The sequence below is a fragment of the Anabrus simplex genome, chromosome 5 (genome assembly GCF_040414725.1).
Source record: "Anabrus simplex isolate iqAnaSimp1 chromosome 5, ASM4041472v1, whole genome shotgun sequence".
Classification (NCBI taxonomy): Eukaryota; Metazoa; Arthropoda; class Insecta; order Orthoptera; family Tettigoniidae; genus Anabrus; species Anabrus simplex.
Window position 1 is genome coordinate 122,868,682 of NC_090269.1, and position 144,179 is coordinate 123,012,860.

Below are 144,179 nucleotides of genomic sequence, written 5' to 3' on the forward strand. Positions count from 1 at the left end.
CTGAGGTGCTGTACGATTATCTTCTTCTACGCTCGTTGGCAATCACCTACAGCGAAGCTTCAGACGCGTAATTTTCTTTAAAAACTACCAAATTCCTGGTTGTGAAAGTTTCGTTGTATTTTCCTTGTAAAGAAGGAGCAACAACATATATCTGTTGCGAATTCAGGTGTTGAAACAGTCTAGTTTCTTAATAATCGCTGTGAATGTTAGACGGAATGAGGACTTTATATACATAAATATTTTCTCATGGGAATGTACGTGTTTCTTACTCAGATATTAATGCTGATTTGAAGTATTACAAATCGAATAACTCCAAAAATGATAAGCATACTTGTCATATAGCATCATCATCATCATCATCTGTTTACCCTCCAGGTTCGGTTTTTCCCTCGGACGTAGCGAGGGATCCCACCTCTACCGCCTCAAGGGCAGTGTCCTGGAGCTGCAGACTCTTGGTCGGGGGATACAACTGGGGAGTATGACCAGTACCTCGCCCAGGCGGCCTCACCTGCTATGCTGAACAGGGGCCTTGTGGAGGGATGGGAAGATTGGAAGGGATAGGCAAGGAAGAGGGAAGGAAGCGGCCGTGGCCTTAAGTTAGGTACCATCCCGGCATTCGCCTGGAGGAGAAGTGGGAAACCACGGAAAACCACTTCCAGGATGGCTGAGGTGGGAATCGAACCCACCTCTACTCAGTTGAACTCCCGAGGCTGAGTGGACCCCGTTCCAGCCCTCGTACCACTTTTCAAATTTCGTGGCAGAGCCGGGAATCGAACCCGGGCCTCCGGGGGTGGCAGCTAATCACGCTAACCACTACACCATAGAGGCGGACGTCATATAGCAATTCTCTAATATTTATTAAATAGTAACAAGTGACTGATCATTAAGCATTCACAAGGTACATGTTATCATCATTTGAATGGCATGAGGTTCTAACTGTCTTTAGAGTTTGTTTCCCCTCCTTCCTATTCTTCACACTATTTCCTTCTTTGTAGCAAGCTTTGTACTTTAGTTTGATTCATAGTTCTGCTGGAGATGGACCCGAAACGGGAGTTGCAATTTTAAACAAATCGATTTAATGCACTGTACCATCAAACACTTCTAACAATGTGATGTTATTGCAATGAAGAGATTTAGAGATTGTACAAACATCAAGTATTTTCTTTGATGGAAGTTAAATTAATTTCTTAGAGACAAAATTATGATTTAAAAACGTGGCACAGAGCATTGATGGCTTTGGGTGTAAAAACGACTGCTTCCCAGCCAGATCACTTACAGATATTGGAGTGTCAGGTGTTCATTTCAATTTCATTCACCACTGACCTTCATTTGGGGCTGTCGTCTAGGTAGGTGATTCCCTACCATTTGTTTACCTAGTCTTTACTTAATTGATTGCAAGTGAGCTGGAACTCCATCGAACCTTCCCCTGAGTAAATTGTATCAGTCCCCAAATCCTGTTATTATAAATGACTATTTGCCCCAATTTTTGCTACTGAATTCCCATTTTTACCTTCATATTATGATCTTCCCTACCTTTAAACACATTACTCAGGCTTATTAGTCTTCTTTAATTTTTGCGACACACATAGGTCTTACGACGACGATGGAATAGGAAAGGGTTAGAAGTGGGAAGGAAGCGGACTTGGCGTTAATTAAGGCACAGCCCCCACATTTTCCTAATGTGAAAATGGGAAACCACGGAAACCATTTTCAACACCATCAACAGTGAAGCTCGAACCCACTATCTCCCGAATGCAAACTGACAGCTACACGACCCATAGCGCGCGGCCACTTACTCGGTATTCGTCTACTAATGTCATTCCATGCCATCTCTGCACTGACGGCTCGGAACATACTCCTTAATTGAGCTGCTCATCCCCTCACTCCCAAGTCTTCCCAGCCCAAACATTACTTCGCAACACTACTTGTTTTTCGGAAAGCGCACCGAACAAGTAATAGAGTATCTGAAGTAATCTTTGTTTCTTAATCTGATTACCCTCCAGGGTTGGCTTTTACCTTGGACTCAGCGCCTCAAGGGCAGTGTCCTGGAGCGTGAGACTTTTGGCCCGGGGAATACAACTGGAGAGGAGGGCCAGTACCTCGCCCAGACGGCTTCACCTGCTATACTGAACAGGGGCCATGTGGGGGATGAGATGATTGGAAGGGATAGACAAGGAAGAGGGAAGGAAGCGGCCGTGGCCTTAAGTTAGGTAGGCTACCATCCCGGCATTTGCCTGGAGAAGAAGTGGGAAACCACTTCCAGCATGGATGAAGTGGGAATCGAACCCACCTCTACTCAGTTGACCTCCCGAGGCTGAGTGGATACTGTTCCAGCTTTCGTACTACTTTTCAAATTTCGTGGCAGAGCCGGGAATCGAACGCGGGACTCCGGGTGTGGCAGCTAATCACACTAACCACTACACCACAGAGGTGGACATAATAATACAAATTATTATTAGTCAATGAAATAGTGTAATATTATCTTAAAACAATTGTGTATCAAATAAAGGAACGATTAAATGTCACAGTTTCACGGCAGGGTGATAGCAGCATTATGAGTTGGTGAGGAGATGAATTCGTTTAAGGCGATGGGAGTGACTCGTTCATTCCTCGGTCACTCTTATGTAATTTTTCGCGTGGTCAGTGAATTTTTTGATAAACCGGAAGCGGACACTGTGTTGTAGTTTCTAAAATCAGAAGATAATTTTAATGAGTTTACAAGCCTAATGCATTAACGCAGTTAGTGAATTTTTGACATTTTCACACCATTGTGTATCACCATTTTGGCTCTGTTCACTGGTGATATCCATTAAGTCGTACGTAGATATTTTAATTACTAAATCTTGTAATATCTTTTTTTGCTGTGTCAACACAGGTATTACAGCGGAACCTCGATATCTCGAATCAATTTGGGAGCTAAATTTCATTTCAACTTATCGAAATTTCGGGATGTAGACAATATTTTTCTTGAGCATGTATAACATGCAATATAATCATATATATCTACAGGCTTATGCGAAATACATTACTTTTAACAGTACTTAAAATTATAGAGGAGCTACCTGGCTGAGGCGGTAAAGGCGTGCTTGGTTCGCCCGGAAGGACGTGGGTTCGAATCCACGTCAGGAAGTCGTAAAATTTAAGAAATGAGATTTCCACTTCCGGAGGTGCATACGGCCCTGAGGTTCACTCAGCCTACACCAAAAATGAGTACCAGGTTAATGCCTGGGGGCAAAGGTCGCCGGGCGTAGGCTCTACTCCCATTACGTGCCGAGGTTAACAATGGTGGAGGCCTTTACCTTCCACTTCTCCAAGGGCCTTCATGGCCTGTACGGAGGTGACTTTGCTTTTTTACTCAAGTCTTTTTTTTTTTTTTTTGCTAGTTGCTTTACGTCGCACCGACACAGATAGGTCTTATGGCGACGATGGAACAGGGAAGGGCTAGGATTGGGAAGGAAGCGGCCGTGGCCTTAATCAAGGTACAGCCCCAGCATTTGCCTGGTGTGAAAATGGGAAACCACGGAAAACCTTTTTCAGGGCTGCCGACAGTGGGGTTCGAACCTACTATCGCCCGAATATTGGATACTGGCCGCACTTAAGCGACTGCAGTTATCGAGCTCGGTACTCAAAATTATACAAACTCCATTTTACGGCATCACTTTAATTATAACCCTTATTATAGTACGTATTTAGAAGACAGCATACAGTAGTGAAACAAGAAACAAACCTGAGTAAACACCTTTGGAAAGAAATCCGTCAGTCTCTTCTGTTTTTTACTGTTAACCTTTCCTCCTTTCACGTTGAAAGTTCTCGTCAATACCACGCAGCTTGTCATCCGCGACTTCGGGGGTTGCTTTCGTACGTGAGCGATAAGTAATTCACACCCGAGAAACAGCGAGGCTTCACCGATTTTCCAATCACTAGAAGTTTTAGTTTTCCGGTTTCCGAAACATTAGCTCCCAGCTTCACTGTAAACCTTTCTTTACTTGTCAGCTGTTCCTCACAAACCACAATTGCCGTATTGCACAGTTAATGTTGCACAAAATTCGAGTTACAGAGAATTTTTTTGCTTCAAGGGAGGAAATGTTTGCTTCGAGAAATCGAGAAATTCGTGTAACCGAATTTCGAGTAGTAGAGAAATAAATACACCCGAAGAATAGGACGAACGGTTGGGAAATTTAAGTTAGTTCGAGATACGGAAAATTCGAGTAATGAGGTTCGAGATATCAAAGTTCGACTGTATATTCAGATTAAATACAATTTCAGCTACACAGCGTTATTCTGCATAGACTGCTCTAACAAATCCATTGAATAATTTTAAAGATAAATAATCTTGTATGCTTATTCTGAGAGCAGTTATTAACAATCCCCGTCTGTAAACTTAAAAACCTTTCTTTCTCAGAAGTTAATATTTTTGACCTAAAGTGTTTCGCTTGTAACTCCATGATATTAATACGAATAGTACTAAGAATCTCCGATGATGTTCAATGATAAAATAATTGAAAAATTAAGAACATATTGAGCGTTCATTCCTCTTTTTTATTCTGGTGTTTCTCAATACCCGGCTGAGTAGCTCAAACGGTAGAGCACTAGCCTTATGACTAAAAGTTGTCAAGTTCAAACCTAGCTCAGTCCGGTGGTATTTCAAGGTGTGCGAATACATCAGCCTGGTGTCGATAGATTTAACGACTCGTAAAAGAGCTCATGCGGGATAATATTCCGGCACCTTTGCGTCTTTGGGACGCAAAATTATTATTATTATTATTATTAATAATTTCTTAACGATTTTAGTGTAGCTAAGCACTGGAAAGTCTCACGGAAAGACGGAATAAATCCTGCGGCATCAATTCTGGCTGGTAATATATCAAATTCAGTTCAGTTCTCCTGCAGTATGCTGATGAGAAAGGGAGTAATGGTAGGGGGTTCGCATGCACAATAAGAAGAGCAGTCAGCTCTGGCTTAAGAGAGGGAAAGTTTTTATCGTCACCAAATATTGTGTTACTGTCGCTAAAATTAATTACGTCAGCCGTAGCGACAATGACAGACTCTCTAGTTATGGATCGCCACGACAAAAGCACTCCCCACCAACCTCGACAGGATGGAGATACATTAGAGTGGAGAAGGCCTCCTCCTGCTAATTGGGGAATGAACGGTGTGAAGGCGATACGCGAAGGCCATCAGAGAAAGAAAGAGAGACGAGTCTTATAACTTTTTCCAAAAGAGACGATTCCCAAAGAAAGACGGCATGAGTTTTAAAACGACATCATTTCTTTTACTTTCTCATTATTACAAAGAGACGCTTTGTTAAGTGCATCCACGTTCGTAAGAACATGCCACTTTGTCAAACATTGCGTCATGATCATCGTATTATATCCGCGTTTCCTTTTTCAACTTGCTTTACGTAACACCGACACAGGTGGGAAGGAAGTGACCATGGTCTTAATTAAAGTACAGCCACAGCATTTTTCTGGTGTGAACATGGCAAGGCTCCCAACAGTTGGGTTCGAACCCACTTTTTCCTGAATGCAAGCTGATAGCTACATGACGCAAACCACACAGCAACTTATTCGGTCCTTCGGTCCGCGTTTCAATCTTTTTTGTACTCATCGAATGAAATTTATAATATAAAAATAAAAAAGGCCATGAATACTGAAACAGAATTGTTATAAATAATAACTGAATTTCTTCCACATTCCCAGTAACAAGCTTAACTTCTAACCTATCAGTTCTTTGTAATAATCTGACTCTAGGGTTGGGAGGGAAGTAGGAGCGGCGTAGAGGTGTAAGGTTCCATGTAAACAATCAACGGGGTTTGAAGTGGAGGGACCAGGGAAGACAGCTTTGAGTCCAGCCCAGCTGCTTAATTGGTCGGAAATCGAACGCGGGACCCTCAGTCTCCAAGCCAGCTACGCTGACTATTCAATCGCGAACTTGTTTTCTTTGATATCAAGTTATTATCCCTGACGTTATCTCTTCCTACGGTTGATAATTGAAGAATGTACTGTACCATTACGTTACAATTGACGTCAATTGACATGAAGATAGATCGGATGAAAAATGGCGCAGGTCAGCTTCAAGCGTCAAGAATGCACGGAGTAACCTTTTATGACAAGTTGATCGCAATTAAGAGGCATTGCCCGGCGAGAAGGAAAGGAAACTCTATGAAAAATGAACAATTGTACGTAAAAAAAATAATTGAAAACGTCCTATTCTTACCTACTTTGGCAAAAAGATTACACCAGAAACAAGCTATAAAATTGTGATTACCTAACCAGAAGAACAGCTATTATAATCGAGAGAACCGTACTAGAATCCGTACGCGGGAATAATCCAATAACAAACTATTTAAAACTACTTAAAAAACGGTAGGGAAGCACTCCAAGTACTGTGCTGAAGAAGAGGTGTCGGATTACGGCATTCATAAATAAGGCCAATAGTAACTTAATAAGCGGCCAGATTTTCTCAAATAATACGAATAATCCATCTACAAGATTCAAATAACATTGTTTAGGCAATATATTTCACCAAGAAAGAGCCAATTTATAAAGATATAATTAACTCTGAGCATTATCCTTAAAGAATAAGAAGCATGAATACAATTAGTCAATGTACTTGGAAGAGTTTTGTATACGAAAAACTAAGATGTATTCTGTGAAATTAACAATGTCTTTTCGTTACATGGAATTTGGACTCGAAATGGAGCTAGCGTAAATCGATGGAGGAAGGCTGACCAGATCATCGTAAGCTCAGGCCCGGCGACTTAGAGAGATCCAGTATGGCGTAATCCAGCACGAGGCTAGATGTTCTGAGATGCCATGAGGAGGAAGAAGAAACCAACATCGAACATAAAAATGGCTTGAGATAAGTAACATTTTCAAGAAATTTAACTATCAAATTACTTCATTTAGTGTAGTATAATTGTAGAAGTGCTGAAGTGCCAAAATATAACTTGTTTGTGTCAATATGTGAATTCTAAGCCATATGCCGGAGAAAATAACCACAGATATGTGTTATGTATGTATAGTAATATACTGCCGTGCTCATAAGTTGATCTTAGGTTAATGTGAGCAGTATCCAGAAGTGAATGATGATGTTTTTGAACCTATATGCTTAAGAGAACGTCGTATATCAAACTAGGCGAGGCTAAGATAAGAAAGTGAAGTGTATAGTAAGAAGCATAGGTTACCCAACGACCAGATCGACTAACAAGGCCAATATCGTTCATATTTACGAAGAATTGGAATAAAGTAGCAGCTTGCAGTGTTATGAATAGATACTGAGGTAAAAGAAGTGTTTTACTGCGACGTAATATTAATTATGGGGAAGTTGAGTAAAGATATTGATTGTATGCGGAGGAATCGCAGTAATTAGATGCGTGAATAATAATATGTTGTTGGTGTTTTGAAATGTTGATTAGTTATTGTGTAAAGAATGATTGAATGACATAGGCGCGAATTTATGGCCTAGCTACGGTTGTGTTATGGTTGAAAATGAGCCATGCAATGGGATTAAGGCCTAGATACGTGAATATTAAGTATAGCATAGAGGTTAGATGGTCGATTGGTTGAACTTAAATCAAATATTGAGATAGGTTGATCGTAATTTACATGTGTTTTGAAGCACATATGGGAAAGAGATATAGTCGCCTAGCAATATATTTGTCTCACATAGTGAATATATAAGATTGTAGCACGTTTTAACCTAAACATGGCACATCGGTAGGCAGTAAAAGGATTCATTTTACTGTAATTGAAAATGCACATAGTATTTCATTGATCTGTACGACTCTAGCAGGTTATGACGATTGATGAACGTGGATATGGCACTCGTAAATGAAGATATTTGATTTTATTTTGGCACATATATTTTTTTAATGTAAGGATGTTGGAATTGATATTAATATGGTTAGGATTAATTTCTTTTAATTACTTAAGATGGCATTTTGAAGCCATAGTTGGAAAGGAGTTACTTATCTCATGCCACAGACAAGGCAATACGTATTTCCAAACCAATCCTAAAGAAGACTGTAAATAGACCTAAAGGAAAGAAAGATCACTCCCTCTTTTAATAAAGAATAAACCTTATTTATCCCCATGATGAAATAAAATCATGAAATGTGGTCACACAACAAAATAATAATTAATGCCAAAATGAATTAATGAGACCTACCCAATTTTAATTGGATTAATTCAAGAATTTGATTTGTCAAGAATGATAATGTGTTACATTTGAGTTTATTTTCCTCTATTACCAGAGATTGATATTATTTTATTATTTGCAGTATTAGCATGCTAATAAATTAGTTTTAAGATTATTTAAGCGTTTATGTTCCAAGGTAGAGATAGGAAGATTAGTTATAAGATAATATATAGACTGGTATTTCGGAGTTATGATATATTTAGAGGCTTATATTGATTTTACGATAGGATTTCGGGGAAAATGAGTAACTTATTGAACAAATTCACCCTCTTCAATGGAACTTACGAAGGTAGATAGTGTTATCGGATATATATGGACATTTTACCCTGAGATGCTGACTAAACATTGACATGCAACCACCGCGCTTGATTTGTATATTCGTCCCCGATTTCGTATAGTTAATTAGTAGCATTTAAGAGGAAAGAGCATGCCACCGGCGTGTCAGGGACCTGAAAAATGTCTAAGGCGGCCACGCACCGCGCTAAGGCAGAGTGAAGAAGAAACAGCCTTCAATAACAGCACACACACACACACACACACACACACACGCGCGCGCGCGTGCACACAATCTGTTACCTTTTAACTATTACTGTTAATTTGCATTAGATACTGGAAGAAAACATGTGAGTTTGTAAAAGTATACATTTCCATGTTATGTGCCTCTTTCTTCTTCTTTTTGTTTTGGCCTTCTCAGGACCACGTTAATTGGTATGAGCTCGCCTCTATTGGTCTTTCTCCTTGTTCATTATTCTTTCACTCTCATACTTTTCAACCTTCTTCGCTCTTCTGTCCATGGCGATTTTATTTTAGGCCTAGTTCTGTCCTGAAAACCTGTGCAGGCCTAAGTTTTTGATTTAAAAATCGCTTTCTTGTATATTTCTGGTTCGTGTATTTTCATTATTTGCCTCTATGTTACAATAAACAATATTTTATATTTTTATTATTGCATTGCATCCTGGATATTCCAAACATTTGTGTGGTGTATGTTTTCTAACTTTGTTCTGAGTACATCATAGAGTCGGTCATACTTTCTCATGTTATTACTTTCTGTTCCTCTTCAGAATGTGTTGCGTTTAATAAATTGTTTATGTTAGACTCTATAGTACTTTGCTGTATAATCTCAACACTTATTACTTGAGAGTTCATTAAGTACCCTAAACTGAGCTTCATAGTCCAAGGTATGTGTGCATATGTATATATGTACGAATCAATCAATCAATCAATCAATCAATCAATCAATCAATCAATCAATCAATCAATCAATCAATCAATCAATCAATCAATCAATCAATCAATCAATCAATCAATCAATCAATCAATCAATCAATCAATCAATCAATCAATCAATCAATCAATCAATCAATCAATCAATCAATCAATCAATCAATCAATCAATCAATCAATCAATCAATCAATCAATCAATCAATCAATCAATCAATCAATCAATCAATCAATCAATCAATCAATCAATCAATCAATCAATCAATCAATCAATCAATCAATCAATTAATCTATCTATCTATCTATCTATCTATCTATCTATCTATCTATCTATCTATCTATCTATCTATCTATCTATCTATCTATCTATATATCTATCTATCTATCTATATATATATATATATCTACCTATCTATCTAACAAACAAACAAACAAATAAATACTTCAAGTTAGCCTTTCTTGGACTGATTGGTACCGTCCCTTTATTCTTCTTGTTTCTTGCAAGACTACAATACGATGTGTAGTTCATCTCGTGCATGATCTGAACGAGATCTTCCTCTGTGATTCTTCAAATTTATTTCCAGTTGTGTCGGAGTATACGCCCTATTTATTTACCCTTTCTACATTATAATATTCCTTTAGGGAGCTTTTGTTCTGCCGAGCTCTGTTAAGGACTTCCTCGTTTGCTGACTTTTCCCTCCAGCGTATCGTAAACATTCTTTTGTAGAATCAGATCTCGAATGGTAGGAGCCTTTCCTTCTCTCCTTCAGTTACCCGCGACTCCCTTCCGTACCAAATAATACTCCGCATTTGTTATTATCAAATTCATTCTTTCCTTTACGTTCGTGTTCTTAGAGGTGGAGAAGTTTTCCTTTCTATTCAATTCATTTTTTTTCTTAAATTCCGGACACATGTTAATGAAATCGTTTTTCCTTGTATATATATATATATATATACTAGCGAATGTACCCGTGCTTCGCTACGGTATTCTACATTGTATTCGAATATCGAAGTAAATAGTGTACATGCAGTAAATAAGATAGTTTTAAAATTGCATGTCTCTTAGCGTTATCCGAGAAAGAGCATGGGGAGGTCCCCGTACGTTTCCAATGTAAAGTGTTTGTTACGGATTTGTGATATAACGGCAGGCTCACTTGCCTACTGGCATTCACAATCAGGTTGGGAAGTTTACATTATAATTGCAGGCCCCATTGCCTACTATGCGGACAGAATCGATTTGGGGAGTTTTCGTTAAAATGGCAGCCCCCCTTTCCTACCTCCAGACAGATTACAGTTTTTATTATAATGGCAGGCAATTACCCCACTATCACTCGAAATTGAGTTGTGCAGTTATCATTATAATGACAGGCCCCTTTTCCTACTGCCAGCCAGCGTACTGCCAGTCACACCAAGTTGGTGAGTTTCCATCAAAATAGCAGGCCACTATGCCTAATGCCAGTCACATTTTAGATGAGTACATTTCTTTATAATGGCGGGCACCCTTGCCTACTGCCAAACACAATCGGGTAGGGGAGTTTTAAACAAAACTGCATGCTCACTTACCTTCTGCAAGTCAAATCGAGAAGGGAACTATTCATTACAATTGTAGGCCTTCCTTACTAATGACAGTTACACAGGAGTTGGAGAAGGAACCCTTTCCTACTGCCAGTCAAAGTCGGTGTGGGGAGTACTGATTACAATAGCAGACCGACCCTTTCTCGATCGCTAAATCGACATCAGTGAATATATATAGATCGACATACGAAAGTATATGCGTGTTTACAATATTGAAGACCTTCATTTACAGATTAACTGCTACTAAACGTACGTCATATCGACAAAGGATTATACCATAAGACACGCCGGATTTAGTGGCCTAAATGGCTGGTCCAATGATATGTCATCTATTCTTGGGTCAGATTTAGAAACGTGGAACAGGGTAAAGGTTTTGTAAGATCATCTCACATTACATTACTTTTCGGATAATAATGTGACAGCTACATACGTAGCATTTGGCTCACATATGGCTACTGAGTGGGCCAATTTTCGTGAAGAGTTTGATGATTCTGTATTTCATATAAGTAATTGAAAGTATGAATAATGCATGTGAAAATTCCAAATTGACTTAACATCGATTAATAGAGAAAAATCAAACGTAAAAGGGATACAGATACGGCATAAAGTCATAAGACCAAGGTTGTAGATCATTCCAAATTGAACGGAGATTGTGCAATCCGTTACGTGATAGGAATTTCCGAAGGTCTGCACCATCATTAAAATTGCCTGCATATTTCGATATTCTTCGGGATAAAAAATGAAAAATTTAATGATATAGGATTTTTCATTCGTTACAGGCTAAAACGTATAATTTTGTCAAATTTCAATTATCTTCTTATTCTTCTGGCAGATTATGCCACAATGTGGATTTTGGACGAGGCGGGTAAAAATTAGGACTTTCAGGAAATCAAAAATTATGGAGATTGTTATTATTACCCCTTAAACGGAAAGCTGTACGAAAATTTCGCCAAAATAGTCAGTGTAGAGGTACACAGTCGTTACGATTTGATTTATATAGATAAGGAATCTGCTCCATGTAAAACACCTTTTGGGCTATGTCCGCTGGACTTAACCTGCAAAAGTGACCATTCATGATATCTCCCTTATTAATCCTCCTGACGAAAAAATGCACATGAAAAAAAAAAGGTTTAGAGGTGGAATTCCATCAGGTTTGGTCGATTTCCAGTCAGGTTGGTCTTGTTCTGTATATATTGTGGAAGAGTAAAATCACCATTTCGGTTCCTTATAAACCGCCAGTCCATTCCGGAACATGAAATGTTATTTACGTTTAAAACCTACCTTTGGACAGGTGGATGCTAAATATAAATTTTGTTTCGAATGTCTTCAGTAGTTTTCAAGTTGTAAGGAATACGCTTTACACGCACCCGCTCGTGAGTTAAGTCCGATGGGACTTGTACAGAAAAACGGTCCTTTAATGATATCTCCCTTATTGATCCTCGTATCGAAATGATGCACATGAGAAAAAAAGGTTTAGACATTAATTTCTACCAAGGTAGGTAGACTTCCATAAACTTTTGTTGTGTATATTTTTTGGAAGTGCAAAATCACTGTTTCGGTTTCGTATAAACCCCCAGTTAGTTCAGGGATTTAGAAACAATATTTGCCCTGAAACCTATCAAGGACAGGTGTATTCTAAATACGAATCTTGGTGGAAATGCATCCAGTAGTTTCTAGCATTCACGTACATACGGCGTAATTAAGGAAGAAAATAATACAGTTAAGAATGTTGAAACTAATAGAAAATGGATTATAACTGAGGACAGCCGGATAACGACAAATAAATAAATGCCGTGAGTTATGGATATAATAAAGCGCTAACAGAGGAGAAATTTAGGTTCAGTGATTCTTAGGTAAACAAATATGAAGATGACTAATGGTGTTATTACTTAATCTATTCGAGGGCGGTTATAACCTCCAACGATATTCCGCCAATATCCCGCAGATGAGCCGATTGATGCCTCTCTTGCCATCTACCCAAGGAACAACCACGAATTTAAAAGCATGATGAGGAAAATGGCAATACGTTACTTCCCTACTGGCATGCAGTCAGAGACGTTGCCATGGTAACCTGTAGGTTCGTTGTCGGTCTGTCGGTCACTAAATGCAGAGCATGATACCAGCAGAAAATTGTAAATTTCTCCGTCATGTGAAGAGTAAGGTAAATTATGAACATAACGAAAGTTGTTTATAATGAAGAGACGTTTCACGTACGGTAAACGAAGTTTACAGAAAATCAATAGTATAAGAGAAAATAGAGGAAAACCACTGTGGTTTTCCTATAAACACCCCGTCTATTCAAAGATTTTAAAATTATATGCATATCGGAACCTTTCCTGGGATGAGTATACTCTAAATATGAAGTTTGGCTGAGATCTATCCAGCCGTTTCGACGTGATGGTGGGAAAACCACTCTGGTTTTCCTATAAACCCCCCGTCTATTCAAGGATTTTAAAATGATATGCATATCTAAACCTTCCCCGGGATTAGTATACTCTAAATACAATGTTTGGTTGAGATCCATCCAGCCGTTTCGACGTGATGGTGGAAAAACCATTCTGATTTTCCTATAAACCCCCCATATATTCAAATATTTTAAAATGATATGCATATGGAAAACTTCCCCGCGATGAGTATCCTCTAAATATGAAGTTTGGTTGAGATCTATCCAGCCGTTTCGACGTGATGGTGGGAAAACCACTCTGGTTTTCCTATAAACCCCCCGTCTATTCAAGGATTTTAAAATGATATGCATATCTAAACCTTCCCCGGGATTAGTATACTCTAAATACAATGTTTGGTTGAGATCCATCCAGCCGTTTCGACGTGATGGTGGAAAAACCATTCTGATTTTCCTATAAACCCCCCATATATTCAAATATTTTAAAATGATATGCATATGGAAAACTTCCCCGCGATGAGTATCCTCTAAATATGAAGTTTGGTTGAGATCTATCCAGCCGTTTCGACGTGATGGTGGAAAAACCATTCTGGTTTTCCTATAAACCCCCTGTCTATTCAAGGATTTTAAAATGATATGCATATCAAAACCTTCTCCGGGATGAGTATACCCTAAATATGAAGTTTGGTTGAGATCTATCCAGCCGTTTCGACGTGATGGTGGAACAGACAAACAGACAGACAAACAGACAAACAGAAACAATTTTATTTATATAGATATACTAGCGAATGTACCCGTGCTTCGCTACGGTATTCTACATTGTATTCGAATATCGAAGTAAATAGTGTACATGCAGTAAATAAGATAGTTTTAAAATTGCATGTCTCTTAGCGTTATCCGAGAAAGAGCATGGGGAGGTCCCCGTACGTTTCCAATGTAAAGTGTTTGTTACGGATTTGTGATATAACGGCAGGCTCACTTGCCTACTGGCATTCACAATCAGGTTGGGAAGTTTACATTATAATTGCAGGCCCCATTGCCTACTATGCGGACAGAATCGATTTGGGGAGTTTTCGTTAAAATGGCAGCCCCCCTTTCCTACCTCCAAAACAGATTACAGTTTTTATTATAATGGCAGGCAATTACCCTACTATCACTCGAAATTGAGTTGTGCAGTTATCATTATAATGACAGGCCCCTTTTCCTACTGCCAGCCAGCGTACTGCCAGTCACACCAAGTTGGTGAGTTTCCATCAAAATAGCAGGCCACTATGCCTAATGCCAGTCACATTTTAGATGAGTACATTTCTTTATAATGGCGGGCACCCTTGCCTACTGCCAAACACAATCGGGTAGGGGAGTTTTAAACAAAACTGCATGCTCACTTACCTTCTGCAAGTCAAATCGAGAAGGGAACTATTCATTACAATTGTAGGCCTTCCTTACTAATGACAGTTACACAGGAGTTGGAGAAGGAACCCTTTCCTACTGCCAGTCAAAGTCGGTGTGGGGAGTACTGATTACAATAGCAGACCGACCCTTTCTCGATCGCTAAATCGACATCAGTGAATATATATAGATCGACATACGAAAGTATATGCGTGTTTACAATATTGAAGACCTTCATTTACAGATTAACTGCTACTAAACGTACGTCATATCGACAAAGGATTATACCATAAGACACGCCGGATTTAGTGGCCTAAATGGCTGGTCCAATGATATGTCATCTATTCTTGGGTCAGATTTAGAAACGTGGAACAGGGTAAAGGTTTTGTAAGATCATCTCACATTACATTACTTTTCGGATAATAATGTGACAGCTACATACGTAGCATTTGGCTCACATATGGCTACTGAGTGGGCCAATTTTCGTGAAGAGTTTGATGATTCTGTATTTCATATAAGTAATTGAAAGTATGAATAATGCATGTGAAAATTCCAAATTGACTTAACATCGATTAATAGAGAAAAATCAAACGTAAAAGGGATACAGATACGGCATAAAGTCATAAGACCAAGGTTGTAGATCATTCCAAATTGAACGGAGATTGTGCAATCCGTTACGTGATAGGAATTTCCGAAGGTCTGCACCATCATTAAAATTGCCTGCATATTTCGATATTCTTCGGGGATAAAAAATGAAAAATTTAATGATATAGGATTTTTCATTCGTTACGGGCTAAAACGTATAATTTTGTCAAATTTCAATTATCTTCTTATTCTTCTGGCAGATTATGCCACAATGTGGATTTTGGGCGAGGCGGGTAAAAATTAGGACTTTCAGGAAATCAAAAATTATGGAGATTGTTATTATTACCCCTTAAACGGAAAGCTGTACGAAAATTTCGCCAAAATAGTCAGTGTAGAGGTACACAGTCGTTACGATTTGATTTATATAGATAAGGAATCTGCTCCATGTAAAACACCTTTTGGGCTATGTCCGCTGGACTTAACCTGCAAAAGTGACCATTCATGATATCTCCCTTATTAATCCTCCTGACGAAAAAATGCACATGAAAAAAAAGGTTTAGAGGTGGAATTCCATCAGGTTTGGTCGATTTCCAGTCAGGTTGGTCTTGTTCTGTATATATTGTGGAAGAGTAAAATCACCACTTCGGTTCCTTATAAACCGCCAGTCCATTCCGGAACATGAAATGTTATTTACGTTTAAAACCTACCTTTGGACAGGTGGATGCTAAATATAAATTTTGTTTCGAATGTCTTCAGTAGTTTTCAAGTTGTAAGGAATACGGTTTACACGCACCCGCTCGTGAGTTAAGTCCGATGGGACTTGTACAGAAAAACGGTCCTTTAATGATATCTCCCTTATTGATCCTCGTATCGAAATGATGCACATGAGAAAAAAAGGTTTAGACATTAATTTCTACCAAGGTAGGTAGACTTCCATAAACTTTTGTTGTGTATATTTTTTGGAAGTGCAAAATCACTGTTTCGGTTTCGTATAAACCCCCAGTTAGTTCAGGGATTTAGAAACAATATTTGCCCTGAAACCTATCAAGGAGAGGTGTATTCTAAATACGAATCTTGGTGGAAATGCATCCAGTAGTTTCTAGCATTCACGTACATACGGCGTAATTAAGGAAGAAAATAATACAGTTAAGAATGTTGAAACTAATAGAAAATGGATTATAACTGAGGACAGCCGGATAACGACAAATAAATAAATGCCGTGAGTTATGGATATAATAAAGCGCTAACAGAGGAGAAATTTAGGTTCAGTGATTCTTAGGTAAACAAATATGAAGATGACTAATGGTGTTATTACTTAATCTATTCGAGGGCGGTTATAACCTCCAACGATATTCCGCCAATATCCCGCAGATGAGCCGATTGATGCCTCTCTTGCCATCTACCCAAGGAACAACCACGAATTTAAAAGCATGATGAGGAAAATGGCAATACGTTACTTCCCTACTGGCATGCAGTCAGAGACGTTGCCATGGTAACCTGTAGGTTCGTTGTCGGTCTGTCGGTCACTAAATGCAGAGCATGATACCAGCAGAAAATTGTAAATTTCTCCGTCATGTGAAGAGTAAGGTAAATTATGAACATAACGAAAGTTGTTTATAATGAAGAGACGTTTCACGTACGGTAAACGAAGTTTACAGAAAATCAATAGTATAAGAGAAAATAGAGGAAAACCACTGTGGTTTTCCTATAAACACCCCGTCTATTCAAAGATTTTAAAATTATATGCATATCGGAACCTTTCCTGGGATGAGTATACTCTAAATACAATGTTTGGTTGAGATCCATCCAGCCGTTTCGACGTGATGGTGGAAAAACCATTCTGATTTTCCTATAAACCCCCCATATATTCAAATATTTTAAAATGATATGCATATGGAAAACTTCCCCGCGATGAGTATCCTCTAAATATGAAGTTTGGTTGAGATCTATCCAGCCGTTTCGACGTGATGGTGGAAAAACCATTCTGGTTTTCCTATAAACCCCCTGTCTATTCAAGGATTTTAAAATGATATGCATATCAAAACCTTCTCCGGGATGAGTATACCCTAAATATGAAGTTTGGTTGAGATCTATCCAACCGTTTCGACGTGATGGTGGAACAGACAAACAGACAGACAAACAGAAACAATTTTATTTATATAGATTTTTACACTCGTTCTTCACCCCCTTTCCATCCCCGCCCAAAGGAGTCCTATGAGTGCCTTACACAACAGTATATTTTTTTCCCAGATATTAAGTCTTATTTGTACCTATTTTGGTTGACAGCTATGCCCAAACGTACATGCATAATCTCACTGCTCTAGAATCCTGGAGCTGACGTTGCCATGGTTACGGCAGTTCATTTCTTTATCCGATTCCTAGAGCAGGGGTAGTGTGGTGCCAATATCTCCGTAACGGTTGGTTTTAGGGCCTTAAAACATGGTTTTCGGGCCCGTAGGGCTTACCGAGTTTTGTTCTTTGCGTCAAGAGGATTAAATTGAGCTTTGTCTCGTCCTTATACGACAAATTCGATATTTTGCCTATAATAGTATAAGAGAAAATGGAGGAAAACCGTTTTTCCTATAAAACCCCCGTCTTTTCAAAGATTTTAAAATGATATGCATATCGAAACCTTCCCCGGGGTCAGTATACTCTAAATATGAAGTTTGGTTGAGATCTATCCAGCCGTTTCGACGTGATGGTGGAACAGACAAACAGACAGACAAACAGACAAACAGAAACAATTTTATTTATATAGATATAAGGATTTAATTGTTGAAAATTTGCCTCGTCTCGTTGTTCTAGGCTATCCTTTAAATCCTAAATCGTGAATCGTCTTATAGCCATTAAACATTCAAACATCACCAAATAAAGCAAAACTATCGGACAGGTTATGGGCCAAGAACGATCGTCTAATATTGATGAACGACGAAGTGATATGAAAGAGGAGTTTACACAGTTTTACTTTTTCTATAAACAAGTTCGGTCGTTAATATTTCGTGAAAAATAATCAGTGATGATAAAATTTGATATGATTTTTACAAAATGCGTCATCTGGCATCTGAATCATCGTTTCAGATCAAGAAGCTGACTGGTAGTGAAAATTACAGAACATTGTCTTTTGCTGTTTTAACGGTTCTGCCGCATAGGAAACTGTGGATCGCTATTTATAGATACAGTTCGGTACTCACGAATATCATATTCATAAATACAAATTAACTAATAACAACGAAGTCTGGTAATCAATTCGGAACTCTGACTGCTTATAACACAGTCATCAAATACAGGACTAAATTATGATAATTTAGAGAAAGATGTATATGAGTATTTAGTTCATGGCCATAATGAACAATTTGTTTTAAGAATATCAGGAAATCCATGTAATCCACAATTGTCCATCATCATAGTATTATAGCTAACGTATTATTACACCTAGGTACACTTGGTTGTATATGTAGGCTATATTCATCAGAACGAGAATTCAATCTTTTTATTTTTACAACTTCCTTGTTCTAATATAATGTTTCAATTGTCTTCAATAATACATTTAAGTGATGGAAACCTATAACCTGTTGTTTTTTCAGTCATTGATCGCGTCAGGGATGGAATGAATGAAGCCCCACTCTTGCAGCGAGGATAGCAATTGTGCAGGCTGCCGAGGCCTGTCGCACTCCTCCGGGACAATGATTAATGACTAACAGATGCAATGAAATGATAATGGAGAGTGTCTCAGGAATGAAAGATGACAGGGAAAACCGGAGTACCTGGAGAAAATCCTGTCTCGCCTCCGCTTAGTCCAGTACAAATCTCACATGGAGTGACCGGGATTTGAACCCCGGAACCTAGCGGTGAGAGGCGATGGAGGCTTCCATTAACACACTTGGGTAACCAATGTTATTCTGAAACAATCCTAATTCCGAATTGATTACCAGAATTCGTTTTTATTAGCTAATTTGTATTTATCCATATGATATTCGTGTGTACCGGACTGTATCTATAAATAATGTCTAGTGTTTTCTGATATTTGTTGTTTGCGTCCCCGATAGTTTAAATTACAAAATAAAACACTGTATTACCGTGCAGAACGGAATGTTTTTTTAAATATAGATTATAAATACCTTTGCACCATCCGCGCAACATTTAGTGGTGCTTCGGCTCCCTAGTGCTGTATAGGTGGGACTCTGTTATCTTTGTTATAGCAGTTGGGAACCATTAATACCAAGACTAGATTGACTATACACCGTTATAACATTTGGCGGTATAATAGCAAACCTTCGAATGCTGCTGTAGTTTATACAGCATGGCAAAGAAGTACAGGTGTACAATGAACTTTTCAAACACATTTCAAATGCTGAGAAAATTCTGGGTACATCACAGGAACACCTTAGAGCAGAACAATCGGATGAGTTTCACATTTCAGTGTTGTTTCATTTTACTTGAGTAAATTATATTCATCGGCGAATCAGGTGCCATTACCGGACATACATACAGATGAGCAGCTGACCTGTAAGCATGATAGAGAGTACATACAGCCGCGTGGTTTAAGGCGTTGCCACCTGAATCTTACTTCCGAGGTTCGTATCCCATGAGTGAATGGTATTTATCTGCCAACTGGGTTGCATCTCTGAATGCAGATCGTCAGTGAATGGATTTCATCATCATAAAGATGACGGCGGAAACGTTGAAATGGGAGGAAAGCATATCGGTCAAACTATCGCTCAAGTTCAGTTTTCAGTCTCATTCTCTTGGCAGTACTGCGTATGGAGCTCCCCACTGGACTCTCACCCCAGTAAAAAGAAGTCACTGAACGTAAGATGCAGTTTAATTAATTTTAACATTCAAGATTCAAGTGAAGTTATTAGAGCTTACGGAAACTACATCATCATCCAGGTATTCTGCCTCATCGCTGGTCTTGTCAGGGGATGAACCTCTTCCACTTTTGCCTGTCCTGAACCAAGTTTTTCATGTCCCAATATTTCTTTCCTTTGATATTGCCCAACATTTGATATATTTTCCTTCCTCTCCCTCATTTGCCTTTCACCATTCCTTGACGGTCCCTCCTCAAATAATGTCCGATCCAGTTCTCCTTTTAATTATTTGCAACATACTTCGTTCTTCTCCAACTTTTCGCAATACTCCCTCATTCCTTACCCGGTCTTCCCATTTCACTTGATCTATCTCCTCCATACCCACATCTCTCGTGGCTCTAATCTTCTTTCATCTTATTTTCGAAATGTCGAAGTCTCTGCGTAATACAGCGCTATGCTCCAAATATAGCACTTAGCAAGTCTTTTCCTCAAATGTTTGTTTAGTGGCCCACAAATTCATTTTCATTTTCTCTTAAAGTCTTATTTTGCTATGGCAATTCTTTTCTTAATTTCTGTCGTGACAGAAACTACAAGGAAGGCAAAAATAAAGAATGAAAAACCAGATGATACTTTCTCCCTTCTGTAAGCAGTTCACAAAATTACAGTATACACATCGGAATGTGAAGGAAACTTCAACTCAATGAATGAAACTGTGCCTCCTACTTGAATTATCGGTACTCTTTTAGAAAACACGCAGCGAATATACATTAATCTTACGGGACCTACTGTACACTCCCCTACCATATTTGGATACCTCATCTGGAAAACGTTTAGCAGATGATCCCAACTCCCTGAAAAGAAAAACGGCAACACAACCTCACCCCTGTGAATTCATGTAGAAAATGCTGAAACGTTACTCGAGTACCAGTAGGTGATATTTTCCAACTAAATCCCTGATAGCCACTAAAGGGGTAGCGCTGAAGTAATCCAGAATTAAAATCAGAACCATAATAGAAGAGTGAAGTAAGGACAGTTTACAGTTTCAGGAGTAAATCCAATTTGTCTATTTTTCATGGTTTTCGGTCTTAACGACATTTAGCCAGCTATCATTTTTGTATTTTCTGATTATTGATTACGAATTAACTTTGATGAATTCAACTTTTACATTTTAAGACGAACACAAACACGGAGCCCCCGAGCCGGAGCAATTAACCAGTCGAAGTTAAAATCCCGACCCGGCCGGGAATCGAACCCGGAACCCCAGTGACCAAAGGCCAGTACTCCAACCATTTAGCCATGGAGCCGGACTTGTTCTGTACTTAGCATCTCTTCAGCACGTACTATATGTACGTAACACGACGTAATATTTTTAAAGTTGATTTCGACTTGTCGATTATCTCTATTATTAAAATGGCATAGTGGCTTCCAACAATGATCGATTCACTTATCATACAGATCACTAGCCAGTAGAAACAATGTAAATTAGATCTCTGAGACTGAATTAATGCAGTTGGTTTCTTGATATGGAGCAGAACGTACCTCTGCTTCCAGTATGTTGCGTACTTTTTTCATTTATGATCTGCAGATTTTTCTCATTTTTGCAGATTTTATTTGTGTATTCCATTTTTTTCCCGACTATTATTCATTATTTTCTGCATTCGTATGAACGGCCCTGCGTGTACTTCCGGTAGAGGACCTTGGTGTTTTCCATCATATAGGTTCTCTTTGGGAACTAACTGAACAATCGAGTACTTTTCGAGCTATCAAAATAGAAATTCTTAATGGTGATGAACACTATGAGTTGATTGATTTACAGGAGGGCAGGTGCCAAGGAGATGAATACAATATAAAGTTGTTCTGGCGGTCATAAATAACTTAAGCCTGGTTCAGAACTCTTGCTCTTTCTCAACAAAGCAAATTATCCGGGTCAATTGCACACGTGACTTTCCATTGTGGGATAGACAATGCCATGGCCGACGGCTACTAGTCGACACAATGAAGCACGAACTGCCATTGTTTTCACACAACTCTCTGTCTTACACAGTTCTTCAGTTAACACAACCAGCGCTTTGCATATGGCACTTGTCAGCTGTGATGTTTTCCAGGAAAAGGCGTTTATCATCGAAAACAAGCCTAGAATTCACATAAATCTTGTTATTTTTCTAAATAAATTGTTTGTTCTATGAACGGCAATGAAACTTTGAAGGCAAACGAAATACGTAACAAATTGTCACAGCATTGTAGTTGAAATCAAAATCGTGAAAACGAGCAGACAATCAACAATCTTCCTAAAAATGAAAATTAGCGATCAGTCTCTTTAAATGTGTCTTGAATTTTATCCAACTTTCTAAAGTGTGTGAGATAGGTTGAGGAAATTCTCTGTCTCTCTCTCACGATAGTTGCTGCCTGTTTCTGCCAATAATATTATTTCGCGTTTCTCATAATAGGAACGTTTCCTAGATCGACAAAGCTTACAATAAAATGAATATATGAAGTTATGTTTTAAAATTAAAATGTAACAGAGCCTTTAATACTAAAATGGGTTGCTTAAAATATCATCAGTTTAGATTAATTTAGATGATACTGACATGACGTTAAGTTTACATAAATTCCTTTAAACTTTGTTTGCCTACTATGATTACAGCCAACAGCCGTAGCCGTGTTGAAACACCGGATCCCGTGAGATCTCCGAAGTTAAGCAACATTGGGCGTGGTCAGGAGTTGGATCGGTTGCCACGCGCTGTTGGTGGGGGTAAGGGAATGGAGGAGCGGAAAGGAACTGGCCACCCTACCGCACGAAAACTCCGGCTCAGGAACACCTCTGGGGAGGTTCGGACCTGCCTTTGGGCAGAATAACCCTTATCTTACTATGATTACAGTCGTTCAATCGAAATTCAAAAGGCAATGCGCAACATGAAACCTAAAAACAGCCGCAGGCTCAGATCGAATCCCTCCGTATATAATGAAAGTCTGTGGAGATATTTTGTTATATCCTATGTCAATTCTTAACATTTCGTTAAAAACTGGTACTTTTTATGCGAAGTGTAAGATAACGCGAGTTAGTCCACTTCAGAAATCCGGGGACTGATCAGTAATTAAAAACTACGGACCCGTTGCAGTTTTTTCTGCGTTAACGAAAATTTACGAACAAACCCTCTATCGGTATGTGTTCGAATACGTAGAAATGATCATCTGTGACTCCCAACAAGGCATCAGACCGGAGAAGTCGACAATGCCAAATCTGTTGGAGTTCACTCATGAAATATCGGCAGCTATGGATGCAAGGGGGCAAGTTGGTGTAGTTTTAGCAGATTTTAGAAAGCATTTGATAATGTTGATCACGATGTACTGTTACTGTAGATAAATTATCTTATTATGGACTCTCTCACAGCTTAATCAAATTATTTGCATCATACCTCTCTGATTGACAACAATTTGTTTATTATAAAAGGTTTGACTCTGCGTGTTACAATACTCGATGTGGTGTCCCACAGGGTTCAAAACTTGTACCATTACTCTTTTTACTACTTATTAATGATTTTCCTAAATGAATAGAGTACTGACACGTATTATTATTCGCAGACGATGTAAAAATTTTCAAATCCATTCTGTCACAGGAGGACTGTAGACCTTTTCAGTCAGATCTAAACTAATCTAAACTGATGATATTTTAAGCAACCCATTTTAGTTTTAAATGCTCTGTTGCATTTTTATTTTAGATTTTAACATAAAAAGTGCCATGTAACGGTATTTTCCAGGAATGAAAGTAAAATTAGTTGCTCGTATAATTTTTGAATATTAATTTGTCATTAATGAATCCAATCAGGGACCTTAGTGGGCATTTTGACGTTCTCTTTACACGTAAACAATGTTGTCGCAAATACTTACAGAGTGTTAGGATTTGTTAAGAGATGCACACATGGCAATAAATAAATTATATAACTCCTTTGTAAGAAGTTGGCTAGAATACGCATCGCTCATTTGGAATATCAGCTTTAAACTAACTATGTGAAAACAAAGATGAAATGTTGCAAAATAAATTTCTTAGGTACCTTACGTACAAAATTACCTAAAAATTGTTCTAAATTTGATTGTTATGATGACTTAACGAAACAACATGTCTGTATGTCCTTAGCAAAAAGACGAGTAATTGCAATCCTTCTATTGGTCTATAAATTATGTTTCAATCTGTTTGGTAGCCCTAACTTGCTCTCTCTGTTCACCTTTTCTGTCCCTAATCCATCTACACGCCCAAAACATGTTATCTTCCACTGCTAAAGATCAAGAACCCAACAACGTAATAATTCGCCGGTCATAAACTTAATGAAAATACATAATACGTAAATATAGCAATGAGTACGGACTAGACATATTTGAAACTACATACTCTTCCATAGTAAAACAATGTAAATTAATGACTTCACTGCTTTCTGTTCTAAATTAAAATCTCACTTTGCTGCCGGCTCTTATTGATAGTTGATAGTTTTAGAAGTTCACGTTCTAGATTCTAGTAATACCATCTACCTCACCATCGTTACCATCTTCGACAACATCACTACCGTCGTGTGTTATTACAGTACTAATATAGGTATAAATCCGTTAGTAATTTTTTTAATATCGGAAATACCTTGTTATATTATGAGCATATATGACTGAATATTTGCAAATATATGCTACTGAAGAAAAGTGTATTGCAATTTCATATATGAATTTATTTTACAAGGACTCGAATAGGAGATAATATAATTTTAAGTTGATATTGGATTTTATTTAATGTAATGGTATGTGTGTTTAACATGATTAGTTTTCTACCTGTCTGAAGAAAAAATAAAAATAAAAATAAATAAATAAATAAATAAATAAATAAATAAATAAATAAATAAATAAATAAATAAATAAATAAATAAATAAATAAATGTATTAGAATATTCACACGTAAATTGTTAACTTCAAAATTCAATGTACGCAGGACGCCTACGTTAGATTAATTCTTGATATCCGTAGAAAATATCTTATACCATTATACAGAGCGCCAGGAAATGTTCTCCGCAGCGCCTACGTGCTGCTTCGCGAGGTGGCATCAGCAGTTAAGTTGGCAGCACGGCTGCTGCCGCCTTTCTTAAAACAAAACAAACAAAAAACAAACAGTAAAATTTGTACTCACCACAGCAATTCATAACAGATGCTGGAAGTGTTGTCCTTGTGTTCGAAGAGAGACTTCAACACGTCTAAACATATTGTCCAAGACTTTCACCGAAGTGTCTTGCATAACGGACTGCACATAATTAATGATATTCACTTTAAGTTCATCAATCCTTTTTCCTCTGTTAAAACCGTAGGCCTTCCTGTTCCCGGTACATCGTGAAATGAGCCGATCACACGAAATTTACTTATCAAATACCGAGCGGACACTTTGAATTAAGAAACCGGGCCTGAAATTTTAGTTTTACATTTTCTGTAAACCAATCACCTTCGCGAAAATCGTATTCCTCCAAAAAAGCTCTCTCTTCAGTAGTAAACATTACCGCTTGTATCCTGTTGCACTATTCCAATAATCAGTCTGAATGCTCGTTTAATGCAATACACACTGATGATTTCGACAGTCCCAGTTCACACATGTGGCGCTTCCTGTACTGCTATTCTGTTGACCTTGGCTTCTCGGCGAGCGAGGGTGACAGATATGACACCGTGCTGCCAATTAAACTGCTGATGCACTCTCACGCAGCAGCAGGTAGGTACTGGGGAGAATATTTCCTGGCACCCGTTACTTTATTCAACTTCGGTGGCATAAGTTAAAAGGGAAACGATTACTGACAATAACATTATCGACAAGAATTTGTCTAAAACTTGTATTTCCCTCATCACTATATTCTTCATTAAAATGTGTATGTATATATTTTTACTAATGAATTGAAGTTGACCTAACAAACAGATTTTCTTCGATACATGGATTGAAATTTTAGATTTGGGAAACGGGCGTTCATTTATTCTTTACTTGCTGCTTAAGGATCAAGTTAAAATTCGGTTTGATAATGTTATAAATTCTGACTGTGACTAATTTTTGAAATAAAATTAGATCATCCTCATCAGAGAAAAATATTTTGGCAGCACCCAAAGGTAAAATTTCCTTCATACCCTCGTTGTTATTTGTCTGTATTAGCAGCTAGTGGTGTTCATGAACAACAGATGCTTTGAGCCACTTTTGACAATATCAGCAACATTTTGGTATCGCGACCTGGGAGTGGAATAGGTTACTCGTTGGGCTTTATGGCTGGAAAGAAACATGTGGCAAAGTGAGGTTTATTAAAAATATAGAAAATTTGTCCTAAGAAGGGGCATGAATGTTGTGGTCCCATCAGGAACATTTTAGCTTGCAAACCTACTTTTATTAAAATGAAGTTGCAATGTTAATCCACTGTAGATGTAAGAAATTACATTCCCATGTCTTGTGAACTCGTACTGAAGAGTTACCTATTCAGTATTTGCCAGCGAGGGTTCACGATAATTGATGAGATTTCTCTTGAATACTAATGAGTAAGAGAGCGTCGTCACCCACATGTAGCGTGGAACTGCCGGCGACGAGCGTGTTCACACCCTGCTGGAGCATCGCGCATTGCCTATCGCTCCACGAATACAAACAAGGAGATGTACCAAGATGCGCTGATGAATATTGAGTGGTCTAGATTTTGTATGAATTCTTCAGTAAGCATGAGATTTATATGGTATTCGTGTCAGAATTTCTCACATCGCACCATGTTCCTTTTTATTTGAATTCTAAGATACTGTCCTTTCATGCGCTTGAATAAGAGGGGTGTATAAAATGAAGTCTCAGACACTGCAGGCACCGTTTTTATGATATTAAAATTACCACACGAGGTAAAGAACTGAATTGAAACTATATGACTGGATCCATAGTTGTTCGAGAGCCATGCTGAGCGGCTCAAACTGGGTTTCTGACCCCAACTTGGCATGTTCGATCCTGGCTCAGTCCGGGGATGTTTGAAGGTTCTTAAATACGTCAACCTCGTGTCGGTGCATTTAATGACACGTGAAATATCTCCTACGGGACAAAATTCCGGCATCTCGGAGTCTCTGAAAACCGTCACAAAGTAGTTAGTGGGAAATAAAAACCATAACATTATTATTATTATTATTGTAGTTACGGGGATACCGTGGTGGACAGAGGTGTAAGAAGGTGCGTACATGAATGGGTGGATAGAGGAAAGATCAAATTGTAATTTAAAACTCTAAAATTTGCAATTATATTTCTTTCTCATATTTTTCTTTCCTTTTCAGATTTTAAACTTTAAACAAATAACAGTGGACTAGAGCAGGTTAGCTCATGAGCTTAGAAGACAATTTTAGACAAACAATCAGACAACAACGATTTAACAATTGAGCTTGAAGCTCCCAATACAGTTTTACAACAGCACCATTGGTCCTTTCAATAAATCCACAAGGAGACCGAGCTCCCAAAATGTACTACATTCACACGGAGCGTCTTTGCTTCACATACTTAAGTAGGAGACTAGTCTCCGAAATTTTCAAGTTTCAGGCCTCTCCAAGGCACACGCTAACTTTTACAGAACAAACAGTATTCACTATCTTATCTGTTCAGCAGTCGAATTTACATAGGAAATGGAATAATAGTAGTTAAATTTAACAGGGGTAATAAGTACGCATTATACATGGCCTTAGTGAAAAAAGAAAAGGTTAACGTTATTGGCCGAAAATTAAGATGTTAGAAGGCGAACATTTGCACTCTTTAAAACCCCCTGTGGGCTTATGGATCGAAGTTACAGAGGCTAAGCCTATGCTACGGAGGCGACTTAATGGAGAGGAAGTGTTAAGTTACAAAATTAACAGATTTTAAATATTACAAATTCATAATCACCTCAATACCAAGTTGAAGGGGAATAAATGAGGGTACCCACTCGTTATTCCCTAAGTTTGACTAAGGTCTTAGACATGGTTTAAAGATTTACAGAGTTACATCAAGAAAAGATTTTGAAATCTTCCCCTCAAACTAGATTTCTGAGACTATTACATGATGTCTGCCATTACCTTGAGCTGAAGGGCCTTCCTGAGATGGGCGATGCGCGTCCCCTGCCTCCTCTATGAACACACTCTACTGCTGGACTGGAGCGATCGAAGGACAAAATGGCCCAAACGGTTCCAGATGTTATAGCGGAGAGGAAGGTTCCGGAGCTCTCTGGGCCGAAGCCCTGATCACATCCACAATACCGATTGGTAAATTAAATAAGTATCAAAATTCCCTAATTGAATACGGTTTAAACGGTTGGAAGGATATAGAAGTGTCAGAAACCTTAGAACACGAAAAAATCTACAGACAATTCAGTTTAGGAAACCTTAACACACAAAATTACTTTGAAAATTGATTGCTCATCTTCGGACCAGAGGGCGTACATAAGTCGACAGTATAGACATCTGACGATAAATGTTCAAACTTTTTCCGAAATGAGTTTCACAGTTCGTGTTAAAGATGGCCTTCTAAAAGGCGTTCGTTTTAAATGCACGGGGTTAGTGTACCTCTGGTATAATCATTATAATATTATTATTCCGGGGTTTCCGTGGCTCACAAGGGAATAGGAAACGCCTGGTTTGATTAGCTGGACAGGGGATTACTTAGAACAATGTTCAGTATAACAAATTTGGAAATTTCCTTTCTTAAAACTGTGATATAGAAAATTTACTAGGATAACAAAGAACAGTTGAAAATGTTAACAACATGCTCCTTAGCTCTAGCAAGTCTTGGACTTTGAAGTCCTAAATCAGGTACAAAGTAACTTGGGAGGAAGTCACAGTCGCTAAATTACAACCGAAAGAGCATATTTGCTTCTGACAGATACAATATTGTGGAACAGCATTGTTTGCTCCGAACAGGTACACTTTATAGTAGTCTAATCCAAATTACAAAAGTCTAGCCTCAAACAGGCAATCAGCTGCCTTTAACACACTTAATTACACTAGGTAACCCCTAAGGTGATCCCACTTCAAAGTGTTCATAGACGGTTGGCCCAAGGTAGGCTTGTCAATGGCAATGCTCCGCAATAAGTTCAATTAGGATTTCTGTTCCCAAAGGGAACCCAAAATTAAGACACAGTTACCTTAAGAATAATACAGAATCAACAGGTGTATAATTACCCATACTACAAGGCCTTAATAAGAAAGAGTTACATATAACAGGCCATGAACAAAAGGCGGCAGGCGAGACACCAGCACTCCTAATATAAATTTCTGAAAGGACGAGAACCTAAGTGGGCTTACGGCCCAATGACACAGAGGCAAATCTCATAGTAAAAAGGGTGACTAAATGTAAAAGATCAAAGCCGAGGCAAGATTTTCAAAATGTAGAGGTTGAAAACTTAAGTCACCCAACTCAAAAGTTGAAGGGGAGAAACTGAGTGTCCCACTCGTGTTCCCTTACAGTACATGTTTCCCAGTAGGGAACAGAACTAGAGTCCGAAGCCTGCGCAGACTGTCCTACATTTAAACCAGAAAATTACACTAAGAAACGGCTGAAACCTTCTCTTCGATCTACCCGCAGGCACGATCATATGTCTAGGTAAATTCTGCTGTTACCTTTTACCGCTGGATATTCTTCAAGCGGACTGCGCCCCTGCCTCCCTAGCCTTCACTGACCTGGTCAATTCGCACCTACAAGCACTGGAGCATTTCAGACAAGACGGCCTAAAGTGCCCTCCATACATTGTTTCGTAGGTGAAGGTTCCTGATTAAATTAAACTAAAGTATGCTAATAGGCTGAATTTCCGTATATCTCCTCGGGTTTGATTGGCTAGAGAACGTGTTTACAAGCACATGATAGGTAGATTACAATAGAGTAGGAACCAGCTGGCGTGTTGACAACTTCGGTATATTAACAAAACAATCCTAAAAAAAGGTTCATCCACTCCCAAAACAAAAATGTATCGGTCATGTTTTTGTCTAGCCATAAGATTGTGCTAAAAATCGATGGTAGAGCCATCTAAAGTAGTATAATTGGACAGTTCAGGCGCCACCGCCACCTCCGGCTCCCAGTGGCCGCCTCCACCTCAGCCAGTGGCCTCTTCCAGTACTGCCAACTTAACCTAACTAGCGCGACAGTACTGCCAACTTAACCTAACTAGCGCGAAATTTGAATTTGTAAACAAAGCCACGTGCTTTTTGACAGCTGTCATTGACAACAACGCATCGCTAACCTCAGTACTGCCATCTTGACGGGCCTAAACCTCAGTAGTGCCAACTTAACCTAACTAGCTCGAGATAAACAAAGCCACGTGCTTTTCGACAGCCACGTGCTTTTTGACAGATTTGTAAACAAAGCCACGTGCTTTTTGACAGACAACAACGCATCGCTAACCTCAGTACTGCCATCTTGACGGGAATAAACCTCGGTGGTACCAACTTAACCTAACTAGCGAGAGGTAAACAAAGCCACGTGCTTTTTGACAGCCACGTGCATTTTTGACAGCTGTCATCCGCCATCTTTAATCCAGAGAGCACCGTGCTGCCCTCTTTATCGTAGTAGATGTAAATTCATCACCTGTCATCTGCAGTGCTGCCATCTTGACGGGTCTAAACCTTAGTGCTACCAACTTAACCTCACTAGCGCGAGGTAAACAAAGCTACGTGTTTTTTGACAGCCGTCATCCGCCATCTTTAATCTATAGAGCACAGTGCTGCCCTCTTTAGCTACTTACCTTTGAAATGTGGTACGTCACAGCTGTCATCCGCCATCTTGCATCCGAAACCTCAGTGCTGCACTCTATGTAGTGACGGTAAATTCCACGTGGTCTTGTTTGGAAACAAAGCCACGTGCAGCTGTCATCCGCCATCTTTGAGCACCGTGCTGCCCTCTTTAGCTACTTACCTTTGAAATGTGGTACGTCATCCGCCATCTTGCATCGCAAACCTCAGTGCTGCACTCTATGTAGTGACGACAAATTCCACGTGCTCTTGTTTGGAAACAAACCTATGCGCTTTTTTGTCAGCTATCATCCGCCATCTTTAATCTAGAGAGCACCGTGCTGCCCTCTATGTGGTGGTGGTAAATTCTACACGCTTTACAAACCCATGTGCTTTTCTGACAGCTGTCATCCGCCATCTTTAATCCAGAGAGAACAGTGCTACCCGGTGGCGGCAAATTCCACGTGCTCTTGTTTGGAAACAAAGCCACGTGCTTTTCTGTCATCCGCCATCTTTAATCACCGTGCTGCCCTCTTTGTGGCGGCGGTAAATTCCACGTGCTTTACAAACCCATGTGATTTTCTGACAGCTATCATCCGCCATCTTTAATCCAGAGAGAACAGTGCTGCCCTCTTTATGGCTACTACCTTAAGCACGTAGTAGCGGGCAATTTGAAAAGTTCTGTTAGCTATCATCCGTCATCTTTGAGCGCCGTGCTGCCATCTTTAGTTGAAATGTGGTGGCGGATAATTTGAAAAATGCTTTTTTGACAGCAGCTATCTTTGAGCCCCGTGCTACGCTCTATGTGGTGGCGGCAAATTCTACATGCTTTACAAACCCACGCGCTTTTTTGACAGCTATCTTTAAGCAACAGAGTACAGTGCTGCCCTCTTTGTTGTGACGGCAAATTCCACGTGCTCTACAAAGCTACATGCTCTTTTGACAGCTGTCACCCGCCATCTTTGAGCACTATGCTGCGGGCAATTTCGTTAGCTGTCATCCGCCATCTTTGATCAACAGAGCATCGTGCTGCGGGCAATTTCGTTAGCTGTCATCCGCCATCTTTAATCCACAGAACACCGTGCTGCCCCCTCTGTAGTAGCGGGCAATTTGAAAAGTTCTGTTAGCTATCATCCGCCATCTTTGAGCACCGTGCTGCCCTCTTTAGCTAGATACCTTCGAACTGTGGTGGCGGCAAATTCCACGTGCTCTTGTTAAGTAAACAAAGCCACATGCTTTTTTTTGACAGCTGTCAACCACCATCTTTAATCAATAGAGCACTGCGCTGCGGACAATTTCGTCAGCTGTCATCCGCCATCTTTAATCTACAGTGCACCGTGCTGCCCTCTTTATGACATGTAGTAGCGGGCAATTTGAAAAGTTCTGTTAGCTGTCATCCGCCGTCTTTGAGCACCGTGCTGCCCTCTTTAGCTAGATACCTTTGAAAATGTGGTGGTGGCAAATTGAAAAATTCCACGCGCTCTTGTTTAGTAAACAAACTCACGCGCTTTTTTGTCAGCTGTCATCCGCCATCTTACATCGCAAACCTCAGTGCTACACTCTATGCGGTAGCGGATAATTTTAAAAAGAAAAATTCTACAGCAGCCATCTCTCGACGCTAATTGCACAAGATGGTGGCTATACATGACTCCTTAAAGGTGCTCATGCAAGATGATCGCTATACATAGACGCCCTTGGGATGCTTGCGCAAGATGGCGGTTATACAAGGCTCCTTATGAGGGATGCTTGCGCGAGATGGTGGTTGCTCTTATGAGGCGGCTTAAGGATCCATGGCTAGAGACGCCCTAAGGATGCTTGCGCAAGATGGGAGATGCAAGATGGCGGCTATACATAGCTCCTTATGAGACAGCCAGTACAACATGTAATCAGAACATTGATTGATGTGTTCAGAACACAAAATAAGTAGAATCGAACACTGTACTCGATACAACATGTGATTAAAACATTGTCTGGTGTGCTCAGAACACTACATAAGTAGAATCGAACGCTGTATTAGGGGGTACCTTTGTTTAGATTGAAACATAACAAGACTAGAATTGAACACTGCACATTGATTGATGTGTTCAGAACACAAAATAAGTAGAATCGAACACTGTACTCGATGTCGTTAACTTCAACATGTGATTAAAACATTGGCTGGTGTGTTCAGAACACTACATAAGTAGAATCGAACGCTGTATTAGGGGATACCTTTGTTTAGATTGAAACATAACAAGACTAGAATTGAACACTGCACTCGATGTCGGAAGATCAGATTGAAACATAACAAGACTAGAATTGAACACTGCACATTGATTGATGTGTTCAGAACACAAAATAAGTAGAATCGAACACTGTACTCGATGTCGTTAACTTCAACATGTGATTAAAACATTGTCTGGTGTGTTCAGAACACTACATAAGTAGAATCGAACGCTGTACAACATGTTAGGGGGATACCTTTGTTTAGATTGAAACATAACAAGACTAGAATTGAACACTGCACTCGATGTCGTTACATGTGATCCGATACAACATGTTAGGGGATACCTTTATCCTAAGAACCGAACACTGTACAACATGTTAGGGGATACCTTTGTTTAGATTGAAACTAACAAGACTAGAATCGAACACTGCACTCGATGTCGTTACATGTGATCCGATACAACATGTTAGGGGATACCTTTGTTTAGATTGAAACATAGCAAGCCTAGAATCGAACATTGTTTGATGTGTTCAGTACAACTTCAATGATTAACACACACACTGTGCACATATCGCATAGCTAACACTTCAAATGATTTACTTAGTACGAAAAAAAAATCTATACCGCGTAGCTAACTCGTTCATCACACTGCTAAGACGCTTAGTAATTGTGAATACACTCATACGAAAATCAAGAAAGCACACTGCGTAGCCAACTCGCTCGACTCACTCGCTTAGTAATTGCAACACACACGGATAAGAATGTTGTGAGATACTTACATGTTTTTTAAGGGGAGGGTGAAAGATCATAAATTATATGTACACATGTTGTCTCCTCCAAGTTGTAAGATGAAATAGACGCAGTACTGCGAGTTTCCGCTCTAGCTGGCGAACGGAAGTAGCATGATATCTCAGCAAAAAATAAAAATACGCGTGAGCTTGCAAGTCAGACACAATGATGGATACCGCGATTCAAATCCTGGCAACTTATGCCGTCGGGAAGGGCATCTAGCTATATCATGTAATGACGATCGCGCAGGCCCCTCGCCTAGCATTTACGGCTTCTAGTTCGAACCCGCTATCTTGCGAAGTGGCGAGAATGATTGAAGAGTGTTGAGGGTAATTCATTTGTCGGATGGAGGCGTTAAGTTATGTGCAGGCTTCTTCTAGTCGGGGTACGCGATTCAAATCCTGGTAACTTATGCCGTCGGGAAGGGCATCTAGCTAGATCATGTTATGACGATCGCACAGGTCCCTCGCCTAACATTTACGGCTTCCAGTTCGAACCCGCTATCTTCCGAAGTAGCGAGAATGATTGAAGAGTGTTTGAGGGTGATTCATTTGTTGGATGGAGGCGTTAAGCTGCCTTCTTCGGTAGGAGTAGGCTATGTCGGGATATCGATTTAAAATCCTAGTCAGGAAGGGCAGCCGGTCGTATAAAACTATGGTGTGAGGCGGGGTGTGTGTAAAAGCTAGCAATAAGTAAGGGCTGTTGATGGGGACGTTAAACCTTGTGCAGACTCCTTCGAAAATGATTTTTTGAGTACATGACTTGACGGTGATTCATTTGTCGGATGGAGGTAATAAGCCTTGTGCAGGCTTCTTCTAGTCAGGAGTAGGCTATGTGTCGGTACTGGGATATCTAGTTATAAAACCCGCTACAACAAATTTATCGCGTATACTGCGATTTAAAATCCTAGTCAGGAAGGGCAGCCGGTCGTATAAAACTATAGTGTGAGGCGGGGTGTGCAAAAAAAAGCTAGCAATAAGTAAGGGCTGTTGATGGGGACGTTAAACCTTGTGCAGACTCCTTCGAAAATGATTTTTTGAGTACAAGAGTGTTGATGCTGATTCATTTGTCGGATGGAGGCAATAAGCCTTGTGCAGGCTTCTTCTAGTCGGGAGTAGGCTATGTATCGGTACCGGGATATCTAGTTATAAAACCCGCTACAACAAATTTATCACGTATACTGCGATTTAAAATCCTAGTCAGGAAGGGCAGCCGGTCGTATAAAACTATGGTGTGAGGCGGGGTGTGCAAAAAAGCTAGCAATAAGTAAGGGCTGTTGATGGGGACGTTAAACCTTGTGCAGACTCCTTCGAAAATGATTTTTTTGAGTACAAGAGTGTTGATGCTGATTCATTTGTCGGATGGAGGCAATAAGCCTTGTGCAGGCTTCTTCAGTGGAGTAGGCTATGTATCGGTACCGGGATATCTAGTTATAAAACCCGCTACAACAAATTTATCACGTATACTGCGATTTAAAATCCTAGTCAGGAAGGGCAGCCGGTCGTATAAAACTATGGTGTGAGGCGGGGTGTGCAAAAAAGCTAGCAATAAGTAAGGGCTGTTGATGGGGACGTTAAACCTTGTGCAGACTCCTTCACCAGGAGAAGCCTACATGCCGGTACCGTGCAGGTTCTTTCGATAGGAGTAGGCACTGTGTGTGTTTTAACCTCTCCGTACAATCATGATATTTTACGTTAGGAACTTACATAGGCTAAATGCTACACATTCCGTGGCAGAGCCAGGAATCGAACTCGGACCTCCGAGGGTAGCAGCTAACTACTGCACTACAGAGGAGGACTATTTCAGAATATTTTACAACCTTAATTAGTACTGTTTTAAGAGCTTACATGGGACTCAGCTAAGAAGACGTTCGCGAGTTACAAGCCGCTTATCAGTGTCCTCGCTCAAGGTCGAGCCGGAAGATACGTGTACAATTTCAGCTAACATACGCATTCCACACAACTCGCTCAGAATGACTGTGCCGATACTTCAAGGACTGTAGAACAAACCCATAGCCTACAGTATGCATGCCTCTCACCCGGTAGTCTCGGGTTCGATTCTCTTGGGAATAAAATGTGTTTAAATCGCATGAATTTGTTGAGTTGTCCTTCCTAACGTAAAACTAGCAGTATCTAACCTCATACACTATAGTTTTTTAACCGGTTGCCCTTCCTGACAACTCGGATTAAGAATCTGTTTTGTTTTAAGACTAGTTGTCCTTCCTGACGCAAAACTGGTAGTATCTAAGCTCTTACATCATACGCTATTGTTGTTAACCAGCTGCCCTTCCTGACGTCAAAGAACTCGGATTATGAATCTGTCGAGAATCGGGGGGTTTTTCAGCTAGATGCTCTTCTTAGATTTTAAATCACGAACTATTGTTTTACTGCCGGATGCCCTTCCCGACTAAGATTTTAAATCGCAAGAATTTTGTTTTAAGACTCAAGTCTTGTTATGTTTCTTTCGTAATCTGCAAGTCTAAACATGCATATCGCTGCACACTCCTGCCTTCGCGATGCGTGTTCGATAATTGTTGTTAACCGGCTGCCCTTCCTGACGTCAAAGAACTCGGATTAAGAATCTGTCGAGAATCGGGGGGTTTTTCAGCTAGATGCTCTTCTTAGATTTTAAATCACGAACTATTGTTTTACTGCCGGATGCCCTTCCCGACTAAGATTTTAAATCGCAAGAATTTGTTTTAAGACTCGAGTCTTGTTATGTTTCTTTCATAATCTGCAAGTCTAAACATGCATATCGCTGCACACTCCTGCCTTCGCGATGCGTGTTCGATAATTGTTGTTAACCGGCTGCCCTTCCTGACGTCAAAGAACTCGGATTAAGAATCTGTCGAGAATCGGGGGGTTTTTCAGCTAGATGCTCTTCTTAGATTTTAAATCACGAACTATTGTTTTACTGCCGGATGCCCTTCCCGACTAAGATTTTAAATCGCAAGAATTTTGTTTTAAGACTCGAGTCTTGTTATGTTTCTTTCATAATCTGCAAGTCTAAACATGCATATCGCTGCACACTCCTGCCTTCGCGATGCGTGTTCGATAATTGTTGTTAACCGGCTGCCCTTCCTGACGTCAAAGAACTCGGATTAAGAATCTGTCGAGAATCGGGGGGTTTTTCAGCTAGATGCTCTTCTTAGATTTTAAATCACGAACTATTGTTTTACTGCCGGATGCCCTTCCCGACTAAGATTTTAAATCGCAAGAATTTTGTTTTAAGACTCAAGTCTTGTTATGTTTCTTTCGTAATCTGCAAGTCTAAACATGCATATCGCTGCACACTCCTGCCTTCGCGATGCGTGTTCGATAATTGTTGTTAACCGGCTGCCCTTCCTGACGTCAAAGAACTCGGATTAAGAATCTGTCGAGAATCGGGGATTTACAGCTAGATGCTCACCGGATGCCCTTCCCGACGGCATAAGTTACCAGGATTTGAATCGCGGTATCCATCATTGTGTCTGACTTGCAAGCTCACGCGTATTTTTATTTTTTGCTGAGATATCATGCTACTTCCGTTCGCCAGCTAGAGTGGAAACTCGCAGTACTGCGTCTATTTCATCTTACAACTTGGAGGAGACAACATGTGTGTACATATAATTTATGATCTTTCACCCCCCCTTAAAAAACATGTAAGTATCTCGGAACATTCTTATCCGTGTGTGTTGCAATTACTAAGCGAGTGAGCCGAGCGAGTTGGCTACGCAGTGTGCTTTCTTGATTTTCGTATGAGTGTATTCACAATTACTAAGCGTCTTAGCAGTGTGATGAACGAGTTAGCTACGCGGTGTAGATTTTTTTCGTGCCGAGCGAGTTGGCTACGCAGTGTGCTTTCTTGATTTTCGTATGAGTGTATTCACAATTACTAAGCGTCTTAGCAGTGTGATGAACGAGTTAGCTACGCGGTATAGATTTTTTATTTTTATTTTCGTACTAAGCAAATCATTTGAAGTGTTAGGTATGCGATATGTGCACAGTGTGTTTTTAGCTATGCGATATGTGCACAGTGTGTATGTTAATCATTGAAGTTGTACTGAACACATCAAACAATGTTCGATTCTAGGCTCGCTATGTTTCAATCTAAACAAAGGTATCCCCTAACATGTTGTATCGGATCACATGTAACGACATCGAGTGCAGTGTTCGATTCTAGTCTTGTTAGTTTCAATCTAAACAAAGGTATCCCCTAACATGTTGTACAGTGTTCAAAGGTATCCCCTAACATGTTGTATCGGGTCACATGTAACGACATCGAGTACAGCGTTCGATTCTACTTATGTAGTGTTCTGAACACACCAGACAATGTTTTAATCACATGTTGAAGTTAACGACATCGAGTACAGTGTTCGATTCTACTTATTTTGTGTTCTGAACACATCAATCAATGTACAGTGTTCAATTCTAGTCTTGTTATGTTTTCAATCTGATCTTCCGACATCGAGTGCAGTGTTCAATTCTAGTCTTGTTATGTTTCAATCTAAACAAAGGTATCCCCTAATACAGCGTTCGATTCTACTTATGTAGTGTTCTGAACACACCAGCCAATGTTTTAATCACATGTTGAAGTTAACGACATCGAGTACAGTGTTCGATTCTACTTATTTTGTGTTCTGAACACATCAATCAATGTGCAGTGTTCAATTCTAGTCTTGTTATGTTTCAATCTAAACAAAGGTATCCCCTAATACAGCGTTCGATTAGTGTTCTGAACACACCACACAATGTTTTAATCACATGTTGTATCGAGTACAGTGTTCGATTCTACTTATTTTGTGTTCTGAACACATCAATCAATGTTCTGATCACATGTTGTACTGGCTGTCTCATAAGGAGCTATGTATAGCCGCCATCTTGCATCCGCCATCTTGCGCAAGCATCCTTAGGGCGTCTCTAGCCATGGATCCTTGAGCCGCCTCATAAGAGCAACCACCATCTCGCGCAAGCATCCCTCATAAGGAGCCTTGTATAACCGCCATCTTGCGCAAGCATCCCAAGGGCGTCTATGTATAGCGATCATCTTGCATGAGCACCTTTAAGGAGTCATGTATAGCTACCATCTTGTGCAATTAGCGTCGAGAGATGGCTGCTGTAGAATTTTTCTTTTTAAAATTATCCGCTACCACATAGAGTGTAGCACTGAGGTTTGCGATGTAAGATGGCGGATGACAGCTGACAAAAAAGCGCGTGAGTTTGTTTACTAAACAAGAGCGCGTGGAATTTTTCAATTTGCCACCACCACATTTTCAAAGGTATCTACCTAAAGAGGGCAGCACGGTGCTCAAAGACGGCGGATGACAGCTAACAGAACTTTTCAAATTGCCCGCTACTACATGTCATAAAGAGGGCAGCACGGTGCACTGTAGATTAAAGATGGCGGATGACAGCTGACGAAATTGTCCGCAGCGCAGTGCTCTATTGATTAAAGATGGTGGTTGACAGCTGTCAAAAAAAAGCATGTGGCTTTGTTTACTTAACAAGAGCACGTGGAATTTGCCGCCACCACAGTTCGAAGGTATCTAGTTAAAGAGGGCAGCACGGTGCTCAAAGATGGCGGATGATAGCTAACAGAACTTTTCAAATTGCCCGCTACTACAGAGGGGGCAGCACGGTGTTCTGTGGATTAAAGATGGCGGATGACAGCTAACGAAATTGCCCGCAGCACGATGCTCTGTTGATTAAAGATGGCGGATGACAGCTAACGAAATTGCCCGCAGCATAGTGCTCAAAGATGGCGGGTGACAGCTGTCAAAAGAGCATGTAGCTTTGTAGAGCACGTGGAATTTGCCGTCACAACAAAGAGGGCAGCACTGTACTCTGTTGCTTAAAGATAGCTGTCAAAAAAGCGCGTGGGTTTGTAAAGCATGTAGAATTTGCCGCCACCACATAGAGGGTAGCACGGGGCTCAAAGATAGCTGCTGTCAAAAAAGCATTTTTCAAATTATCCGCCACCACATTTCAACTAAAGATGGCAGCACGGCGCTCAAAGATGACGGATGATAGCTAACAGAACTTTTCAAATTGCCCGCTACTACGTGCTTAAGGTAGTAGCCATAAAGAGGGCAGCACTGTTCTCTCTGGATTAAAGATGGCGGATGATAGCTGTCAGAAAATCACATGGGTTTGTAAAGCACGTGGAATTTACCGCCGCCACAAAGAGGGCAGCACGGTGATTAAAGATGGCGGATGACAGAAAAGCACGTGGCTTTGTTTCCAAACAAGAGCACGTGGAATTTGCCGCCACCGGGTAGCACTGTTCTCTCTGGATTAAAGATGGCGGATGACAGCTGTCAGAAAAGCACATGGGTTTGTAAAGCGTGTAGAATTTACCACCACCACATAGAGGGCAGCACGGTGCTCTCTAGATTAAAGATGGCGGATGATAGCTGACAAAAAAGCGCATAGGTTTGTTTCCAAACAAGAGCACGTGGAATTTGTCGTCACTACATAGAGTGCAGCACTGAGGTTTGCGATGCAAGATGGCGGATGACGTACCACATTTCAAAGGTAAGTAGCTAAAGAGGGCAGCACGGTGCTCAAAGATGGCGGATGACAGCTGCACGTGGCTTTGTTTCCAAACAAGACCACGTGGAATTTACCGTCACTACATAGAGTGCAGCACTGAGGTTTCGGATGCAAGATGGCGGATGACAGCTGTGACGTACCACATTTCAAAGGTAAGTAGCTAAAGAGGGCAGCACTGTGCTCTATAGATTAAAGATGGCGGATGACGGCTGTCAAAAAACACGTAGCTTTGTTTACCTCGCGCTAGTGAGGTTAAGTTGGTAGCACTAAGGTTTAGACCCGTCAAGATGGCAGCACTGCAGATGACAGGTGATGAATTTACATCTACTACGATAAAGAGGGCAGCACGGTGCTCTCTGGATTAAAGATGGCGGATGACAGCTGTCAAAAATGCACGTGGCTGTCAAAAAGCACGTGGCTGTCAAAAAGCACGTGGCTTTGTTTACCTCTCGCTAGTTAGGTTAAGTTGGTACCACCGAGGTTTATTCCCGTCAAGATGGCAGTACTGAGGTTAGCGATGCGTTGTTGTCTGTCAAAAAGCACGTGGCTTTGTTTACAAATCTGTCAAAAAGCACGTGGCTGTCAAAAAGCACGTGGCTTTGTTTATCTCGAGCTAGTTAGGTTAAGTTGGCACTACTGAGGTTTAGGCCCGTCAAGATGGCAGTACTGAGGTTAGCGATGCGTTGTTGTCAATGACAGCTGTCAAAAAGCACGTGGCTTTGTTTACAAATTCAAATTTCGCGCTAGTTAGGTTAAGTTGGCAGTACTGTCGCGCTAGTTAGGTTAAGTTGGCAGTACTGGAAGAGGCCACTGGCTGAGGTGGAGGCGGCCACTGGGAGCCGGAGGTGGCGGTGGCGCCAGAACTGTCCAATTATATCGAAGAAGAAAGTTCACCAAAGTTTAAAGGTTCATGTTCGATGGCATAGATGGCCGTAGGGATGGCGCGCAACTTTTTTTTTTTTTTGCAAGTTCCTTTTACGTCGCACCGACACAGATAGGTCTTATGGCAACGATGGGATAGGAAGGGGCTAGGAGTGGGAAGGAAGCGGCCGTGGCCTTAATTAAGGTACAGCCCCAGCATTTTCCTGGTGTGAAAATGGGAAACCACGGAAAACCATCTTCAGGGCTGCCGATAGTGGGGTTCGAACCTACCATCTCCCCAATACGGGATACTGACCGCACTTAAGCGACTGCAGCTATCGAGCTCGGTATGCGCGCAACTTAAGCAGCCGTGGAATGTGTAGCACTGGTAAAATTATTATTATTATTATTATTATTATTATTATTATTATTATTATTATTATTATATTCTTTTACAACTTGTTTTACGCAGCACCGACACAGATAGGTCTTATGGTGACGTTAGGATAAGAAAGGTGTAGGAGTGTGAAGGAAGCGTCCATGGCCTTAATTATGTTACAGCACCAGCATTTACCTGGTGTGAAAATGGGAAACCACGGAAAACCTTCTTCAGGGCTGCCGACAGTGGGATTCGAACCCACTATCTCCCGGATGCAAGCTCACAGCCGAGCCCCCCTAACCGACGGCAGTGTTTCATCCACAGCCTTTTCCCAGTCATTCGACCGGATGAGGGATGGAATTAATGCAACCCCCGTCTAGCGGCGAGGATGGGAATTGTACCGGCTGCCAAAGCCTGTCGCACTCCTCTGGAGCAATAATTAATGACTGACAGATGAAATTATATTATATTGGAAAGTATTGCTGGAATGAATGATGACAGGGAAAACCGGAGTATCCGGAGATAACCCCGTCCCACCTCCGCTTTTTCTAGCACAAATCTCATATGGAGTGATCCGGGACTTGAACCACGGAACCCGTGGTGAGACGCTGGTGCGCTGCCACCTGAGCCACGGAGGTTTTACAATGTTTAATATACCACTGTAAAGAGAAAGGACTTGTGTATCTAGCAAAGAGAGACTGACCTCTTTGTGATATCACTGGGTGATTTAGTAGCGCCACCATCTTGAGGTACTAAAATTGCTATGCCACGTGGGTATCAGTGTATCTCTGAACTCTGACATGGTAACCCGTCGGCTGAGATGTCATTTGATGTCTCTCGGTTGATTTCTTCTAGTAGACGACAACAAGAGACAAATAATACCAATATAATTGCTGCGTTATTGACATTATAAATTTTCCAGCTAACTCATTTCTGGTTGCCAGCGTTTCGCCCTCGTGTGCTAGGCTGGGCTCATCAGTTGCTACCTAGCACACCTACCAAGACGCTGGCTAGTGCATACAGTGGAGGCCACTGTGTAGGCTACTTGGAGCCACCGGCAGTGCCAATGCATTATGAGAGACTTTGTCTCCTTACCAAAAATTGATGCCTGCTTGGCCATCAGATGATATATATATTAATTCCCATATCAGATTTCATATTCCCTATGGGAATCAATATCTACAGTGTGAAGCGAAATTCGCGCACTCGGGCTTCGCAGCGCAACTGCTCACATGCCAGCAATAAAAAAATGTCTCTCACAAAAGTTCGTCCTTCCAGTATATCCGGCAGAAAAAGGGCGTTGAAGAGTGGTAATCTGGCAACACTGTCATCACATAGGGTAAATACCTCTGTCAGCACATATCTTTTGTGCTGTACAGTTGGTGCAGTGGGTACAGTTTTGGGTTAGCATTCAGGAGGTCGAGGGGTCGATCCTGGGTTGAAGCGTATGTGTCTTATTTCATAAATGCAGTCCAGGTGGTATGGTATCTGGCAACTTAATCGTCAACAGCGATTGCAACGGGTCCTCCAGAAACCATTTGCACTTACATACTGTCCGCCTCTGTAAAGGAGTCCGCCTCTGTGGTGTAGTGGTTAGCGTGATTAGCTGCCACCCCCGGAGGTCCGGGTTCGATTCCCGGCTCTGCCACGAAATTTGAAAAGTGGTACGAGGGCTGGAACGGGGTCCACTCAGCCTCGGGAGGTCAACTGAGTAGAGGTGGGTTCGATTCCCACTTCAGCCATCCTGGAAGTGGTTTTCCGTGATTTCCCACTTCTCCTCCAGGCGAATGCCGGGATGGTACCTAACTTAAGGCCAGGGCCGCTTCCTTCCCTCTTCCTTGCCTGTCCCATCCAATCTTCCCATCCCTCCACAAGGCCCCTGTTCATCATAGCAGGTGCGGCCGCCTGGGCTAGGTACTGGTCATTCTCCCCAGTTGTATCCCCGACCCAATGTCTGAATCTCCAGGACACTGCCCTTGAGGCGGTAGAGGTGCGATCCCTCGCTGAGTCCGAGGGAAAAACCGACCCTGGAGGGTAAACAGATTACGAACGAACTTACATGCTACGATCCTACAAATGGACGAACAATTGTTTTTGTTGGTCAGCTTTGAAAGATGCCCTGTCCACGTCGTGGGCGTGAATTTATTCGCACCACTTCATATACTATATGCGAAACATGTTTCCTTTGTACCCTCCTCCAATGGTCTCATAGATTAGCAGCAACTTTAATTCTTGCTCGTTCAGGTCCATTACATTTTATTAGGGCTTACGTTACCAGTAGGCCTAGCAAAGTATTTGTTGTGTTCAGCGTTACAAAATTTTGTAAATGTAGGATACATGTGACCTAAGGTCACTGTATTACAGTACGTAATGTCCGATGGAAATTAGTAAATAAAAAATTGCGCCTCAACCTAGGATCGAACCCTCGACCTCCTGCATGCCAACCCAAAACTCTAACCACTGCACCAACTGTACAGTACAGAAAATTATTGCTGACAGAGGTACTTGCCGTACATGTGGTTACAGTGTTGCCAGATTGCCACTAATCAATGTCCTTCTTTTGCCTGATATACTCGCAGGACGAACTTTTGTGAGAGACATTTTTTATTGCTGGAGTGTGAGGAGTCGCACTGCGACGCCCGAGTGCGCGAATTTCGCTTCATCCTGTATATCAAAAGCCAAATAATATAAAGAACATTTGAGAAAAGTTTGTAGCGCAAAGCATAGCGAGGTAAAATGCAGTTGTCCGTGCCCCTGAGTTAAAACGACAAGAACAGTAACAATAAGTAGCAAATTCGTTATCTGTATAATCACGAGATCTTACTTATTGTATCACAGTACAGCGTGACAAGCCTGTATTTGTTTTAGCCTACACATGTAATGAGATGTGATTGACGGGCTGATCTAATGATCGACCCGCCATTAAGATGGATCAAGAGATGATTAATATTGCTATAAATTATCTGGAAACCTATCACTCAACCGTGTACATATATCAGCTAAACAATCTGTACACAGCTATAAACGCCTGCCGAATGCGTACAATCTGAGTTAAATGCTTACCATCATCGTAAATGAACGATGCAATATATGGTGGCTGTTGATATTTGAGAGTGGATTTATACTTGGATCTCACTTCACCAAAAATCATTCCTTTAAATTGAAAATTCTGTCCATCATCGTTATAGGGGTTGCCCATTGCAGATGGCCTGAAGCATACACAGTGACATGTTACGTTCTTCATGTCTATTATGTTTGATATTCTTCTCTGTAATACTGTTCGAATTAGGAGGAAAACTTTTTATCTAGGAAATCGAATTTTAAGTACACTCGCTGACTCTGTTATTTAATAGGACTAACCGTTTAGGCAGGCCATTCACGTTTAAGAATCCGAGGCGTATACTTTACCATAACTTGCATCGCATTTTATATATCTGCAAGGCCCCATTTTAACCAAGGGTTCCAATTGTATGTTTGCCAGATTTACGATACATCAGTCAAATACTTCTTACGTCCATAGACAGTCAAACACACAAACTTTAAGATTTATTATTGCTGCCATCCTGTCCTTCAATCAAGTTTCTCGCTGGAACCCTTTGATATTCCGGGATGATACACAGCCAGTGTTACCTGGAATGGTGATATCCTTCACATGGTGAAAGAAATTTCAAAATATGTCCATTAGTTTCTGGGACTGGCCGCCTCTAACGTGTAGTGGTTACTGAGATAAGCTGCCACCCCAAGAGACCCGGGTTCGATTCCCGGCTCTGTCTCGAAATTTGAAACGTAGTACGAAGGCTGGAACGGAGTCAACTCAGCCTCGCGAGGTCAAATGATTAGAGAGGGCTCGATTCCCACCTCAGCCATCTTCCAAGTGGTTTCACGTGGTTTCCCGATTCTCCTCGAGGCAAATACCATGATGGTACCTAACGTAAAACCACGCCCGCTTCCTTACGTCTACCTTGCCTTCTACTTCCAATCTTCCCATCTTCAACAAGACCCCTGTTCAGCATAGCAGGTGAGGCCACCAGGGATGGATACTTGTCCTCCTCCCCTGTTATATTTCTGACCAAATGCCTCGTGCTCCAGGACACTGCCCTTGAGGCGGAAGAGGTTGGATCCCACGCTGAGTCCGAGGGAAAAATCAACCCTGGATGGTAAACAGATTAAGGAAAAAAGAAAGAAAGAATGAAAGAAAGTTTCTGATATTTCTGATTACATATACATAAAGTAACAGTCTCCCTTTATACTAATATGTTAGAGTAGTGTAGATTAGCTACGTACAGTAAAATTTCTACAAATTCTAGTTTCGCAATATACTCTGTAGTTGTTGTCTGCGCCTATTTTCTATGTTTACTTTTTGTTACACGTGTTATTTTCTCTTGTATAGCAAACATATTATGTTCCCTGTGCGAATGCTATTATATTTTCCGCAAATACTGCGTTCGCTTTGTAGAGAATACTAGTTAGGTTCTCTATTTGTACTAACGTGAAACGTATCCTCCTTGGCGGCAGGTATACAATGTTGTTTATATCGCGTGTATATACAGTGGACAAAATCCTCTTCTTTATATCAGCCTTTTCCCACATCAGCGTTGTTTTGGTGGATTCTTCTCTTCCATAGCTACGTACAGTAAAATTTCTACAAATTCTAGTTTCATAATATGCTCTGTACTTGTTGTCTGCGCCTATTTTCTATGTTTACTTTTTTGCTACACGTGTTATTTCCTCTTTTATAGCAAACATGTTATGTTCCCTGAGCTTCTTCCCCCTTCCAAATTTTTCTCTCAGATCCCTTTCTACCTTGTCTTTACAACTCATTTTTTGGTCTTCTTCTCTTCCGTGACCCTTCAATTTCCAGGTTTCTAATTCTTTTTCCCATGTAGTCGTCCCCTCTTCTCATCACATGTCCATACCATCTTATCCTACATTCTTTCCCATGCGTCCCACTTTCACTGATCCTCATTCCTTACTCTATCCATTCTTGAAACTCCACTCACCCATCTCAACATTCTAATTTCTGCTACTTTCATCTTTCTCTCTTGGGTTTTTGTCATCGGTTTCTGCACTATAAAGCATCGCAGGTCTCATCACAGATTAATATAGCTTTCATATAGTGGTCAAAATAAATGATGAATATTGCTTTATTATTGATACTGGACATAACAGGAAACTAAACCGACTTTCGTCTGTCGGGTACAGTCATAAGAAACCTAGAATATAGAAGGTAACTGTATTTTTACTTGATAAACAAAACAAAAAATCATGAACAAAACCTTATAAAAGATTCCACTGCAAACACCACAGTGTATTCTCACTGTCATTCTTGCATAACACATTGTTTATGAAGAAATTGACACTTCTCTTTATTGGAGACACCATTGAATGTGATTAGGCATACTCCCCCCAAACTGTCCAGATGCGCCTGTGGGATATTGTCCCATTCATCCACAGCAGCCTCAATGATGTCCTGTAATGTCTCTGGTGGAACAATTATATACCGCTCGCGTTAGCATGGCCCATGCATTCTCAACCAATTTAAAATCTGAAGAACGTGGAGGCCATTCCATCCGAGTAATTCCATGCTCCACTATGAAGGAGTTTAATGGATTGTGACGATGGTGGGGGCTCATGCATTGTCGCCCATCAGCATGAATCCCTTTCCAAAAAGTTCGCCAAATGGAACCACAATGCGTGCAAGGATATCGTCCCGATACTTCACACCAGTCAGCCCCCCACGTATTGGCACAAGCGGTGCCTTGCGGGCATACATGATTTCACCCCAAAGCATGACAGAACCGCCGTGATAAGGGTGGCGGTCTCCGATAAAAAAATAGGCTGTAAACGTTGTCTTCGTTGCCTCCACGCACAAATATCACTATTGACAGCGGGAAACCGATACGGGTCTCATCAGAAAAGAGCTGCTGCCTAGTCCACAAAGAGTAGTTTCGTTCCCATACGACACGAGCCCCTCTCCAACTCCGATTTAGAATAGGAGCCTTGAGAGGCCATCTGGCACGTAATCCCTGCTCATGGAGCCTATTTCATATCATTTGTGTTGACACATGCATTCCAGCGGCTGTTTGGAACTGCCGCCGTGGATGTATAGCATTGTGTTGAGCGTTTCTGCTTGCTGTTATACGCTGATATCGGTCCAGCACACCTGTTGTTTTGCTTCTGCGTCCACTTCTGTTATGATCCTCAACTGATCCTGTCACTAGAAGCTTATTCCAGGTTCTGGAGACATCACTTTGACTCACACCTATGTTCGCTGCAACGTCTACCTGTCTCCAATTAGAGTGTCTATACGGAGCCTATGATCGTGTGTTATTGTTGTCCGGAAACATCCTGAAACGCCACAACTCTCGTAGTGACACACAGAAAAAGTTCTGCAATGTTTACAGGTTTCACGGTTACCATTCACTGCACATATTGCTCTCTCACTGCAGAAACATGGACCGATTCCACTAGAATTACATTATAAGCCAATGTATTGCTCTCATAACGTATTTCTGGAAACTGACGTTCCGGCAATATGCAACGTTTATTTCGAACACAGTATATATACGCCATATTAGCGGATAATGAAAAGCTTGTCCTCAGGAGAACGACAGAAATTCTAGCTTTCGAGGGTCGGAAGACACCTTACTTCTAAAATGGAGGATATTGAAAGGGAGATAGAAGTTACGTTTCACAAAGTATTCATCATCAATTTCATCACCGTGAACATCGAATGAAGAACAATGTACTGTTCTGATCCAAAGGCTTTTGAATCTCTCGAACACTAATTACTACACCTATAAAATACCTGTAACGATTGCATTTTTTACAGGTATCTTACAATTAGTGCACAACAGACTAATATTGGCCTCTACACAGGATTGGTGTAGGTCTTACGAGCTGACACCATGTAAGCGAACTGGGCGTCGTTGCGGTTGGGGCCACATATATAATGAATTCGCATTCTGGAGACGATACACACGCAAGCACACACACACAACCCTCGAACCATCGGAATTAACCAGTGAAAGTTTAAATCCCCGTCCCGGACGGGAATCAAACCCGGGGCCCTTTCGACCATGCAAACAATTTAGTCATAGAGCCGGGCTACGACAGACTGTTACGCTTGAAAGTTACATTAGTTGAGTCGACATTTAGTGTTACGGCTTCCTTCTTAACAAATGATCCTGAAGATTCAAACAAAATCAAAATAGTACTAATTTGGTGTGACAAGGCTTTCAGAACGATCATATTCGTATACCAGTGATACAATATGCGTTCTCAAAGGGTACAAATACACTGACAAACACCATGAAATTTGGACTGTAGAATACGGAAATTTTGGCAATATATTTGACGAGGTAAAAACAAAGTCACCTCCGTACAGGCCATGAAGGCCCTTGGAGGAGTGGGAGGTAAAGGCTTCCACCATTTTTAACCCCGGCACGTGATGGGGTAGAGTGGTTAGCTTTACGCCCGGCCGCCTTTGCCCTCAGGAATTAACCTCGTACTCATTTTTTGTATAGGCTGAGTGAACCTCAGGGCCATATGCACCTCCGAAAGTGGAAATCTCGTTTCTTAAAATTTACGACTTTCTGACGGGGATTCGAACCCACGTCCTTCCGGGCGAACCGAGCACGCCTTTACCGCCTCGACCAGGCAGCCCCATTTGACGAGGTGACATATATAATTGATTAAAGGTACAGAACTACAAGTTAATATCCACGCGAGGAAAGCCATCGCAAATGTGACATGGTGGTCCATTAATAACCGGTGTAATTGCTTGACTGTTTAATGCAGGCATGCAAACGTGCATTCATTGTGTCGTACAGATGCCGTGTGTCAGTTTGTGGGATGGAGTTCCATACCCGTTACACTTGGTTGGTCAATACAGGGACGGTTAATGCCGATTGTGGATGACACTGGAATTGTCGTCCAATGATGTCCCATACGTGCTTCCTTTGAGACAGACTGGGGGATCGAGCAGGCTAAGGCAATATGTCGACACTCTGTAGAGCACGTTGGGTTACAATAGCGGCAATGTGGCGTGTGTTATCCTATTGGAAAAGACCCCCGGGAATGCTGTTCATAAATGGCAGCACGAAGCGTCGAATCACCAGACGGACGTACACATCTGCACTGAGGGTGCGTGAGAAAACCACGGGAGTGCTCCTGCTATAATAAGAAATTGCTCCCCAGACCAGAACTCCCGGTGTAGGCCCAGTGTGTCGATGTCGTAGACAGGTGGAATGCAGGCGCTCACCAGGCCTCCTTCTAACCAACACACGGCCATCACTGGCACCAAAGCAGAACCGGCTTTCATCTGAAAACTCAACGGACCTCCACTCCATCCTCCAATGAACTCTCGCTTAACACCACAGAAGTCACAGACAGCCGTGGTTTGGGATAAGTGGAATGCACTCCGCAGGACTTCTGGCTTGGAGTTGTCCTTCATGTAACCGACTTCGAACAATTCGCTGGATCACTGTGGTGCCAACTGCCACTCTAATTACTGCAGCAGACGCAATCCGCTGCGCCACAGCCATACGCCGAATACGGCGGTCCTCCCTCTCGGTGGTGCCACGGGGACGTCCGAAGCGCGGTTTTCTTGCGAGCGTACCTTCTCGTGACCACTGCTGCCAGCACGCATGCACAGTGGAGACATTCTTGCCAAGTCGTTCTGCAATCCACCTTTACGTAGCACTATTATACGGCCTCGTTCAACCGCAGTGAGCTGTTAATACCCGCCTCTTCGTTGTCGTAAAGGCATTCTTGACCCACTCACAGTCACTCCGTCCAATCTCACAGATAACTAACGCTCTCCCACAGCACTGTCCGTATTTAAAGCAAACCTGATGAACAACGCCACGAGGCCGCTACTAGCGCCATCCTAATGCGATTTGCGGGAAATTTGAATCAACAAATTTCCGATGTATAAACATGCCTATCAACGTTCGTTAATCTATCAAAAGCCCCTCTTAATGTGTGGATTTTTTCCTGTCAGTGTATACAAATACGATCGTTCTGAGTGGTTTTACCTCTCCGAAGGTGTTTATCCTCATCTTTTGTGGGCGTAGGAGGAACAATACATACTCGGTATCCCCTGCCCGTCGTAGGAAGCGACTAAAAGTGAACCTGAGGGGCTCTCAGCTTGGGTGCATGCGTTAGTGACCGCGGGATTTTACCTGAGTGTGGCATTGGTTCAACTTACTTGTGCTAAACTCTTCAATTTAGTATTTACTATCTGATCTCACTTATTGAATTCTTGTTCTTCTTCCGAACCCGATGGAGTTATATTTGCGAGACCTATAATTTTCACGCCCTTTGTGGTCTATTACTTTATGTTGGCGGTGCATTCCTTCGTAGAACGATTGGACTTCTTCTATCTTAACTGTCTGATTAATGTTAATGGAGGTTGTTTGTCCAAATGTACGTCCTCTTAAAACAATTATTACCACCACCAACATAAGTTTGTTCTCTTTTTTGTGAGCAATGCAGTGTTCTTTTACTCCTATCTCCCAAATACTATCTTTTATTTCGCAAGCAGGTGCCTTTCACACCGCTCAAAGGTACATTTTTCACTATTCCCCTGTGGACAAGTTTTTATATTAGCATCAAGTATTGCGCGTGTGGAATAAATGTTGTACGGAGATTTCATTGCTAATATTGTGCTTTTCCCTCCTCGAAGTGGAGTGGTTTCTCGTACTTCTGTAACGTGTTTAATACCGTATAGCTTTAGCTCTCTTCAGGTGAGTGTGTAAGTCGAGAGAATATTTCCCAGAAACACTTGACAAATTCACTACGGTTCTTTTAGAACCCATCGACCGAAGTCAGTGGAGTAACAGTCAGACTTTCTTCTCTTGATCCTTAGACACCGGGGTCGGGTCAATTTCGGCCAGGGTCGCTGGTTTATTGGGGGGGGGGGGGTCTAAATTCGGCAGTGCCTGCTGACGCTTTAACCCATCATATACCCAACTTTGGAATATTACCTACACTCTGAATTTATTATTTTCATGTCTCAGGCGAATCTGATAAAAAAATCACGCTACATTTTGTTAAGTTGTGGTAGTCTAATGGTGCTGAAGGCTGCCTGGTTGATGCGCGCAGAGTGACCATTCATACACAGGTGCTTGGCGGGCAGTCTACTGCATGGTAGCTTTCTGCAACTAGTTCAAGCCTTCTGTCCATAGATGGCATGGCATTTGGTTTGAAAGCTGAGAATATGCCTTCTTTCTTAGTTTTGGAATGATCATGGCAGATTGCTTCGTGTAGCAAGAATTCGTTCTTTTCAAAGTAGGCTGATATTCGGCTTGGTAAATCTCGTTGTGCTTAAAGTCTAAGGGCCGGTTGCAGAAACGATGACTAGTTTTAAGCCTTAGACATCGTCTACCTAAACAACGTTTAAATCAAGCATGATCTTCCATTGCATAAACATCGTTCAGTCGATTTTTAACTAGACATCGCTTAAAGTTTCAATTTTGGTTTGAAAATGGAGACAGAAGTATCTTTCATGCAACTCTTTGCTTGTCGCAACCAATGAAATTCGTCGGTGCGCGCGCCGAACGCCAGTCAGCTGTTTGTCTTCCTACACATTACTCAAATATGGCTGAGCATGACTTGCCCACAGATAAGAATATCGCTTTCGGTGGAAATTAAATCTCACAATATTATCAACACTAAAGCGACACTCCACTGTACGGGGAAGTGTAGCTTTGATATAACGCAGTAACAGTGAGTGTAATCTACTCATAAATACGGTAGCTTAGACGAAGGGAAGATGAAGCAACAGTAATATGTAACCGAGTGTATTGTACAGGCCATATAGATGTAGCTTGCATTCTGGAGATCGTAGGTTCGAAACGCATTATCGACAGCCGTGAAAATTGTTTTCCGTAGTTTCCCTATTTTTACACCAGGCAAATACTAGTGCTGTTATTATGGCCACGGCTCTTCTTACCCAGTACTCTTTAAACAATATTCACCACCACTTGCCTTTTCCCATCTGATAGTTGCCGAAAACTTATACGATTATATATATATAAACCCCACACAACCTACTTGTTAGTTTTCACTATTATTTATGTTTAATTAGCAGTAAATATAAGTGAATCCCTCCCGGTTGATGTATGTGACAGCCCTCTGACGATCGGGACACGTAATTCTGATGTGTACCGTGAGTAGTCGAAATGACTTATAATTCCGTGGAAATTACCCCATGTATATAATAAAATATATCGGTTGCCAAGAATTGTATTCAAGTTGACAGTTACCGGACTGTCCCTTTGTCAGTCTCAAGAAATAAATCTCGAAAAGCGAAACCGTATTTTAAGATCTATCTCCCCGTGCATGTCAAACGAATTGCTGCGATTTAGCAGCGGGCGACCCACAGACAGGCCGTCGGACTAACCTTTCTTCCCGGAATCGTCTCAGCATGATAATACAAATCACATATTTCAGGGTACATAACCTCTTATTGTGATTCACTCCTCTCATTTGAGGTTAAACAGTGCTCTCAGCAGTGTTTAAACATGACCGGTTGAACATCGGTTTTAGACAGTGTCTAAGTAATAAATAACGTCTCTGCAATGCGGCAGCCATACTTCGGCATTGTTTAACCGTAAACATCGTCTAAATACCGTTTCTGCAATCGGCCCTAAGATTTATAGAATGTTTGTCCTGTAGCACTGTACGGGGCGGAATGCTGGCCATTCACAAAAAGACATGAGCAGTATCTCCGTGTCATGGAAACGAGGATGCTTCGATGGTCTTCAGGATTCAGTAAACTGTGCCACGTAAGAAAACCAGGATGTCAGAGTGACATTTAGTGTGACTCCGATTTCTGACAAAATGCGGGAGACTCGTCTGAGAAGGTATGGTCATGGACTGTGCGACAGGAGTACCTCAGTTTCGAAGGTGCGACTAGATTTGAACCCCCCTGGGGGTGGGGAAGGCAGATGAAGAATACGCGCACGTTAGTTATCTCCTGCTTGTCGTACGAGGTGACCAAAAGAGGTCGCAGGGGCTCTCAGCTGGGGGGGGGGTGGAGGAGGAGAGCGTGGGTTGGCGACCACAGGGCCCCTAGCTGAGTCCCGGCATTGCTTCCAGTTACCTGTGCCAAGCTCCTCACTTTAATCTATCCAGTTCGACCTCTCTTTGTCAACTCTTGTTCTTTTCTGACCCCGATGATATTAGAGTATTCGAGGCCTTAGGAGTTTTTCATTTTCACGCTCTCCGTGAACCTTGATTTTCTTCGTGCTTTACCTCATTTCTTGAAGTGACGGATCCCTTCTTTCTTTTATCTCTCTCTCTATCCCCTGTGGGTGGGGGATGCAGACGAAAAATACACCCACAGTATCCTCTGCGTATCGTAAGAGGCGACTAAATGGGGCCACCAAGGGATGACTGTGTTAGGACCATGAAACTACTTGTGATTAGTACCATCACGCGGGGAACACCATGGGTGGCCTTTACATGCGGGTAGGTACACAACAGGCTTGTGATTAGTAGCAGCAGAGAGTGGCTTCACTGTGGGTTTACAGTATCTGTGATTAGTACCCACTATATGAGGAACACCCCGGGAAATCCGGCGCCCGTTATTAGTACACCTATGTGAGGAACACCATTGGTTTGCGTTGCCTATGAGTGGCGCCATTATGTGAGGAACACCATAGGTCTGCGTGACCTGTGCGACGTACGATACCTGTCACTAGCACCATAATGTGTGGAACACCGTGAGTCTAACGCTACTTTTGATTAATACCGCAACATGTCCGGCTCCATGGCTAAATGGTTAACGTGCTGGCTTTTCATCACAGGGGTCCCGGGTTCGATTCCCGGCAGAGTCTGGAAATTTAACCTTAATTGGTTAATTTCGCTGGGACCGGGGCTGGGTGCATGTGTCGTCTTCATCATCATTTCATCCTCATCACCACGCGCAGGTCGTCTATGGGCATCAAATCGAAAGACCTGTATCTGGCGAGCCGAACTTGTCTTCGGACACTCCCGGAACTAAAAGCCATACGCCATTTCATTTCAGTACCGCAACATGGCAAAAACCATGGTTCTACTTTACTAGCGATAAGTACCATTATGAGAGGCCGTTGACCTGGATTTTGGACCTCTTTAGACACCAAACATCATCGTTTCAAGAATGTGCTTTAGAGGCAGTCACATGGTCAGTAATACTATTTTTATGGTAGTTTCTGGGAAGGTAGGGCATTGTGGGGTCGGATCCACTGATTGTCTAAAGTTCATATTCGTCCATGCATTCTTCATCATCATATTTTGTGTTCTGGTCAGTGGATGATTTTGGAAATATTTTTAACTTTCATTATTGTGAATTGGCTCCGCTGATTATTTTAAATTTATCCTTTCATTCTTCATCAACACGTTTTGAATTCTAACCAGTGGGTAAACTTTGGAGTTTTAAATTGTCATTGCATTTCGTCTCATTTCGTACCATTATGGGCCGATGACCTAGATGTTAGGCCCATTTAAACAAAAAGCATCATCATTATCAATAAGTGAGTAAATATGAATATTTTGTATTTATCAGTTATGAATCACAATAGCTCATTTAAACATACTGTACCCGCTCAAAGCCTGAGTCCCAACCAGCATTTATCTCAGGGAGAGTTACGGTCCGAATCCATCGCAACTAATAAACAATAAAAAAATTATATTGAGATATAAGATCTCAAACTAAATGTAAGGGCGCCATCCAATCAGTACTACAGGGTTGAACGGGACACTCTAATCTTTAACTTTAGTGCTCATCATCAAACATACAAATTATATATAAGTAGTATAATGGGAGAGTTCTGCGGCCTCCTCCGCCGCCCGCGGCGTGGGAAATTTGAATTTAGGCGGGAAATTTGAATTTTGGCGGGAGATTTGAATTTTGGCGGGAGATTTGAATTTGTAAACAAAGCCACGCCCTTTTTGACAGCTGTCATCGACAACAACGCATCGCTAACCTCACTGCTGCCATCTTGACGGGCCTAAACCTCACTAGTGCCAACTTAACCTAACTAGCATGAGGTAAACAAAGCCACGTGTTTTTTGACGGTCACGTGCTTTTTGACAGACAACAACGCATCGCTAACCTCAGTACTGCCATCTTGACGGGCCTAAACCTCAGTAGTGCCAACTTAACCTAACTAGCATGAGGTAAACAAAGCCACGTGTTTTTTGACAGCCACGTGCTTATTGACGGATTTGTAAACAAAGCCACGTGCTTTTTGACAGACAACAACGCATCGCTAACCTCAGTACTGCCATCTTGACGGGCCTTAACCTTAGTGGTACCAACTTAACCTAACTAGCGCGTGGTAAACAAAGCCACGTGCTTTTTGACAGCCACGTGCAGCTGTCATCCGCCATTTTTAATCCAGCGAGAACAGTGCTGCCCTCTTTAGCTACTTACCTTTGACAGCTGTCATCCGCCATCTTTAATCTAGAGAGAACAATACTGCCCTCTATGTCGTGGCGGCAAATTCCACGTGCTCTTGTTTGGAAACAAAGCCACGTGCAGCTGTCATCCGCCATCTTTGAGCACCGTGCTGCCCTCTTTAGCTACTTACCTTTGAAATGTGGTACGTCATCCGCCATCTTGCATCCGAAACCACAGTGCTGCACTCTATGTAGTGGCGGCAAATTCCACGTGCTCTTGTTTGGAAACAAAGCCACGTGCAGCTGTCATCCGCCATCTTTGAGCACCGTGCTGCCCTCTTTAGCTACTTACCTTTGAAATGTGGTACGTCATCCGCCATCTTGCATCGCAAACCTCAGTGCTGCACTCTATGTAGTGACGACAAATTCCACGTGCTCTTGTTTGGAAACAAACCTATGCGCTTTTTTGTCAGCTATCATCCGCCATCTTTAATCTAGAGAGCACCGCGCTGCCCTCTATGTGGTGGTGGTAAATTCTACACGCTTTACAAACCCATGTGCTTTTCTGACAGCTGTCATCCGCCATCTTTAATCCAGAGAGAACAGTGCTACCCGGTGGCGGCAAATTCCACGTGCCCTTGTTTGGAAACAAAGCCATGTGCTTTTTGACAGCAGCCATCTTTAATCACCGTGCTGCCCTCTTTGTGGCGGCGGTAAATTCCACGTGCTTTACAAACCCATGTGATTTTCTGACAGCTGTCATCCGCCATCTTTAATCCAGAGAGAACAGTGCTGCCCTCTTTATGGCTACTACCTTAAGCACGTAGTAGCGGGCAATTTGAAAAGTTCTGTTAGCTATCATCCGCCATCTTTGAGCGCCGTGCTGCCATCTTTAGTTGAAATGTGGTGGCGGATAATTTGAAAAATGCTTTTTGACAGCAGCTATCTTTGAGCACCGTGCTACCCTCTTTGTGGTAGCGGTAAATTCCACGTGCTTTACAAACCCATGTGATTTTCTGACAGCTGTCATCCGCCATCTTTAATCCAGAGAGAACAGTGCTGCCCTCTTTATGGCTACCACCTTAAGCATGTAGTAGCGGGTAATTTGAAAAGTTCTGTTAGCTATCATCCGTCATCTTTGAGCACCGTGCTGCCATCTTTAGTTGAAATGTGGTGGCGGATAATTTGAAAAATGCTTTTTGACAGCAGCTATCTTTGAGCACCGTGCTACACTCTATGTGGTGGCGGCAAATTCTACATGCTTTACAAACCCACGCGCTTTTTTGACAGCCATCTTTAAGCAACAGAGTACAGTGCTGCCCTCTTTGTTGTGGCGGCAAATTCCACGTGCTCTACAAAGCCACATGCTATTTGACAGCTGTCACCCGCCATCTTTAACCAACAGAGCACTATGCTGCGGGCAATTTCGTTAGCTGTCATCCGACATCTTTAATGAACAGAGCACCGTGCTGCCCTCATGCGGGGCAATTTCGTTAGCTGTCATCCACCATCTTTAATGAACAGAGCACCGTGCTGCCCTCATGCGGGGCAATTTCGTTAGCTGTCATCCGCCATCTTTTAATGAACAGAGCACCGTGCTGCTCTCTGTAGTAGCGGGTAATTTGAAAAGTTCTGTTAGCTGTCATCCGCCATCTTTGAGCACCGTGCTGCCCGGTGGCGGTAAATTCCACGTGCTACGCGCAGCTGTCATCCGCCATCTTACATCGCAAACCTCAGTGCTACACTCTTTAGATAATTTTAAAAAGAAAAATTCTACAGCAGCCATCTCTCGACGCTAATTGCACAAGATGGTGGCTATACATGACTCCTTAAAGGTGCTTATGCAAGATGATCGCTATACATAGACGCCCTTGGGATGCTTGCGCAAGATGGCGGTTATACAAGGCTCCTTATGAGGGATGCTTGCGCGAGATGGTGGTTGCTCTTATGATGCGGCTTAAGGATCCTTGGCTAGAGACGCCCTAAGGATGCTTGCGCAAGATGGCGGATGCAAGATGGCGGCTATACATAGCTCCTTATGAGACAGCCAGTACTCGATACAACATGTGATCAGAACATTGATTGATGTGTTCAGAACACAAAATAAGTAGAATCGAACACTGTACTCGATACAACATGTGATTAAAACATTGTCTGGTGTGTTCAGAACACTACATAAGTAGAATCGAACGCTGTACAACATGTTAGGGGATACCTTTGTTTAGATTGAAACATAACAAGACTAGAATTGAACACTGCACATTGATTGATGTGTTCAGAACACAAAATAAGTAGAATCGAACACTGTACTCGATGTCGTTAACTTCAACATGTGATTAAAACATTGGCTGGTGTGTTCAGAACACTACATAAGTAGAATCGAACGCTGTACAACATGTTAGGGGGTACCTTTGTTCTAAGAAGATCAGATTGAAACATAACAAGACTAGAATTGAACACTGCACTCGATGTCGGAAGATCAGATTGAAACATAACAAGACTAGAATTGAACACTGCACATTGTTTGATGTGTTCAGAACACAAAATAAGTAGAATCGAGCACTGTACTCGATGTCGTTAACTTCAACATGTGATTAAAACATTGTCTGGTGTGTTCAGAACACTACATAAGTAGAATCGAACGCTGTACAACATGTTAGGGGATACCTTTGTTCTAAGAAGATCAGATTGAAACATAACAAGACTAGAATTGAACACTGCACTCGATGTCGTTACATGTGATCAGAACAATGATTGATGTGTTCAGATCACTAAACAAGTAGAACCGAACACTGTACAACATGTTAGGGGATATCTTTGTTTAGATTGAAACATAACAAGACTAGAATTGAACACAGCACTCGATACAACATGTAATCAGAACATTGATTGATGTGTTCAGATCACTAAACAAGTAGAACCGAACACTGTACAACATGTTAGGGGATACCTTTGTTTAGATTGAAACATAACAAGACTAGAATTGAACACTGCACTCGATACAACATGTAATCAGAACATTGATTGATGTGTTTAGATCACGAAACAAGTAGAACCGAACACTGTACAACATGTTAGGGGATACCTTTGTTTAGATTGAAACTAACAAGACTAGAATCGAACACTGCACTCGATGTCGTTACATGTGATCCGATACAACATGTTAGGGGATACCTTTATCCTAAGAACCGAGCACTGTACAACATGTTAGGGGATACCTTTGTTTAGATTGAAACTAACAAGACTAGAATCGAACACTGCACTCGATGCCGTTACATGTGATCCGATACAACATGTTAGGGGATACCTTTGTTCTAAGAACCGAACACTGTACAACATGTTAGGGGATACCTTTGTTTAGATTGAAACTAACAAGACTAGAATCGAACACTGCACTCGATGTCGTTACATGTGATCCGATACAACATGTTAGGGGATACCTTTGTTTAGATTGAAACATAGCAAGCCTAGAATCGAACATTGTTTGATGTGTTCAGTACAACTTCAATGATTAACACACACTGTGCACATATCGCATAGCTAAAAACACACTGTGTGCATATCGCATACCTAACACTTCAAATGATTTGCTTAGTACGAAAATAAAAAATAAAAATCTATACCGCGTAGCTAACTCGTTCATCACACTGCTAAGACACTTAGTAATTGTGAATACACTCATACGAAAATCAAGAAAGCACACTGCGTAGCCAACTCGCTCGGCTCACTCGCTTAGTAATTGCAACACTGATACACACACGGATAAGAATGTTCCGAGATACTTACATGTTTTTTAAGGGGGGGTGAAAGATCATAAATTATATGTACACATGTTGTCTCCTCCAAGTTGTAAGATGAAATAGACGCAGTACTGCGAGTTTCCGCTCTAGCTGGCGAACGGAAATAACATGATATCTCAGCAAAAAATAAAAATACGCGTGAGCTTGCAAGTCAGACACAATGATGGATACCGCGATTCAAATCCTGGCAACTTATGCCGTCGGGAAGGGCATCCGGCGAGCATCTAGCTGTAAATCCCCGATTCTCGACATATTCTTAATCCCAGTTCTTTGACGTCAGGAAGGGCAACCGGTTGAAAACAATAGTGTATGATGTAAGAGGCTAGCTGCTGCTAGTTTTGCGTCAGGAAGGGCAACTCAACAAATTCTTGCGATTTAAAATCTTAGTCAGGAAGGGCATCCGGCTGTAGTGATACAGCGATTTAAAATCTAAGAAGAGCATCTAGCTGTAAAACCCCCGATTCTCGACAGATTCTTAATCCGAGTTCTTTGACGTCAGGAAGGGCAACCGGTCGAAAACTATAGTGTATGATGTAAGAGGCTAGATACTGCCAGTTTTGCGTTAGGAAGGGCAACTCAACAAATTCTTGCGATTTTAAAATCTTAGTCAGGAAGGGCATCCGGCTGTAAAACAATAGTTCGTGATACAGCGATTTAAAATCTAAGAAGAGCATCTAGCTGTAAATCCCCGATTCTCGTGTCAGATTCTTAATCCGAGTTCTTTGACGTCAGGAAAGGCAACCGGATGAAAACAATAGTGTATGATGTAAGAGGCTAGATACTGCCAGTTTTGCGTCAGGAAGGGCAACTCAACAAATTCTTGCGATTTAAAATCTTAGTCAGGAAGCGCATCCGGCTGTAGTGATACAGCGATTTAAAATCTAAGAAGAGCATCTAGCTGTAAAACCCTCGATTCTTGACAGATTCTTAATCCTAGTTATTTGACGTCAGGAAGGGCATCCGGTCGAAAACAATAGTGTATGATGTAAGAGGCTAGATACTGTTAATTTTGCGTCAGGAAGGGTAACTCAACAAATTCTTGCGATTTAAAAATCTTAGTCAGGAAGGGCATTCGGCTGTAAAACAATAGTTCGTGATACAGCGATTTAAAATCTAAGAAGAGCATCTAGCTGTAAATCCCCGATTCTCGTGTCAGATTCTTAATCCGAGTTCTTTGACGTCACGAAGGGCAACCGGTCGAAAACAATATTGTATGATGTAAGAGCTTAGATACTACCAGCTTTGCGTCAGGAAGGACAACTAGTCTTAAAACAAAACAGATTCTTAATCCTAGTTCTTTGACGTCAGGAAGGGCAACCGGCCGAAAACTATAGTGTATGATGTAAGAGGCTAGATACTGCTAGTTTTGCGTCAGGAAGGGCAACTCAACAAATTCTTGCGATTTAAACACATTTTTATTCCCAAGAGAATCGAACCCGAGACTACCGGGTGAGAGGCATGCACACTGTAGGCTATAGGTTTGTTCCACAGTCTTTGAAGAGCGAGCAGCGGAATGCATGTGTTAGCTGAAATTGTACACGTATCTTCCGGCTTGTGTAAACTTCAACGAAAACACGGTGTGCTGATAAGCGACTTGTAACTCACGAACGTCTTCTTAGCTGAGTAGCATTCAGCCCATGTAAGCTCTTAAAACACAGTACTAATTAAGGTTGTAAAATATTCTGAAATAGTCCTCCTCTGTGGTGTAGTAGTTAGTGTGATTAGCTGCTACCCCCGGAGGTCCGAGTTCGATTCTAGCCTACTCCTACCGAAGAAGCCTGCACAAGGCTTATTACCTCCATCCGACAGATGAATCACACTCAACGTCTTGTACTCAAAATCATTTTTTCAGAGGAGCCTGCACAAGGTTTAACGCCCCCCTCAACAGCCCTTACTTAATGCTGGCTTTTTTGCACACCCCGCCTCTTAGTAGTTTTACGACCGGTTACCCTTCCTGACTAGGATCTTAAATCGATAACTAGATATCCCGACATAGCCTACTCCTACTGAAGAAGCCAGCACAAGGCTTATTGCCTCCATCCGACAGATGAATCACACTCAACGTCTTGTACTCAAAATCATTTTCAGAGGAGCCTGCGCAAGGTTTAGCGCCCCCATCAACAGCCCTTACTTAATGCTGGCTTTTTTGCACACCCCGCCTCTTAGTAGTTTTACGACCGGTTACCCTTCCTGACTAGGATCTTAAATCGATAACTAGATATCCCGACATAGCCTACTCCTACCGAAGAAGCCTGCACAAGGCTGATTACCTCCATCCGACAGATGAATCACACTCAACGTCTTGTACTCAAAATCGTTTTCAGAGGAGCCTGCACGAGGTTTAACGCCCCCATCAACAGCCCTTACTTAATGCTGGCTTTTTTGCACACCCCGCCTCTTAGTAGTTTTACACGACCGGTTGCCCTTCCTGACTAGGATTTTAAATCGATAACTAGATATCCCGACATAGCTTACTCCTACCGAAGAAGCCTGCACAAGGCTGATTACCTCCATCCGACAGATGAATCACCATCAACGTCTTGTACTCAAAATCATTTTCGAAGGAGCCTGCATAAGGTTTAACACCCCCTATCAACAACCCTTACTTAATGCTGGCTTTTTTGCACACCCCGCCTCTTAGTAGTTTTACACGAACGGTTGCCCTTCCTGACTAGGATTTTAAATTGATAACTAGATATCCCGACATAGCCTACTCCTACCGAAGAAGCCAGCACAAGGCTTATTGCCTCCATCCGACAGATGAATCACCATCAACGTCTTGTACTCAGAACCATTTCCGAAGGAGCCTGCACAAGGTTTAACGTCCCCATCAATAGCCCTTACTTAATGCAGGCATTTTTGCACACCCCGCCTCTTAGTAGTTTTACACGACCGGTTGCCCTTCCTGACTAGGATTTTAAATCGATAACTAGATATCCCGACATAGCCTACTCCTACCGAAGAAGCCTGCACAAGGCTGATTACCTCCATCCGACAGATGAATCACCATCAACGTCTTGTACTCAAAATCATTTTCGAAAGGTTTAACACCCCTATCAACAGCCCTTACTTAATGCTGGCTTTTTTGCACACCCCGCCTCTTAGTAGTTTTACACGACCGGTTGCCCTTCCTGACTAGGGTTTTAAATCGATAACTAGATATCCCGACATAGCCTACTCCTACCGAAGAAGCCTGCACAAGGCTTATTGCCTCCATCCGACAGATGAATCACCATCAACGTCTTGTACTCAAAATCATTTTCGAAGGAGTCTGCACAAGGTTTAACGTCCCCATCAACAGCCCTCACTTAATGCAGGCATTTTTGCACACCCCGCCTCTTAGTAGTTTTACACGACCGGTTGCCCTTCCTGACTAGGATTTTAAATCGATAACTAGATATCCCGACATAGCCTACTCCTACCGAAGAAGCCTGCACATAGCTTAACGCCTCCATCCGACAGATGAATCACCATCAACGTCTTGTACTCAAAATCATTTTCGAAGGAGTCTGCACAAGGTTTAACAACCCCCATCAACAGCCCTTACTTAATGCTGGCTTTTTTGCACACCCCGCCTCACACCATAGTTTTACACGACCGGATGCCCTTCCTGACTAGGATTTTAAATCGATAACTAGATGTCCCGACATAGCCTACTCCTACCGAAGAAGCCTGCACACAGCTTAACACCTCCATCCAACAAAAGAATCACACTCAAACACTCCTCAATCATTCTCGCTACTTCGGATGATAGCGGGTTCGAACTGGAAGCTGTAAAAAATAGCAAATGCTAGGTGAGGGGCCTGCGCGATCGTCATAACGTGATCTAGCCGGATGCCCTTCCCGACGGCATAAGTTGCCAGGATTTGAATCGCGGTATCCATCATTGTGTCTGACTTGCAAGCTCACGCGTATTTTTATTTTTTGCTGAGATATCATGCTACTTCCGTTCGCCAGCTAGAGCGGAAACTCGCAGTACTGCGTCTATTTCATCTTACAACTTTTAGGAGACAACATGTGTACATATAATTTATGATCTTTCACCCCCCTTAAAAAACATGTAAGTATCTCGGAACATTCTTATCCGTGTGTGTATCAGTGTTGCAATTACTAAGCGAGTGAGCCGAGCGAGTAGGCTACGCAGTGTGCTTTCTTGATCTTCGTATGAGTTTATTCACAATTACTAAGCGTCTTAGCAGTGTGATGAACGAGTTAGCTACGCGGTATAGATTTTTATTTTTTATTTTCGTACTAAGCAAATCATTTGAAGTGTTAGGTATGCGATATGTGCACAGTGTGTGTTAATCATTGAAGTTGTACTGAACACATCAAACAATGTTCGATTCTAGGCTTGCTATGTTTCAATCTAAGCAAAGGTATCCCCTAACATGTTGTATCGGATCACATGTAACGACATCGAGTGCAGTGTTCGATTCTAGTCTTGTTAGTTTCAATCTAAACAAAGGTATCCCCTAACATGTTGTACAGTGTTCGGTTCTTAGAACAAAGGTATCCCCTAACATGTTGTATCGGATCACATGTAACGGCATCGAGTGCAGTGTTCGATTCTAGTCTTGTTAGTTTCAATCTAAACAAAGGTATCCCCTAACATGTTGTACAGTGTTTGGTTCTTAGGATAAAGGTATCCCCTAACATGTTGTATCGGATCACATGTAACGACATCGAGTGCAGTGTTCGATTCTAGTCTTGTTAGTTTCAATCTAAACAAAGGTATCCCCTAACATGTTGTACAGTGTTCGGTTCTACTTGTTTCGTGATCTGAACACATCAATCAATGTTCTGATTACATGTTGTATCGAGTGCAGTGTTCAATTCTAGTCTTGTTATGTTTCAATCTAAACAAAGGTATCCCCTAACATGTTGTACAGTGTTCGGTTCTACTTGTTTAGTGATCTGAACACATCAATCAATGTTCTGATTACATGTTGTATCGAGTGCTGTGTTCAATTCTAGTCTTGTTATGTTTCAATCTAAACAAAGATATCCCCTAACATGTTGTACAGTGTTCGGTTCTACTTGTTTAGTGATCTGAACACATCAATCATTGTTCTGATCACATGTAACGACATCGAGTGCAGTGTTCAATTCTAGTCTTGTTATGTTTCAATCTGATCTTCTTAGAACAAAGGTATCCCCTAACATGTTGTACAGCGTTCGAAACTACTTATGTAGTGTTCTGAACACACCAGACAATGTTTTAATCACATGTTGAAGTTAACGACATCGAGTACAGTGTTCGATTCTACTTATTTTGTGTTCTGAACACATCAATCAATGTGCAGTGTTCAATTCTAGTCTTGTTATGTTTCAATCTGATCTTCCGACATCGAGTGCAGTGTTCAATTCTAGTCTTGTTATGTTTCAATCTGATCTTCTTAGAACAAAGGTACACCCTAACATGTTGTACAGCGTTCGATTCTACTTATGTAGTGTTCTGAACACACCAGCCAATGTTTTAATCACATGTTGAAGTTAACGACATCGAGTACAGTGTTCGATTCTACTTATTTTGTGTTCTGAACACATCAATCAATGTGCAGTGTTCAATTCTAGTCTTGTTATGTTTCAATCTAAACAAAGGTATCCCCTAACATGTTGTACAGCGTTCGATTCTACTTATGTAGTGTTCTGAACACACCAGACAATGTTTTAATCACATGTTGTATCGAGTACAGTGTTCGATTCTACTTATTTTGTGTTCTGAACACATCAATCAATGTTCTGATCACATGTTGTATCGAGTACTGGCTGTCTCATAAGGAGCTATGTATAGCCGCCATCTTGCATCCGCCATCTTGCGCAAGCATCCTTAGGGCGTCTCTAGCCAAGGATCCTTAAGCCGCCTCATAAGAGCAAGCACCATCTCACGCAAGCATCCCTCATAAGGAGCCTTGTATAACCGCCATCTTGCGCAAGCATCCCAAGGGCGTCTATGTATAGCGATCATCTTGCATAAGCACCTTTAAGGAGTCATGTATAGCCACCATCTTGTGCAATTAGCGTCGAGAGATGGCTGCTGTAGAATTTTTCTTTTTAAAATTATCTAAAGAGTGTAGCACTGAGGTTTGCGATGTAAGATGGCGGATGACAGCTGCGCGTAGCACGTGGAATTTACCGCCACCGGGCAGCACGGTGCTCAAAGATGGCGGATGACAGCTAACAGAACTTTTCAAATTACCCGCTACTACAGAGAGCAGCACGGCGCTCTGTTCATTAAAAGATGGCGGATGACAGCTAACGAAATTGCCCCGCATGAGGGCAGCACGGTGCTCTGTTCATTAAAGATGGTGGATGACAGCTAACGAAATTGCCCCGCATGAGGGCAGCACAGTGCTCTGTTCATTAAAGATATCGGATGACAGCTAACGAAATTGCCCGCAGCATAGTGCTCTCTTGGTTAAAGATGGCGGGTGACAGCTGTCAAAAGATCATGTGGCTTTGTAGAGCACGTGGAATTTGCCGCCACAACAAAGAGAGCAGCACTGTACTCTGTTGCTTAAAGATGGCTGTCAAAAAAGCGCGTGGGTTTGTAAAGCATGTAGAATTTGCCGCCACCACATAGAGGGTAGCACGGTGCTCAAAGATAGCTGCTGTCAAAAAGCATTTTTCAAATTATCCGCCACCACATTTCAACTAAAGATGGCAGCACGGTGCTCAAAGATGACGGATGATAGCTAACAGAACTTTTCAAATTACCCGCTACTACATGCTTAAGGTGGTAGCCATAAAGAGGGCAGCACTGTTCTCTCTGGATTAAAGATGGCGGATGACAGCTGTCAGAAAATCACATGGGTTTGTAAAGCACGTGGAATTTACCGCTACCACAAAGAGGGTAGCACGGTGCTCAAAGATAGCTGCTGTCAAAAAGCATTTTTCAAATTATCCGCCACCACATTTCAACTAAAGATGGCAGCACGGCGCTCAAAGATGGCGGATGATAGCTAACAGAACTTTTCAAATTGCCCGCTACTACGTGCTTAAGGTAGTAGCCATAAAGAGGGCAGCACTGTTCTCTCTGGATTAAAGATGGCGGATGACAGCTGTCAGAAAATCACATGGGTTTGTAAAGCACGTGGAATTTACCGCCGCCACAAAGAGGGCAGCACGGTGATTAAAGATGGCTGCTGTCAAAAAGCACATGGCTTTGTTTCCAAACAAGAGCACGTGGAATTTGCCGCCACCGGGTAGCACTGTTCTCTCTGGATTAAAGATGGCGGATGACAGCTGTCAGAAAAGCACATGGGTTTGTAAAGCGTGTAGAATTGACCACCACCACATAGAGGGCAGCGCGGTGCTCTCTAGATTAAAGATGGCGGATGATAGCTGACAAAAAAGTGCATAGGTTTGTTTCCAAACAAGAGCACGTGGAATTTGTCGTCACTACATAGAGTGCAGCACTGAGGTTTGCGATGCAAGATGGCGGATGACGTACGACATTTCAAAGGTAAGTAGCTAAAGAGGGCAGCACGGTGCTCAAAGATGGCGGATGACAGCTGCACGTGGCTTTGTTTCCAAACTAGAGCACGTGGAATTTGCCGCCACTACATAGAGTGCAGCACTGTGGTTTCGGATGCAAGATGGCGGATGACGTACCACATTTCAAAGGTAAGTAGCTAAAGAGGGCAGCACGGTGCTCAAAGATGGCGGATGACAGCTGCACGTGGCTTTGTTTCCAAACAAGAGCACGTGGAATTTGCCGCCACGACATAGAGGGCAGTATTGTTCTCTCTAGATTAAAGATGGCGGATGACAGCTGTCAAAGGTAAGTAGCTAAAGAGGGCAGCACTGTTCTCTCTGGATTAAAGATGGTGGATGACAGCTGCACGTGGCTGTCAAAAAGCACGTGGCTTTGTTTACCACGCGCTAGTTAGGTTAAGTTGGTACCACTAAGGTTTAGGCCCGTCAAGATGGCAGTACTGAGGTTAGCGATGCGTTGTTGTCTGTCAAAAAGCACGTGGCTTTGTTTACAAATCTGTCAAAAAGCACGTGGCTGTCAAAAAACACGTGGCTTTGTTTACCTCATGCTAGTTAGGTTAAGTTGGCACTACTGAGGTTTAGGCCCGTCAAGATGGCAGTACTGAGGTTAGCGATGCGTTGTTGTCTGTCAAAAAGCACGTGACTGTCAAAAAACACGTGGCTTTGTTTACCTCATGCTAGTAAGTTGGCACTAGTGAGGTTTAGGCCCGTCACGATGGCAGCAGTGAGGTTAGCGATGCGTTGTTGTCGATGACAGCTGTCAAAAGCACGTGGCTTTGTTTACAAATTCAAATCTCCCGCCAAAATTCAAATTTCCCGCCAAAATTCAAATTTTCCACGCCGCGGGCTGCGGAGGAGGCCGCAGAACTCTCCCATTATACTACTTATATATATATATATATATATATATATATATATATATATATATATATTCAGATCAATGGAAAATTATGAAGGCTCCGTCCTAGGAATGGGGACGGATATTTAAACGGTCACCAAGGGTTTACTATTCTACAAGAACAAGAACCTGGAACTGTTTCCTTGCAAATGCTACACGAGCATTTTATTTAAGTAAACAAAGTAATTTTTATACACAACAAAATCTGTTGACCCTTTGCCGGTAATTTGGTAAATTATTCCTGAAAAAAGATTACATAATATTTATCACTTTTGACCACCCTTCCATTGGGGTGGTAGAACCGTTGATATCTGAAGGTATCAGATTTACCTTCGTTAACACCATGACCATATTTGGTCGAGGACCAATTACCTGTTGGCTAAGTGGGCGGGATCACATGAACTATGTTTTCGCCTCCACTTTGATTGAGATGAGACCAACCCGGGAAACTACAAACTCTCCCCGGGTTCCTAACCAAGATATGCTAATCGTTAGTTGAGGGAAACGACAAAGAGACTCTAACCTAATGGTCCAGATGTAGGGATTTGCCTTCATTTTACAGCTATTAACTTAACTTATTATTCACAACAACGTGACATTATTACGTTAATTCGCCAGCTGACTTCCCTAGTATCATTCATCATCAGCATCCAAAATAATAAAATAAAATAAAAAATAAAAAATTATTATTATTACTATTATTATTATCAACATTATTATTATTATTATTATTATTATTATCAACATTATTATTATTATTATTATTATCAACATTATTATTAATAGTGGAGATCGTGATTATCGTAACCCGTAATCATCCTCGCTATCATACTTCAATTTCTCGCAATTATTTTTCTCATCTGAAATTAAAAAAGTGGCTTCCTTTTTATTCTTCTTCTCCTTCTTCAAATATTCTCATCATTATTATTATTATTATTATTATTATTATTATTATTATTATTATTATTAGTTAAAATTCTCAAATTTTTCATTTCAACTCCCAACATCAGCATTATGTCCAAAATATAAAAAGTAAATTCTTCTTCTTCTTCCTCTTCTTCAAATATTTATTCTTCTTCTTATTATTATTATTAATAATTTGAAAAATTAATTTCGCTTGTTACACGGTAGTCCACTCTATATCTGTTTAACGCCTAGCCCCTTTTACAATTCCGATTTATTTAGGCACTAATCAATCCAGACATGATTTACTTGGAATATTATTATTATTATTATTATTATTATTATTATTATTATTATTATTATTATTATTATTATTATTCTCTCGAGAATTTTATTTTTATTCCCCATCTTTATAATTTAGTCACATACGTTCTCTCCCAAACAGAAATCACCAAGATCCGAATTCACATCGGTCGGGACATAATAGTGTTCGAACCCGCAACCTTATTTTCGTACTGTCGTTAATTCATGGAGACCATATGCTCCTAAGACAATTCTCAAATCCCATAACACCTCGCAGTTGGGCAAATACCTCCAATCTCTGCAAGTGTTAAATTATTCCTTCTTTTTCCATTTTGAAGTCCATTTATCCATCGGAACTCTTCAAAACATTTTCATTAATTAACCCTCGGTGTGTGGACTCTCTTCTGCCACTCATATCACCGATATAGAAATACAACCTCTATGTAGGCCTTAAGATCCATCTATTTCTTCATCAACACCAGTACAATTCGCTTTCATTTCGGGCCGGATTTCGGTCCCTCAAAACTCCAAATCTCAACTTTTGGCTCAAATCACTCTGGGCCTCAAACATAGCGTGACCATATTATCAAAATGCCTATCTCGTTTCTACCAAAATTATTTATGATTATTATGGAGTCCAAAAACGTTAAATCAACAATTAGTGTTAAAATCGGATTCGCTGCCAAAATAAAATATTCATGCCACATAATATATCCACATTTAAATTCCTTTAATTTGCAATCATTCTATCCAACATGGCCCGTGCCTTTATTCTCAAAGATTATTATTAAACACGCCTTTACACATTACCCAATATTAACTTATTACTCCGACACTTCTACCGATTATTATTATTTTGTCCACTGGTGAACTTCGCGATATTTACAAACAAATCAATGGACTTCATTCCGTCCCACAACAATTTAAATCACTTGGCAACCCTACCTCTGGATTATCTTAACAACATGCCTTAATATCTATAAAAGTTCCGATAACGGAAAAACACTTTGGAAGCACTTCTAAATGAATATTAACATTATCTTTACGTGAAACGTGCTCCATATCATTTCAAACAACTCAAGCACTTGAATGAACAAGTAAACCTTACTCTACTCTATTTAATAATTAAAATATCGTCGCCATAAGACCTATCTGTGTCGGTGCGACGTAAAGCCCCTAGCAAAAAAAAAAAATCAAAATTATGATGAGTGCTTGATCTAATTATGTACATATTAATTTGTCCCTTTGTCTATCTATCTTTGAATTTATACGAGCCGGAAACGGCTCGTTTCACAATTAAGTTACGTGATAAATTAATATGATTTCCTCCCCCTAACGATAGCAATCTACAAATATTTTAAAATGTTACTCATCTCTGCCCTTGTAGTCTGCTAAGCCGGACGAGAAGGACAGGCACCGTCCAGTCTTTGCCCTGCATCCTACTGGTTTTCATGCCAGCTTGAAGAGGTAATCCAATGCACTTTTCAGATTTACACATTTTAATTTTCAAGATTTAAAACTTTAACATTTTAACAAATTTACACCCACTAATATTGAACTGAAACTTTACACTTCTGGCCTTTATCTGACCCGCCTAATTCATACACATATTCTTCATTCCTTCCCCGGCACTATTGAACTGGTGACACCTCGATATCACATTCAAGCGGCCCGGCGCGCACTCGATTTTCCCGTCTCTTAATTGTGTAGCTGACCAGGTATCAGTTTATAATCGACTATTACTAGGTGAAATACATCGAACACTCGTGACTGTTCTCACGTAACGTACTTCCTAATCTCTTGGTAGAATCTCACACTCCGTAAGTTATGCTTTACTGAGTCCTATAACTATTTGAAACACTTCATACTAGTATACTGCTCAAGACTGTAATATGAGCTACATCACGTCATGAATCACTGTACTATGTAACAATATAATACTTCGGACCCTACTCCACGAGTAAGTACACACACGCATCCCTGGCGTAATCACGGCTCGAACAAAATATCAGAAGTTGTCACGCACCCCAGGCGTGGGATCAGCCCGAACGCTTTGTCAAAAGTAGTTGTCAGTCCTTGTCCACGACCTCATATTTATACTTGTATCCCCTCTCTTCCGAGTTCAGGGGAGGTCATCTTATTACGTGCAGTACCGATATCCTCATACGACAATTTGCGGTTCGGCCCGTGGCTTAAATATGATATCCAATGATGTAATTATGTTCTCAAAGGCTCTATACCAATTCTCAACTATTATTGTTCGCTGGTAATGGATATATTTGCGAATTTAGCTGCCGTATCCCGTCCTGGGATTTCGCGCTATATTGTGGCGTCCTTTGCCTCCAGCCAATCAGAGGATAGCATTCATTAATTCTCAGAATTACACTATACAATCTCCCGCAATTATTAACATTTTATAAGTTTTATAATATAGTAAGGCTCCTAAATTCCACCTTATTATAAATTGATAACTCACTTCCTTCTATCAATTTAATCCGCGGAGTTAGCCTCGCTAGTGCTTTTTACAATACGAAGTTGTCGCCTTGCTTTGGTCAAGTGAATTTTTCCATTGGTCCACACCAAGCACGGGACCGGGAAGGCTCATATTTTTTCCTTCCAGTGCCAACCCCGCGTTCAACTCCCGCTAGTACATGGAAATACCCTGCCTCGTTTCTACGAAATCTGCAACCGGCTCTTTGCGCTGTTGCCACTACCTATTTCGCTCGGGGCTATGGAAACTTTGTGCAAACTTGTCAACAACTCGTGCCTTTCTCTTTCCCCCTTCGTCACAATTTCTGAGAATTCTAATTCTGCCGTTCATTGTTTTTGTTAATCTCAGTGGAGACAACAGTCTGGTGTAGGTTTCACAACATCCTCTCGACCTGGTCTGTACTTATACTACACAAAGTACGATCTTCTCGCTTCTGAAAATGAAATATATATGCCTCCATAAATAATTACAATTGCATGACGCTTATCACACCCCCACCAGGGCGCAATACTGCCAGTTTTCTGCTCTGAAGTGGCTTATAGGACTCCTGTGGGACAAAATAAACTAATGCATTCAATTAATGAAGCAAATAAGAATATATATTCCCACAAGAAATGTAAATTCAAATAGAAATTCAAGGGAAGTTTGAAAATAACTTTATTCCTGTTGCATGCTGATATTAACAACATGCCGTGCTATGAATTTCACTGTTTTCAATCATTCTACTGACTTCGGAGAGAATCGAACCCGTGACCTTGAGTACTAACCACTTGACTGCCGACGACTAAAGAGAACTGTTCCAAAATTGTTATTCTTAACGTTTCTTTACATAGATTATTTAGTGACTACGACAGTGCATATTGGAGGTTTGTTTCTGGGGCTATTTTGTATCTCACAATGTTGTTCGATGGAAGCTTATTTCACACTACTAGAGACTGCGAGTATGACTTAGCTGTATACTAATGACTCATCTGTCTTCCAGGGGGGTGTCCTGTGCAATTATAGCCTTATGACAACCGTTATTATCAAAACTAATCACGAAGACATTAGGTCTGAATAAGCTGATACAATGCAGTTATTCCTCTCTAAAGAACCAGAGAAACAAGGAAATGCCATTTGGTCCTTGTTTCAGTGACGGTGAAATCCTGACATTCACCTCCCATCGGTAGAGAGACTGCATAAAAAAATAATATTTCATTTTATATGCAGGCGGCTAACGAATGAAGGGACCGATTATCTCCCGGTATAAGGAGATCCCCTATACCAAGTGCCTACAGTCTCCTTGAGAGTGGATGAGCGGGTATGGGTAAGGGCACTCTATTGTCCTGGGGACAAGAAATTGTTCCCAATGGCGGAGGAACCAGTTTAGTCAACGGCATTAGGATGCAGAAGGCAACGTCACGCCAATGCATTAAAGATCCTGAAAGATATTCCAATAAATCCACATGGCATGGCTGCAACGTCAAGATCAGAGCTGGCCGTGTCGATCGTCTAACTTCGTTCGTCTTAAGAAGAATGAAGTTGTTGTGTTCAGGTTTCTGTGCACTGTAACACTATGGACACGTCGAGCCTGTCCATTTACCTTCATGACTCCCTGGATGCCAGATTTGTTCTATTCTTCCAATTATTGCATGCTGTTATTCAAGTATTCTTGGCGCTAGTTCGATCTACAGGTATCAATATCACGTACTGTGAATACCTACACTCTCTATCCATGATATTTGTCACATATGCACCTGCCTTGCTTACAGTTCATTTACATTATAATTCTGGATTCGTTATTGAAAACCTACAACCTGTTTTCCAGTCATTGCCCGGGTCAGGGATGTAATGAATGAAACATATATAGGCTGTTTATTAAAATGGGGTCGGCACTCCCAAGGTGATTTATTAATGAGTGATAAATGCTATGAAATGATAATTGAGAGTGTTGCTGGAATGAAATATGACAGGGAAAACCGGAGTACCCGGAGAAAAACCTGTCCCGCCTCCACTTTGCCCAGCACAAATCTCACATGGAGTCACCGGGATTTGAACCACGGTATCCAGCGGTGAGAGGCCGACATGCTGCCGTCTGAGCCACGGAGGCTCTCCTGGATTCGTTATTATAGAAGAATAATTAAGCATCATATTAGGACTAAGTAATTCTACTGTTACCTCTTCTGAAGCAACATTTGACGTAACTTGTCACAAACAGTCCTCAATAAGGCCCTCGTTCTCTCATCAGAGAGCAGAGCTAAGCTTCACGGATTCTAATACAGAGTGACGTAGTGATACGTCAGCTCGTTACGCGTCCCCAGGGAAAGAGTTACACATCCATGGCCCTCCATCATCGCGGCATGCCACCGAGTTGAAATATTACACGATAGCATGAGGGCTTTGAAATTTCTAGAATTTATGGAATTGCTGTATTATACGGAAGGACAGAGTTTGACTTAATTCTTACTGTATATCATGTTGTTTTGTGTCCAGTTGTTAGTTCTCTCTTTCCTCCGCTTCTGGAGATCTTTTTTTCAAGTGAAACGGATGTTAAACTGTCTTTTACAAACTTTATCACGTCCACGTGAGTTACTTTTCTGAGTCGCTTCATGAAGAAGAAAATATAATACATCGCATTTCCTTATGCTTTCAAAACACGAGATTTGGGAAAAATGTGAACAATACGACCTAAAAAATAAATAGAATGTGAAATGTACTCAATTTAAAAAATTACAACGTACAAAGATCCGCCTCTGTCTTGTAGTGGTTAGTGCGATTAGCTGCCACCCCCGGAGGCCGGGATTCGATTCCCGGCTCTGCCACTCAATTTGAAATGTGGCACGAGGTCTGGAACGGAGTCCACTCAGCCTCTGGAGGTCACCTGAGTATAGGTGGGTTCGACTCCCACTTCAGCCATCCTATAAGTGGTTTTCCGTGGCTTCCCACTTCTCCTCCAGGCAAATGCAGGGATGGTACCTAATTTAAGGCCACGGCCGCTTCCTTCCCTCTTCCTTGTCTATCTCGTCCAATCTTCCCATCCCCCCGCATTCCCCTGTTCAGCATAGCAGGTAAGGCCACCTGGGCGAGGCATTGATCCTCCTCCCCAGTTGTATCCCCCCAAAGTCTGCAGCTCCAGTACACTACCCTTGATTCGGTAGAGGTGGGATCCCTCGCTGAGACCGACGGAAAAAACCCTGGATGGTAAGCAAATTAAGCAGCAAACAACGTAGAAATAATATTTTTTAGGGAAAGTAAAGCAAAGCAAACTCACCTCCGTACAGCCATGAAGGCCCTTGGAGGAGTGGAAGGTAAAGGCTTCCACCATTGTTAACCTCGGCACCTGATGGGGTAGAGTGGTTAGCTCTATGTCCGGCAGCCTTTGCCCACAGCAATTAACCTTTTTGGTGTAGGCTAAGTGAACCTCAGGGCCATATGCACCTCCGGAAGTGGAAATCCCGTTTCTTAAATGTTTCGACTTCGTGACGGGGATTCGAACCCACGTCCTTCCGGGCGAACCGAGCACGCCTTTACTACCTCGGCCAGGCAGTTACATTGTATTCCATAATATCCTGACAATTTTGGATTCTCCAACTCAGTGTTAAATTTTACTTAACAAATGTTAACTAACAACTGTCATTAATTTAACACTTCGGTTAAAAGTGCCCAGTTTCGCGAACTCATTTCTAACATGTCTTACGAAAAAATGGTTAAAGACAATTTAACACGTTGTGATAGTACATATATCACACCCCCGAATTATATGTAGAAGTTATAGATATTATTGTCAGTATTCGATTTATTATTATTATTATTATTATTATTATTATTATTATTATTATTATTATTATTATTAGTATTTCATTTGTATATTTTGACATTATTATTGGTAAGCTGGAAGATATCCACATATGTAGGTATGAGTAATTTGTTTTGCACAAGTGGGAAAACATTGCTTTAGTAACTCTGGTAATTTGAATTAGTCATATGGCTACCCAGTGTGTGTTGTGATGTACTTGTGTCAGGGAATTCCATTTGTCATGTATATATCTCAGCCTGATGAGATGAGCTTGTTGTTGTACCAGGGAAAGTTTGGTGATTCATGAAAACTCCCCAGAGTTTGTTATTGTCTTGGGAGGAAGAAGTAGTTCAGGGCTTGGTCTTGGTTTGAGATCACTCATGATTGGCTGGCAAGCACCAATCCAGACGTCTCATCTGAGAGGAGGGGGATGTTGATGTCTATAAAGGTTGGTCATACGGCGGCAACCAGATGATTGTATGAGAAACATTGTAAGGGTGATTGTAAAGGTGAAGGTAAAGGAACGAGAAGGAAGATAACTACAACTACAACTGACGGACTGTACGGGAAGGAAGTGGTGCTGAGATACGGTACTGGATTGACATGGCTGCAATGGACTGGACTTAAAACGTTCGTGGAGCGTAGTCGTGTTATGTTTGTGGAAAGTGGCTGATTGTGGAGAGTGCTTGCGCATTAAGTATTGTAGCACTTGTGGCGGCCTAGCATTATATGTTGGTGAAAGCTATCTCAGACTTTCCATAAATTTATGTTGAGGATCGACAGACGTGTGTATATATCTTTACAACAAGTGTTAAAATATGTGAACACGGTAGTACAAGGTACAGTATCTGTGTGATGTGATAACTGCCGATTATGAGAATCGGTAAGTCGAATTGATAGAGACAGTGAAGGGTATTTATCTTCATACATGTACATTGTTCATCGGACTATTTACAAATGGTAACTTAGTTCTCGCTTTCGTTTTCCCACGGTTTTCATTATTGTTGTTGTTGTAAATATGGGGTCTTCCAGCAATATTTTATGTGTATATTATATGTATAATCTTGTATGTTGATGAGGTGCTCATGCACGGAATTTGTTCAGAATATAGTTAGCTATTTTAGAATCAGTGTTATTGATAAACCTAGGTGCAGTTCCTACCTAATTAGTCGTTTTCAGGAGGTTGGGTAAGGCCTGCAGCAGATGTACCAGTACGCAGCATTATGTACACGCCCTGGGATATAAAGTTTATCATGCTCTTATCTAAATTCGAGGGATCCATTCTGGTGAACTCTGGCGCCCATACTACGGACATTTCGGTTAATTATGCTTATTAATTTTATTAAGTTTTTGAGTAATTTTATTTATATATTTTATCATTATTATTTATTAGTATTTATCACAAAAATGTTACAATTGGCTTCCCAACGTGTGGCTGAATGATTGGTACATCTGTTAGGCTTATAAGCGTAGGTGCACTTGTCAGGTGTGGTTGGAATTCTGCGAACTATGTCAGTGAAGTGTTTTATATGTACGTGATATGTATGTTGGAGTATGAAGAAATGTTGTAGCGAGTCGAGTATTATAAGACTGAGAAATGGAGGTTGTTAAAGTTGCTAGTACTATGAATCAGGATAAGAGAAGTCAAAAGAATTCCACCACATTGAGTTTTTCTAATTTAAGTGAGAAAAGCGAAATGGCTGATAGTAGGAAAGATCAATCGGTAACGATAGGTGAGGAACCGAGTAACCCGTCTCAAACTCAGAATGTAGGGGATCAAGGGGCGACCTTAACTCTTAGTATGCTTCAATCACTATTTAATCAGTTCAGTAAAGAGTTGAAGGGTGAATTTAACAGTAAGAGTGACGTATTGTCCAGTAAAATCGATAATAATAATGTTGAATTGTCCAGTAAAATCGACAATAATAATGTTGAACTGTCCAGTAAAATCGATAATAATAATATTGAATTGTCCAGTAAGATTGATAGTCAGAGTAAAGAGTTGAAGAGTGAATTGAGTTTTTTAAGTAATGAAATATACAGTATTAATAGTGAATTAAATTCAGTTAGTACGGAATTGTCCAGTAAGATTGAGAATCAAAGTAAGGAGTTAAATTTAGTGAGTGTTGAATTGTCTAGTAAAATTGATAGTTTAAGTAGTGCTGTGAATGGTAGAATAGATGAATTGAACCAGAAGTTTGACCATCAAAGCAGAGAAATTCAGGAAGTCAATAATAAGGTTGAATCTCAATGCTTGGAATTGACTGAGAAAATTGAATGCCGATTTAATGTAGTTAGGAAAGAATTTGTTGAAAACAGCAAGGAATGTGATAAGAGAATAAAAATAGTGGAAGATAAAGTCGAGGAAATAGATAGAATTAAATCCAATCAGAACGTTTTAGCGAAGCGTATAGATGAGAAGGATGAGAAATTGGAGAAAGACCTGAAGTCGGTAAAAGATGACCTCAAGTCAGTAGAAGGAAATGCCAGAATGGTAGTTGAAGAAGGAATTAAAGCATGTCATGTAAAGTTAAGGCAGGAGATCAGTCAAATCCAAGTAGGTAGCAGCATATGTAATAGGTACGTATCTTGTACGAAGGACTCTGAATTACCCAAATTTAATGGTCGGCAGTTTAATCCGATGGAATTCTTGAAAACGGTGGAGAAACGGTTTTCCAAGAATCTTGACGATGGTTTGATCGAGTGGAGTATGGTTGATGAGATGTTGGATATTGCATTTGTTGGAGAAGCGAGATCCTGGTTTCAAGTTTATAGACAGGGTATTTCGAGTTTGGAGGAATTTAGGGAGAAATTTAGTTCTAAATTTTGGAGTGAAGCTATTCAGGGAAGGGAAAGAGATCGCGTGCTATTTGGCAAATATAGACCTCAGGAAGGTGTGTCTATGACGGAATATTTCTTAGCGCATGTTCTGATCAGCCAGAATATTGAAGGTCTAGCATCGGAGAGAGATACAGTCCGCCAGATGTTGAGACATTTTCCTGAGAAGGTCGGATTAGCTGCATGTATGCAGAATATTGTTACGATCAAGGAATTAGAGCAGCTGTTAGAGAGGTTTGATGCTTTGGAAGGGCAGGGGAGGACTAGGCAAAGTGAAGGTAGAAATTACGGGGATAATGGGAGACAAGGTAATCAGGTAGCGGGAGATAGGAATAATCAGAATTTCAGTCATTCTAGGCAAGGGAATCAGGGTGGTAATTCCGGAAGGGGAAACAGACAGTCTAATCAGGGAGTTAATCACCAGGAATATTATGGCAGAAGACCTAATCAAGGGGAATCAGAAAGTAGGGGGCGTACGGATCAAAGACCTCCAGATCAAGTGCAGAGACATGATAATAGTGAACAGTCCATGTCAAGTAATTTAAACCGGAATCGGACTTCTTAGTTGGGTCAGATAGGCAGTCCGATACCGAAATTCCTATTCACGCGATGAAACAGGTAAGTTACGAGGTAGACGTGAAAAAGGAATTATTGCATGACCATGTGTTTTGTGTTCAGGGAGATTTTGAGTATAGGGGGCGTGATGAAGGTAAGAAAGCTGTGTCGGATGTCTTACTTTGTGCTAGTGGTGATGGTAATAGCGGTGTTGCGATCGATAATCTTGTGGAAGTTTCTGAAATTGAAAGTGAAGTTTTTTGTGAAGTTGATGAAGGTTGTTTTGTAAGTGAAGAGTGTTCACGGAGTATACATCATGAGGATGTTTGTGTTAATTTAAGTGTACGTGAGGAGAGTAAAGTTAGGTCCATAATGTGTGAAAATGGTGACTTTGAGATTAATGAAACTTCTGATAAGAGAGTCGAAAGTAGCAGTGTTGTTGGCATGAAAGTGGTGCAAGTAGGAGCTGATATGGAAGGTGGTGAAGATGGATTAATTGTTGGGTCATTAAGTAGTAATGACAGCAATTTCGAAGTGTATTATGGTAAGAATTTCAGTAATAGAGTGAGCGTGTGTGAAAATGGAAGTGTGCGTGAGATGAAAGAAAGTCTTGTCAAGCGTGTGCGTAATGTTTTATTTAAGTCTGAGAGTTGTGTGAAAGATTTGAATGACTTGCTGAGTGATATCGATGTGGAATGTGTGAAGAAGTATGTGATCTGTTTGCTTGCATTAATTATGGTTTTGTGGAAGAGTAAACGTAGTGAGATTCCCGCCCATTTCAGAAATAGGGATTTCTTTGTTATGAATGTCCTGAATGAAAGCTTGTATGATTCTTGTGTGACTGAATGGTACGAATCTTTGTGTGTGAGATAGAGTGTATTCTAGAAGTAGTTAGTTTTATTGCGGTACGCATTCCTCGCTTATCGATGCTGATGTTAAGTTTATGTATAGTTTTTTCATTTATATCAGGGTCCATATACTGTGGACAGTAGAATAGGCAAGTGTGCTTATAGGCTCCTAACCACTGACAAAAAGGTCCTTGGGACATTTAATATCTATAGCCTTCGCAGATATAAGAGATAGGATCTGCACCTTGGATGTATATATTATCAATATTAATGTATGTGTACAGTAGCAAGAAGGGATTGTGTTCAATGCTATATGAAACAATCAGAGTTGTGTGTATATAGCCATATTATTATTATCATTATTATTGTTTGGACAAATTGTATTTCGTGTGTGCGAATACAATGCAGTAGACGCAATGTATATATCATTATTACAGTAAATTATGTGTTCAGTTATGCCATTATAAGGTTATGTATGAAGTTCTGTTTTATGGTGAATCATAATATATGATATCATCGATTCACCAAGGGGGCGTTATGTGATAGTACATATATCACACCCCCGAATTATATGTAGAAGTTATAGATATTATTGTCAGTATTCGATTTATTATTATTATTATTATTATTATTATTATTATTATTATTATTATTATTATTAGTATTTCATTTGTATATTTTGACATTATTATTGGTAAGCTGGAAGATATCCACATATGTAGGTATGAGTAATTTGTTTTGCACAAGTGGGAAAACATTGCTTTAGTAACTCTGGTAATTTGAATTAGTCATATGGCTACCCAGTGTGTGTTGTGATGTACTTGTGTCAGGGAATTCCATTTGTCATGTATATATCTCAGCCTGATGAGATGAGCTTGTTGTTGTACCAGGGAAAGTTTGGTGATTCATGAAAACTCCCCAGAGTTTGTTATTGTCTTGGGAGGAAGAAGTAGTTCAGGGCTTGGTCTTGGTTTGAGATCACTCATGATTGGCTGGCAAGCACCAATCCAGACGTCTCATCTGAGAGGAGGGGGATGTTGATGTCTATAAAGGTTGGTCATACGGCGGCAACCAGATGATTGTATGAGAAACATTGTAAGGGTGATTGTAAAGGTGAAGGTAAAGGAACGAGAAGGAAGATAACTACAACTACAACTGACGGACTGTACGGGAAGGAAGTGGTGCTGAGATACGGTACTGGATTGACATGGCTGCAATGGACTGGACTTAAAACGTTCGTGGAGCGTAGTCGTGTTATGTTTGTGGAAAGTGGCTGATTGTGGAGAGTGCTTGCGCATTAAGTATTGTAGCACTTGTGGCGGCCTAGCATTATATGTTGGTGAAAGCTATCTCAGACTTTCCATAAATTTATGTTGAGGATCGACAGACGTGTGTATATATCTTTACAACAAGTGTTAAAATATGTGAACACGGTAGTACAAGGTACAGTATCTGTGTGATGTGATAACTGCCGATTATGAGAATCGGTAAGTCGAATTGATAGAGACAGTGAAGGGTATTTATCTTCATACATGTACATTGTTCATCGGACTATTTACAAATGGTAACTTAGTTCTCGCTTTCGTTTTCCCACGGTTTTCATTATTGTTGTTGTTGTAAATATGGGGTCTTCCAGCAATATTTTATGTGTATATTATATGTATAATCTTGTATGTTGATGAGGTGCTCATGCACGGAATTTGTTCAGAATATAGTTAGCTATTTTAGAATCAGTGTTATTGATAAACCTAGGTGCAGTTCCTACCTAATTAGTCGTTTTCAGGAGGTTGGGTAAGGCCTGCAGCAGATGTACCAGTACGCAGCATTATGTACACGCCCTGGGATATAAAGTTTATCATGCTCTTATCTAAATTCGAGGGATCCATTCTGGTGAACTCTGGCGCCCATACTACGGACATTTCGGTTAATTATGCTTATTAATTTTATTAAGTTTTTGAGTAATTTTATTTATATATTTTATCATTATTATTTATTAGTATTTATCACAAAAATGTTACAACGTTTCCGTGCGATTTCTAAACACGTTTGGCAGTGAGTATCATTTTTTTTTTTTTACAAAAAGCGCTTCTAGCGGTATCTTGGAATAGTATTTTGTCTCACATGGTTGACACTATTATAGGTTATGATTAGCGCAGACCGCTATGACGTAAACATGGGCAGTAAGGTGCAACAAAAGCGTTATTACGATGAATGTGGGACAGATGTTGTTATAGAGTTTAATTTGAAAGCATGCGAGTGTGCTTGAAAAATGAAAGAATGAGCTGTTATATCACAAAATTCAATATATTTTTATATTAGTGCAATCTAAATATCCTACATCACCGGGAATATGTGACAATTGATATGTCTTGAATGATTTTCTGGCATTCTTTTACTGCGGAGAAAATAATGTATTGGTTTCTTAATGCTGCATTGACAGCAGGAATTCTTTAAAGAATTTTACACACTCTTTTCTTGCATTCATGAACACAGTCGTCTATATGAATAGAGTCTGAAGCCTAATATCTAAGAACTATAAACAACTGCTGAACTGGAGACACTGATAAGTTTCAATCTGTGGGCAAACTCTAACCTATTTTCAATTTCTTCTAGTAGGATACCTTGTTCATTATGGCTCTGGTAATTAGATATTTTTGTAGGAAACTTTTTCTGATAACTCCAAAAAGTCAGTGTTTCTTAATATGTGTCATCATTTGCCTTCTTCAATTTATAAATAGTAATCATGCAGCAGTAAAATTTCAAACACACATTCTATATGCTACCGTTTTGACATTTTGAGAGTTGCTAAGAAGGTTACTGCTCGAATATTAATTTAACGCAAGTATTAACACTTTGTTTGTGTTAACACTTATTGATGAGACGGCCATTTAGTTCAATTATGTGTTAAGTCTCCTTAACAGCTGTGTTAACACTTCGTTAAAGAAACAGGGCCTAAATGCGTAAGATCCGTGCGAGTAAATTAAATGGCATATTGACGTCATTTTTTATAATAAAAATACTTTCTTGTGGCTATTTCTAGCCGGGTGCAGCCCTTGTAAGGGAGACCCTCCTATGAGGGTGGGCGGCATCTGCCATATGTAGGTAACTGCGTGTTATTGTGGTGGAAGAAAGCGTTACGTGTGCTGCGTGAGTTGCGCGGACGTTAAGGACGGCACAAATACCCAGTCCCCGAGCTACAGGAATTAACCATTTAAGGTTAAAATCTCCTACCCAACCGTGAATCAAACCCCCGACCCTCTGGATCAAAGGCCAGCACGCTAACCATTTAGCCATTAAGCCGGACATATTTTGATACAAATACCCGATAATCAGGCATTTCCTACAATCAATCACAATTAATAATGAGCATAATGAGCTTGAACAGAAGCCTCCTCGGCTTAAACGGCAGAGCGTCGGCCTCTCACCGCTGGATACCGTGATTCAAATCCCGGTCACTCCATGTAAGATTTGTGCTGGACAAAGCAGAGGCGGGACAGGTTTTTCTCCGGGTACTCCGGTTTTCCTTGTCATCTTTTATTCCAGCAACACTCTCCATTATCATTTCATAGCATCTATCAGTCATTAATATATCACTTTGGGAGTGGCGACCCCATCGTACTAACAGCCTATATATTATTCATTCATACATGCATGACTCAGTGAATGGCTGGAAAACAGGTTGTATGTTTTCATTTCAATGAGCTTGAAACTCCAGTTTACAATAATTAAGAAGACGTTAAGAGCATGCTGTCAATAGTAGTTTATGATATTCGCCGTATATTATCGTAGTCTGTTTAACTTGCTGCGGTCTTTTTCCTTTTTTCAGCCATGCTTCAATTATAACACTAAAATGACACAAATTGTGGAACTTCACTTTAGTTCACTACATCCTATACAAAAAGATATTAACTTATCATATGCATTTAAAAAATATAATTTCCGGAAACCAGGCCGGATATGGGAGATACTGTATTTTCTTCTTCTACGTGTGAGAAAAGTGTCCGAAAAGTTTGGCTCCAGTCGCATAAGTATCGAGTATTCGGGAGATAGGTGTGTTCGAACCCCACTGTCGACATCCCTGAAGATCGACTTTCCGTGGTTTCTCATTTTCATATTCGGCTGTACCTTGAATAAAGGCACGGTCGCTTCCTTGGCAGTACTTGCCGTTCCCTAACCCATCGTCGCTTTAAGGCCTGTCTGCGCAAATAGAAAAGAAAAAATGCAGTTATTGAAACGTTGTATTTACTAAACTTTTTAATATAATGAGAGAGATAAATAAGTATATTCACTCATTAATATATTGGGCAGATCAGTACTCTGATTACAACAATAATTTCGTTGTTGAAAATTCCATTTGCCGCGAAGTGGGCTCTACATTGCAGTTGGAGTCCTTTATTAAAGGATAGCGGACCTGTAATGACAAGGAAATGGCGTGTGGTGGTGTATAACAGCTCTGGCACCAAACTCTCCTCACTTCATTACTGGGTAACTCCCGCTTATCTCCCCAGCTGCACGGACACCAACCACAGAGAACCAAATGTCCAGTCTGAAATTACCGGCACAATCCTTAGTGGAATTTTATCCAGTATTTATTTGAATCCTAATAACATTAGCCTATGTACTGAACGAGCTACAGCTGCTCGATATGTATTAAAAGTCTACCTTCAGTGAAATGTAATGTCACTGTCCGTTAGCACAGGATATAACTAATTAGATATTTTTATGGATTTGTTCCCATATCAACACTGAGTTTAACACTATGGAAGTCAGAATTACAATAATATGTTTATAGCAATCAACGGCCGTATAGAAATTGGAAAATTTGAACTTGAAACTAAAAGAAAAACATCATTGTTGAAATTTTCATTCAGTGGAAAATTTGGTTAGCGATTCTTCTTCTTCTTCTTCTTACTACCGGTATTATTATTATTATTATTATTATTATTATTATTATTATTATTATTATTATTATACTTTTTCCCACATCTGTGGAGTCGCAAGTGTGAACTGTTTCGTACATGTAGATTTGGCCATTTTTACTGCCGGTAACCTTCCTGACACCAACCCTATGAGGAGGGACGTAATCACTATTGTGTGTTTCTGTGGTATTTGGTACAGTGGTTTGTTGTCTTAATATGAAGAGGAGAGTTTTGGAACGAACACAAGCAGCCAGTCCCCGAGCCAGAATTATTAATCAGACACGTTTGAAATCTGCCAACCGCCCGGCAATCCAACCTTGGACCCTCTGAACCAAAGACCTAAACGCTGACCATTCAGCCAAGGAGTTGGACTAGCGATTCTTGTCAATGTCTGCGTGAAAATTCATGATACCTGTGGCATTATGTATCCACACGGCTCAAAAATACACTTGAGGGCTGGGTGCATGGTATCCTACAAATCTTGTGGTGGAACCTGTATAGCGCAAAGCGCACTATCATGTGTTTGAGGTCATAGGATGCTTTCCGTTCATGTGACGTCGTAGCCATTGTGGTGTAGAAATCATTCCAATATTTGTCCTTTTCGACCCATTTCGGCTAGAAGCTTTTCATATGCAGGTGTAGATGGTAGTTCCAGCTAATAACTGAGGTTTTCTATGTCAATTTTTGCCCTTGAGAGGTCATAAACAAGATATGATGGTGAAATTTTGGACACGTGGTGTACTCTCTTCCAGCAGGTGTTTTTAAGTATTTCTGTATGTTTGAGGTTGCTTTTATGGAGATACCCCAAACGATCTGTAGAACGTACGTTATGATAGGACTAATTTACAATTTAAAAACATGTACAGCAGAGATGAGATATATCTGCACTGCATTGCTTCAATTAGTTATTCTCGTACATGTGTGTGTCTACAAATATATCACTAGGTATTTAAACTTGCATTATTAAGATTTGAAAGCTTTGCTGGAGAGAGTTACCATCGTCTACATTGACAGAGGCTTGAAAATTATTGTTACGAAGATGAAGCTAATAATCATGAGTAGGAACAGCAACACCAACATGAAACTAATGCTTGGCAAATAAAATATACTATCTGAATAAGCACTGGAATGTAGACAAGAAATCAAAATGGGAGTTGTACAAGTGCGAATCATATTCATCAATATGTAAACCTTCTATGCAGCAACCAATCCGTTCCCTGTCTTACATCTCGCATTCTTAAATATTCTGTCCTTCCAACATTGGTATGTGGAATGGAAGGATGGACTGTAACACAGAATGACTGCAAGAGACTAGCGTCTTTTGAAATGTGGTGTTGTAGACATAGGCTATGTTTCACTTCTCGTAGACTGAAGAAAAGAAATCGGGAATACTATTGTGATTGATAGGGTGAATAAAACAACTGAGGTTCTCCTTTTCCTGCGGGCTCGTAAACTAAAGGAGAAGCCTGATATTGAAGAACCTTCGGCTACAATGTAAAGAAAGGTTTAATCCTTAGAAAGGAAAATTGCAGGTAGCTTGTGTAGTCGTATAAATTTATAGATACGATAGATATTGGTAAATGAGGCGACTTAAGCAATGATAATTCATAAATTTAAGTCAAATTAAAATTTTCACATATATGTACAACTCCGAAACAGGCAAACGTGCAGACAATGTAACCACATATTATCAGGGTAGTCCGGTTGCATGGTTAAATGGTTAGCGTGCTGGCCTTTCGTCCGGAGAGGTCTGGATTCGATTCCCAGCCGGATCGGGGATTTTACGCTTCATTGGTTCTGATGGCTCCGGGGCTTAATGTGTGTGTGTGTGTGTGTGTGTGTGTGTGTGTGTGTGTGTGTGTGTGTGTGTGTGCCGTCTTCATCATTAGAATTCATGAGAGGTTGGGCCCCATCCTCACAGACACGCAGGTCACCCATAGGGAGTCAACTCCAAATACCTGTACCAAAGCTCTTCGGAAGCCACACGCCACTAAAGGAAATCGTGGTGAGATAACCAAGAAAATTAAGAACAAAAACCTGGTAAAATTCGCAGGAAACATCGTAGAATTAAACATTTCCATAGCTCAGATCTTTAACTTTTACTTTCTCGTAATAAAAGTGAAACTTAAAAGATTTCATTTTCTCCTCCAGTCCTAGAACGAAATAATTATTTTAAAAAGTACACTTACTGATAGTAAGCCACTGGAAATACCGTCCAGAAATTATCTGTAACTTACCTTAGTTGATGTGATATATAACTGTATTCATGGAACTGAGATAAAAGTATGTTAATTTATTTTTCAAAATCGTATAGTAGTATCCTCGATGGCATTTAACAGCATTTAATACAAATGAATTGTGCTAGTAATTATACTGCACGTCAAGGAACCGAACTTCTATCAAGGCGAAAATTTGGTACTCCGGCGTACTTTAAAACAGATGGGTCGTTAAATACCTAGCGTTGATGTTGCTTGTAGTATTTATCACACCAAGATGTGGAATATCACCGAGCATCAAAGGTTGAGACGCTCTGCGGCGCGACGTTTCGTATTTTTTCAGTTGACTGCTCCCGGGCCGCTGTATGGCTCGCCACACCTCACAGTCCGCAGAGGTTGAGCACAGATACATTATTTATAGCGAAAGGCAGGAGTCAAAACAAGCTTTGTCTCTTAGACGTGGCCGTCTTCTTTAACACATTGTCCCGGATGTAAGATTAAAGTGGAAGAAGTCGTAGCATTTAAATTCAGGAGAAACACTACTATTAGCTGAGTGTGGTTGGACAAATGATACTGGACGGTCAGACTGTAATGAAGAGGCTGTTCATCTACAGATTTAAGATACAATCTCCATCCGACTGCTTTACTTAAACACAAGAAGCCTGTTTGCTTATTTATTTATTTATTTATTTATTTATTTATTTATTTATTTATTTATTTATTTATTTATTTATTTATTTATTTATTTATTTATTTATTTATTTTGTACCGGGAGGTACACCTCTACGCCGCACATTTAAATCTTGCGCCTAATAGAACTCCTCTACTGGAGGAACAGTGAACTTGAAACTGGACCAACTTATAAATTTACTCTGAAGATGGCACCACTAAAATTTGATGTAATTTTGTTATTGTGAAGTTTCCAGTATTGTGTGAATTTCAACTTTTTTTTTTTTTTTGCCCTTTATCAAGAAGTTTGGACTTTCTTCAACAGATGTCACTGCTCATAAACTGTTATCATGCACCCTGGTGCGAAGTTGAAGAACCTTGATTTGAAGAAATTTTTTATTCATAAGTTTTTTTATTACTAAATTTCGTTCATTGATTTTTGGTTTGGCAATATTTATCTTTTCTTTCCGCCAGTTTTGAATTTAGCCAATCACGAATTTCTGTAATTAATTTTCCGCCTATCACAGGCTTCTTCCTCGATTTTGAGTGTCACTTTTAAATTCTCCAATAAAGTGAGAGGGTGTGGCTTGTTTATTCATGAAAGGTCCCGAACTTTCCCCGAGGGTTTATAAACTGCGGATTTTCACGGCTCTTGGCCATTTGATTGTCATCTAACTTAGTGTGTGTGTGTCAAGCAGGAGGCGGGAGGCGCCTCTTTCATCAGGCAGCAGTTCTTCAGCAAGGTAATGGCCAATTAACATCTTTATTTCTTGCTAGCTCTGTAGTTTAACCCGAGGGAGAGGTCCGAAATCTTAACCATGTAACCTACTTTTCTGTAAATGTAACTTCTGCCGGCTTGTGAAATAACTTCATAAAACTTTAACTGCAAGTCGAGGATAGAGAGTGATGTACCCTCTCGAGCTCCCCTTCATATTGGTTTGAGGTGACTATGTTTTGTAACTAGTTTTCTTCCCTTCCGTAATGTCTTAAATATTCTTTCGTATACGAGTCACCTCCTTAGTTTGGGAATAGCCCCTGTTTCATCGGCCTAGTACCCTTTAGGTTTTAAGGATGCATATTTAGGAGTGCAAGTACTCGCCTCCATTCAATTTGTGTTTCGGGCCATTTACTTAACCTGTTTGTTTCCGCAACGGCCCAATAGGTTGGGTACCAAATACCCCTGTATAATCAATTTTCTTATTGTAAGTTGTGCCTTCAGAGGCCAGAATTTGTAATTTAATGCTACCTATAATAGGCTTGGAAAACTGAGAGCCTGTTGGCTCTTTTTCAAAGTTTTTGTAAGATTAATGAATGCCTCTGGGAGGCTTGATATTGTGAGTTGGGAGCAAGCACCCCATTTATTGAGGGATTTCTGCCCTTGTGTAAATTTGTCCATTTGTAAATTGGAATTAAGAGCTCACAAAAGTTGTAATACTAGGGGCTGGTAACCTAAGTGCGTTAAAGTTCCGAAATCTTGGAATTTTCCTAAGTCTTGTACCTGAACTGTCATTGTTATCTCACCAAGTGAAATGTTGTTAATTTAAAAAAAAAATATATAACCTGCAGTTTGAATTTTAAATTTTGTTCGGGACATTGTAGTTAGACCCATTCACCCCGGCACCTTCTTTCACCTCTGCTGGTCCACGGGTAACCCCGTAACATATTTATTTATTTATTTATTTATTTATTTATTTATTTATTTATTTATTGATACATACATACATACATACATTATCATTATAGAATGTTATGCCTTTCAGCGTTCAGTCTGAAAGCCACTGTGAATTTATTAAACGTCGCCACAATCCTTTATTTATTTATTTATTTATTTATTTATTTATTTATTTATTTATTTATTTAGTTATTGATACATACATACATATATACATTATCATTATAGAAAGTTATGCCTTTCAGCGTTCAGTCTGAAAGCCTCTGTGAATTTATTAAACGTCGCCACAATCCTTTATTTATTTATTTATTTATTTATTTATTTATTTATTTATTTATTTATTTATTTATTTATTTATTTATTTATTTATTTATTTATTTATTTATTTATTTATTTTTTATTTGGCTTCTTTCAAATGGCGAAGTTAGGGCGCGTAGCCCTGTCTTAAACTTAACCAAATTTAAAACATTTATCGGCAGATATATATTGCATTGTGCAGGGTATCAGAGACGTCCCCGTACCCCCTAGTTTCACAATATTATTTTGCTATATTATGACATGCACTATTGAATTTGTATAATTGGGGAATTAAATAATTGTATTGGTATCCCTGCTTTGAAGCTCTCAAAAATCATTCTTGTCAGTCTTGTTTCAGTTATGAAACCATGGCTGATGTGGCAGGACAAATTTACACTGTTGATGAGCGATTAGTGGCGCGTGTGTGGGTGCACGAACGACCACAGACAAGGCAAACAATGACAGAGATAATGAGTGAGTTTAGAGATCGCTTTTGCAAGTCCCCACCTCGTAAAGCTACTTTTCTTGATTGGGGGAAACGTGCTTATGCTTCGGGCAGTGTCTGAAACGTTAAAGGAAACGCGGGAAGAAATATGTGCCGCCGTCTCTCGACGAACTGAGCAGTCATAATTTAAATCAATTTTCAAAAGAGGAGCTGAACTTCAAATACCGCGGTTAACAACGCATCACCACATTAGAAAAGATGTGAAAATGAAAGCATTTAGACCGATGCATTTGAATGAATTATCTGACAGTCTCTACAATTGCTTCCTACAGTCAACAACTCCACTAAATACTAGCGATGTGACGACTCGAATACTTCGTCAACTCGAGTCTCTTGTATCCAGAAACACAACCAACTCGAGTTTGGACTCGAGTTGACGAGTAGACGGGGTAAGGTCGTGAAAGAAGCGAGTAAGGAAACTCGAGTAGACGAGTCGAGCAGCGGGAGCGAGACAAGACGCCGAGGTCATGGTTATGTCTCGTAATAGAGGCGAGTGTGTGCGCAGAGTTCACTCGAATTTATGTTATGGCTAGAGATGGGAATTATAAGCAGGAACAGGTTAGAATGCAAACGTACTTAACAAAGGCGCAAGTGTCATCTACCCGCTGAACTGTTCTGCAGACAGATTTGCATAAATATTAGCGATCTGAACTATCAGAAACCCACAATGTTAGTGACTTGAACTATCAGAAACCCACAATTTTAGTGATCTGAACTATAAGAACCCCTAAAATTTTAGTGCACTGAACTATCAGAACTCCTCAATTAAAGTGATCTGAACAATCACAACCCCTCTATTTGAGCAATCTGAACTATCAGAAACCCTCAATTTTAGCGATCTGTCCATCAGAACCCATCAATTTTAGCGATCTAAACTATCAGAACCCCTCAATTTCAGTTATTTGAACTAACACAACGCCTCAATTTGAGAGAACAAAACTATAAGAAGCCCTTAATTTTAGCGATCTGAACTATCAGAAACCCTCAATTTCAGTGATTTGAACTACCACAACCCCTCAATTTTTACGGGTCTGAACTATCAGAAACCCTCAATTTTAGGGATCTGAACTATCAGAAGCCCTGAATTTCAGTGATATGAACTATCAGAACCCCTCAATTTCAGCGATCTGTACTATCACAACCCCTCAATTTGAGAGATCTGAACCATCAGAAACCCTCAATTTTAGCGATCTGATCCAAAAGAAACCCTCAATTTTAGCGATCTGAACTATCAGAAGCCCTGAATTTCAGTGATTTGAACTATCATAACCCCTCAATTTTAGCGATCTGAACTATCAAAAACCCTCAATTTTAGAGAGCTGAACTATCAGAAGCCCTGAATTTCAGTGATCTGAACTATCACAACCCCTCAATTTGAGCGACCTGATCCATCAGAACCCCTCTATTTCAGCGATCTGAACTATCTCTTATTCTAGTTGCTTTACATCGCAACGACACACATAGGTGTTATGGCGACTATAGGACAGGAGAGGCCTAGGAGTGGGAAGGAAGCGGCCGTGGCTTTAATTAAGGTACAGCCCCAGCATTTGCCTGGTGTGAAAATGGGAAACCACGGAAAACCATTTTCAGGGCTGCCGACAGTGGGGTTCGAACCTACTATCTCCCGAATACTGGATACTTGCCTCACTTAAGCGACTGCAGCTATCGAGATCGGTATCTGAACTATAAGAACCCCTAAATTTTAGGGATCTGAACTACCAGAAGCCCTGAATTTCAGTGATATGAACTACCACAACCCCTCAATTTTAGCGATCTGAACTATCACAACCCCTCAATTTGAGCGATCTGAACTATCAGAAACCCTCAATTTTAGCGATCTGATCTATCAGAAACAATTTTAGCGATCTGAACTATCAGAAACCCTGAATTTCAGTGATCTGAACTATCACAACCCCTCAATTTTAGCGATATGAACTATCAGAACCCCTAAATTTTAGTAATCTGAACTATCAGAACCCCTCAATTTCAGTGATCTGAACTATCAAAGCCCCAAATTTTAGCGGTCTGAACTATCAGAAACCATCAATTTCAGTGATCTGAACTATCAGAAACCCTAAATTTTAGTGATCTGAACTATCAGAAACCCTCAATTTCAGTGATCTGAACTATCACAACTCCTCAATTTTAGCGATATGAACTATCAGAACCCCTAAATTTTAGTAATCTGAACTATCAGAACCCCTCAATTTCAGTGAACTGAACTATCAAAACCCCTAAATTTTAGCGATCTGAACAATCAGAAACCAACAATTTCAGTGATCTGAACTATCAGAAACCCTCAATTTCAGTGATCTGAACTATCAGGAAACCCTCAATTTTAGCGATTTGAACTATCAGAAACCATCAATTTCAGTGATTTTAACTATCACAACCCCTCAAATTGAGAGATCATAACTATAAGAACTCCGCAATTTGAGCGATCTGATCCATCAGAACCCCTCAATTTCAGCGATCTGAACTATCACAACCCCTCAATTTGAGCGATCTGAACTATCAGAAACCCTCAATTTTAACGATCTGATCCATCAGAACCCCACAATTCTAGCGATCTGAACTATCAAAACCCCTCAATTTCATTGATTTGAACTATCAAAACCCCTCAATTTGAGAGATCAGAACTATAAGAACCCCTTAATTTTAGCGATCTGAACTATCAGAAACCCTCAATTTCAGTGATTTGAACTATCACAACCCCTCAATTTTAGCGATCCGAACTATCAGAAACCCTCAATTTTAGTGATTTTATCCATCAAAACCCCACAATTTTAGCGATATGAACTATCAGAAACCCTTAATTTCAGTTATTTTAACTAGCACAAACCCTCATTTTTAGCGATCTGAACTATCAGAAACCCTAAATTTTAGCGATCAGAACTATCACAATCCCTCAATTTTAGCGATCTGAACTATCACAACCCCTCAATTTGAGCGATCTGATCTATCAGAAACAATTTTAGCGATCTGAACTATCAGAAACCCTGAATTTCAGTGATCTGAACTATCACAACCCCTCAATTTTAGCTATATGAACTATCAGAACCCCTAAATTTTAGTAATCTGAACTATCAGAACCCCTCAATTTCAGTGAACTGAACTATCAAAGCCCCAAATTTTAGCGATCTGAACTATCAGAAACAATCAATTTCAGTGATCTGAACTATCAGAAACCCTAAATTTTAGTGATCTGAACTATCAGAAACCCTCAATTTCAGTGATCTGAACTATCACAACCCCTCAATTTTAGCGATATGAACTATCAGAACCCCTAAAATTTAGTAATCTGAACCAGCAGAACCCCTCAATTTCAGTGAACTGAACTATCAAAACCCCTAAATTTTAGCGATCTGAACAATCAGAAACCAACAATTTCAGTGATCTGAACTATCAGAAACCCTCAATTTCAGTGATCTGAACTATCAGGAAACCCTCAATTTTAGCGATTTGAACTATCAGAAACCATCAATTTCAGTGATTTTAGCTATCACAACCCCTCAAATTGAGAGATCATAACTATAAGAACTCCGCAATTTGAGCGATCTGATCCATCAGAACCCCTCAATTTCAGCGATCTGAAGTATCACAACCCTCAATTTGAGCGATCTGAACTATCAGAAACCCTCAATTTTAACGATCTGATCCATCAGAACCCCACAATTCTAGCGATCTGAACTATCAAAACCCCTCAATTTCATTGATTTGAACTATCAAAACCCCTCAGTTTGAGAGATCAAAACTATAAGAACCCCTTAATTTTAGCGATCTGAACTATCAGAAACCCTCAATTTCAGTGATTTGAACTATCACAACCCCTCAATTTTAGCGATCTGAACTATCAGAAACCCTCAATTTTAGTGATCTTATCCATCAAAACCCCACAATTTTAGCGATATGAACTATCAGAAACCCTTAATTTCAGTTATTTGAACTAGCACAAACCCTCATTTTTAGCGATCTGAACTATCAGAAACTCTAAATTTTAGCGATCAGAACTATCACAACCCCTCAATTTTAGCGATCTGAACTATCACAACCCCTCAATTTGAGCGATCTGAACTATCAGAAACCCTCAATTTTAGCGATCTGATCTATCAGAAACAATTTTAGCGATCTGAACTATCAGAAACCCTGAATTTCAGTGATCTGAACTATCACAACCCCTCAATTTTAGCGATATGAACTATCAGAACCCCTAAATTTTAGTAATCTGAACTATCAGAACCCCTCAATTTCAGTGATCTGAACTATCAAAGCCCCAAATTTTAGCGATCTGAACTATCAGAAACCATCAATTTCAGTGATCTGAACTATCAGAAACCCTAAATTTTAGTGATCTGAACTATCAGAAACCCTCAATTTCAGTGATCTGAACTATCACAACCCCTCAATTTTAGCGATATGAACTATCAGAACCCCTAAATTTTAGTAACCTGAACTATCACAACCCCTCAATTTCAGTGATCTGAACTATCAAAACCCCTAAATTTTAGCGATCTGAACTCTCAAAAACCATCTATTTCAGGGATCTTAACTATCGGAAACCCTCAATTTCAGTGATCTGAACTATCAGAAAACCCTCAATTTTAGCGATTTGAACCATCAGAAACCATCAATTTCAGTGATTTTTAACTATCACAACCCCTCAAATTGAGAGATCATAACTATAAGAACTCCTCAATTTGAGCGATCTGATTCATCAGAACCCCTTAATTTCAGCGATCTGAACTATCACAACCCCTCAATTTGAGCGATCTGAACTATCAGAAACCCTCAATTTTAGCGATCTGATCCATTAGAACCCCACAATTCTAGCGATCTGAACTATCAGAACCGCTCAATTTCATTGATTTGAACTATCAAAACCCCTCATTTTGAGAGATCAGAACTATAAGAACCCCTTAATTTTAGCGATCTGAACTAACAGAAACCCTAAATTTCAGTGATTTGAACTATCACAACCCTTCTATTTTAGCGATCTGAACTATCATAAACCATCAATTTTAGCGATCTGAACTATCAGAAACCCTCAATTTCAGTGATTTGAACTATCACAACCCCTCAATTTTAGCGATGTGAACTATCAGAAACCCACAATTTTAGCGATCTGAGCTATCAGAATCACTGAATTTTATCAATCTCAACGATCATAACAACCACTGAATTACTACCCCCTCAATTTTAGCGATCTGAACTATCAGAAATCCTCAATTTTAGCGATCAGAACTATCACAACTCCTCAATTTGAGCGATCTGAACGGTCAGAAACCCTCAATTTTAGCGATCAGAACTATCACAACCCCTCAATTTGAGCGATCTGAACTATCAGAAACCCTCAATTTGAGCGATCTGAACTATCAGAAACCCTCAATTTTCGCGATCTGAGCTATCGGAACCACTCAATTTTATCAATCTGAATTATCACAACTATCAATTTTAGCGATCTGAACTATCACAACCACTGAATTTTATCAATCTGAACTATCACAACCCTCAATTACTACCCCTCAATTTTAGCGATCTGAACTATCACAATCCCGTAAATTTTAGCAATCTGAACCAGCAGAATCCCTAATGGTTATGCAAATTTCTCTGCAGAACAGTCGTGCGTGTAGATGACACTTGCACCTTGTTCATATACGTTTGCATTCGTGCTTATAATTCCCATCTCTAGTTATGCCTGTGTGGATTGTACACTTGAGGCATGAAAACGAAGACAATTGTATTCGTAGTAGTACAGTAATGTATATTTTACCAGAAATCGCATACCTGTTACATTTTCTTTTTTTGTTGCTAGTTACTTTACGTCGCGCCGACACAGATATGTCTTATGGCGGCGATGGGAGATGGAAGGGCTGGGAGTGAGAAGGAAGCGGCCGTGGCTTCAATTAAGGTACAGCCACCTGGTGTGAAGATGGGAAACCACGGAAAACCATTTTCAGGGCTGCCGACAGTGGGGCTCGAACCTACTATCTCCCGAATACTGTCTTGTTAAATTAACACTGGCTGGCAGGTGAAGAAAAATTAATAAATAAGGAAACAGAAATGCTGAGTTCTTCTCAAACGTAAACCAAATAATAGCCTCAAACCTTTGTAGAGAAAACAAAGAACAGAGCTCGGAGCTATTCGGTACATATTGGGACCTTTCCCACCGTCCCCCATGACTCATGGGACCATGTGACACCAAAACCAACCCTTTCGGGTCACGAACACATGGGACCATGCTCAACGGAAGTCGATATTCAAGGGACCTATTCGGCCTGTGCCGATTTCCCCTCATTGGGATTGTATCATTAATCCACTCACATGAGGAGTTATCGGCCATACAGCACGGCCAGGTCAAAGCCACTCTCCCGTTCCTGAGGTCTGAATACGGACTCTTCAGGGCCGAAGACCGTTCGCGGCATGTAGAGGTTATCATACTTAAACTAACTTAAAGGCCTACAATGAACGGAAGAGGTTTTTGGATGCTTGTTTTTCGGCAAAGAATAAGCACAACTAAGATTTCCAAATTTATTAAGGCGCTCGTTGAAAACTATACACACTATGACATTCTTGGTAAATTAATATAAATTGACAAGTTGAATACAGATACTTAGCAACGGTAAAATCCGTGCTACCCTCCATCAGCTAAACCTCATCCACATTCCATAAGAATATTTATGCGGATGACCACAGTTCCTAAGAATATTTCAAATGAAAGAAGACTTCTATCTGAACCAACAATCTGATGGATACCTGATTTGACATACACAGAAAAATATACATCCACGAGGGATTACCTTTCTCGTAGCCATACTACGTTCATACCATCGGCTTTGTCTGTCTATCTTCCGTTGGATATCAAACTGTTGAGTGTTACACAAAACAAAATAAAACACAGATTACCTATTTACAGTTACAATTACGAACCATTTTCCTCCAAATATCAGTATTCCCTGGGACCGAATCCCATATCATGAAGTTAAAATTTACTTACACTAATTCAACTACCCCGCAGTGGTCACTTATCCTACATCTACCGCCACCAAGTATCTATACGTGAATAAAAGTATACTGGAGAAATAACATATGTTTTACGTAAACCATGGAAAAGGAAATAAGGTTACGCGTTTTCACCAATTGGAAGACCAATGAAATAAAAATCACACGAACACAGGCTCGACAACGAACCCGTCACTTCCACCAACTACCAGTGAAAATTCACGAAGTCTAAATTCGCGCAGAACAGTACATAACACAAAACAAGATCACACTCTGAAAAAGAAACATATATTATACACCAACACAAAGTATAAATGGCTGTATTTCATCTCGCAGCACCCGCTACTTGAGCGAGCTATCAGTCCCTTCTGTGCTCTATTGAGGTTCGAACCTGAGACTCTGATCGTCTCCATCAAGGGTCCTGTAATCAAGCCCTAATTAGTCTAATCATGTAGAGGACAGTCATAAATTCCTACATTGCCTTTAGATCATGGCTGGTGGATCGTGTGTGGTAATTACGTAAATATTCTGTCTTTATTCTCACAGAAGACTGCACCGTCTTAAAAAGAAACACTTCTCGGCCAAGCGACTACCCTTATCTGCCCTCTCACAAGGACCTTCCCATTCTGGGGCCATAAATCACTCATTGTGAACGTTACCTTCGCACAGCAGCGAGAGAGAATTTAACGCACTCAATATCGGCAGTAACCGAGTCAACAAAATCATACAATTGAGCTAATGCAGGGTACACCTGCTCGAACCAGCTCATACTATCATTATGTCCTTGAATCATTTCTCAAATTAAGCCGCTATCTTATACCAAAAATCCCGTCAACTCTCCAGGAGTCTGGGGTTCAACCATACATTTCATCCGTCGTACGTTTTTTACCACAGTTACGTCAGCCTTTAACCCAAAGAACAATGTCCCGTAATCTCTCCCCCTTGAGGCGAGATTGTGTACCTGTCATATACTACCCTACTACTCGAGATATATCGGTATAAAAATCATCGGTCGATTTACTTTCAGAAAATAAATATAATAATAATAATAATAATAATAATAATAATAATAATAATAATAATAATAATAATAATCCTCTAACCTGTTGCTTGAAATGTATCGGTATAAAAACACCGATCAAATTAAATTAAGAAAATAATAATAATACTAATAATAATAATAATAATAATAATAATAATAATAATAATAATATTAATAATGTTCAGACATGATCAAACTCAACTAGAAAATCTCTATTTTATTAGCCTAGCTAATATGTAGGGGGGGCCAGGTTTGAACCTCCGCACATACCTTCTCGAACATCTTCATTTCAGCCAAACTTATACACTAGCATGCGAAACAAACTACTGCCTCTACTTTTATGAATTTAGTGCTGTCACTATCCCACATTAACTTCTGTATAAGCACATGTTAATGATCCTGACACCTACTAAGCCTTGCTCGTATTATGCAGTCACGCAGATGAAATTTACGCCATTAACCTGTTCAATTTTCTATTTACTTTCCCCCCCTTAAATCTTTCTCAGCACTCATAACAAAAATATATAATACAGCATGCGCATGCAGCTTCTAAAAGGGGTCCCAAACTCTATACATCCTTCCTGCTTCACTTCCTTCCCATACCTACTTACACAAAATCAAATTAAACAAGGGTCATCCGACCACTCCAGGTAATTAACCTATCAATTACATCATCATTAACCCTATCTTTACAGTAACTCTATTTACAAGGGGGAATACTAACATTGGAAGAAAATAGCTCAATACTCAACAGTTTATGATGTTTTTCTGGCCTCCGCCCGAAGTTTCAGGGGCCTGCCATTGGTGCTCACTCCATGTCGCTGGCTCGTGCAGTCCCGGGTTCTAGGAGTCTGATGACTTTGCTGGAGTAATCCATCTTCCTGGTCAACAAATCACTGCAATTTTATTTACACAATCTTGCACACTTGTTGATCACTCGACACCATACAACTTCCCCTCTATCGTTCTAGACCGATGCAAGTTACGTGATGCTAATTATTATGGATATCTCAGCTAGTCTATTTCGTTTAAATTAGGCGAGTTGAAAATTCATGATCTCTTCCTTCCCAAGTCTATCGCCTCCTACTTCCGTGACTTATCAGCCGTCCTTCTCCTAATTTCTTGTCTAGCTCATTCAGATCCTGTACTTATCATTCCCCGTTACTTAGTGTGATAATCTGTTCCGGAAATCCTGCTCTCAATGTTACATGGATTTAAACTGATAGTATTTCTACACACGATCTGATTTTCTTTTGAAACAAAGTTTACCAAATCCCAAAGTTAGACTCCTCGAAAGCTGAGCTCCCTTACTGCTACAGACATCAACCTTTTACAGTCACTACCTAAGACATAATGACAAATATTCAGAGTTTACTTCGCGATTGGATGTCACACAAATACCTTTGTCATATAGTTACATTTCCTACTATTACTGCACACTGGAAAACACTTTTAAAACTTCACTCCCGTGTCTTTGTGTCAGTTATTCAGACAAAGAAGAGGTAGACCTTGCTCGCGGACCGCCCGTAGTTTCACCTTCTGAAGCTCGTTCTCGACTACTCACTCCCCCGAGAAACTGCAACAACTTATAGCAAAGCTGGGAATAGTGGTGGCAAGCGTGCCCTGTCCCCACTCTGATTTTTATCTCTCCTGGATAAACCAGCATGTTGACATCAGCAATACGCTAGATTGTGTGACTATGTTACGCACAAGTGCGCTATGCCATGCGGAGTTGATTATGTTCGGCGGATCTGCCGTAATTAATTTATAACGTCGGAGGGGAAGTGGTGAATCTTGAAAGACATCTGGTTTCAGCCATCGCGTCCGTACGCTAACGCAGTTATATAAGTTGTTTACCAACGCCCTTCGCTTGGAGAGTATTTTCTATCAGAACTCCTGACTTCATAATTCAACCAAAATTCTGCACACTGCTCTGACGGATGCAGTTTTGTTAATCAAGCCTTATTTACGCCGAAAACACATTAAATTTGGCCCGATCGCTCTGGCATCGCTGTACGCTGGCATTTGTTTTTCAATATGGAGTCGCTAAATAATGTTCTTCTGCTGCTTGTTCTATGACGTGTGCCTAGTTCGGGGATTCTTTAAGCCACCCAGTGGGCGTGTGAGGCGCCTCTCTGGCGGGCGTCCTATTGCACAACCTGATGCTACTCCCAACACCACACAAAGAAAGCTTGCTGCCTGCTTCCTTACCAAACATATCACTTGAAATAAATATTACTTGTGCCGATACGGTCAGAATATCTTACCTTTGCGCTCAAGTACGAAATGACGAGTCGACTCAACTCAAGTAACACGTATTCGGGAACTTCGCCGACTCTGTCTTAATGAGATGGGATGTAATACAAAACTAAACAACTATTCTGTTTAAAATTGAATGAATACTAGATAGTTGAACTTGAGTTCTCTTCCTAGCATTTATTAAAAATCGATCATCCAATGAACAGAAAGCACTTGATCTCACTCGGGATGATTCGGGCGAGTTCATGTCTCTGACTCGATGACCCGGGAGTGCGTCAGCGAGTGAGGTCTTATCTCAGTCGGCCATGATTCATCAGGACATCCGTCGATTTCGTTTCTCGAGTTACAACAGAAAGTCACTCGAGTTCACTCGAGTATATGTTTGACTCGAGTTAAACGAGTTGAAATACTCGACTCGTCACATCACTACTAAATACGCGGTGTTTGAAAAAGTACTCCCAAGTTTTAATGTGTCCTGGACCCTGTACAAAGTGACATATACTATTCTAGTTTGTGGTGTATGATTCACCAACTCTCCAAGTTTGGATCCTCTGCAGTTGGCAGGTCTGCTTGACCTTGAGACGGCGCCAGTGCAGTTTGTTTCCTCTGTTCCCTCAGTTCAGTCCAGGCGTGCAGTGCATTGCAAAACAGAGGAAACAAACAGCAGAGAAAAATTGAGGGGAGCCAGAACAAGTCATCTTCAAACATGGACAAAATCAGCTGAATGCTTATCAATAGGACGCAACTTTGATTGGATCACATGGAGATCACTGAAAAGGTTAAGAACAGGTGATGGAAAGTCTAGGGACAATCCAGTGAAATGGGGATATTTGGATGTATCATCACTATGTGAATGTGCTGACGTTTAGATCATCCGGAACTAAGGGAGAGAACACTATTTTATAGCAATTCGTTGTAGACATTAACAATGCCCTAAATCTTGCAGTGAGGAGGATTTGCTCAAGGCACAAGGAAATGAAATCGCCGTTGCTCGTTCTCGGGCAAAAGCAATTTAATACAATTTTGGTATATATGTGTATAAAATCCTTCTGTAGTCCAACTTGTTGGCTGAATGGTCAGCGTACTGGCGTTCGGTTCAGAGGGTCCCGGGTTCGATTCCCGGCCGGGTCGGGGATTTTAACCTTAATTGGTTAATTTCAATGGCCCGGGGGCTTGGTGTTTGTGATGTCCCCAACATCCCTGCAACTCACACACCACGCATAACACTATCCTCCACCACAATAACACGCAGTTAACTATACATGGCAGATGCTTCCCACCCTCATCGGAGGATCTGCCTTACAAGGGCTGCAATCGGCTAGTAAAAGCTACACGAAATTATGAATTCCTTCTGTTTCATTTTTACTAAATTGTAGTATAAAAATAATGTTTTTTATATTGTTTGCTTCTGACTCGAGTAAATAAATCTGAAAAGAACATAGAGAAGCGACTTGTAGCCTGCCGTGCTTTGTTGGGACAATTTACAAATGCCGTGTCTCTTTCAAGAGCGATTTTTTGTTGAAGGCGAGATATATCGCAGTTCACAGAGGAGGAATGTGGTTTTCTGCATTATATGCAAGAGTTGGAAAGGAACCTGCCTCATGTTATGGTATGGGCTGCGATGTCTTCACGTCACCTGTTCGGACCGTATTATTTTGAAGGGTACCTGAATGAAAATTCTTATTTGCACAAGTTACAAACTTTGTTAATACGTCAGCTCTAAGATAAGGGAATCCTGGATCATGTGTGGTTACAGCAGGACGCGGCTCCAGCATATTTTTATTTTTTCATACAATTTGCTTTACGTAGCACCGACACAAGTAGGTGCTATGGGGACGATGGGATAGGAAAGGGGTAGGAGTGGGAAGGAAGCGGCCGTGGCCTTAATTAAGGTACAGCTCCAGCATTTTCCTCGTGTGAAAATGGGAAACCACACAAAACCCTCTTCAGGGCTGCTGACAGTGTAGTTCCAACCCACTATTTCCCGGAAGCGAGCTCACAGGTGCTGCCCCTAACCTCACGAACAACTCACCAGGTATTTTTCTATTCATGTGTGTGAGATCCTTGATGGACAATTTTGAGGCCTCTGGATTGACGAGGCTCACCGACATCTCCAGCCTCATTGAAATGTCCACCACGAAGCCCGGTCATTACCATTCCAGACAAGTGGTTATGAGGTTAAGAGGAGTAATCAAGTCCCATGTCGCTCAACGTCGGTACACGACCAATGAAGAATAGCGCCAAAGTGTGGACGAAGCCTTTCGAACATAACTGCTAATATGTTTCGCAAGATGTCACTGAGGACTTGGAGAAGGATTGAAGTCTGCGCAAGACACGATGGTGCGTATAAAGACAGTGTTGCCAGATGTTCCCAAATTTCAGGAGATCTCCCGATTTTTTTGCAACACACCAGAAAACCTGAAAAAATTCCCCGAAATTTCTTCTAATCCAAATTTAAGGAAAATTAATAATAATGATTAATGGTACGTAATATATTTGTTCCGAAAACCTCTTTCCTCGTCTCACTGCATGACGTTTTATCGATAACATCACTCGTTAGAAATTTCCGCTCATTCATTTTAGGCTCGAATTACGTAATCTCTCCTCTCAAAACTCACGCTTGACTGCATCATTCGAAGGGAAATCACCGACCCATGTATAGAATACAAAATCTTCATCCTGCTATGACTCCAAAATTGGCGTTCGGCTCCATGGCTAAATGGTTAGCGTTCTGGCCTTTAGTCACAGGGGTCCCGGGTTCGATTCCAGACAGGATCGCGAATTATAACCATCAGTGGTTAATTCCGCTGGCACAGGGGCTGGGTGTATGTGTCGTTTTCATCATCGTTTCATCCTCATCCCGACGCGCAGGTCGCTACGGATGTCAAATCGATACACCTGCACCTGGCGAGCCGGACATGTCCTCGGACACTCCTAGCACGGGAAAAAGAAAGCCATTCCAAAACTGGCGTACAATTTCTACGCCTGATGAATTGATTGGTGAGAAAGAGAAGAAGAAGAACAGAATAGCCAGAGAGTACGCGTGAGTGAAAATATATATTTTGCTCATAATAACTTCAAATAACTATTGCATTCTTTAAATTTAGTTACACTTCAGAGCACGAGAAACTACTGAAATTTTCATTAAAACTCCCGAAATGTTTACGTACAATATACTGCTCTTTTATTTATGGACCTGGCATCACTGCATAAATATCCCCTGCATACATAGTGTTTATATGTAAGTACTCCAATATACGATATAATATTTTGACACCGGGCGAGTTGGCCGTGCATTTAGGGGCGCTCAGCTGTGAGCTTGCATCCGGGAGATGGCGGGTTTGAGACCCACTGCCGGCAGCCTTGAAGATGGTTCTTCGTGGTTTCTCATTTTCACCAGGCAAATGCTGGGGTTGTACCTTAATTAATTCATGGCCGCTTCCTTCCCATTCCTAACCCTTTCCTATCCCATCGTCGCCATAAAACCTATCTGTGTCAGTGCGACGTGAAGCCACTTCTAATGTATATAGGTCTATATATTTTGTCGTAGTGGTGCGGGGACTTCTCGGACACCCTGTTACTATAGAATAGAACTGAATAGAGTAATCCCGTCTCATAGTTCCGGATCGTCCGGAACTAAGGGAGAGAGCACAATTGCAATTCGTTCAAGTCTGGTACATGCATTACAGTTTCCTGTTATGATTATTTATTACTATACAAAATATAATTTGTTTTGTCTTAGATATTAACAATGCTATATTGTCTAGAACAATATGTATCTTTCCTTAACTTATTTACAAACTTTACTTAAGGCAACAAATGATTATTATCAACCATACAACAGCTCACCTCGCGGCAAACTGAAAAATAACACACACTCCTACTTCACAGCAGAAATAATTTAAATAAATTGTAAATAACTACTTTCCAGTAGACACTAAACAGTATATTAAATCTTTTCAGGTGAAACACAAAAGCGCCTTCACAAGCAATTAGAAAACCTTCTCAGTGTTACAAGTCTTTTGGGAGTATCCTACAACCTACAGATACCATACATAACGCCTGAATTTATAGTATGATGACACAACAATACAATAATTGAAATATTACTACATTACACCCTGTCACCAACACATTCTGACATGTATTAAAGAATGAAGGTAGGTTTTTTTTTTTTTTTTTTTTTTTTTTTTTTTTTTTTTTTTTTTTTTTTTTTTTACAATTTGCTTTAAGTCGCATCGACAGAGATACGTCTTATGGCGATCTCACGAATTCAAGGTGTTAGCTACGTGACCGAACCACGAAGCCACTTGCTCGGAGGGCAGTTAAAATAGTATACTATTTATTAATCAATATGAAATACCGTAATACTGCTAAAATACACACACAGCGATTTCACATATTACACAACAATCAACTAGGTTTCCATTATTATACAAGAGTAAAACATCCACAGCACTTCGTTCCTCACACACTCAGCTGTAACGTGCACACGGCAGTCGGTAGCTTTGCAATAGTATATATATCACACCCTCGCACTGTATTCAGAAGGAAGAGATATTATTGTCATTATTCGTATTCTTCTTCTTCTTGCGTTACGCCCTACTAGGGACCATGTTCCAATTTCAATTCTTCATCCTTTGTTGTTGCTCCTTCCTTTTCTACCAATATTCCTTCATTGTTTCACTATGTTTTTTTTCTTTATTCAGACCACTTTGTGCCGGCTTTCTTTGCCTCCCTCCTTTGGAATCCTTCCATCATTAGAACTTTATTCCTGATAATTTCTCTTTCCATTATTTCTTCTTCCAAGTCTTTTTTAATCTCTTGAATCCAGCTGGTTATTGACCTTTTCTTCCAAAGATATGTCAGGATCTTTTTGGTTAGTCTACTGTCGTCCATTCTATCAATATTTCCAAAAGGTACCAGTTTCCTCTTCCGTACTGTTATAGACTTTTCAATGTCCTGATAAATTTCGTTATTACTTCTTAATTTACAAAATTATTTAGTTGGTAGAGTGCCTAATATTTTGCTTATATTTTTTTCTTTCTAGTACTTCCAATCTTTAAAGTTTATAATTGAGTACTAAGCATTCACTGGCATATAAACATTCCGGTTTCATCATTCGTATTATGATTAGTCTACTTTATTTCATTTGTATATACTTATTCTTAATATTTTAAGCTGGAAGGTCTCCTTATATGATATGAGCAATTTGTTTCGAACAAGCGGATGGGATAACGGTGCTATTTACAACTCGGAGACTTTCTGTGAGTCATGTGGAACATCCCGTAGTCCGATGAGATGGCCTTGTTGTTCTTGTCTTGGGACCCCGAAGAGGTTCGGGGCGTTGTCTTAGTATGGCAAGATGATATTCCACTCGTGATTGGATGGCCAGGATGAATCTATACGTATCCTGTAACAGCATGGGGAACCTGAGGTCTATTTACGCATGTGGCAAAACGGCTGAGAAGACTTGATTTCAAATTTTGGTAAAACACGACTTGTATTAAAACTTTTGTGGAATGTGGTTGACGTGAAATTTTGTGGAATGTGATGTGTGGTACTGACCTACAAACTGTGGAGTGCTTAGGCACTTGGTATTTTATCACCTGTGGCTGCATGGTGACCTATATGTTGGTGAGAACTATGGGGTGCTGTATTTCAGACTTTCCACAATTTATGTTCCGAAACAACAAGCGTAGGCCTATATTGCTGGAGTGAATGCATCTTTAAACTAAGTGTTAGAGTCAATGACCACAGTATTATAAAGGTACAGTATCTATGTTATATAACAAGTGCCAATTATGAGAATATGCAAGTTGCGTTGATACACAGAGGCAGTGAAGTGTATTTATGTACATATTTAACCCATAATTCTACCATGATAAATATTGCAGATAAATATTGCAGCTACAAATAACTGTTGGTGCAGCCATATTCTTTATTGTGAGGTTATCTCACCCTCCAAGATTGACGAGTCACCAGTACCGTGGGTAGCGAGCGAACTCGTCGGGCATTGTCGAAACACTTCGGCTGACTTCGAGTATTAAATAAATAACAATACACAATAAAACTTCACAGCGAGAGATTTTGGCAATATCTTTAATCAAGGAATAAATAAAATTTGTAAGAAATATTAAGTGAAGATAGAATCCACAGGGTGGAAATGAATATAATTAGGCCTGGGAAAATCTGTACATCCATTCTAATGAACTGTCCGAGCGTGTCAAGGACAAGCAACCAAATTACCGCGAAAGTCTCTACGTGAAATTAGTTACGACTGTTACAAGCACGGAAAAAATTAGAAAACAACACCATTGTGACTTAGAAATTAGGTGGAAGTTTTGGAGTGAATTTCAGGGAAATTGGTCCAGTGATTAAGAAGTTGATGATTGCACTACAACAATACATGGCCACGGTAGCGTTATTTGGGAGCCTATAAATATCCATACTTTGGAGACAGTAACATACTCACTTGTTTGATCGTCGTGCGTTCGGTTCGCGTCGTGCTAAGTCTCGAATTGTACTTCAAATCAACCTGTGAGTTAGTGAATTGAAAGATTATATTTTAAGTTATATTTTACCTAACGGTAAAGGTGAAAGGGACTTGGTTGAATTAATAACAAATTTCTTGAACTTCTTTCTGCAAATGAAAATGGAAAGTACATAGCTATCTCTCATTTAAGTATTGTTTGTCTTGGAAATCAGCGAGGGGAGTCGTAGACTAGCCAGAGATAAGCTCGAGTCTGATATCTCATGAACACCTGTCGTAAGAGAGGGCCCCCCTTCCTTGCCTGTCCCTTCCCATATTCCCATTCCTCGAAAAAGCCCCTGTTCATCATAGCAGGTGAGGCCGCCTGGGCGAGGTACTGGTCATTCTCCCCAGTTGTATCCCCGACCCCGAGTCTGAAGCTACATGACACTGCCCTTGAGGTGGTAGAGGTGGGACCCCTCGCTGAGTCCGATGGAAAAATCGAACCTGGAGAGTAAACAGGTGAAGAAGAAGGAGAAGAAGAAGAAGGAAAGATCGCAATATATAGATAAGCCTATCCTGTACATAACTTTAATAAATATATTAATATAATGTTCATGTTTAATATCTTACAGCCATGTAATATTTGAATATGCTTCTGAAGAACTTTATGCTAACGCGTTAAAAATCAATATGTCTTACTTATCCAAAAATGCACTTGTCACTTTACTGACAAAGCAGTAGTATATGAAATGTAATTATTTTGTCGCCTTAACAAAAGTATGTACTGCACTGTCCCTATCACGAGCCAGAGGCTGATGGGACCTATTGTCACCAATAAATAAATAAATAAATAAATAAATAAATAAATAAATAAATAAATAAATAAATAAATAAATAAATAAATAAATAAATAAATAAATAAATAAATAAATAAATAAATATTTTTTACTCCCTGGTTTCGGCCGTCTATGGAACATATTTGACAATGTTTGCATTATTTTAAGCCTCCTCTGCCTTCCGGAATATTTTCGTTCTTTTACCTACTTCCTTTTTCTGTATAGAATCTCCACTTTCTTAGTAGTGTTTCCCCAGCCTCCTGAAAACCGCGGAACGTTTTGACGAGTTTTCCGAATCGATATCTGTCCATGATATAATCTTACGTAATCCCAATCTTATTCATGTCCAACCTCATTTCACGAAACCATTTCAGTTCTGCCTTCCTCTTCCGAAGAACTCAATAATAATAATAATAATAATAATAATAATAATAATAATAATAATAATAATAATAATAATAATAATAATAATAATAATAATAATAATAATAATAATAATAATAATAATAATAATAATAATTGTTACGGAGTATTGTGGATGTGCAGAGGTGAAAGAAAGTGCTGGGGTGAACAGGTCTCAAAATACGAAATTAAAGTTAATTTAACAAGGTTATATTTTCCTTTCAAGATCAAGAAATAACAATTATAGCAGATACTCAGTAGCCTAGCAACAAATCGAGAATGTACAATTACAGTTGTTACAGGATTTGGGCTCCGAGGGCCAGACGCACAATTCTTGAGCAATAAGCCCAAATTTACTTATATACAAGGTTCAACAAAGGGGCAGAAAACCCCAATCATGCCTAGGAGCACCTGCTCCCCTTTACACGGTAAAGCCTCCTCGAGGCATACAGAAACCATATTTTAAGAAAGAGCAACTCGCTCTCAAAGTTCAAGCCTATCAAAGGCCACACCAAACTCTACTTTCAAGCTGTCCTCCAAGTACATTAAAACAGGGCAAAAAATACCCAACCTACTGAGGCCTATTAAGTACAGAAACAGGTCAATTACATGGCCTCCAAAATACCAACTTGAGAGGAGGCGAAACTGCACTCCTAATACATTTTATTAAAACCTAATTTGGCCCTAGGCCACATATGCAAGGGCTAATCTCATTCTACGGAGGTGACACGATAGAAAACTTTATGACATTACGAATAGAAGGGAAACAGTTATGACTACGTAGTCACCTCAAAACAACATGAGTGGGAGCTCGAGAGGGTTAGGCACTCTCTATCCCAATTTGTAGTTTAAAAAGACTGAATTTAAATCAAGAGTCTTTTACATTTTAGAGGAAGGTATATTGAAACTGTTTCGAACCCGCCCCGAGGGTTAAACTGCTGAGCTAGCAAGAAAAGAAGTTATTAAAAGGCCATTACCTGGTGGTTGAACTGCTGCCCGAAGAAAGAGGCGCTTCCCGCCCCCTGCTACATAATTTACACAATGATAGGTGTTACTGAAGTGGCCCGGAGACCCGAAAATCAGCAGTTTATATACCCTCGTGGAAAGTTCGAGGCGTTTCGTGAATGATAACACCCGCCCACAAGCATTTTATTGGATAATGGCAAAGACTACTACACTAGACGAAGAAGAAACACCTTATTGGTGGAAAATTAATTACAGAAATTCCTTATTGGTCAAATTCAAAACTGGCGGAAAGAAAGGGTTAATATTGCCAATTTAAACAATGACTGAAAGAAATTTAACAAAGAACAAACTTATGAACCCAAAATTTCTCCAAAAACACAGTTCGTTCACTTCGCATTAGTGTGCATAATTGTAGTCCTTCAGTAGTGCCATCTAGACGAGAATGTCCACACTTCTTACTACAGGCAAAACAAAAATACATCGAAAACAACACAGTTCCGAAAACTTCAAAATTTACAAGTAGGGACATCTTCTGAGAAACTTGAGAATTAACACTGTAGTTAAAGTTCAGGCTTCCTCCAGTAGAGGAGTTTCAACAGGCGCAATGTTTGAATTAGCGGAACGGAGGTGTACCGCCCGGTACAATAATAATAATAATAATAATAATAATAATAATAATAATAATAATAATAATAATAATAATAATAATAATAATAATAATAATAATAATAATAATAATAATAATAATAATAATAATTGTACCGGGCGGTACACCTCCACGCCGCTAATTCAAACTTTGCGCCAGTTGAAACTCCCCTACTGGAGGAAGTCTGAACTTTATCTACTGTATTAATTTTCAAGTTTCTCAGAAGATGCCACTACTTGGAAATTTTGAAGTTTCTGAACTGGGTCGTTTTCGACGTATTTTTGTTTTTCCTGTAGTAAGAAGTGTGAAAATTCTCTTCTAGAGGACACTACTGAAGAACTACAATGGTGCACCCTAGTGCGAAGTGAAAGAACTATGTTTTTGGAGAAATTTTGAATTCATAAGTTTGTTCTTTGTTAAATTTTTTTCAGTCATTGTTTAAGTTGGCAATATTAACCCTTTCTTTCCCCTTGTTTTGAATTTAGCCAACCCCGAATTTCTTGAATTAATTTTCCACCAATTATGTGTTTCTTCTTCATATTGTGTAGGGGTTTTATTGGTTATCCAATAAAATGATTGTGGGCGGGTGTTTTCATTCTTGAAACGCCTCGAACTTTCCACGAGAGTATATAAACTGCTGATTTTCGGGTTCCTGCGCCACTTCAGTACCAACTTTCAAAGTGTAAAGTACGTAGCAGGGGGCGGGAAGCGCCTCTTTCTTCGGGCAGCAGTACAACAACAAGGTAATGGCCGTTTAATAACTTATTTTCTTGCTAGCTCAGCAGTTTAACTCTCGGGGCGGGTCCGAAGCGTTTCCACCATGTAACTTTCCCTAAAATGTAAACACTCTTAGCATCTATTCTCTTTTAAAGCTACATATTGGGATAGAGAGTGCTTAACCCTCTCGAGCTCCCACTCATATTGTTTTGAGGTGAACTTATTTTTCACAACCGATTCTTCCTTAACGTAATGTAGATTGTTTCCTTCTAAAGTCACCTCTTTAGTATGGGATTAGCCCTTGCATTAGCGGCCTAGAGCCAGATTAGGTTTTAAACAAAAGGTATTAGGAGTGCAGATCGCCTCCTCTCAAATTGGTATTTTAGAGGCCATGTAATTAACCTTTTCTCACTTAATAGGCCTCAGTAGGTTGGGTATTTTACCCCTGTGTTTATGTCCTTAGAGGACAGCTTTAAGGTGGAATTTGGTGTGGCCTTTGATAGGCTTAAAGTTTGAGAGCGAGTGGCTCTTTCTTGAAAATTGAGTGTTGTATGCCTCGAGGAGGCTTTTCTGTGTAATTTGGAGCAGGTGCTCCTGGGCATGAATGGGGTTTTCTGCCCCTCTGTTAAAACTTATTTTGGAGTAAAGTTGGGCTAATAGCCCAAGAATTGTGAGTTCGGGGCTCGAAGCCCAAATCCGGTAAATACTGTAATTGTACTTTTGTTGCCTTGCTACTCTGTACCTGCCATTCTTGTTATTTCCTGATTTTGAAAAGAAAATATAACCTCGTTAAATTTTAAATTAATTTTAATTTCGTAGCCTGAGACCTGTTCACCCCCGCACCTTCTTTCACCCCTGCTGTTCCACAGATACCTCGGAACAATAATAATAAGAATAATAATAATAATAATAATAATAATAATAATAATAATAATAATAATAATAATAATAATAATAATAATAATAATAATAATAATAATAATAATAATAATACATGTTTTAAAAACTGAACGAATGTTATTCCTATACAGATATCATAATATAACCTCTATATAACTTACTTTAAATAATACATTAATATATTGTTCATATTTACTGTAATATCTTACAGCCATGCAATATTTTAATTTCATTTCGAATTATCCAGATTTCGAGTTATAGAGAATACCATTTTTTAGTATAAGTGAATGATATGTATCTACTGGTTCATAATGATTACAGCATATTTTACGGTATTTAAAATTATACAAACAAACTTATATTTTACGGCATCACTTTCATTATAACCATTATTATAGTATCTTTTTAGAAGATAGAATACAGTGCATTCTTTCTTTCTTAACCTGTTTAGCCTCCAGGGTTGGTTTTCCCTCGGACTCAGCGAGGGATCCCACCTCTACCGCCTCAAGGCAGTGTCCTGGAGCTTCAGACCCTGGGTCGGGGGTACAACTGAGGAGGATGACCACTACCCCGCCCAGGCGGCCTCACCTGTTATGCTGAACAGGGGCCTTGGTGGGGGATGGGAAGATTTGAAAGGACAGACAAGGAAGAGGGAAGGAAGTGGCCGTGGCCTGAAGTTAGGTACCATCGCGGCATTTGCCTGGAAGAGAAGCGGGAATCCACAGAAAAGCACTTCCGGATTGGCTGAGGTGGGAATCGATCCCACCTCTACTCAGCTGACCTCCCGAGGCTGAGTCGACCCCGTTCCAGCCCTCGTACCACTTTTCAAATTTCGTGGCAGAGCCAGGAATCGAACCAGGGCCTCCGGGGGTAGCAGCTAATCACACTAATTACTACACCACAGAGGTGTACAGGATACAGTACATACAGTAGTGAAATAAGAAATATACGTCCGTTAACACCTTTGGAAAAAATCCGTTAGTCTTTTCTGTGAGAAATATTGTCATTTACCTTGGACTAAGTCTGTATGTAGGCTCGAAACCACGCAGCCAATAGTCGTGAATGGAACTTGTCATCCACGATTTCCTATGTTGTTTTCCTACGTGACCAATAATGTATTTTCGCCCGAGAAACAGCGAGGCTTCCCCGATTTTCCGATCACTAGAAGGTTTAGTTTTTCGGTTCCCGTCATATTAGCCCCTAACATCACTGTAACCCTTTCCTTACTTGTTAACTGTTCCTCACAAACTACAAATGCTGTATTGCAGAGTCAATGTACAAAATTCGAGTTACATAATATTATTTGCTTTTAGGGAGGAGATGATTGCTTCGAGAAATTCGTACAATCGAATTTCGAGTAGGCCTAATAAAGAAATAAATACGCGTGAAGAATAGAACAAACAGCCCGGACATTTAAGTTACTCCGATATACTGAAAAGTCGTGTAATGGAGGCTAAAGATATCGAGGTTCGACTGTATTCTTCTTCTTCTTCCTATTATTATTATTATTATTAATTTAGGCACAGTTTTACAGAAGACACGTAGTAACATATTGCGAGGATCAATACAGTAGGCATGTGGTAAAGGCAGAAGCTAAGAGTGACGCGAAGTGCGAACATGACTCCACACACATTGGGAAATCATACGAGAATGGAGTAATTAGTCGTCATGTGTTGGAGGGTGAAGTGATTGATGGCTACGTATTACCGGAGACATGTCAACCCCACCACAGAGCGAGGGTGCAAATGAAGAGGAGACATGAAACAATAGAAGGCAGACATCTGGAATTAAGCTTCAAATCTAGTTCTACTGCACGGGACCTTCTAACGTCTGTTTGATGTTGCGAGGGTAACCCTTTCGCTAAATATGTTACGTATCGTTCAGTGTTGGATCATTAATATGAAGTTCACATGAAGAGGTTCAAGAAATACTCGTCCACAGTATAACAACATTTACAGGTTTTTATAGTATTGCTGTCATATTTAAATTTACCTTATTTGCTCTTGAGGATTTTAAATTCAAATGCATCTGCATTTGAAGTTCTGTGGTATCTTCTAAAAACTCCAAGGCAAAATTATTATTGGAAATTCAGAAAAATAACACATTATAATATTTCACACAAGAAATACGATTATTATTTATTATTTATTTAACATGAAAAAATTGCTATAATAATAATAATAATAATAATAATAATAATAATAATAATAATAATAATAATCGTATGGCTTCTGCTACCGTGTGCATATATTTCAATTTGACGCCATCTGGCTGTCTGCTCGTCAATTTCAACGTTCCGTTTTACTCTAGGCCCACCCGATGGCAGACCAAGTAAACCGATGCTCTCTAGGGTGTCACCAAATGTGGCACCAGAGATCTTTTACATGCCGACTTCATACGAAATGGCGTGTCGAATGGACTTTCTCCCGCCCTTCAAAAACCCAACTACCTCTGTCGGGTTTGAACCCGCTATCTTGGGATCCGGAGGCCGACACTCTACCACTGATCCACTGAGCCAGCTTGAAAAATTGGTGATAATTACGTGTTACATACAGATATATCGTTGTTCTTGCTGTTGTTTGGGTCATTAATCTATATATAGACTGGTTTGGTGTGGGCTTCCGTATCAGCCTAATTTATTCTAACACCTTCATTTCTACATATCTGCGGCATCCTAAATCTATTTTCGTGTTTTTCATAATCATGCACATTTTCTTTTGCAAGAAGCCTCCGTGACTCAGGCGGCAGCGCGCCGGCCTCTCACCGCTGGGTTCCGTGGTTCAAATCCCGGTCACTCCATGTGAGATTTGTCCTGGACAAAGAGGAGGCGGGACAGGTTTTTCTACGGGTACTCCGGTTTTCCCTGTCATCTTTCATTCCAGCAACACTCTCTAATACCATTTCGTTTCATTAATCATTGCCCCAGAGGAGTGCGACAGGCCTCGGCAGCCGGCACAATTCACATCCACGCCGCTAGAAGGGGCTTCATTCATTCCATTCCTGACCTGGTCGAATGACTGGAAACAGGCTGTGGATTTTCATTTTATTTAGCAAGCTGGATTTGGAAGTATCAGAATTACATTTGTGTGGCCTCCAAGCCACGTGGGATACCGAGAAATGAGTTAGCTGACCAGGCTGCCATGGAAGCAGAAGCAGTCACACTGCCCCATTTGCCCAACAAGGTTCATGCTAGGGATATATCGTCGCTAATGCAGTGAGCTCGCAGTTGTGATTAACAGTATTCTGTAAGAAGGAAGTAAGCTCCAGGATTAAACTATCTTTACATCGGTCTGTTTTCAGATCAACTTTCTTGTATGGGAGTGAAAGCAGGGTGGACTCAGAATATCTTATTCATAAGTTAGAAGTAACAGACATGAACGTAGTCAGAGTGATTGTTGATACAAACAGGTGGGAACAGTGGCATGAGATTAATCGGAATGAGGAGATAAAGGCTAAGTTTGGATGAAGTTGTATGCATAAAGAGGCTTCGGTGGTGGGGTCTTGTGATGGGAATGGAGGAGGATAGGTTACCCAGGAGATTAATGGACTCTTATGGAGGGTTAGAGGAGTAGAGGGAGAGGAAGACGAAGATGTTAAGACTCAGTTCCTAACGATTTAAGCAGGTATAGAAATAAACGAGGCCTAATATCTAGTTACAATTAGAGGATTGTGGCGGCTTGCAGGCTTGCAGACTGAACGCTTAAAGGCATAATGGTATGTAATGAAGATTTATGTAAAAATTTATTCTATCTGATTAACATAAAAGTACTAAAATGAATTTTCATTTCAAATTTTACATTGAGGATTTTTCTCTCTCCAGTAAAATTTCTTCTTCTTCTTCTTCTTAATCTGTTTTTCCTCCAGGGTCGGTTTTCCCTCGGACTCAGCGAGGGATCCCACCTCTACCGCCTCAAGGGCAGTGTCCTGGAGCTTCAGACTCTGGGTCGGGGGATACAAGTGGGGAGGTGACCAGTACCTCGCCCAGGCAGCCTCACCTGCTACGCTGAACAGGGGCCTTGTGGAGGGATGGGAAGATTGGATGGGACAGGCAAGGAAGAGGGAAGGAAGCTGCCGTGGCCTTAAGTTAGGTACCATCCCGGCATTTGCCTGGAGGAGAAGTGGGAAACCACGGAAAACCACTTCCAGAATGGCAGAGGTGGGAATCGAACCCACCTCTACTCAGTTGACCTCCCGAGGCTGAGTGGACCCCATTCCAGCCCTAGTACTACTTTTCAAATTTCGTGGCGGAGCCGGGAATCGAACCCGGACCTCCGGGGGTGGCAGCTAATCACGCTAACCACTACACCACAGAGGCGGACAAAATTCTCAATAAATCGATTAATTAATCATCATTGATTTACATTTAGCGCTCTCAACCAGGTTACAGATTTTCTATCAGTTGTTTATCTGGTCTTTACAAAAACGATTTCAAAGAAATTCCGTGAATCACCTTTGGATTTGAACGTTTGGAAAATAATGTTCTCATTTGTAGTTTTACTCACTTAATACAATGCTGCAATATTCAATGGGGCATTGTGATCGTAGTCATATTGCCACTTACTTCCCACTCCTAGTCCTTTCCTATCCCATCGTCGACATAAGACCTGTTTGTAACGTTCGAAATATAGCACATTGTAAAAAGAAGAGAACAAGTAAAGTCAGTCAAGATTTTATAAAGATGTCAGATTTATTTATTTATTTATTTATTTATTTACTTATTTATTTATTTATTTATTTATTTATTTATTTATTTATTTATTTATTTATTTATTTATTTATTTATTTATTTAGAATCAGCAACAGCATAACGCCGAATTACAACGATCTGAGCTATGTGCAATAGATATGAATCTAAAATTAAATATATATAAATATTTAAAAAGGACACAAATATACACAATGAAAACTGTACAATTCTATATAATACATATTTACATAAACAACGTTATTAACAAAGAATAATACATTTACAGTAAATACAGGAGCAGAACGGGAAAGAACAAGAAGGAAAATTAAGTTTTATGATAAATATCATGACAGAAGGAAGGAAACGTTACGAAGAGATCTAGGTTGTTGTTGATGGATAATGTATTAAACATTGCTGGAATACGTACCGAAAGGGACCTTTGGGTGAGAGAAAGCCGGGATTAAAGAGTATGGAATAGGGTCTTCATTCTGGTATTACGTGATGGGACGTGGAGGGGGAATAAGGAAGCTGAATTTAGAGACCTAAACAGACCATTAACTGCTTTGTATAGCAGCTTTAGGTCGGCTACTTTTCTCCGAGCAGAAAGAGTCTTGAGGTTCAGTTTCCCAAGCACTTGGATAGTGCTTAGATTGTGACATGCAGGGACCCTGGCTCTGACGATAGCAGATAATACGGAAGTGAAGAGACTGCTATTTAAGTGACGATGATGCTCGTTGTAACCCTTTCACACTCAGCGCGCCGATCTATCGGTTATATCGAGAAAGCTCACGGCGCCGATCCATCGGCACTGTCCTATTTAGGGATTTTGGTCATTTGCGTGGCTGTTAATTCGTAACAGTTGATTGTCGTGATGGTACCTTAAAGCGTTGAATTTGCGTTTTACTCTACAGATATAACAGCCAGCCCTACAAAATATTTTTATTTTCGCCAAATGAAATCTGTTGACAGTAAATATTTATGTTGTGGTTATTGGAAGTTCTTATTGCGTGGATCTGTTTAGGTTGGTTTATGAATACAAAATTTGATCTTGCTATGAGTTTAGTTTAGAGTTTATTTCGTTTCTTTGGTATTTCGAGTGTTCGCTGTACTCCGCGAACTAAAATGTTACTCCTTTTCATAACTCCGTTGTTGCACGTGCTTGCGTCATCTTTTTATCGTAATGGCTAGGCCATATTCAAGGCCGAATGAGGCAGATATCCTTGAATTTTCAGTTGATTTAGACAGTAATAATGACCTTCTTTTGCCGAAAGTGATTCCCGTTATGTGGGAAATGACACGGTCACAGCTGCTCACCGTGCATCGGACCGCGAGGACCTGACATCGATGACCGTTACGTGTACAGCGAATAACTTTTTGCCATGCCTCATGAGTGAATTGCAGTCCACACATCATATTGACATCAAATTATTCAGAATTAAATGTTCTTTACTTCACGTCTAATAGTAAGGAAGGAAAACCATAAATTATTTTTTAAGTTTATTTTCTAAATTTAATAATGTTTTTTGGCTTTACCAATAACAATACGTCCTAGGTATATTCATTTATGAAATGCTCATAGTTTCCTGTATTAGTGTGATTTATTTTATTTTAATGTGTTTAAACTGTTTACGTGTTGATTTTTTGTAATTTGGTTTGGAAAATCACAGAAATTAGTTTGAGTGTCTTCGAGCAAACCCCTGAATATAGGCTGAGTGCCAAAGGGGGCCTAACAACTAGGTCATCGCCCCGGTACTTAAGTGGCAGCAATGTTAGGCTCAGCTAAGGGCTCCATGGTCCTTTACCCACACTTGCAAATTGATAACACCAGGAATTTTTCTTCTAGTCACCGGTAAAAGTGGTGTAATATTATCGATTCGCTTCGTATTCTGTAAAATTGATCTGCACGGCATTCAGTTGGAAAAAGTCATAATTTGTATCCCATGAATGACAAACTTTATGTCTGTGACTTTTATACGGTATTTTGAAAAAAACTATATTTTCTTGCTATTTATAATTTTGTTTACATTTATTTCATTTGCGTACCCTTTTTTTGTATGCTTTGTAGATTGTAGCCTCCAGTTAGTGGAAGCAGAATTTAGAGATCAGATCTTTATTATTATTATTCACATTACTCGCACACGAATGAGATTTAATCAGAAATATCGTTTGCCTTTCTGATTCATTTGTTTCGCTGGACTTCAAAGGTAGAATTGTTTCCGTAATATTTCTTTCTGCTCGATGGACACTTCGTTTGGAGCTTTGTGTGGTGAAACAAAGGGTTATCGTGGAAAATTAAATCATGTAAACGTAAAATTCTCTGAATCGAGGACATGGTATGCCGAGAGGCAAAATAGTTCTCAACCTGTCAGATCAATTCTTTTTCAGTTGCTGAAGGCATTCATTCATTAGTTCCAAAGCAAAATGCAATGCTCCTTTAGATCCGTTATGAACTTTTCCAATTTGCATTTGCTCCAGGATATTCAATCTCCAATAGTTATTTAATAACACCGACGGCGATACGAATTGATAACATTATTTTCCACTGCAGTTATAAACATTTTGTTAGAACTCATGGAACACGAAAAGGAATGTCAAATTCTGCCTTTGGTATTGTTGATAATTTTAAAAAATATAACCAGATATCAGTGGCGTATACTGAGGGCTACCAAGGCTATCACTGAAGCCCAAACCTCAATTATTGAGAACGATTGAAGTCTAAAGCGCATTATAATGCAATCATCTAACAACATAGTTCCAATTAAGAAACTTCAAAGCAATGAGAGAAAACGTCGCACGTATTTCTGATAGCAAGGCATCAGAGACCGGTCTTGCAGCCCAGACTGTGTGTCCCTCTCCCCTCAAGCGGCTTGCTGGGGACCAGGGGTATAGGCGTACTAGGCTTTGCTCCGTCATATCGCCACTGCTAACTAACAACCGTGCGTTCCTCATCGTATGTACTTCCTTACCTCATACTTCTGTCTCAATTATATAGAAAACAGACTGCAGGTATTTCACTTCCCTTTACTTCTACATCCTGCAGGGCTGCTGTTATAGGAGTAATATTCTTTCTTCAACGTAGATCTGCTAAAATGAAATGAACTCTTTCAAGGTTTAGTGTTATATTTTGTCGGATGAAATCGAACCCGTGATCATGGGTTGGACACCACCACGGATCTCCCCAGGAAGCCAATGAACCAGTACTAGTATAAAGGTGTATGGCCTCCGGAGAGGCCTGGTGCATGTCTTTTGATTTGACACCCACAAGCGACCTGCACGTCGTGATGACGATGAAATTATGATGAAGACGACACATATACTCAGTCCCCGTGCCAGGGGAATTAAACAATTGTGGTTAAAATTTACGACACTGCAGGGAATCGAACCCTAGTCCCCTGTGACCAAAAGCCAGCACGATAAACATTTAGCTATGGAGACGGACAAAACTCGTGTCCTCATCCCAAGGTGGTGCAGCTCTTTTCAGGCACACACCCAATGGAGGTAGCTGCGTGTACCATTTCAACCACATAACAGACCTCCTGCCATTTTTAAATTTCTGGTAGTACCGGGAATCTAACCCGGGCCCCCGCGGACGACAGCTAATTACACTAACCGTTACGCTACGGAGGCGCACAATGAACCAGTGAACGATGGGAACGACCGCTGTAAAATTGAAAATTTAAATTTAATAATAACTTACTACTAATGTCGGTAGCCCTGAAGATAATTTTCCGTAGTTTCCCATTTTTGTACCAGGCAAATGCTGGGGATGTACTTTAACTAAAGGCCACGGCCGCTTTCTTCCCACTCCTAGCCCTTTCTTGTCCTATCGTCGCCATAAGACCTGTCTGTGTCGGTGCGACGTAAGGCAAATTGTAAACTGCTACTACTGGTGCATGGCATCTGTATAGGCTTGGTGGTGACCTAATGAGAATAAGTGCGAAGACGTCATAAACACATAGTCCGCTAGCCAGAGGAATTAAGAGTACGAGGTGGTTAATTCTGAGAGCTGAACCGGGACCATCGGACCAAAGGCAAGCATTCTATACATTAAGTCACAAAGCCGGACTTTAATTTGTTAAACCCTCGGCTACCACTACCACTGACAAGCCAGAGCAGTAGCTTGTGAAGCAGCCTTGACAACACAGCAGGCTTCTCTGTAACTATTGGCTGCAGCTAAAAACGCTTAAGGCTTGGCGTTCACTAAACCAACCATGGGAAAGGAATAACCTTAGTCTGGTGGTAGCCCGCGTCTTGATCCCAGCATACGCCGCTGCCAGATATACATACGTATGTTTTCTCGCCCCCCAGTGCTCAATGATATTAGCAACGAAAGAATAGGAAGGAATGGTCATCCCCACAACTATTTACAGCATGTTTTTTAAAAGTGTGTATGTATACAGAGTGTAAAATATATGGCACAAATTGCAGGACACGTTCTTCACACGTAGACCAAGAAATTATGCTATATGAACAAGGGTTTCACACTCATTAATCACGGGACTCACACGAGAACAGAACGTTAGAATCATGCATTGTTGGTTACGTTGTCATTATCGTAGGTGTACCGCCAGTGTTTTGTTTTGTTTTGATTTACATGTTCCTGTTGCCATGTGACTTACGCCATTGCTTTATTACAGGTAACATCAACTGTTTCATTGATCAGCATGTATCAAAGCTCACGGAGGACATAGAACATATCATGTGACAAAGAGTTGCATGTGGTATGCTGGTACGTTCTGTCCTTGTATGTTTCCCATGATTAATGAGTTGGAGAAATGAGTTGTAACATGGAAAAGAAGTGTTTCTCCACCCATGTTCATATAACATAATTTCTTTGTCTATGTGTATGGAGTGTGTCCTACAATTTGTACCATACATATTTATTACATCCTGTATACACAGGTTGGTCGGAAAAGACGTGAACTGGGTATATGAGCGTTAGAAATTGGCCATTCTAAGTGATATTTACATCATCTCTTGAATACTTTTGATCTAGCCATCGTGAACCTTCGTTAGCACTGAAAATGTTTCTCTAGGTTCCTCTCCAAAACATTAACTAAATGTATTGTTTACACAATGGTTTTGAAAACATATATTCCTTGAATAAACGTGCAAAGGGACAAGCGACCTTAGGCTGTTTCCCCGGAACTGATTTTAGAAATTTATTTTTTAGTTTGGTAGAGCCATCCAAGATTGAACATTTGATACAGTTCCGGGCCCTTTAGCCTTTCAACGTTCGACACAAATGAGGAAATTGTTTTCATAGTGAACAAGAAGAGTAACAATGTGATGTTTGGGACATCACTGAATGTTTTTAATTATTGAACTATATATTTAATTGATAAGATGTATATATTTAATCACAGATAGGTCATTTTTAAATTAATATATATATATATATATATATATATAGGGTTTTTATCATCCATTTCAATCATCATTTCATTTCTTTGTATCGCGGCTATAACGTATTCTGAACGAACAAATTATTGGGTAAAGTATTTCAACATCACGCATATTTATAACTTGCAGTAAATTTTCCAATAGCCGTTGTGAGGTGACCAGAGTCAGCAGGCTAATTTCAGCCCAATTCCAGGAAAAGTACGTCATCTAGATTACGAGAGACCTTACCCTCTCCAACTCATGAAGAGACAGTTGATACATTATTAACACCCACTTTTCAAACTATGCTTGGGGACGCTTTATTTCAGCGGGAAAGTTCAGCCTATGCGAATGAACGTAATGAAGCAACGTGATGGATTCACAGCTGTACATCGGAGAAGGGATGAGACCTCGAATCTTACTGGACCATGTGATATGGATGATGGAAGGAGACTTTTGAACCGATAAATACCACCGACATTCGGAGATTCGGACATTCGGACATTCTGATTCTGATTCTCACGCTTGGAAGATACTCTTACTACGATTCTACGTCTACACTTCGGAGAAGATTTTAACTTAGTTCACTTCGCATCTGAGTATATTCTACTCAAAAGTTACTCTCATTGGGACTTGTTATCTCAATGACGAGAGGTAGTCAACGGGAGACCGGTTCTGACTGGTATAGGGGAGGAGAGCTTTTATTATGAATTTAGCTACGCTACTGTTCCGTAATACGGAAGAATACGAATGTATTCTCTCCATGAACATAACCCATGGTGGTTTTGCACTTAAAATTAGGACTCATTACGACTTTATGTAAGGAGTACAATAGGAAGTGTTAAAGACAGGAAATGTGGATGTAGGACTGGAATCCAACAACAGATGAGGCAGCCTGTACGAGAGATCCACCCATCTTCAGCTTCAAGACAACAGAGTCTACATTTGGTGAGCTTATGGCATAAGTTACTGCAAGTCTTCGCGCAACAGTTCATTTTCTTAAAGTTAATTTCATTCACTTTTTCTTTTGCTTCCGTAAGTTCAGATTTCGTTAATACGCCGTTACGTCACGTTTCTCATCTTAATAAATAGCTGTTTTAATTTGTATTTTATGAAATGATTATTAATGATCCTTAAATTCCAAGTTAGTGTACTTAATGATTTGTGTTCCGTTCACCCCACCCCTGGGAGTTTTTTTGAGTCTCATTACGTATTTTTATTTATTATTATTATTATTATTATTATTATTATTATTATTATTATTATTATTATTATTATTATTATTATTATTATTATTAATTATCTACTTTTGTTTTCAAGCCATAAGCTTGAAGACTGGCGCCCTTGGGATACTGTTTCTGGAGAAACAATGACATATCATTTATTTATTTTAATATTAAAGTGACCCGCCACGTTATAAATTTGTCATACATCTGTGGGCAAAGTGGGTACGTCACAATAATAATAATAATAATAATAATAATAATAATAATAGTAATACCATAATTAAGACGGGAATTTCTCAAGGCAGTATTATTGGACCTTTGTGTTTTCTTATATATATCAATGATATGAGTAAAGACGTGGAATCAGAGATAAGGCTTTTTGCGGATGAAGCTATTCTGTATAGAGTAATAAATAAGTTACAAGATTGTGAGCAAGTGCAAAATAACCTCGATAATGTTGTGAGATGGACAGTAGAAAATGGTATGATGATAAACGGGGTTAAAAGTCAGGCTGTGAGTTTCACAAATAGGAAAAGTCCTCTCAGTTTTAATTACTGCGTTGATGGGGTGAAAATTCCTTTTGGGGATCATTGTTTTCTGTTTTTTTGCTAGTTGCTTTACGTCGCACCGACATAGACAGGTCTTATGGCGACGGTGGGAGAGGGAAGGGCTAGGATTTCCAAGGAAGTGACCTTGGCCTTAATTAAGGTACAGCCCCAGCATTTGCCTGGTGTGAAAACCATCCTCAGGGCTGCCGACAGTGGGGTTCGAACCTACTCTCCCGAATACTGGATACTGGCAGCACTTAAGCGACTACAGCCATCGAGTTTGGTAATTGGAGATCATTGTAAGTACCTAGGTGTTATATAAGGAAAGATCTTCATTGGGGTAATCACACAAATGGCATTGTAAATAAAGGGTACAGTTCTCTGAACATGATTATGAGGGTGTTTAGGGGTTGTATTATGGTTGTAAAGGAGACGGCATACAAGTCTCTGGTAAGACCCTAAATAGAGTATGGGTCCAGTGCATGGGACCCTCATCAGGGTTACTTGATTCAAGAACTGGAGAAAATCGAAAGGAAAGCAGCTCGATTTGTTCTGGGTGATTTCTAACAAAGGAGTAGCGTAACAAAAATGTTGCAAAGTTTGGGCTGGGAAGAATTGGGAGAAGGAAGACGAGCTGCTCGACTAAGTGGTATGTTCCGAGCTGTCAGTGGACAGATGGCGTGAAATGACATTAGTAGACGAGTAAGTTTGAGTGGTGTCATTAAAAGTAGGAAAGATCACAATATGAAGATAAAGTTGGAATTCAGGATGACAATTTGGGGCAAATATTCATTCATAAGAAGGGGAGTCAGGTATTGGAATAATTTACCAAGGGAGATGTTCAAATAATATCCAATTTCTTTGAAATCATTTAAGAAAAGGCTAGGAAAACAGCAGATATGTAATATGCTACCAGGCTGACTGTCCTAAATGCAGATCAGTAGTGGCTGATTTGATTTAAATAATTTCAAGAAAATTCAATTCTTCACGCCATTGTCATTTCATCAGCTGCTCAATTTAACTAATCAGATCGCTTAAGCTTAAGTGCAGAATGTCATGAGCCTCAATCGTCAATTGGGACTGATCAGTGGTACTGAAGAACCATGTAAAAAATTATTCAGGTAAAATTGTTCTATTGAAGTCGAGCACATGTTATGTGACAGGGTGAATATGGACGTAAGCCTCTGCGTGTTGTTCCGTGCTATGCGCAGTTTGAGTTATGAAATGCCCTGTGGAGTTTTGTGAAGTTTCAGATAGTGTCCAGGAAGAGCCATTTTCTTATTTTTGAGACTGCCTCACATTGCGTCGGATTTTAAGTAAAAACTGTAGGTCCATATGGTTAAATTATAAAGAAATGTTCCTTATTCAAGGAATATATATTTTCAAAAGCAGTGTGTAAACAAAATGTTTGCTTAATATTTGGAAGGAGGAAGGATGTCAGCTCCCGGACGACACTATATTTACATCGGTCTGTTTTCAGACCAACTTTTCATTATGGGAGCAAAAGCTGGATGGACTCAGACTATCTTATTCATAGGTTAGAAGTAACAGACGTTAAAGTAGCGAGAATGATTGCCGTTACAAACAGGTGGGAATAATGGCAGGAGGGTACTCTGAATGAGGGAGAAATAGGCTAAGTTAGAAATGAACTCGATAGATGAAGCTGTAAGCATAAACCGGCTTCGGTTGTGGGGTCATGGGAGGCGAATGGAGGAGAATAATGGACTCTGTTATGGAGGGTAAGAGAAGTTAAGTGAGGCCAAGACGACGATGGTTAGACTAAGTTTCTAACGATTTAAAGATAAGAGGTATAGAACTATATGAGGCCACAGCTCTAGTTGCAAATAGAGGATTGTGGCGACGCTTAGTAAATTCACAGAGGCTTGCAGACTGAACGCTGAAAGGCATATCGGTCTATAATGATGATGTATATATGTGTATGTTTGAGAGAGGGAACTAGGGAAAAGTTTTCAGTGCTAAGGAAGGTTTACGATGTCTCTATGATGGCTAGATCAAAAGTATTTAAGAGATGATGTAAATGTCACTTAGAATGGCCACTTTCAGTTCTATGATTCTCACTTAATATACATTAGTAAATGATTGTAACGGAGATGGCCACGAAGGCTGGTCTGAGTTACACAACGCAGCGTAGTAATGACAGATTGCTCTCGCTGAAACGAGACTATGAGCAGTGAAAAATCCACAGTCCTAGCCATCCAGGCAAGCAACTCAATGTTGATAACATGCTAGAGATATGGGCCACGAATTTTAGGTAAATATAATACAAGGACGTGTAAGAAAATATCATTTATTTATTATTAAAGTTTACAATCCTGTTCATAAATATCGTTATCCGGTCTCTTAGATTAGCAGTTTGCCTTTCCTTCTACCACTACGAGCGCTAATTTGAGTCTATGCATTGTTTCACTTAAGCACCACTACAAGCGCTAATGTCAGGCAATGCAGAGTTTCACTTAAGCCCCTATAATTACTGTACCGGGCGGTACACCTCCACGCCGCTAGTTCAAATATTGCGCCAATTGAAACTCCTCTACAGGAGAAAGCCTGAACTTTAAAAACTGTATTAACTCAACAGTTTCTCCGAAGATAGCTCTGTGTGAATTTTGATGTGTTTTTGTTTGTAATTGATCGAGAAGTGTGGACGTTCTCTACCAGATGTCTCTACTAAAAACTATGATTACGCACTCTGGTGCGAAGGAATGAACTTTCTTGAAGAAATTTTGTATTCAAAAGTTGTTGTCTTTACTAAATTTTGATCTTCTATTTTTTGGGTTCGCAATATTAATCCTTTCTTCCGCCAGTTTTGAACTTAGCCAATCCCGAATTTATTTAATTAATTTTTGACCAATAGTGTCTTTCTTCTTCGATGTTGATGTATAACTTTTAGCGACCCAATAAAATTGAGGGGGTGTGTCTACTCATTCTTGAAAGGTCTCGAATTTTCCACGAGGGTATAAAAATTGCTGATTTTCTTGTCTCGGGGCCACTTCAGTAACATCTAACTTAGTGTGTGGATATGTAGCAGAGGGCGGGAAGCGCCTATTTCTTCAAGCAGCAGTTCTTCTACAAGGTAATGGCCTTTTAACATCTTTACTTCTTGCTAACTCAGGAGTCTAACTCTCGGGGAAGGTTCGAAACCTTTAATATGTAACCTACCACTTTAAAATATAAATTCCTTTTCAGTCTATGTAATAACTACAAATCTCTTTAACTGTAAAGCGGGGATAGAGAGTGATTTAACCTCTCGAGCTCCCCTTCATTTTGAAATTGAGGTGACTACGTTTTTATAACCGTTTATTCTCTTCGTTAATGTATTAAAGTTTTCTCATACGGGTCACCTCCCTAGCTTGGGACTAGGCCCTGTGTATCGGCCTAGAGCCACCTAGGTTTTAAAAGTGTATTTGTAGTGCAAGTTCACGCCTCCAGTCCTCTCTGTACTTCGGGCCAGTAACTTAACCTGTGTTTTATTTTCATTGCCCTGTAGGTTGGGTGTTAAATACCCCTGTTTCTTTGTGTGACTTGAGGGCAGATAGAAGTGAAATTTGTTGTGGCCTTTGATAGGCTTGAACTTTCAGAGCGGGTCTGCTCTTTCCTAAATTTGATTTCTGTGTGCCTCTAGGAGGCTTGACATTGTAATTTGGAGCAAGTGCTCCTTGGCATGATGGGGTTTTCTGCCCCTTTGTTCAATTTTTTACCTTGGTAAAGTTGGGTTAATAGCTCAAGGATTGTGATTGTGGGGCTCGAAGCCCAGACCTTGTAATTATCCCCTTACACTTGTAATTTCTTTGTATCTGATTTTGGGTTGTTGTTGGCTTGTTAAGTTTTCAAATTCTATGTTACCATTGTTAAGTTTAGAAAATATAACCTTCGTTGAAATTTTAATTCATCTTTCGAACTTGTAGTTAGACCCATTCCAGCCCGCACCTTTTTTCGCCTCTGCTGTTCCACCGATACCTCGGAACAATTACATTCACTGTGGACATTTTTCAAACAGTCAAAGATGCGTTTGCGTTTTGAACCAAGGAATACTTTGGCTAGGATTTCAGTCAAAAAGAAAGCGAGTAAAGAAACAAGCGACTTCATGATGATTTTCCGGATTTTTTAAAAAATTTGTATTCTCTTGGTTTGTTTTAGCTATCCGTGACTCAATACATGCAACATTTCTGGGCATATTGGCCTTTCAATGTTTGACACAATTGAGGAAATTTCTTAATTTTACATTTTTCGTTGCTTTTTCTGCTAAGAAGTGTTTTCAACATTGAAATAAAAATAAAGGAATTTCATCGCATGAATCAGATGGTGGTGATTTTTAAGGGAAATTAAAATGCTGCGACCATTACCTCTCAACACTAATTCTGGGAGAATAGAGCAATTAGCGAAAGAAAATAAAGTGTCACGAAGGGCTTGAAAATGAAAGACTTCCTAGGTCTCTAAATTCTACCCCGTCAGTGTTGGAAGACAACAAGAGTTGATCAAAGGAGGTCGGATAGGGAAGATGAAACAGGAGCCTGGCAAAATTAAGTGGAAGAAATGTCAGACTCAGCTAGAGACACCGTGGGCTCCTACCCACATTCTCTAGAATAGAGCCACTGGGATTCACCTTTGAGTGACCTCTTGCAATAGACAGGGAATACCATGAATATATTCTAACGCCCCCATCCTCAGAGTAATACATTCATCGTGTACCCTCATATAGGTTTATTGTATTTACGTCACACCTAACAAGTACTCGTACTTTTTATTTATTATATTGGAGATATTCCCTGCATTTTACCCTTATTTGGAATTTTACGTTACAATGAAATATTTGGGGTAAGCTAGCCATCATTGGATTTTACAATTTATTGACCGTTGCCGGGAAAAAGAGCATATTGATGCTGTGGGCTTATTTATATGCGCTCGCTAGCGATTTTCTGCCGATATAACTCTTTCGCACCAGTGTAATGGAATTAACCTTAACCCATTAACAGCTCGTGACGTCACGAAGATTTGTGGATCACTGTTTCTCGAGAGCGTATTGGTAACATGGAGATGCCATTAGAGAGAACCACCGAACTCGATAGCTGCAGTCGTTTAAGTGCAGCCAGTATTAGGGAGGTAGTGGCTTCGAGCCCCACTGTCGGCAGCACCAAAGATGATTTTCTGTGGTTTCCAATTTTCACACCAGACAAATGCTGGTAATAATTGTACCGGGCGGTACACCTCCACGCCGCTAATTTAAAATGTGCGCCAGTTGAAACTCCTCTGCTGGAGGAAGTCTGAACTTTATTGACGGTATTAATTTTCTACCTTCTCAGAAGATGTCACTACCTGTAAATTTTGGAGTTTGAGAACTGTGTCATTTTTGATGTGTCTTTGTTTTGCTTGAAGTAAGAAGTGTGAACTTTCTCTTCTAGAGGACACTACTGAAGAACTACAATAGTGCACCCTAGTGCGAAGAAAAAGAACTGTTCTTTGGAGAAAATTTAATTTCAAAAGTTTGTTCCTTGCTAAATTTCTTTCAGTCATTGTTTAAGTTGGCAATATTAACCCTTTCTTTCCCCTTGTTTTAAATCTAGCCAATCCCGAATTTCTTAACTTAATTTTCCACCAATAATGTGTTTCTTCTTCATCTTGTGTAGGGGTTTCTCTTTATTCTCCAATAAAGTGATTGTGGGCGGGTGTTCTCATTCCCCTAACGCCTAGAACCTTCCGCGAGAGTATATAAACTGCTGATTTTAGGGCCTCTGGGCCACTTCTGTTCCATCTTTCAGTGTGTAAAGTACATAGCAGGGGGCGGGAAGCGCCTCTTTCTTCGGCGGCGGTCAACAACCAGGTAATGACCGATTAATTACTTATTTTCTTGCTTGCTCAGCAGTTTAACTCTCGGGGCGGGTCCGAAGCTTTTTCCATTATGTAACCTTCTTTAAAATGTAAAGAAACTTGTATCTATTTCATCTTTTAAACTGCATATCAGGATAGAGAGTGCTGTACCCCCTCGAGCTCCCAATCATATTGTTTTGAGGTGAACTTATCTTTCTCAACCTATTCTTCGTTAATATAATGTAAATTCTTCTTTTCTGAAGTCACCTCTGTAGTATGGGATTAGCCCTTGCATTAATGGCCTAGTGCCAAGTAGGTTTTAAATAAAGTGTATTAGGAGTGCGGAGAGCCTCCTTTCAAGTTGGTATTTTAGAGGCCATATAATTAACCTTTTCTCACTTAATAGGCCTCAGTAGATTGGGTATTTTACCCCTGTGTTTATGTCCGTTGAGGACAGCTTGAAGGTCGAGTTTGGTGTGGCCTGGGAGAGGCTTAAAGTTGAGAGCGAGTGGCTCTTTTTTTTTGAAAACTGAGTGTTGTATGCCTCGAGGAGGCTTTACTGTGTAATTTGGAGCAAGTGCTCCAGGGTTTGATTGGGGTCTTCTGCCCCGTTGGTGAAATTTGTATATCGTAAAGTTGGGCTAGTTGCTCAAGAATTGTGTTTTCAGGGCTCGAAGCCCAAATCCTGTAAATACTGTAATTGTACTTTGTTGCCTTGCTACTCCGTACCTGCCATTCTTGTTATTTCTGAATTTTGGAAAGAAAATATAACCTTGTTAAAATTTTACATTAACTTTAATTCCGTAGTTGGAGACCTATTCACACCCGCACCTTCTTTCACCTCTACCTACCACGGAAATCTCCGTAACAAGTGGTAGCAGAGCGTGGTTGAATGGGTCTCATTTTAGCCCCTTTTGACGGCTAAATATTGTTCGGTTCCGAACTCTAACCATTTTCTCAGTTGCTGGAATTTTTGAGGTTTTCAAAATTGTTCTGTCACCATGCCTGGCCCTCGCGATGTTCTTCATCTTAACTATTTGCGCAAGGAGGAGTTGATCTATGAGTTAACTATCAGAAATGTACAATCTGGAGGCACGGTTGCAGTAGACACAAACAAGCTTAGAGAATCCCTAGATTTGCCCATTTCCATCCCCAATTTGGGAGAGAAAGGAATTGACGACTCTCTTTCCACGATCACGGAGAATATTACTGGGCTAGCTTCTGTAGTTAGTTTTTTTGATGAAAATGATCCTTCTCCTAATCAAATTAAGCGTGTGCAAGCTAGGCCGTTTCATTTTTCAAATAGAGTTAACGATCTGTTGTCTCTAAAGTTGAATGACGTTCAGAAGAAGGAAGATAGTACGCTACTTGAAAATATGTCTGAATTATCTAGCAAGGTCACTCAATTGTTAACTGGGGAAGTTCCTCCCAAAACTGATCAACCCGCCACGATGAATGTTGGGAGCGAGGAAGAGCCTCCTAAGGGAGAAGTCAATAGGATAACCGTTGCTGCTCAAACTATCTCTGCCCCATTAGACAACGAGTCTGAACGTCGTAACTCATTGACTAATGTACGTTCTGAATTAACTTCTTTGCCACTTAAACCTTTACCGACTATGTCACCCGGGTTTAGCAGCTTGCCTCATCCATTGGCAATGTTGCTCAGAGGTATCTCTAAGTTTTCCGTTAATACCACCAGTGAAGTAATTTCATTTTTAAGATTTCTAGTTGAATTTCAGGATCATGCCCTTGTGTTTTCTCTTTCTCCATGTCAAATTTTGCAAATTATCTATCCTTATGCAATTGGTATTCTCTCTGACAAAATAGTAAGAGCCATAGCCGAACAGTCATCTATTGAAGATTTTCATGCACACCCGCTTGCAAATTTTATTCCCGCCCGCGCGAGGTCATCTCTGATTCAGAAGTACTATTACCGTGTACAACGCTTGGATGAAAACTTGGCTGATTTCATACAGGACATTAAGTTTTATACTAGGGTGTTTGCTCTTCACTTCCCTGAGGATCAGATTGTACAAGCCATTGTGGAAGGTATTTCACCATCTTATAGATCATATTTGTGTTTCGCGGCGTGCCCGCAAACCTTCTCTGAACTTGAAGCATTGGCCGTCTCAGCGGAAGGAGTTAGATACGCCGATTCATTGCGTGTAGCGAAAGAACCCCCGCCTTCTTTTAGTAATACTCGGCCTCCACCTCGCCGACCAGTCACACCCCGTAAATGCTATGCTTGCGGGTCGCCCGACCACCTTCGGAACAAGTGCCCATTGCTCAAATCTAGTGTGACAAGGAATGGAGCTGGTTCATCACAAGGCTGTTTTAAATGTGGGGCTTTCTCACATATTGCCAAGAATTGTCCCAATTCGAATAGCACCCCCTCCTGCTCAACTTCTGGTGCAACTTCCAACAACAATATAAAGTGACTAGTGCCTTCGGCTGAGTCGATTAATCCATCTTCCCGAGACTCAGCCCCGGGTAAACAGATCGAAAAATCAGGGAAATTTCAATCTTCAAATCCATCCCTTGGATGCCCCAAGGAGTGTCTTAGGATTGCGGCAGATACCCCCGCACCGGTTCCTTTTCTTAAGATTGAGTTAAATAATGAACCTGTAACAGCTCTCTTAGATTCAGGCAGTGTTTGTTCGATTATTTCGGCTGAATGGTATTCTAAATTGAAATCTGTTTGTAAACTACCTGACTATGTCTCATCTCCTGTTCAATATGTTTCGGCTAATTCATCTCCATTAGAAATTCTAGGTTCCGTACAGGTCAAAATTCGTATTTTTAAATTTACATGGAAAACCAAACTGTTTGTGGCTAAGCATTTGTCTTGCCCCATCATACTGGGAGCGGACTTTATTTCTCACACTGGTCTTGTGCTCGATCTTCAGAGTAAGTCGTGCACATTCAAATTTGCGTTCAATTGTAAAATTCCCTTGTTAAAGTGTAATTCTGTATCATGCTCATCTATTTCGCCTACCCAGGATGAGATGTTGTTAGACCTTAGACATCTACCTGAGGAGCAGGCTGATAGTATTCGTAAATTATGTCAGTCATTTCCAGAGGTGTTCTCTGATACTCTTGGTGTTACTGACCTTATTGAATACAAAATTGAGGTCACGGATTCGATTCCTGTCCGTTTTCCACCTTTTAGGCTATCTCCACCTAAAATGAAGGCTCTGAAAGAAATTATCGATCAGATGTTGAAGGATGGTATTATTAGGCCCTCTAAGTCAGCGTATTCTTCGCCTATTTTTCTAGTCCCGAAACCCCAAGGAGGCTTCAGGCCTGTCATTGATTATAGGGCTCTCAATAGGAAGGTGGCGTTACAATCTGTGCCCCTTCCCAACCTTCATTCTTGTTTTTCATGGTTCCGTAAGGCCAAGTTCTTTACTATCTTGGACCTGAATCAGGCCTATAGTCAAATTCCCCTTGCCGAAGAGTCTAAACACCTTACAGCGTTTGCCACGGACTGGAACTTATACGAATACAACCGCGTGCCTTTCGGGCTCCCCACGGGAGCAGCTGTACTCACTAGGCTACTAGATAGGGTCTTCTCCGACATCAAATTTGAGTACTTATATCACTACTTGGATGATGTCGTCGTATTTACAGAGACTTTTGAAGAACATCTAGATCATCTGCGAGAAGTCCTCGATCGCCTTCGTAAGGCTGGGTTAACTGTCAAGTTGTCCAAGGTTGCCTTTGCTAAGCCCTCTACGTCATTCCTAGGGCATATTGTGTCACCTGATGGTGTAGCAGTCGATCATTCTAGAACACAGGCCATCCGTGATTTTAAACCTCCCAAGGACATTAAAGGTATCGCCAGGTTCATTGGTATGGTGAATTCCTTCAGGAAGTTTATTCCTAATTTCGCTAATAGAGCGGCGCCCTTAAACCTTCTTCGTAGGAAAGGCATCAAATTCGAGTGGGGACCTTCTCAACAAGCCGCTTTTGAAGATCTTAAATTAGCTCTATGTAACGCCCCTGTACTTGCTATGCCTGATTTCTCGAAGAAATTCATCGTCCAAACCGACGCGTCGTCGTCAGCAGTAGCTGCAGTCCTTCTTCAAGAGACTGAACTAGGGAGGCGACCCATCGCCTATGCATCTAGGACTCTATCGGCTCAAGAAGCCAAGTATTCTATCTATGAGCTCGAAGGGTTGGCAGTCTTATTTGCCTTAGAGAAGTTCCGTCTCTATCTGGAACATGTCAAATTCGACCTGGAGACAGATAATCAAGCCTTAAGCGGGGTCGTAGGTAGGCCGCGTCGTACTGGTCGTCTAGCCCGTTGGGCCATCCGTATTTCTGCCTTCCAATTCGATGTCAGGCATATCAGAGGTACCGAAAATATTGTTGCTGATGGACTCAGCCGTATGTTTTCCAACGACGTCGAGACCCATGAACCGGTCGACAGTTCATCACCTCCCGAGTCCATACTATCTGATGTTAATGCCATCTTAACTGATGCTCCCATGCTCTTTAGGGATATCGAGAAATACCAACGTGAAGATCCGACGCTGGCTCCGATAATGGAAACCCTTTCTTCTGGGGAACATGTGGTCCCTTATGTTCTGAGGAATGGTGTTCTATGTTGCCCCTCGAGGCATGATAAGATGATGAAAGTTGTCGTCCCAGCTGTTCTTGTACCTATGATCTTCAAGTATTATCATGAGACCCCATTAGGAGGGCATCTTGGAATCTTTAAAACTCGTGAGAAGATTCGTGAAATGTTCATCTGGAAAGGTATGGACGGTGAAATCCGTGAACTAGTAAAAGCTTGTAAATCTTGTTTGCTCAGTAAACCCACCATGTCCACCAAGGTAGGCCTTTTGTCTTCGCATCAAGCGTCGCGTCCCATGGAACGCTTGTATATTGATTATGTAGGACCCTTCCCCCAGTCAAAGGGAAATGCCAACAAGTTTATCTTTGTATGCGTAGATGGCTTTACTAGATTTTCCTGGTTATTTCCGACTAAGCTGGCTACCGCTCAGTCTACCATTACTTGCTTAAATTCTATTTTTGCCTCTTTTGGTCCGTGCCAATATATTGTGTCTGATAATGCTAAGGCGTTCACATCTAACCTTTTTCGTAAATTCTGTTTCGACTTGTCCATCTCTCATGTAACTACTTCTGCTTATTACCCTCAACCATCTCTGGCTGAACGGGTTAACCGTAATCTCAGGTCCGCGCTTATTGCCTATCATCATGAAGATCATTCCAGGTGGGATACGTCCCTGCATTGGTTAGCTTTTGCTTTGAATTCGGCGGTTCATGAATCACATAAATTTACTCCAGCCTCTTTGATGTTCAAGTTTGTTCCCAACACGCCGCTCTCTAACCTCTGGTCTCTGAGTGACATTCTGCCCGAGACAATAGATCCGGACAACATTAAAGATCTTTGGAAGAAGGCTAAAGCCAATCTTAAAGTGTCTCATGATAAAGTTAGGGAATACCAATATTTTATTAATCTCTTGATTATATCCACTTTTATATTAATGTCAGTACACATTAATCTTGCTCCACTATTCGCTGTACATATTGGTAAGCCTGTAATTATTTTAATAAATCTACTAGTGACTGAATCGAGCATTACTATTTCCTTTTCTGTGCCCCATACTTCTGAACCATATATCATTTTAGATTTAATCACAGCGTTGTATATATTTCTTTGTACCCTAAAGTCAATATTAGGCATCCTGTTATCTAATATTCTTATACTAGCTAGGGCTGCTGCACCAATCAGTTTTGCTCTCTTGACGTGTTCAGACCAATTTCCATTTCCTGATATGATAATTCCTAAATATTCTAACTTATTAACTACTTCCAGATTTACTCCTTCAAGATACCATTTTTCCTTTTTTGCTAATTTGTTCCCGTTTTTGCACACCATTACTCTAGTTTTCTGTGCGTTAATTTTCATATTCCACTCTTTACAGTACTTCTCGATACCATCAATACTTTTTTGCATTGCAACTGGCGTTAGTGTGAACAGGAGTATGTCGTCAGCAAAGACAAGACCAGGAATATCCTGATTTTCTAAACACGGCAGTGCTAATCTTTCCTCAACTTCAAATTCTAGTATATCGTTAATGAACAATAAAAATAAAATCGGTGACAATTTACATCCCTGTTTCAAAGGTATGATCGTGGACGGAGACCCACCCCTTTGAAGGTAGGTGACCAAGTTATGGTCAAAAACTTTGTTCCCGCGGGCAAGCTTGCCCCCAGATTTCATGGGCCTTGTATCATTCTCGATTTTCTTACGCCGGTTACGTTGTTATTAAGTAATCCAGCCACCGAGAGGATATTTAGGGTTCACCTGTCACAGGTGAAACCGGTGTAAATTTTGTGTCAACTTGCTTCATTTAATCGTGAAAGGAATATGAAGGTTATATTTTTTTTGAGTTTCTCCTTTAAGGCTCTCTGCCCCTTCTATAAAATTTAGTTTCATTTGTAAGTATTTTTGTAAACCCTCCCCGCACCGTTAAACTGCCATTCTGTCCTTACCACGGCCATTACCACGCTCCCGTCTCCTGCTATACACACTGTGGCTTGCTTATATTAAATGCCATGGATATCTGCACGCCGCTGGCCCCTCAACCTCTCCACCAAGCCTGTGCCCTCAAAAAATGATGATGGTCCAACTATTCTGCCGCCTAGTTTTAATGTTTCAGTGCCCCCGCAGCCGCGTGGCGCCGTGCCGCGACTGGGCTTGAGGATGGGCCCCCTCGACCCCAGCGAGGACGACATGTGCACGGCGAGCCGGAGCTCTCCTCCCGGCCAAGGCTGATGTGCGGCGCACGACCTGCTACTTGCCCGCAGCCTGTATATGTTCACCGCGGGCGCGGCGTGCTTCAACACCACTGCTCCCCTCATGGTGCGGGCGAGCGGTATCTCAGGGTACTTGAGGGGTCCGAGCGGCCTCTCCTGGACGCAAGCGGCAACGGCCGATCTGGCCATTCAACTTAGTCTACATCAACTTCATGGTCATTCCAGTTCGACATTACTACCTTCTCTTGGATTTTTCTGCAATACCTGGTGGACTTAGAAAATTTTTTTTTCTCAACTTTAAAAACTAAAGTTTATCTTCTGAATTCAACTTCTGCAAGCATAAAGACTTTACTTCACCTGCAACAACAAAATTTTGATACTGAATCAAACCATATTAAGAAAATCTTAAAAATATTTCGGCAATTAATCTCCATATCTACATCAAAACTTGGACCTTGTATTCAAACAGTTTTCATGTGTCACCCCTGGAGGGACTTTTGGGGGGGCGGGAGGTCTGTACCGGGCGGTACACCTCCACGCCGCTAATTTAAAATGTGCGCCAGTTGAAACTCCTCTGCTGGAGGAAGTCTGAACTTTATTGACGGTATTAATTTTCTACCTTCTCAGAAGATGTCACTACCTGTAAATTTTGGAGTTTGAGAACTGTGTCATTTTTGATGTGATTTTGTTTTGCTTGAAGTAAGAAGTGTGAACTTTCTCTTCTAGAGGACACTACTGAAGAACTACAATAGTGCACCCTAGTGCGAAGAAAAAGAACTGTTCTTTGGAGAAAATTTAATTTCAAAAGTTTGTTCCTTGCTAAATTTCTTTCAGTCATTGTTTAAGTTGGCAATATTAACCCTTTCTTTCCCCTTGTTTTAAATCTAGAAAATCCAGAATTTCTTAACTTAATTTTCCACCAATAATGTGTTTCTTCTTCATCTTGTGTAGGGGTTTCTCTTTATTCTCCAATAAAGTGATTGTGGGCGGGTGTTCTCATTCCCCTAACGCCTAGAACCTTCCGCGAGAGTATATAAACTGCTGATTTTAGGGCCTCTGGGCCACTTCTGTTCCATCTTTCAGTGTGTAAAGTACATAGCAGGGGGCGGGAAGCGCCTCTTTCTTCGGCGGCGGTCAACAACCAGGTAATGACCGATTAATTACTTATTTTCTTGCTTGCTCAGCAGTTTAACTCTCGGGGCGGGTCCGAAGCTTTTTCCATTATGTAACCTTCTTTAAAATGTAAAGAAACTTGTATCTATTTCATCTTTTAAACTGCATATCGGGATAGAGAGTGCTGTACCCCCTCGAGCTCCCAATCATATTGTTTTGAGGTGAACTTATCTTTCTCAACCTATTCTTCGTTAATATAATGTAAATTCTTCTTTTCTGAAGTCACCTCTGTAGTATGGGATTAGCCCTTGCATTAATGGCCTAGTGCCAAGTAGGTTTTAAATAAAGTGTGTTAGGAGTGCGGAGAGCCTCCTTTCAAGTTGGTATTTTAGAGGCCATATAATTAACCTTTTCTCACTTAATAGGCCTCAGTAGATTGGGTATTTTACCCCTGTGTTTATGTCCGTTGAGGACAGCTTGAAGGTCGAGTCTGGTGTGGCCTGGGAGAGGCTTAATGTTGAGAGCGAGTGGCTCTTTTTTTTGAAAACTGAGTGTTGTATGCCTCGAGGAGGCTTTACTGTGTAATTTGGAGCAAGTGCTCCAGGGTTTGATTGGGGTCTTCTGCCCCGTTGGTGAAATTTGTATATCGTAAAGTTGGGCTAGTTGCTCAAGAATTGTGTTTTCAGGACTCGAAGCCCAAATCCTGTAAATACTGTAATTGTACTTTGTTGCCTTGCTACTCCGTACCTGCCATTCTTGTTATTTCTGAATTTTGGAAAGAAAATATAACCTTGTTAAAATTTTACATTAACTTTAATTCCGTAGTTGGAGACCTATTCACACCCGCACCTTCTTTCACCTCTACCTACCACGGAAATCTCCGTAACAATAATAATAATGTTATTGGCTTTACGTCCCACTATCTACTTTTACGGTTTTCGGAGACGCAGAGGTGTCGGAATTTTGTCCCGCAGGAGTTCTTTTACGTGCCAGTAAATCTACCGTCACGAGGCTGACGTATTTTAGCACATTCAAATACCACCGGACTAAGCCAGGATCGAACCTGCCAAGTTGGGGTCAGAAGGCCAGCGCCTCAACCGTCTGAGACACTCAGCCTAGCCGGAAGCAAATGCTGGAGATGTACCTTAATTATTATTATTATTATTATTAATAATAATAATAATAATAATAATAATAATAATAATAATAATAATAATAATAATAATAATAATAATAATTGTACCGGGCGGTACACCTCCGCTCCGCTAATTCAAACATTGCGCCAGTTGAAACTCCTCTACTGGAGGAAGCCGGAACTTTAACTTCCACTTTAATTCTCTGAATTCTCAGAAGATGTCTCTACGGTAAATTTTGAAGTGTTCTGAACTATGTCAGTTTCGATGTGTATTTGTTTGCTCTGTAGTAAGAAGTGTGAACATTCTCTTCTAGATGGCACCTCTAAAAGAACTACAATTGTGCACCCTAGTGCGAAGTGAAGGAACCTTTTTTTGAAGAAATTTAGTATTTATAAGTTGGTTCTTTATTAAATTTCTTTCAGCCATTGTTTAAGTTGGCAATGTTAATCCTTTCTTTCCGCCAGTTTTGAAATTGGCCAATCGCAAATTTCTGTAATTAATTTTCCACCAATCCTGGTTTTCTTCTCCAGTTTTGACGTGTAATCTTTTGGTCGTCCAATAAAAAGCTTGTGGGCGGGTGTAATCATTCATGGAACGTCTCGAATCTTCCGCGAGGGTATATAAACTGCTGATTTTCTGGTCTCCTCGCCACTTCAGTAACATCTTTCTTTGTGTGATTATGTAGCAGTGGGCGGTAAGCGCCTCTTTCTTCGGGCAGCAGTTCAACCATCAGGTAATGGCCGTTTAATAACTTATTTTCTTGCTAGCTCAGCAGTTTAACCCTCGGGGCGGGTTCGAAACTTTCCTCATGTAACCTATATTTAAAATGTAAAAGAAACTTGGTATAAATTCTGTTTCTTTAACTACAAATTGGGATAGAGAGTGCCTAACCCTCTCGAGCTCCCATTCATTTTGTTTTGAGGTGAATACGTTTTTATAACAGTCTCCCTTATACTCGTAATGTCATTACATTTTTCAATCGTGTCACCTCCGTAGTATGGGATTAGCCCTTGCATAAGTGGCCTAATGCCAAATAGGTTTTAAAGAAGTGTATTAGGAGTTCAATTACGCCTCCTCTCAAGTTGGTATTTTGGGGCCCATGTAATTGTCCTGTTTCTTTAATGAATAGGCCTCAGTAGGTTGGGTATTTTTACCTCTGTTTTCATGTGCTTGGAGGACAGTTTGAAGGTGGAGTTTGGTGTGGCCTTTGATAGCCTTGAACTTTGAGAGCGGGTTGCTCTTTCTGAAATTTGGTTTTTGTGTGCCTCGCGAAGGCTTTACTGAGGGAGCGAGTGCTCTTGGGCATAATTGGGGTTTTCTGCCCTTTTGTTAAACCTTGTGTATAAGTAAAGTTGGGCTCATTGCTCAGGGATTGTGTTTCTGGAACTCGAAGCCCAAAATACATTAATAAACTGTAATTGTACATTCTTATTTTGTTGCTATATAACTAAGTTCCTGTTGTACTTGTTATTTCTTGATCTGGAAAAGGAAATATAACCTTGTTGAATTTTAAATTAACTATAATTTCGTAAGTTGAGACCTGTTCATCCCAGCACCTTCTTTCACCTCTAACTACCACGGAAAACTCCGTAACAAGTGGTAGCAGAGCGTGGTTGAATGGGTCTCAATTTAGCCCCTTTTGACGGCTAAACATTGCTTTGATTCGAACTGTAACAATTTTCTCAGTTGCTGGAATTTCTTGTTTATTTTTCTTTCTCAAAAATTTTCTGTCATCATGTCCGTCCCTCGCGAGGTTCTCCATCCTTTCTATTTGCGTAAAGAGGAATTAATTTATGAACTATCTCTCAGAAACGTTCAATCTGGAGGCACGGTTGCACTCGACTCCAATAAGCTAAGAGAATCCCTTGATTTACCTATTACCATCCAGACTTTAGCTGCCTCTGTGGATCAGCGGTAGAGTGTCGGCCTCCGGATCCCAAGATAGCGGGGTCAAACCCGGCAGAGGTAGTCGGATTTTTGAAGGGCGGAAAGAAGTCCATTCGACACTCCATGTCGTACGATGTCGGCATGTAAAAGATCTCTGGTGACACATTTGGTGTTTACCCAACAAAATTAATTAAATCTCAGCCATAGACGCCCAAGAGAGTTTCGGTTACTCGGTCTGCCATCTAGTGGGGGCCTAGAGTAAAACGGAACGTCGAAATTGACGAGCAGACAGCCAGATGGCGTCAAATTGAAATGTCTGCACACGGTAGCTGAGGCCATACGATTATTATTATTATTGTTATTTATCCCGACTTTGGGAAAAAAAGAGATTGACGATGCTCTCTCCACGATCAATGACAATACTACTGAGCTAGCATCTGTAGTTAGTTTTTTTGAAGGAAGTGGTCCATCACCTAATCAACTCAAAAGAGTACAGGCTAGGTTGTACCACTTTTATAATAGGGTATGTGATCTGTTGTCTCTGAAGTTAAATGACCTTCAAGGTAAGGAAGCTAGTACCCTTGCCGAAAACTTGTCCCAAATGTCTAGTAAAGTTAGTCAGTTTTTATCTGGACCTGCCATCCCTAAAGTCGACCATCCTATGGTAGTAAATATTGTTAGTGGGGAGGATTCCTCGAAAGAGGAAGGAATAGTACTGAGACGAATACCCAACGTACATCTGCCCCATCAGAAACTATGTCCGATCGTCGCAAGTCCATTCCACCCTTCGTGTTAAATAATGCTCCTTCCGAATCTGCTTCTCCGCCACTTAGGCCCCTTACTACTACGTCTCCGGGTTTCAGCAGTTTGCCCCATCCTTTAGCAATGTTGCTCAGAGGTATTTCTAAGTTTTCTGTTAACTCTACCAGTGACGTAATTTCTTTCTTAAGGTTTTTAGTTGAGTTTCAAGATCATGCTCTAGTGTTCTCCCTCTTTGCTTCGCAAATTCTTCAAATTATATATCCGTATGCCATAGGTGTCCTCTCGGACAAAATTGTTAGGGCAATAGCTGAACAGTCATCGATTGAAGATTTTCATGCACACCTTCTTGCAAATTTTATTCCAGCTCGAGCTAGGTCATTTCTGATTCAGAAGTACTATTATAGAGTGCAGCGACTGGATGAAAATTTGGCAGACTTCATCCAAGACATTAACTTTTATACTAGGGTATTTGTCCTTCATTTTCCCGAAGATCAAACTGTACAAGCCATTGTGGAAGGCATTTCCCCATCGTACAGATCATACTTGTGTTTTGCGTCGCGTCCGCAAACTTTCGTTGAGTTAGAGGCCATGGCTGTCTCAGCCGAAGGAGTTAGATACGCCGATACCTTGCGTGTTGCGAAGGAACCCCCTCCCTACTGTAGTAATTTTCGGCCTCCACCTGGCCGAACCGTCACTGCCCGTAAATGTTATGCTTGTGGGTCGCCCGACCATCTTCGGGATGTGTCCTTTAATTAAAGCTAGTAGGACAAGGAATGGAGCAGTGTCGTCTCAAGGTGGTTTTAAATGCAGTGCATTTTCCCATATCGCCAAGAATTGCCCTAATGCTAGCAGCAGCCCCTCCTGCTCAACTTCTGTTGCAACTTCCAACAACAATCAAAAGTGACTAGTGGCTTCGGCTGAGTCAACCCACTCTTCATTCCGAGGCTCAGCCCCATGTAAAACTGGCGAAATTTCAGGGAAAGCTCAGTCTTCAAATTTATCCTTTGAAGGTCCCAAAGAATGTCTTAGGATTGCGGCGGATACCCACGCACCTGTTCCATTTCTTAAGATTGAATTGAATAATGAGCCTGTATCGGCTCTATTAGATTCTGGCAGTGTTGGTTCTATTATTTCAGCTGATTAGTACTCTAAATTGAAAAGAGTTTGCAAATTTTCTGATTTTTTCTCGTCTTCGGTTCGATACGTTTCGGCTAATTCTTCTCCATTAGAAATGTTAGGCTCCTTAAACGCCAAAATTCGCGTTTCGAAATTTACTTGGAAAGTTAAACTGTTTCTGGCAAAGCACTTGTCTTGCCCCATTATATTGGGAGCCGACTTCATGTCCCATACTGGTCTAGTGGTCGATCTTCAGAGCAAGTCGTGAACATTCAAATTCGCTTCTAATTGAAAAATCCCTTTACTTAAATGTAGTTCTGTGTCATGTTCATCTGTTTCGCCTACCCAGGATGACATGTTGTTAGATCTTAGACATCTACCTGAGGAGCAGGCTGATAGTATTCGTAAGCTGTGTCAGTCGTTTCCAGAGGTCGTCTCTGATACTCTTGGTGTTACTGACCTTATCGAATACAAGATTGAGGTTACGGATTCTATTCCTGTTCGTTTTCCACCTTATAGGCTATCTCCACCTAAAATGAAGGCGCTGAAAGAAATCATTGATCAGATGCTGAAGGACGGTATTGTTCGGCCCTCTAACTCGGCGTATTCTTCGCCTATTTTTCTAGTCCCGAAACCCTTAGGTGGCTTCAGGCCTGTGATTGATTGTAGGGCTCTCAATCGGAAGGTGGTGTTACAATCTGTGCCCCTTCCAGACCTTCACTCGTGTTTTTCATGGTTTCGTAAGACTAAGTTCTTTACTATCCTAGATCTTAACCAGGCTTATATTCAGATACCGTTAGCAGAGTAATCTAAACACCTGACGGCGTTTACCACGGATTGGAATTTGTATGAATACAACCGCGTGCCTTTCGGGCTCCCCGCGGGAGCAGCTGTGCTTACGAGACTGCTAGACAAGGTCTTCTCCGGCATCAAATTTGAGTACTTGTATCATTACCTCGATAATGTCGTCGTATTTTCGGAGACCTTCGAAGAACATCTAGATCATCTGAAAGAAGTTCTCAATCGCCTCCCTAAGGCTGGGTTAACTGTGAAGTTGTCCAAGGTTGCCTTCGCTAAGCCCTCCATGTCATTCCTAGGGCATATTGTGTCACCCCGATGGTGTCGCCGTCGATCACTCTAGAACACAGGCCATCCGTGATTTCAAGCCTCCCGAGGACATCAAAGGTATTGCTAGGTTCATTGGTATGGTGAATTTCTTCAGGAAATTTATTCCAAATTTCGCCAATAGAGCGGCGCCCTTGAACTTACTCCGTAGGAAAGGCGTCAAATTTGAGTGGGGACCTTCTCAACAAGCCGCTTTGGAAGATCTCAAATTAGCTCTGTGTAACGCCCCTGTTCTGGCCATGCCCAATTTCTCCAAGAAATTCATCGTCCAAATCGACGCGTCGTCGTCGGCGGTAGCTGCAGTCCTTCTTCAAGAGACTGAACTAGGGAGGCGCCCCATCGCCTATGCCTCTAGGACTCTATCGGCTCAGGAAGCCAAGTATTCCATCTATGAGCTCGAAGGTGTGGCAGCCTTATTTGCCTTAGAAAAGTTCCGTCTTTATCTGGAACATGTCAAATTTGACTTGGAGACAGATAACCAAGCCTTAAGTTGGGTATTAAGTATGCCGCGTCGTACTGGTCGCATAGCCAGGTGGGCCATCAGAATTTCTGCCTTCCAATTCGACGTGAGGCATATTCGAGGTACTGAAAATGTTGTGGCATACGGACTAAGCCGTATGTTTTCCAATAATGTCGAAACCCATGAACTGGTTGATAGTTCTTCATCTCCTGAGTCCATACGGCCATAATGCCATTTTAACTGATGCTCCCATGTTGTTTAGGGATCTTGAGAAATATCAACGGGAAGATCCGACGCTGGCTCCCATTATGGAAACCCTTTCTTCTGGGGAACATGTTGTCCTTTATGTGCTGAGGAATGGTGTTCTATGTTACCCATCGAGGCATGATAAGAAGATTAAGGTAGTGGTTCCAGCTGTTCTCGTGCCAATGATCTTCAAGTACTATCATGAGACCCCATTAGGGGGGCATTTAGGCATCTTCAAAACCCGGGAAAAGATGCGTGAAATGTTTATCTGGAAGGGTATGGACGGTGAAATTCGTCAACTAGTTAAAGCTTGTAAATCTTGTTTGCTTAGTAAACCAACCATGTCCACCAAGGTAGGCCTCTTGTCTTCTTATCAAGCGTCGTGCCCCATGGAACGTCTCTACATCGA